This window comes from Eriocheir sinensis, chromosome 46, assembly GCF_024679095.1.
Source record: "Eriocheir sinensis breed Jianghai 21 chromosome 46, ASM2467909v1, whole genome shotgun sequence".
Lineage (NCBI taxonomy): Eukaryota > Metazoa > Arthropoda > Malacostraca > Decapoda > Varunidae > Eriocheir > Eriocheir sinensis.
The window spans coordinates 4699192-4841691 of NC_066554.1; the positions used below are offsets into that span (position 1 = coordinate 4699192).

The 142500-nt window shown below is 44.1% G+C and overlaps 2 long non-coding RNA genes across 4 annotated transcripts; one reads left to right on the plus strand and one right to left on the minus strand.

Moving 5' to 3' along the window:
* The first annotated feature begins 30841 nt into the window (after nt 1-30841).
* LOC126980997 (uncharacterized) lies at nt 30842-49241 on the plus strand. The gene is made up of 3 exons (XR_007733701.1): nt 30842-30985; nt 35786-35924; nt 49061-49241. It is a non-coding gene; the product is annotated as an uncharacterized LOC126980997 (long non-coding RNA).
* A 2406-nt stretch (nt 49242-51647) lies between these two features.
* LOC126980996 (uncharacterized) lies at nt 51648-108118 on the minus strand. 3 transcript variants are annotated; one of them, XR_007733700.1, is made up of 5 exons: nt 107792-108118; nt 58243-58352; nt 55603-55651; nt 52439-52541; nt 51648-51796 (listed from the first exon to the last, which is right to left on the minus strand). It is a non-coding gene; the product is annotated as an uncharacterized LOC126980996 (long non-coding RNA). The 3 variants fall into 3 exon arrangements; XR_007733699.1 differs by having other exon boundaries at nt 55555-55651; XR_007733698.1 differs by lacking the exon at nt 55603-55651.
* Nucleotides 108119-142500: the final 34382 nt, after the last annotated feature.

The following is a 142500-nucleotide window of genomic DNA, read 5'->3' on the forward strand; positions in this document are numbered from 1 at the left end:
TTCGTGTTGCTTTTCTCTTTTTTTGGCTGCGTTACTGAAAGAAGAAGAAGAAAGCAAATTAGATTCATAAAGAGGTTGACATTAGCTGGGTTGTTATATTGTTTGCCTCGTTGAGAAAGGTACAGGTGCTTGATTCATAGGATACACGGATGATTTGTTTGCCTACATATTTACCTGTTTATTTAATTAGCTCGTTAATGAGTTAGGTAATTGGTTAGGTATGTAATTAGTTAGGTATTGGTTAGTTCGTTAGTTTGTCATTTACTTTTATGTGACAAAATTCGGGCGTAGTCTTTTTGTTTGTATTTTTGTACTTCTAATTAAAAAAAAAATACGCAGTTCATTTATTTTGTCATTAAACACGGAATATTTTTTTGTAATGTTTTAGGTTTGAAATACCCCCCCCCCCCCCACACACACACACTCACACGCCCGCGCGCACACACACACACACACACACACACACACACACACACACACACACACACACACACACACACACACACACACACACACACACACACACACACACACACACACACACACACACACACACACACACACACACACACACACACACACACACACACACACACACACACACACACACACACACACACACACACACACCTATACGCACACTTACACACAGACACACAGACACTCCCATTTCAGGGACACAAAAGTTCATCTCATTATTGTCAAGCTGCAAGATTTTTTTTCACGGCTTTTTAGCGCCGACGCGACACCTTTCACGAGCAACACGCGCAAAAGCACACCATCCTCTGACATTTCAGCTCGTCGGCACAAACATTATACCGGCGGTGGAGCGACGCAACACGAACCGAGGAGGAGGACAGAGAGTTCAATGTCTTATATCCTCCTTTTCACCTTTTTTCCCTCCTCGTCATCCTCATACTTATCCTCTTCCTCCTTCTCATTCTGGTTCTCATCCTTGTCCTTTTTGTTTTCCTACTCATCATCGTTTTCCTCCTTTTTTTTTTGCCTGTGTTTCCTGTTCCTCGTATTTGTTCTCATCTTCTTCCTCCTTCTTACTCTCGTTCTCATCTTTGTCGGCGTTGTTCTCATCCTCCTCGCCCTTTTTCTCCTCCTCCTCCTTTCCCTCCTTCTCTTTCTCTTCCTCTTCCTCCTTCACCTTCTTCATTTTCTCCTCCTGTTCACTCTCCAGGCGATAATAAAACTAGGAATCTGTTTTGAACTTTGCTCCGCTCAGTTAAAAATACCTCCTCTTAGTCCCTCCTCCTCCTTCCCCTCCTCCTCCTCCTCCTCCTCCTCCTCCTCCTCCTCCTCCTCCTCCTCCACCGCCTCCCCCCTCTTTTAAGCCGTACCAAAGAGGACATGTGGAAGACTCTCACTCAGGCATTATAATGAAGAGGAGCAGGCTATCTGATTACCTTCTGAATAGTAATGAACCGCATCCCTTGTTTGTCCATCAATTAAGGGAAGCGGATTACGTCTCACATTAATGGGTTTTGGGAGTTTCCGCGAGGGATTTGGGAGCCGAATGACAGGAACGGTTAATGAATGGGGGAGGGAGTGTCTCAACCTGGAAAAACAGTGACACATATTTCAGCTTTGGATCACCAACATTGGTTAAATTGAGATGCTTAAAAGGGATGCTTACTTAAGTTTTCATCTCCGTTTCCCTGACATTTATTTTTTTGTGCCTAAAGAACATCAAGTTTGGATTTCCTAAATGGGTTAAATTGAGGTGCTTAAAAGGAATGTTTACTTTAGTGCTCATCTCCGTATCCCTGAAATTTAAGTTTGTTGTGCGTGAAGAATTACATCCGCTGAACCAGAGTTGAAACTGAAGTGCAAAAATGCATATGTTGACTTTGGTAATCTAAATCAGCTGAAGGGAGGAGTTTATAAAGTGATATTAACTGATATTTATGCATTCGATATCCCTGAATTTTCATAAGTTTGTGAATAAGGAACAACAGCTACTGAACACGAACTGGGAATACATGGACTGGTAACATTGGGCTGATGGCTGTGTTATATTTCACGATCAAGGTTGAAGAGTTTATGAATTTAAAGGTGACGTGTTTGCTGCAGTGCTCGTCTACGCCTCCCTAAATTTCAAGTTAGTTGTGGACAGAGAACATCTACTTAACCCTTAAAATGGAAATAGAAAAAAACTCATCTTGACTTTGGACATGTTTAAGCGCACAAATAAGGATGAAGAGGGGAACAGCTTTAAATATGATGAAATGATGAATTTAAAGTTTATGTTAAGAACGACAGGTACGAACACCTTAATTAAACTGACAATACAAAGACATATATATCAACTTTAAGGGGGCAACGTTAAGGAGGAAGATAGAAGAAGCCTAAGATGTATTTACTGTACTGCTCATATCCGACTCTGAATTTCAAATCTGATGTGGATAAAGGGCAACAACCACTGGTCTGCAAAAATGAAGATACCAAGTGTTAATATTTGACATCCTAAAAGTGCACAGTTAAGGCTGACATGTAGTTTAAGTGGTGTTTCGTGTAGTACTCTTGACTATTAAACTACTGTGCATAATGAAAAGCAGACACTGAAAGGCCTTAAACAGAAAATACGGGCATATATATTTCTTTTTATCACTGAAAAAACGTAAAATTATGGCTGAGGAGAGGAGCTTAAAACGCGTTACTTTCCACAATACATAACTTTTTTCCTCTTTGATTTTCTGTATTGGGGGAAAAAAATGCAGGTAAAGATTCGTATTAGGTCCGTGCCAGTGTCTCATAATCTACTTTATGAAACATCACTATCTCTTCATATATCTTTTCTACAAACCTTCATCAGTCATGGAAACTCTGAAAATCCAATTCAAGGACTTTTTTTTTACTCTTGAAAATAGGGGATAATGTTTACGGAAGCGCGTCGCCTCCTCTGGCGGCGGCCGCGACGACGCTGCAGCCTCCGCAGCCGTAAAATAGCTCGCAGAGGGTTTAGGGTCGGGGAGCATATTTAAACTACTCCAACCAAACTTTATGACCTACTAACGAGCCCCCCTCGACCTCCCTTCTAACCAGGGGGGGCGTAGCCCCCCCCCTGGACCCCCCCCCACATGTATATGTGACTTACTTCAGCGAGGAGGTATTTCTCGCAACATCGGCTGCAGAGTCGCCAGAGTAGGCGACGCGCTTTCGTAAACAGTATCCTCTATTTTCAAGAGTAAAATAAAAGTCCTTGAATTGGATTTTCAAAGCGTTTCCATGACTGTTGAAGGTTTGTAGAAAAGATATATGAAGAGATACTGATGTTTCATAAGGTAGGTAATGAAATACTGGTACGGACCTAAAACGAATCTTAACCAAAATGCAGAACTGAAGATACAAGGGCATATACGCTGACTTCTGACATCATGAAATATAAACACAAAGCTGAGTGGGCGAGTTGAATGAGGATGTTTGCTTCAGTATTCACACCTGCTTGAGGAATGTATGGGTAAGGTACAAGCACCAATATACTCCAGAAGGCAGCGTTTAGAGCGTCGTGCTGGTTACCGGGGTTCACCTTAGCTAGATTTCCCCAGGTACTCATTTATCGACTAGCCGTAAAGTAGCGTGATCAGTAACAGAGGTGGTTGTGAGTGGGGGCGGCAGTGGTAGAGCATTGGTAGTTGTTATAGTGGTTGAAGTGTGGTGGTATTGGTAGAGTATTGGTAGTGGTTGTAGTGCCTGTGGTGGTAGATGCTGGTCGTGGTAAGGGAGTATTACTGATGGTGGCGATGGTGAAAGTAGTGGTAGTATAGTATAGTAGTAGTAGTATCGGTATGTAGTAGCATAGAAGAGTAGTTGTAGTATAGTATATGGGTGGAGCAGCACAGGTAGGATCAGGTAAACGTTGTAACTCAGCCACCGTAGTACCGCGCGGACATTTTTCATTGATCATTCAGGGGACTCATGATTAGGCCCAGAAAGAAGTGATATAATGAGCGGCGTTCTTATCGTGGTGACGGGAATATAAAGCTTCGAGTTGCCTTTTTCTCTTTGTCTTTCGTTACAGGTAAGGTGACTGGCGGGATGTTTGCTTATGGTTGTTGGGAAATACCGTATGTCAGGAAGTGATTTGTCGTGTTTTAGTTTCCGAATTGTTGTGTTTTTGTTACGGAGTTGGAGACGGAGATGACGAGTGGAGAAATGAATTGTCGGAGAGATGGAGGTGACAGATGGATGAATATGATAGAAGAAAAAAACGGGTATGGATTAGAATATATGCACAAACGGTATTTCACTGTTTATTAATGTTTTGTAATAATATAAAGTCTCGTATTTTCGACAGGTAAATTAATTATGTTACTGATTGAGATGTAAGTCTAAAAATGAGTAAAAAAAGACTTCAGAGACGGGTAATATCAGAACACATGTTAATATTCTTGCTCTGTGTAATAACGCTTCGTAATTTCACGCACCGGGCCTCCCGTCCTCGTGTCCCCGCCCGCCGGTCACGTGAGCCGCCGGTGGAGTATCCGCGGCGACCGTTATGCAAGGGGCGGCGCTCGGTCAGACATTAACATTCAATGAATATCAAGTGGCAGAAAGTATTAATATGGCAGCGCTGGACTGGCCGGAGTCAGGTTTTTGATGGCACTGAAAAACTATAATAACGGCTTTAGGCATAATGAGTTTTGTTTATTTTTTCGTAATATGATCGATGGGGAAACGTTCCTTTAATTGATTCACTCCCATAAATAAATATACATAACTCATTGCCACAGGTAAGCCGGGCGATGAAAGGATAAATTGGTAGTGTTACCCTTGTAAACCCAGGGAGTCTCTCTGATACAGTACATGGATATCCGTTTTCTTTAAACGGCTAGCAAAGATATTCACACTTTCCTCACACAATTATTTCAGGGTCCCTCCGGGTGATGTCTGGGCCGCCTTGTTGCTGCATGGTTGGCATCCTCAACGCCTCCTGCCATCTCCCGCTCACTGATCTGCCACAGTCATTCAGGACATGCCGAGGAGGAGGTGAGTGCACGAGCCAGGCAGTGGCGTAGTAAGGCGGGTTTATATCGTCTTGGTTGAAAGGAATAAGTGGCTGACGGCCGCCATGACAGGAACAGATGGGTGTTGTAAGTCTTGAAGGGTTAAATGAGAACGTTACATATATAAAAGGATGAACCGTTGGGTGGACTGCACGCCGACTGTCCAAGCCGGAATTCGCGCGCAGGCCCCCAGATTAGCAGTCAGGTACGCTGACCACTGCACCGCGGAGGCGTGGAAACAGTTTGATTGAATACCTTATCAGGATGACTGATTAGCAGATACTTATGTCATTTCACATAAAGAAATTTATTGAGAGAGAGAGAGAGAGAGAGAGAGAGAGAAATGTTTGCCTGGGACAAATGCTCCTGGCCTTTGCAACTTTGTTGTATTCGTGTGATAAATCGACTTGGTGGATATTATTCATTCTTCCGCCGTTGCATTTGTCTATGAACACATATTCCCACGGAAATATATAAAAATGCAAAATAATTCAAAATAATTTATCTTACCCACAAAGGTAACGCTTGGACTCAACAAGGGTGTGTGTGTGTGTGTGTGTGTGTGTGTTAGAGAGAGAGAGTGTTTTGCATGTTTTGGTTGGACTGATTTTTTATCATACGTCACCATCATTTTAAAGATTTTCTCCAGGCTTGCACTTAACGAAGCACTATTAGTCTCGTTTTGCAGCAACTCGCCCGAGGCTGCTCGTCCCGCAGCAAACAAGAACGTTAGGCATTTTTTGCGTCGCTGAATGGGAGAAAAAGATGAGTCATGGCGGCGCGGCACTTCTCACCGAGGGCGACGCATAAGTCCCGGAAAAAGTGTCCCGTTATCACTCATATTTTTCGCTGATGCATCGCGCCGCGCGTTGGGCTGTCAGGGCAGATATTGGCCGTCGTATTGTTCCTGTCAGAGGAATGTTGTTTCGTTTTATTACCAGTTATCATTTAAAAAGCCGCAGCATGTGTAGGTGTGCGCGTGCGAGGGAGAGGCACTTAAAATAAACGATCACTCACTGATTATTTTTACTTTTGTAACTTTGTCTCGTTAAGCTTTCATTGACTGCGTGGATATACTAATAATCTGCAGATCGAATGCCTTAAAATTTCTTGCTGTATTTATCAGTCATTTTGTAATGCGTTTTTGGTTATTAAAACAGACAAGACATAACTACTGGATTCATGAAATTCCTGCCAGTGAAATCGGGGCACATTGACCAATACAAGATATTGGGGGATATTTGTGGCCTAATATCCGAAGCAAAATTTTAGTTACTCTACATACTGTTGAAATACGTGTTTTCATTAAAGTTAAGTGTTCTTTTTAGTTTGGTTGTGTGTGTGCGAATTCTGGTTCCATAAATTCTCTTCGGTGGCCGGCGCAGAGTGGGAATTATCAGCACAGCCCCGACAGTGTTGTCCTGATTTTAGGGGATCACCTTTAAGCTTTATGATGAAAATGCTACTTAAGCAATAGTACCATATGTGTATGAATAATATCTATCTATTTACACACACACACACACACACACACACACACACACACACACACACACACACACACACACACACAAACGGAGAAAAGAATGTGAGCATGTGTGTGCTGCGGCCGCCCTGGTAGGTGATCACGCTGCCGGTGCTGAGGAGGAGTGGGGGGAAGGGGAGGGTGCAGCCAGGTGTGTTGCTCCTCTGACGAGGCCACGGCAGGTAATGCGTTGACACATCTTCACGGTTAAGCTACTGATCCCTTAAACCTGAATATTACTACATTCGCATTACTATTGTTACTGTCACAAGCAGTACATTCACATTTAACACGATAAAAACAGAGTCCGGATATTGATTGTTATTGTTGGAATGTTCATGTTGCAAACTCCTGGCGGGCCTCCACCGTGTCCCCCGCCGCGCTGAAGACCCACCGGAATACAAATGACCCCCGCTGTGAAGGAAACACTGAAAACAACACGCGGTTAAAAAAAATACGCAGGAAATAATGGGACAAATAAAGTTACTCCGTCATTATATTTTTTTAGCTGAAGCGAATATTAGGTTACCAATGATATATTAAGTGCTAAGGATGGACGTTGTTCTAGCAAGCCATAAGGAAGTCATAAAATAGTATGAAATCAACACGTAGGTGGTTTAGGAATATCCGGGCAAAAAATATAAAAAAAGGAAAAATATAGATACCATTTTTTTCAACAAGGGGGGCAGCTCAAGGGCGAGAAACAAAAGCAGGAACAAAAAGACCCGCTAAACGCTATGTCAGTATTGTTTGGTGAAGTATTTGTACCTATAATATACTCAAAGATACTACTCTACTGGATCCTGATTTAGACCCAAAGTAGGTGAGATAAACAACACACAGAAGGTCGCAAAGATTCTAATAAAAAGGAAAAAATATATAGTAGCTCGGTAATTCTCGTTAGCCATAGCGGGCGTTCGGTTACTAACAGGTTAAATACTAGTAATCTTCACTGGTCTCGTTTTGGGCGTAGTGCTCGTATCAGATTGTCAGTTTTGGCTTTTCGTGTTGCGTGAGGCTTTCGTTGTTTGTGGGTTAAAGATTCGTGTCAGTTTAGTAGTTATTGAGATTGGAAGTGCGCGACGAGGAGTCTGGTGTTCTCTGTAGCATTGGGAATTGTTAGGTTGCTGAAGGTGTAATTTGTAGTGTTAGCGTCATTATTGGTGTTCGAGTGATATGATACAGCTTGAACAGGTGTAGCGCTCAGGTGTGTGCTTAGCCAGACCCTTTAGACCCCAATAACAGCCACCTTTATTGTAGCAAGCATGAAACATCTTATTGCTTCTTGAATGAATCCTCTCTGCCGTCGATTTAAAAAAAAAATCATCATTGTTGCTTCATTTTGTGTTTTGTTCATCTTCATTGTGTTTAGTTCATGATATATTCCCTCATGATACTTTTTTTTCATGATTACGTGATTCTGGTTCATATTGGAAAAGGCTCAAAGGAATAATAGCACCATCATTCGTATCACAGCGGAAAATGGCTGCAAATAACAACGACGAACAGATTTATTATTGCGCGAGGGGAGAGCATGCAGAATATAAGTAAGGAGAGGAGTAGCAACTAATGTAACCTCATCTCTCTCCACCCTATCCTCATCTCTCTCTTCCTCTCTCGCTCTCCCCTCTCTCTATCCTTCCTTGCTGCTTCCTGACAGTGAAAAAGAGTTGATGTTCAGCTTCATGACGCGGATGATTGGGCGAATGATAATGAATAAGCGAGCGGCGCGAGGGAGGGAGGGAGGAAGGAAGACGAGGAGTAAATGTAGGAAATGATGGTAATGAAATGTTTTGTGGGTTGTTGTTGTTGTTGTTGTTGTTGTTGTTGTTGATTTTGTTATGATCGATTTTGTTGCTGTTGGTTTTATTGCAGAGTGGCCCGTAATGACACGTTAGATAAGTGAAACGTTCTTTTAGCTCATTGGTAAAGCGGTGGCCTCCCCATTTTGCTGGTCGTGGGTGGGTGGATAGTTAAATGAATTTCTCGTGTTGCGTAGCGGCGCCTAATTTAAATCAATCAATCAATCAATCGTGTTGCGTTGAGAGAAAAAAAATCAATGACAGTTTTTTGCTGTTGATATTGGTGGTGCGTCCTAGCAGAGTGCATTCTCATTTGTAAGTCTGGCAGTCTGTTTGTGTGTTTATTTTCTATTGTCATATTCTGTTGTGTTTCTCGTTTCCTTTCTCCCTCAGTCAGTCAGTCAGTCAGTCAACCAGTCACACTCATTCAATCTCTCTCTCTCTCTCTCTCTCACACACACACACACACACACACACACACACACACACACACATGGAGATAAAATAGAAATTGTTTGATGACATTTCGTGAAAATTTCAAGGACATATTCGTAACTAACAACATGTGCTCATTTTGTGTCCCGGGTGTAGCTATACTTTGGGAGTATATGTTGTGGAATTGAGGGAACGCTCTGTGTGTGTGTGTGTGCGTGTGTGTGTGTGTGTGTGTGTGTGTGTGTGTGTGTGTGTGTGTGTGTGTGTGTATGTGTGCGTGTGTGTGTGTGACAGCAGTGTGTACAGGGTGTTAGTACGATACAAGGTCATGGGAACATATTCATTCATATCGGAACAGTTTAGGTCCAGTCGTGTGTCCCTAATGGACGCCGGGGGGTGGGGGGCTGCTAGGCTCCTCGCGGCGGCGCGGCACCATTTCCGCGGCCGCCGGGTTGTTTTTTGTTGACTCGCGGAAACGCCAACCGTGTGCAGAAAGTCTTTGTGCTTTGAAATTATTTAAACATGTAATGTGTAAAATGTGTGTAATATTTAAGCTGTCACATTCTGATAAAAACAAAATTTTATTCAAGTTCTCCTTTGATCTTTCACCGAGGCGTTTACACTTTAACTAATTAGCTTTCCTGGTCAGACAGTATATATATATATATATATATATATATATATATATATATATATATATATATATATATATATATATATATATATATATATATATATATATATATATATATTGACATGTGGCAACTCTCTTAAAAGTGCATAAAAAATAATGTGACTTCCCCGATTGGTTAAGACAGAAAACAGAGGGCGTCGTTGTCATGTTTTGAAAAGTTGTTGTTTGTTTGTTTGTGTCTTGTTTGCTTGTGTTCATGTGTTTTGACTAGTTTCCCTCTGGCCTTACACGCGCTTTCTGATGTAAATCCTGACACTACCGATATATAACGTGGAATAAATGCTACACGTTAATAGATACAACTGGTGCCTGGCGGTGTACTGAATGGAAATATTGTACTTGGATCAAGTGTATAGTCATTGTAATGCAGGCTTTTCATGTTAACAGAAGCTGGGATTCTCTCTCTCTCTCTCTCTCTCTCTCTCTCTCTCTCTCTCTCTCTCTCTCTCTCTCTCTCTCTCTCTCTCTCTCTCTCTCTCTCTCTCTCTCTCTCTCTCTCTCTCTCTCTCTCTCTCTCTCTCTCTCTCTCTCTCTCTCTCTCTCTCACACACACACGCACACGCACACACACCCCTCACAACCGAGAAACCCTGGGTTCGATTCCCTGGCGCAGTGACAACAGATGGGCACTCTCTTTTCATTCATGTCCCCTGTCCACCCAGCAGCAAATGGGTACCGGGTGTCAGTCGGAGACAGTGTCCAGCCTTCCGGGTGTGTGTGGGTGTGATATGAGGTTCCAACCGTGCCCAAAGATCCCTTCCTTGAGCTCCTAACTTATTCGTGGAGGGTACTATAGTCTTCCAAATATGTCGAGGCCGGGCATTCGTAGGCTCCCGCGGGTCCTTTCCTCCCCTCTGCTCTGCCACACAGTCCCAACACCTATCTCTTCCTCTCAAAGGTAAGCTATAGGTAATATATAAAAGGAAAAAATAGGTGTTGGGAATGTGTGGCAGAGCCGAGGGAAACACCCAAACGGACTTGACAATTTGGTTTCACTGGAGCTGGGGATTACAAGTCCAGCGTATGATCAGACCATGGTGGATAGCAAAGTCCAGGGGGATCAAATTGCAAACACTCCTTTCGCCATAAAATATATTGCGCCCCTTCCCCTGAAAAAAAAAAAAAAAAACTAACACCCTTACATGCAGCTTCCCCACCACGCCTCATTTTATATCCTCCTCCCGCACCTCTTTCCCTTTGCCCCCTTGAAAATAACACATGAAAAACAATAAATAATAACCCTCTAACGCCCTTATATGGAGCCTCCCCACCATGCCTTTTTTTTTTTCCTCCCGCACCACTCATCCCCCCCCCCCCCCCCTCCCCCCCGCCGCCGCGAAAATCATCCCCACCCACCTCTATATTTTTTTTGTCTTTCCCCGCGCCAGAGTTTCGTCAATATATCGCAGGAGGGTTGTTAATTACACTGTCGGTCTATAGTTGGTACACGTCAATCCCTTGTCATGTATTTGTCAGCAACCTGCCAATTTCGAGAAGCATTGAGGAAGAGGAGGAAGAGGAATTGAAAGAAAAAGAAGACAAAAAAAGAAGACGAAAAAGAGGAAAAAGAATAAAAAAGAGAATGAAGAAGAAAAAGAAGACAAAGAAGAAAAAGAAGGGGAAGAAGAAGAAGACGAAGAAGAAGAAGAAAAAAAAGAGGGGGAGGAAGAGGAGGAGGGGGAGGAGGGAATTCTAGGCCAAGTTTCTCCTCCTCCTCTACCTCTCTCTATTCCTTGTTATTGAGGTTACGATAAACATGTTTGTATATACCCAAGTTTAGCATATTCAGGTCTCATACAATCTTCTTTCTCAAAACGTTCAAATTATTGCTATTCAAGTGCGGAACGTGTTGATTTTACTACGCTCTGGGCACCCAAAGACACCAAGGGAGGATCAAAGGTGACATCAAATCCATGCAGCGCGTTATCGTTGTATCCGTAACATCAAAGCGAGGGAGAGAGTAACCAAAACCGTAATAAAATAGAACTGAAATGGAAATGGAAAGGAAAGAAAGGCACAGCGGCCGGCACCACACGTGTTTATATGCCACCAATATGTGTGCTGCTTATGGGTCTGCCAGATTTAATAAGAAATAAATTATGAAGCGTGAACGAACAGTAATTAAAGTCAAGCCGCCCTCCGAAAAAAAAAAGGAATGGGACTCGGGCAAAAGTACAAAGCGGGTATATACATACACAGAGGAGAGTGATCAAATGAACTTGGCGGGTGGATTTAATTACATGAGTGGTTAAGTATTATTAGCCCCTTGTGATGGTTGCTGTTTGTTGTACATGGGTGGCGGCGGAGTCTTGCTGGGAGAGTGTAGAGGAGAGAGAGAGAGAGAGAGAGAGAGAGAGAGAGAGAGAGAGAGAGAGAGAGAGAGAGAGAGAGAGATTTATCATAATTTCAAATCTTGGTAGTAAATAGAGTATGTAAATCAACGTTGACTTCAGAGGTCGTGGTCAGTTTTGATTTGCATGTTTACATTTTTAATCGTTTTCGTAAAGTATATACATTATTTGCACGTTTTATTAACATTTCAATATTTTCGTGCACAACGCAATATTTTTCAAAGTAGTTGAAAGTTTCCTGCGGTCTTGAGTATGGAAATGTAAATGATGAACTAGACTAAATTTGATTAATCTTTTCATGCTGCAAATTTTCCCACAACAGGATGGCCTTTTAATATAATTGTATAACCTTTAGCCAGGATTTGTTGCCATATAACAATATAATGACAATCTTATTAAAGGAAAAGGTAAAGTAGGACTGGGAAGATTTTTGTGACTGACGCATTATTTTTTTTTTGTGTTCTTCCATGGCCCCGGTAGGCTTTCTTGGTTGGGCCTGATGGTCGGCCCCACTCCGTTATGGCGCAGGCAAGTGTTAATAGGGGTGCCATCTTGCTTTACGAATTATGGAAATATATTTAATAGGGGTCAGACTACATTAGCGAGGAAACAGAGTGGAAGACGTTGCTAGCATTTCAGCTTGACGGATGGAAAGAAAAGGAAGAGAAGCGACGAGGTTTTGACGAAAAAGATATAATATAAATTGTATGGCGGTGATTATTATTATTTTTTACAGCAGAGGAGACAGTGCAAGGGCGTAAAAAAAAAAAAAAAAACAATATTGAAAAAAAAAAAGCCCGCTACTTACTGATGCAAAGGGGGGACGGAAGTAAATTGGCAAAAGAAGAAAAAATACATGAGAAAAAGTTAAATAGAGACGCAGGGGCGGCGAGGGAACACACGCTGCGATGTAAAAGTATGCAAACTATGCCGGGGATGTGGAGGCTCGGGAACTTTTCTGCCACAAACGCTTCCCCGCAAACGCTGAAAACACTGACTGAAGACGCTGGCTTGAGTAACGTCTGAGTACAGTTTTATATTAGTTGTTTATAAATTGGAATAGAAATTGTAAGCTATAGTAAATCGCTTACGGTAGTGAAAAAAAACCCCATAAGGAGGTAAATATCAGCTTAGCCATATTGAAATTCACTAAGGGTAGATGAAGGAAGCGCGATGGTAAGACGAAGAGGCACAGTAAAGAATAGCCAATCGGGAGGGAAATATTGTTAGCTCGCTGCATATTTTTAACTATTCTTGCATATTTCAGTGAACGAAGGATAAGAAAAAAAAAGATACTTGAATCACGAAAACAAATACAATAATGAATAACCTGAGGAGGCCAAAGCAAAATATAAACATGCTGAATAGTGATAAATGAAACCATGAAACCTGTATACAGATAAGAATAAACATGTAGGAACAGAACCAATGATTAAAAGAGCCGTCACAACAACAACACGGATTAAGACTTGGTTCCTGGTATGTCAGCGGCGTTCCTGGTGGCTCGCTATACGCCTCTGCAGTGTCCAAGTTTAGGTGAACTAGCACGGCGCTGTTCATTACCTGCGCGAGTGTGTGGAATACCCGAGGCCGCGAGGTGTGCCTGGCGGTGATCGTGGGAAGTGGCGGGGACGTGGGCGAAAGGTGAGCGTGTGTTTGCGTGGGCTGGAAGGGTTCTGTTGCGAGTATTCAGAGCTGTAAATGCACTTCCCTCGGGCTTCCATTCAGAGCTTCCAATCAAACTGAAATAAGATCAAGTGAAAATAGGGGGAGGCCGAATGTGTGTGTGGGTTAGTGGGTTAGTGTGGTTTGTTCGTGGTTCTAAATACAGTTTCCTTTGCATTTTTGTTGTGTGTGTGTGTGGTTGCCATGAGTATAGAATAAAAAATAGCTCCCCCCTGATTTATTCCCTGAAATTCCAATACTGAACTTCTCATTGTCTCTCACAGGCTCCGGATTCTGTCTATGATATTCTGCAGAAAGCGAAGCAAGGCGTGGCACAAATTAGGAGGAAAAAAAAGAAAAAAAGAAAATAGAGCAGGCTGCAGCAAAACAAAAAAAAGCAAAAATATGAAAAACAAAATAAATCAGCTAGTAAATAAAAATATATAAAAAGAATAAGAGAAAACTTGAAAAAATCACTGCCACAGATAATAAAGGAAGTTTAAAATAAATATGCAAGTGAAAATACAGAAATAAAACGGTGAAAAATAACGATCACACTATAAAAAGTAGTAAGAAAATGAATAACGAGCCTGAGAAAAAAAATACAATTTAAAAGTAAGAAAAAAAAAGATCTAAGCAAAAAAGCAATCAATATGTAAAATACGAAAATAAAAAAGTCGAAAATAAATGAGATGGAAAAATAGTGCGGCCGAAGCGAGAAAATAAGTCTGTGCTATATACTGTCTGGATGCAAAAGTGATGACAAACTTAACTTTATTTTCGCCCCAGCCTCCTCCTCCCCGCCGCTTCCATATTGGACGCGGGACGCCTCGCCAAGGTGCCTCGGTTAATATACATGCAAAAGGGTCCGCCCACCCCGCCCGACTGTATTGAAAAACTTTGAGTGGAGTTATTAAAAAAGTCGGGATTCTGGCAACCTGTCCGCCGCCGCTTGAGTTGTCAGAGGTCGCCAGGAAAGTTGAAATTCGAGTTTATAAAAATCTGCCTATATTCGTTTTTTTATTTTTTATTCATTAAGTATGTCTGTCTATACCTACTTGCCTATCTGTGTCTATCTACCTGTCTTTTAATCTGTCTATCGTTTTTTATCCATCTGTATCTTTCTGTATCTATCTACTTTGCTCTATTCATTTAATGTGTGTGTGTTTGTCTACCTGTCTGTCTGTGTCTGTCTATCTGTCTTTTATCTATCAATCCGCTTTTCAATCATCTGTTTATGTATCTGTATTTCTCTACATCTATTTGATTCGCTTTATTCATTACCTGTGTCTGTCTCTACTTACCTGTTTATCTATGTCTTTTTTTATATCTATCAATCCGTTTTTCATCCATGTGTTTATCTATCTGTATCTGTCTACATATGTCTATATCGTTTTATTCATCAACTGTCTCAATCTACCTTTCTATCTGTGTCTATACCAATATTTTAGTCAATCTGCTCCCCTATCTATATATTTATCTCTCTCTATCTGTCTATATCTCTCTATTTCGCATTATTCATCAACTATCTGTCTATTCCTGTTTGTGTCTGTCTCACCAATCGTTCAGTCCATCAACCCGTTCCTTATCTACCTATTTATCTATTTGTATTTATTCCCTTTAATTCATCAACTGTATTTGCCTCAATCTTCCGATCTGTTTACGTATCACTCAGTCAATCAATCCGTATCCCAAATATTTTTATCGATCTATTTCTCAGTCTATCTAACCTCACCTCAAAGCTTTCACTAATCACACAAGAGGATGTTTGCATATTGACTGGTGGTGGTGGTGGGGATGGGGGTTGATCAAAGCGTGGGAGGCGAGGCTGGAGAGGAGAGAGAAGCGGGAGGGAGGGAGAGAGGAATGGAGGGAAGGGTTGTGACATTAATTCATTTGAAGCAAGAGTGATCACAGAAACCAGGAGCGAGTGACAGCTGTGGCCGTGAAGCATATTACATCCGCTGAATAATGAGTCGTTCAACTTCGTATCCATTTTATAAGTTTTTTAATGGAATATTCACGTCATGTTTACAGTTTATTTTCCCTTTGTTTTTTTTTATTTTTATGGTCACTCCCTTTCACCTCCCCTGCTATTTATTCACGTTTTATTTACTTTTTTTTTCTTCTGGATTCTTTTTCTCTATTCTGGTTCCCCCTTTCACCTTTCTTACGATTTATTTACATCCTAATTATTTGTTTTTCTTCCCATCAGGACTTTTTATTTCTTTATTTTGGTCTCTTCACCTTCCCTTCCCTCTCCATCTATATACGTGTTATTTATTTGTTTTTTTCCTTTATAAAATTTTCTCTTTTATTTTGCATCCTTCTTTCATTTCCCCAGCTCTTTTTTTGGGGGGGTTCTTCACTGGTGACCTCACATATCTAATTTTTCACCTCAAATTTACTTCATTCTGCGAGTCATCCTTCCATATACCTTATTTACTTGTTTGTTTGTTTTCTCCCTAAGGAATTTATATCATTATTGTACCTCTTTTCTCTTACCCGCCATTTCGAAGTTTTAATTGATGACTTTGCCTGAATCGTTGTCCTTGACGTATTTACTTTAACCTGCGAGTCATCTTCCCATCCACCTTGTCTTCCTGCTTTCCTCTCTCTTTCCCTCTCCTTCTTCTCTCCTCTCTCTCTCTCTCTCTCTCTCTCTCTCTCTCTCTCTCTCTCTCTCTCTCTCTCTCTCTCTCTCTCTCTCTCTCTCTCTCTCTCTCTCTCTCTCTCTCTCTCTCTCTCTCTCTCTCTCTCTCTCTCTCTCTCTCTCTCTCTCTCTCTCTCTCTCTCTCTCTCTCTCTCTCTCTCTCTCTCTCTCTCTCTCTCTCTCTCTCTCTCTCTCTCTCTCTCTCTCTCTCTCTCTCTCTCTCTCTCTCTCTCTCTCTCTCTCTCTCTCTCTCTCTCTCTCTCTCTCTCTCTCTCTCTCTCTCTCTCTCTCTCTCTCTCTCTCTCTCTCTCTCTCTCTCTCTCTCTCTCTCTCTCTCTCTCTCTCTCTCTCTCTCTCTCTCTCTCTCTCTCTCTCTCTCTCTCTCTCTCTCTCTCTCTCTCTCTCTCTCTCTCTCTCCAGCGTGTTTGTCGACCTCTTTTCTTCCACCTTCATCTCCACATCCATTGTTCCATTTCCCCTTCCTCTTGCAATCCATCTTCCTCCTCTTGTTTCCATTTTTTTGGTTCGATTTTTTGCTCCATCTCAATCTTCTCCACAGATTATTTTTTTCTCCAGCCATTTCTCTCTCCTCCTCCAACTCCTCCTCTTTCTACTCACATTCTCCTCACCCTCCTCACATACTCCTCCTCTTACTTCCTTTTTTTCCTTCATCTCAATCTTCTCTACAGTCTATTTTTTTTCTCTAAACCGCATCTCTGTCTCCTTCTCTAACTCCTCCTCATACATTCTCCTCAACCCTCTTATATCTTCTTTACCTCCTCACATACTCACATCTCTCCCTTAGACCCCCTCCTTTTCTCTCACTCCCTCCCCTCCCTCGCTCTCTCTCTCTCTCTCTCCCTGCCTTCCAAAACCTGCCATGTAACCATCACCCTCGCTCCCGCCCTCAGCCCACGTCTAGCTCTGTATCATAACACCGATGACAACGATCTATACTCAAAGTTGGCGGAGCATATTAAACTCTGCACGCACCGGGGCCCGCAATTTGCCTTGTGTTGTTGGAAGAACTTGTATGCGGCAACGATGGACGAGGGGAAGCCGAGGGGAGGAAGGGAGGGGGGAGGAGTGGGGAGAGGGGAAGAGCAAGGGAGGGTGAGAGGGAGGGAGGGGTTAATGGAAGGGTGTGGGGAGGGGTGAGGTATGCAGGGGAGGGCGTTTGAAGGGAAGGGAATGCATATTGAAGGGAGGGTAATGGGAAAAGGGACAGGTATTGTGATGAGGAAAATACATGTGTGTGTGTGTGTGTGTGTGTGTGTGTGTGTGTGTGTGTGTGTGTGTGTTCGTCGAAAACAAAAGGCAAGAGTGAGGGGAGAGAAATGTGTGGGAGGGAGAAAGGAAAAAAACAACAACAGTAGGGATGAGAGAGAGAGGGAAAGAGAGAGAGGGGGAGAGAGAGAGAGAGAGAGGAAGGAATAATAGGAAATGGCAGTGGGGATATCCTGAAGGTAGAAGGGGGGAGAGAGAGATTGTAAGAGGGAGAGGGGGAGGGGGAGGTAAGAGAATGCGGAAGAGGGAAAAGGGGAATGGAGGAAGGAAGGAGTGCCTAGGTGTAGGGAGGTGGGGGGGGGGGGCTGTTATTAATGGCCCCCCTATACCTATTCATATCTCTAAGGTTTTTTGATTTATGGGACGCCTCTTCGGCCTAATACAATATTTACTCGCCGTGTGTGTACAAAGGCAGTATATCACCTCGACTTTCAATTTAAATAGGCTCGGATAGGCCGCCGTCGGTGGTGATTCATGTGAGTAGCTTTTTTTTAACATTTCTTTATGCATTTTTTGGTTCGTCGTGGCTGGCGGTGGTGGCGATGAGGCAGAAGCGGGAGCGGGGAGAGAACAGAGACTCGGGGCTCGTAAAGGGAAATGGCTCTTGTCTTCATAGTCGGATGGGAGGGAAATGCGTGATGTGTTTGTGATTATCCCGTTTTGTATTAAGATGTAGTGATGAAGCTGGAATGGGACTTGAACGGAACATTGTCTGATGCTTCGTCCGGGGAATGTCTCTTGTCCTGGTAATCGGGTGTGAGGGAAGCGTTTGATGCCATTGATTATCCTTTTTATTTTTATTTAGCTGTCGTGATGAATTTAGCAACGGGACTTGAAAGGAATATTAAGACCTATCGATGTTCGTATAGGAAATGTCTTTTACTCATAGGCGAATACGAGGAAAACGCTTATTATGTTATTAATTATCCTGTTTTTTTTAACTTTATTTTGCTGTCGTGATGAATTTAGCAACGGGACTTGAAAGGAATATTAAGACCTCTCGATGTTCATATAGGAAATGTCTTTTACTCATAGGCGAATACGAGGAAAACGCTTATTATGTCATTGATTATCCTGTTTTTATTTCATTTTGCTGTGGTGATGAATTTAGTAATGGGATTTGAAAGGAACATTAAAGCTGGTTGTTGTTCGTATAAGAAAGGTTTTTATTCATTGGTGGACGTAAGGGAAACGTTTGATGTATCTACTGTCATCTTTCTATATTTAGCTGTATAGGTGAAGCTGAAACGAGGCTTGAAAGGAACATTGCCTGATAGTCCACACAGGAAACGTGTCGCAAGGAATATTCATTAAGTCTGATAGCTCATATAGGAAATGTGTTTTTTATTCATAGGGGAATGGGAAGGAAGTGCGTTATGGGTATGGTGCCTTGATTCTATTTGTTTTTATTATATTTTATGGCTTCTCTTTTAAGGACATTATAAGGGAAAGGTGTGTGTGTGTGTGTGGGGGGGGGGGGGAAGCATTGTTGATTCAGTCGTGTGGTTTCCTGAATGCAAAAGTGGATGCGATGGAAACGTATGATGTAGATTTGATTACATATGATTATTTTTTGTTACATAAGATAAACCAAAGTCAAAATTAGCTTATTAAAAGAATACTCGCTACTTTCTGATCCCTGTGAAAAAAAGATAGAGGAAAATACCCGAATGCAAGATAGAATTCAATGTCAGAGGTTCCTTGATAGTCGCCTTTAAATTATATTCGTTATTTTAATATTGTAATTTTTTTTCGGGAAGGCGGCGGTTGGGTTCGTTGGTTGGGTGTTCATCTCATGCTCTTCTTTACCCCAGTTCGAGTCTCCGTCACTGTTTATAATTCACTTGGCCAGAAAAGAAGCAGTGTCACGCTATTCAGATAGAGGTAAAGGTGTGAGATTAATTTCCATATGCATTTATCACACGCGAGACTCAGAGACGTAGAGGGAAAGGATGTATGGAAAAAAAAGCCCGTTGAGTTCAGGGACAGGGAGGTAAAGACGCAGAAACACGTTAATTAAAAGATAAAGGATGGGAGTGTGTTGTATGCAGACCCTTTCATTATTCATTCTTTCTTTATATTAGCTGCGAAGCATGTTTGTAAATGTTTGCTTCTCTTTTTGCTTCTCTTTTAAACAATGCACCCTCAATTATAATGTCTATATTTTCGCTTAATCTGTGCAATAATCTCCCTAATATGCTCCTAACTATTTTCAGCGATTGTTCAGAGCCAGTTATCCTTACGACGCGCTTCTCTCCTGTCTTCCCATTCCTCTCCATCCCTTCCTTCCCTTCCTTTCTCTTCCCTCACCGCTCCATCCCTTCCCTTGCCCCTCCATTTCCCTATCCTTCCTTTTCTTCCTCTCCCCTCCTCCCTCCACCCTTTCCTTCCTCCCTCCTTCTCTCTTCCACCCTTTCTTTCCTCTACCCTGGAATTATTTGACCCTATATTATGTTTTGAAAAAAATTCCACACATACCTACGCGCTGAATGGCTCCTCTCTTCTTTTTGCAGTAAAGGAGGAGAGAAGAAAAGACAAGAAAGTCGAAAGAATAAGAATAAGAAACAAAAGCCTACAAAGTTCTTCTCTTACAAAGGTGACCGATGGAGCTGGAAAGGCAATAGCAGTTTAGTTCCAAAGGTGTTACGATGATATTATTAATAGCTCATCCGACGTCAGGACCAATACAGCTTTGTCGGACACGGAAAGCTCGGGTGGGCGGGTGACTGGGCTCGGGCGGGCGGCGGGCGGCGGGTTGCACGAACAAACTGACATTTAATTCAATGTATCTATTTACCTACACGATTTTGCCCGATCATTTACACTATACCAGTTTCGATGTAAATTTGCGTTCGGCCGAAACTGTTGGACTCTCATTACGAAGTACGTATCGACGCGTAAATCAGCGGAATGAACTCTGAGTGGGTGAACGTGAATCGCTGGATTTTTCATTTATTCAGGGGGCGAGGGACGGCTGTGTCGGCGGACCTTCCCTCGAACTCGATGATAAGCGGATTCGGACTCGGCTTTGTTTCTGCCTCGTCATGTGAGTCAGCGATACGGGGCGATGGGAGGGCTCGGGTAATGATAAGGTGCTTGTATGGAGAGGAAAGGAAAGGAGAGGAGAGAGGAGAGATGGAGAGGGGTGAAACGTAGACAGTAAACGGGGTAAAGAAGGGGTTTGGACAGCGATAAGGTGCGGGTATGGAGAGGGGAGGAAAGGAAAAGGAGAGGAGAGAGATGGTGAGGGGTAGGATGCAAACAGCTAAATATGGGAATCCGGAAAATGAGATGTGGATATATGGAACAGAAAGATAGAGAGAAACGGACGTGGGTATAGAGGGTTTACTGACGTTGAATTATGATTAGAAATGAAAAGGAAGAAACTGAAGGGGAAAAGGAAAACACATGGTAAATATTATGGAAGAGTAACAAAATGCTGAAAATGGGATGTGAGAGATAGAGAGAGAGAGAGAGAGAGAGAGAGAGAGAGAGAGAGAGAGAGAGTCGAGGATTTGGAGGGTTTACTGACATGAAAATATAATTAGAAGTAAAAAGAAGGAAAATGAAGGAGAGAAGAAGGTCGACATTTGGTGATTAATAAGAAATAAACAATATGTGCTGATTTCATAAGTGTAGAAAAAAAGGAAAATCAGCAAACAGATAAATAAGTAAAATAAATAAACTAACCTCGATACAAAAATATATAAATGTAAATAAATGAATAAAAGTAATAGATAAATGTTCTAGGTTATCTTTAATTACCAGCGACCCGTTCAGCAAGGTCACCAAGCACTATACAAAAAGGGGAATAAAACGCAGGTACTCACGCTGTCATTTGCACCTGTGTCAACCAATTACGGCACGGCTGCATACGTTTAATGGGAGGACGTGAATGAGGCTTCGTCCTGCCCAACAGTCACTCAAAACCCGTACAGCGGCGATGAGTGGCTGGAAAATGGTTTGGAAATGTAGAGGACGATGTATATATTTATCACGAGTAGAGGCTTTAAGCGGGATGATGAAAAAGTAGTGATTCAGATTATTACGTTATTACGAGTGTTGTGTATTCGCATTCCCTGACCACGGCTTCTTGTTAAAAGTGTATGAAGGTTGAAGAGAGAGACTAAAATGTGTTGGACGATGCGTAGGACGATGTATTGGAAGAGTAGCGCGATAAGTAGGTTGATGAAAAGTAATGATTCATATTGCTACATTATTAATAGTGTTGTATATTCTCATTCCCTGGCCACGACTTCTTGTTAGAGGTGTATAAAGGCAGAAGGGAGAAATAGTAAAATTCGTATAGGAGAACACGAAGAGATATGGACAGAAGTACAAGGTATTTTTTTTATATATATAATGGCAAGGTTTTAGTGATGGTACGAAGGTTTTAATTAATGGGTATAAGGAAAGCAGAAGGTAATGGTTGTTATTTTAAGAGATAATAATAGGAATAGTAAGAGATAAGAGCACACACACAAGAAAAAAAACAGAGAAACAGATGAAAGGTCAGAAAGTTACGAAAGACAAAGTGAAGGAAAAAAAAAACTTTGTCATGAGGGAAGGGTAAACATAAACTGGATAACAATACTAACGGGGCTAAGAAGAGAAGTAAACAAAAGCAGGTAGTGAGTAGAGAAGGTACGGAAGATTGATAGTGAAATACAGCTACAGATAGAGATACCATGTCAGACTGAGAAGTGTAAGAGGAGGTGGAGGTGACGAGTTAAGAACCTCAAGTAATGAAGGAGAGAGTAACTTCGTGTGAGTTGTATATGAAGGGCAGTGCTCAGAAGGATAGTTAAGGGAGATTATGGCTGGTGTGTAATGAGAGAAAAGTGAAGAGAGGTGGGCGTTGGGTGGGGGCAAACACTGGAGAACATCAGGTAAAGGAGAGGAGCGACGCAGAGAGGTGGAAAATGAGGAGTGGATATCAGATGGAAAGTGAGAAGTTGGTGGTGGAAGAAGGAATTTTGGGAGTGAGATGATTATGTGTGCTGTTTGAAGGTGGGAGTGTCGGAAGGTGGATTCAGTGGGAGGGGGTGAAGGTGGTGGATGCTGGTATGGTGGAGAGTGGATGGAGAGGGAGAAGTGGAATGTGTGGAATGACTGATGGGTGGATGAGAGGGGCGGTAGGAAGTGGTAGAAGGATAATGATGAGGGAGTGAGAGGAGACGAAAGTAAGTAGTGAGTGGTAGGTGGATATGGTAGTGGATTCTGGCGTGGGGAGGGTGGATGGAGAGAAGGAGAGGAGGAATGTCAGGAATGAAAGGTGGAAAGGGGGGGGTGGGGGAATGGGTAGAAGGATAGAGATAAAGTTAATGAAGAGGGAGAGAAAGATGTGGATGTTGGCGTGGGTTACGGTGGATAGAGAGGGAGAAGAGGAGGAATGTGAGGTATGAGTGATGGGTGGATGAGAGGGGCGGCAAGAGGGGGGAGAGAGAGGTGGGCTACAGTGATGGGTTGGCAGCGGTATGGGCGACGCGGGGGTGGGGGCTGAGGGGACGCTGTACAACAATATATTACTTCCGCTCGTATGATTTATCGCGATTTTTTCCCCCTCTAATCGGGGTGAAAAAATCGTTTGTGTTTAGGTTTCCGACGGAGGCTCATTTGAGTGTTTTATGTGTCACGGCGGCCTGGGTGGGAGATCCTGGCCACCGGGGTTCACTACAGCCTTGTTAAACGTGTCGTGTGCTAAATTTGTCAAGTAATTTCCATCAGTGGGATTTAAGGCTGTTTTTTTTTCGTTATATTACACAGCGATCTTTATACCATTAAAAAACACGTTTCAACTCAATTGGCTTTGTGAACCAGTCTCATACACGGTAATGTGATACGCGCGAATTACGACAAATATCCACAGGTAAATATAAAGTTGCGCCAATTAGGCTCACATTAGTCAGGGATAATGAAAGTATAAATGACCGCAGTATCAATAACCCTGAAATATACATTATACGTATAACTCATGAATGCGACCGAGCGGCGGGGAAAAAAAAGAGTATTTGCACTAACACGAAAAAGAAGAAAAAAACTCTAATAAAATGAAAATTATCTAATTATCTCCTGTGGGATCCTACATTCAAGGCCGCTTCGGGATCCTTCTCTGTGCCTGATTGATGGGTCAGGGTGGGGAAGGGGGGGAGGGCAAGGATCAAGAAGGGATCGGCGGCCCTGCAGGACTGAGACGCGGAGACCTTAAGTCCTTAGCTCCCTTCACTGACCAGTAACAATGCGACTCAGATAGGATGTGTGTGTGTGGGTGGGTGGCGGGGAGGGGGGGGCGGTATTCTGAGACGCTTCCACCCTTCATATCAACTATTTCCAAAGGCCAAAAAGAAGGTCAGTCGGGTTCTAATGAGCGATTTTTTTTAGGTTCATGGTACAGAAGAAGGGTCACTCTACCACAGGGTCATAAAGCTACCCCTGGAAATGCCCTGAACTCCTACGAAAGTCTTGTCAAATATGTGTTCTTGGGCGCCAAAATGTTTAATAATATGACCCCGTGTTATTAGTATTTTTTTACAGTAATGAAGGCAGCTTAAGGGCAACAACAACAACAACAACAAAAACATGAACCAACGAAAAACAGTAATTCTATCTTGTTTCGTTGCAATATGTTCCTCCTAACCAGATCGTCGTAACTCCTCGGTCGTGTTCCCTCCTTCCCTCTCCCTCTCCCAAATAGGCCTGATCGAGACGCCTGCGTGTGATGGCCATTACTTTGATGTGCTGCCTTTGTTTTACCAAGTTTGAGCCTGAGGACTTTTTCCATCTTTTTCTTGGATGGGAAAGAGCATTGGCAAGGTTTGTTCTTTCCCCCGTTTTCTTGTTTGTATTTGAACGTTTGTATTTCTCTGAGTAAAATTAATCTTTTTAACATTTTTTTGCGTGTAGCTACAATTTTTTTTTTTTTATGAATTTTCTATCGATACATTTTTTTTTAAAATCATCGCCTCACTTGTTCTGTTTTCTGTTTTTTCATCTCTTACTCCCTCCTCTCTATCTCCCTCCTCTCATTCCTCACACTCCCCCTGTCTCTTTCTTTCTCTCCCCCTTCTCCCTCCACATCTCCCTCCCTCCCTCCTGTCTCTTCTCCCCCCCTCCCTTTCTCGCACCATTAGCATGCTAATTAATTTCACCCACGCGGGAACGGAAAGGTATTCGCATAAATCATCATAAATAGCCGGTTCGGTGCGTGTATCAGAGGCGGGAAGGAAAAAACGTGGAAAATATACCTTGTACATTATGATTAATGAGTTTATCTGTCTAAATATGTTTGCATATGTCTGCATATTTGTGTTTCACGACTATTAGTTTGTATCCCCTTGTCATGTAATTGGAATGTATATATGTTTTTATTTATAGAAACATATATACGTTCGATTTATTAACAGCTTGTGTTAGAAATATAAATATATATATATATATATATATATATATATATATATATATATATATATATATATATATATATATATATATATATATATATATTGAATAAAACATATGTTAACATGTTATATGAACAAGTTTTGACCACTCTTTACTTCTATCTTTTTTAGGAGCAGCGTCTAGCGGGCTTTTTTCTTCCCTTTTTTATGCCCTTGAGCTGCTTCCTTTCCTGTTAAAAAAAAAAAAAAAAAAGTATTAGCGGAAGTCCTGTTTGCTGTCGCCCGATATGCAGCCGGGAATCATATCTGCATGTCGACTGGAATCTGTTAACGTGAGTGACGATTTTTTTTTACAGCCCTGCCTATTGCGCCGGTAGGCTTTCTTCATGGGCCAGATTGTCAGCCCGAGCCTGTCGTGGCGCAGGCAATTTTTTTATAGTAGTGCCAGTTATGTTTGACTCATGCAGCCCCCGGAAGTCATTCTTGATTCACTGGACGGTATATTTTAGAGTCCGGGTTGATGGGTGGTCTTCTGGACAGCATGTTGGTAGTCTTAGGCCACTCGGCGGTGACTGAAAAATCCCAGGTGATAGCGTGGGGTTTCGAACCGACGTTGTCCATGGCGCCGTGAATGTGAGCCCGCGGCGCTGATACCCTCTGGCCGGAGGGTGATGGCGATGGGCGGCGGCGAGCACTCGTCACCTCTAAAACCTTCTCGCGGATCAGTAGTCTCGGCGCAGCGCTCGATAACCTTGTTAGAGCGGCATGAATAATCGTAGCGGAGGCAGATAATTCACTCTGGAGGGGCGGCACGAGGCTCAGGGCGAAACCAGATTACATATCAACGACTGACAGCTTGAGTACCTGCCCGAGACCGTGGCGTCCATGTCGATTCCCGGATGCGAAACCAATTATGCTTTTGTTTATCCCTTATGCTGGAATTCATATTAAGTGCTTAAGTACTATATTACGTGGAAATTAATGACCGCTTACGTACCAGATTTCCTGCTAAATAAATGATAGGTTGAGTATCAGATTGTGTAAACTAATGACAGCTTAAATACCTGATTACTTGTTTATGAATGACTGAGTACTTGCCGAAAACCCTCCCGTCCCCGTGTTGTCGCCGGCCGAGTGCTGAGTCCCAGTTGTGTCAATGTTTATGCTTGGCGCAAGACTTAAAATTAGGTGTTTCACGTAGCTTGCTCGCCTCGCTCAAGGGACACAGTACCGGACTAACTCACACACGACGGAAGAACTTTAATTTATGTATATGTCATTTCAGCCATTTCAGGAGCTTGTCGCCGATACCGTACGAGCCAAATTAAACCCAAGGCCTCTTTGCACTTTTTTCAATACATAACCTAAGTATAACATGGCAAACTGAATATGATGGAGAGTGTGATGTTTTGAGCACAAATAAAAACGATGTATAAGAGTTATATACCTCAAATTTAATATATGAACTCCACAGAATAGAAGGAAACTGCAGAACAGAAATGCATGCTGGAGATTATAGCCTTGAGGTGTGTGTGTGTGTGTGTGTGTAGACGTTTGTGTGTAGGTGGGTAGGTGGATGGGTGGGTCTGCGTCCGGGTGGGTGGAGTGGGTGGGTGTTGTGGGTGGCATTTCAAGAGCAAGGCGAGGATGAGAATGCAGTTCATCGATCGAGTCTTTGCTGCAGTGGCGTGCCTGGAGGGGGGAAGGGACGCGAGGGAGAGGCAGCAGGAGGAGGGAGAAGGGAGCGTTAGGAACTGAGTGAGAGAGAGAGAGAGAGAGAGAGAGAGAGAGAGAGAGAGAGAGAGAGAGAGAGAGAGAGAGAGAGAGAGAGAGAATTTTAGTATTTGTGATTAATTAATAGCTCTATCTTGTCAGGGATTGAGTTCTTCGTGTACGCCACTGTATGGTATTCATTCTCTCTCTCTCTCTCTCTCTCTCTCTCTCTCTCTCTCTCTCTCTCTCCACACCCACACACACACACACACACACACACACACACACACACACACACACACACACACACACACACACACACACACACACTGGGCACGAATCTCAGCCCTTTGGACCGTAGCTGTGATTACTAATTCACGGCGCGCACAAGTTAAGGCCATTGCGCGAAGCTTTCTCTCTGTGATTTTGAGTTGAGGAAACTTCGTCGTCTCCGAAGTTGAACGGTTTATTTATATATGAGTTTTGGCCACGTCTGTTGTCTGGGTACTTATCTTATTCAGTCTTATCGCCGCAGCACCTCGGTATTTAAATTTTTTTTATCGCCACAGCATCTCAACATTTCACTTCCTTATCGCCACAGCATCACAGCATTTCACATCCTTATCGCCACAGCATCTCACTATCTTATCGCCATCTCATCTCAGCATCTCATCCCTTCAGCATCATGTAAATTCAGCATCACAGCATCTTAGCACCTGGTAGAATGACTGATTAAGATGTTCATGGGGTGTCAGCAAAGGTATGAGTCCTCTCTAGTTTGTTTTTGTCTGTATTTTCTTTTGTCTTCCGGATTTTTGGCTAGTGTCCCTATCATCTACTTCCTGTCATCATTTACGGTTGTCTACTTGCTTATTTACCTTTTCTGCCAATCTATGTAACTGTTTGAGTCTGATCTTTTTAATGCCTGGTTATGTGTGTGTGTATATATATTGCTCTTGAGTCTGCATATACATAGATTGCAATATTCTCTTGTTAATGATATGTCAGTGTTTGTATTTTTTTCCGTCGCACTTTACACACATTTCAGTTTCCTGGTGGGTACGTTTCGTTATATACATATTTTTTTATCACTCTCTTTGAAGTTGTGACGTGGATGTGTACCTCGGTTTCCTCCACCTCCATCAACCCTCACTGAATACTCTCCTTTCCTGCCCTTCATCCATCTTTCCTTTCCCTCTTCAAATGAGTAATATGTTTGACGTCTTACCAGCCTTGCCTTGCCTTCTTTCTCTAATCTCCAACCTTTACTCCTTCTCTTGTTTATTTTTTTTCATTCCTCTTCCTCTTTCGCCCTTTTTGCTATCATACTCCAAGTGCCTTATTACTGCCTTCCTTCATTGCTCTGTTCTTCATCATTTCCTCTCCCTTTCATTTGTTCACTTCATACTCATATTCAGTCCTTTTTCCGGTAGTATCTAACTTTTTCCCACTTCCTCTTCTCCTTCTTCCTCTTTGCCTTTCAGTACACCTGTTTCTTTACGTCTTTTGAGTGAACGACATGTTTATAACTCACATCTTACCTAGTTGACTCGCCTAATCATCTCAGCACCTTCGAACGTCAGCCCCTCAACAAATCAGCTCTCAGGAAATATATACCTTTTTTGCCCTCTCATCTTTAGCACTTAAGCGGTTCATTATCTCTGCGTCTTACGGCTTCACACCTTTGGCACTACATCACGTTAGCATAGTTTTCGCCTCGTCATCTCACAGCACTACAGGGACTCAGCATTACATCAACATCATCATCTTATCACAACAGCATCTCAGCATTTACTTCCCTTATCGCCACAGCATCACGACATTTCTCTTTCTAATCGCCACAGCATCTCGGCATTTCACCTCCCCATCGCATCGCCACATCATCTTGGCATTTCACTTCCTTATCGCCACCTCAGTATTTAATTTATTCATCGCCACAGCATTTCGGCATTTCATTTTCTCATCGTCATCTCATCTCAGCATCTCATCTCTTCAGCATCATGTAACTTCAGCATCACAGCACCTTAGCACCTTGTAGAATGATTGATTAAGGTGGTCAGGGGTGGCAGCAAAGGTATAAGTCAGTGTTAGTCAGTCAGCGTGAGTCAGGAGGGTGAGTTTCATGTTCTGCTGTATTCCTTCTGTTAACATTTCTGCTGGTCCCCTAAATCTCATATGCATATTCCCGCGCTCATTAGTATGCCCCCTCACTCTGTTCTTTTTTCCGTTATCTCATACATTCACATTCTCCTTATTCCGCCCTTCTTTCCCTGCTCCCTCTTGCTCGCATCACCCTCTCTTCATCCTCCTTAGCATCCTCCTTGTTCTCAGATTCTCGTTTTGAGCTTTTACACTTTCATCGTCTTCCGTCTCCTTACGTCTCACTTGTACTTAGCTTTTGAAAGAAGTATGTTTGTTGTGTGTCCTTAATTCATCTTATCCTGCTCTTCTTTCTTCATTATCGCTTCTCTTTCTTCGCTCAACTTTCATTTCGTGTTATTGTTCTGTTCTTCCTTCCTCTCATTACATCCATTTATCCTTCCTTGTGTGTCTCTTCAACATTCATTTTCTCTTTGTTTATTGTTGAGTGGTGACGCATCTTTCTGTTTTATATATGATTTAGCGCGTTCCTTTGATTCATTGCTGTTTTTCCGCCACAGAGGAAACCCAAATTTACTTTCCATTTGTTTGTTTTGTGTGTGTTAGACAACTTCATGGGTCTTGTTCTACTGTCCTGCGTTTTCTATTCCTCATAAATGTCGCTTCCTTCTCTTCCCGTCCTAGCTCCTCGCCTCCGTTACGCTCCAAATTAATCATCCGAGTTTCTGTTTTGTGTATTCTCATAATTTTCTTGTGTTACTGAGGCACACAGTGTTTACCTCTCTTTACTTCATTATATACCTCAATGTTCTTACCTTCTCTAATTCGTGTGTGCATTATCTCGTTTCTGTATTAATCTAAGCGTATTATTTAGACCGTTCATGTTTTCTATCATACGCTGTTATATATTCCGTTCCTTCCTCGTCCTTCGCGGCTCCCTCCAGCTCCCTGCCTTGGCGATGAAATAAATTAGGGGTTCAGAGTCTTTTATAATTTTCTAAGTGTATTTTCATGTAATATTCAGGCCCCTCATGAGTGGTTCCTCCTCCTCCTCCTCCTCCTCCTCCTCCTCCTCCTCCTCCTCACAGCTGTCTCATCCGCTTCTCATCCTCTTTAAGTCTCCCTCGCCTCCCGCATCACCGGAAGACCAAATTGAGTTATCTTGATGCATTTTCGTCCATTGTATAAGCACGCTGTCTTTCCTCCTTGCTTCAGTCTTAATCGCCCTTTCTTCAGCTCCGTTCTTTACTTCACTATCGCATCAAGTTAAGCAGTGGAGTCTTTCTTGAGGGTATTTTTACTTATTTCTTGGACACATTGTGGCTATCTCTCCTTGATGTGATTATTCCTATCCGTTTCTCTTTATTCACATTTCCTGCTTACCTCACTTTGCTTCCTGTTACATTCCAGTCTTTCGTCCTTCTTCCTGTTCCTTTCACTCAATCCTCCCTTGATCATTCTCTTTCTCTCTCCTTTCTTCCTTATTCTTTGTCTCTTTCACTCTATCATCACTTAACCTCTTTCTCTCTCTTCTTCTCCTTTTTCCTTCCTTCCCTTTTACTCTTTCCTCCCTTAGTCTCTTTTCCCTCCGTGTATGTCTCCCTCCTATTATCTCTCTCCTCTGCTTCCCGTCTCTTAACCTTTCTCTCTCCTTTCCTGCCTTCTCGCTCTATCCCTTTCTCACAAGTCTTTCTCCCTTTCCTCCTTTCCTATCTCCCTCCCTTTATCCTTCTCTGCTCCTCGTCTCACCTCGCCCCTCGCCTCACCGTACTCCCTCCCCGCCTACTACCTCCAAAGTCCCTTACATCGCCTCTCCATCACCCCTGAAGCCCCTTAGCTCATCCCTCCCTCTAAGTAATGTCCGGGCGCTGCTGAGTCACGCCTGTTACTTACCTTGGCGAGTGTGTGGTTCATGGGACGGTCGCATGGTGGAGATTTAGCCCTCCGCGTTCTTACTGATAGATTTCTTCAGTGTAATAGAATTCATTATTTATAGTTATTTTTCTTCCCATTAACTAGTGACTTAACATGTTCTTTTCTTTATGGTTCAGAGTAGGATAGAGATGATAACATTTTTTTGTCTGTTATGTTATATGTAGAGTTGGATGTCTGTATTGTATTCATCTTTTTATATGGATTCTCTTCTTCCTATTTCTGACGTACATGATAGGTTTCGAAGCCGTACCGCTATCTCAGTCCCTATTGTTTTCCAGTGGTCTCGATATGCTGCTTCGTTTGTGAGGGTTCGTTGCTTCGATGGTGGGCTGGGTCGTCGATAAAGGCACATTCATTCCTGACCCGCCGTGGTAGCCGTGAAGACCTCCTCCCCACCACCACAGAGAAAGGTAAGTGTGTCTGTATGTGTATGGGGCAGAGAGGAAGGGAAGGGATAAACTTGGGTGGGGTCCTTTGTGTGCCAAGGATAGGAAAGTAGGAGTAACAGGAACCCGGGTGTGTCTCGTGGGATGGGGAAGGAGACGAGGGAGCAATGTGGTAAGGGAGGGGTGGGTACTGGGACGAGTGAAGGCCAGACAAAGTGTTACTCGTGGGGCGGCGGAGGAAGGAAAGAGGAGAATTAAGGTAAAGAAATAGCGTGCGTTGTAGTGGTGAGGAGGAGGAGGCAGTATGGACGGTGGGGAGCGAGAGAAGAGGATGGGAGGAGATGATTACAGCTTGTCGGGGCAGGTTGAAGAATTAGGCTGTTTATTAGTGAGGGGAGGGAAAGGAAGGAACAAAGGGTAGGAGGGAAGGTAATAGGATAAGGGGTCAGGTCAAGAAGAATCCATATGCCTACTAATGAGGGAAGGTGTGAGTGAGAGAGAGAGAGAGAGAGAGAGAGGGGTTATAGTACAGGGAGAGCCAGATTAAAATGAGATAGAGAGTGGCCATAAATGAAGTTTGCGTCTACTGTTGGGGGAGGCGAGAAGAGTGAGTAACAGAGGGAGGCGAGATGTGAAGGATATAAGGGGAGAGAGAGAAAAAATGGTGGTTAAAGTACGGGGAGAGCCAGCTTAAAATGAGTTAGTGCGGGACCAGTTATGAAGTTTGTGTCTACTCTTCGGGAGGTGAGAGCAGCAAGGAGGAGGGGGAGAGGGGCGGCGTGAGGAGAGGTAAAAGGATGTGAGGGGAGGGGATGAGTAGTCAGGGGAGAGTCATTACCGAGGATGGATACCGGACACTATCTTGATGAGGTCAGTTCAGCGCTTGTGATCAGGTCGTTTGCCGATAAGAGGCCCCGATCGTGATCTGTCCGGAGCCTCGCCGCTAATGAAGCAAAGGCCATTCCGGGAGGCGCGCCGGGAGTGGGAAGGAGAAGGGGAGAGAGAGGCAGGGGGAGGCGCGTTGGGAGTGGGAAAGAGAGGGGGAAGGAGAGGGGGAGATGCAGGGGGAGTAGGAGAGGAAAGGGGAGGGGCACCATGACCGTCAGGAGTTGAAAGTAGTGGTGTGAGAGACGCTTGGAGAGTAGATGTTGTGAGAATAAACTTTTACTCTACATGTATTGAAGGAAAGACTGAGGTAACGAAGCATAACAGGTGAAGTTCCCTCTTTATGGGCACCGTCATGGCAGTGAACAAAAGACAGGATGCAGGAGACTGGGGATGTGCCTTATGTGGTCTGCTGTTCTGCACATCAGCGCCGGAGCAAGTGGGCCGTAGACAATGTGGCGGGCAGTGAAGAGGTTGGTGGGCGGTGGGCGGTGGACGGGTTGGCGAGGGAAGGACGGGCTAACGGTGGTGGACAGGCTATGTAGTGGTGGACAGGCGGCTCCGAGCGGCGCCTCACCCTCTCGCCCAACTCCGAGGTCGTAATCGGATCAAACTCGGGCCGAATGAGAGGGCTAAGGAAGGTCTTACGTCCGGCGGAGAAAACTGGGAACTTGGTTGTTTCTCTTTAAGCCACTCAAACTAATGGCGTCGTTTTGTTCTGAAGACTTAACTTTTCTGGCTTCGCTGAGGGTAGTGGCGCGGAGGAGCAGCGGCGAGAAAAAGCCTCGTTCGCTGGAGTAATTTGCATCGATAACATACGAGGGTGTCGGAAGGCATTCACGCAAGACCACTTTGAGGCACTTGCTCCTACTGCTGCAGCGGCCGTAATGGCTACCAATAAACTGTAGCGAGCCATGAGAGGCGCGGCGAGGATCATGCACTTCAAGAATCAATAGAGTTGTAAAAATAATGAGCAGGTTTGGCCGCGAGGAAAGCAGAAGCAGGTGGTGGTGCATCTCCTCCCAGCAGCCCGCCGCTCCGGCTCTGGAAATAAGCAGCGGGTGGGCGGCGGTGAGGGCGTGAGGAACTACTCAATTTGCAGGGCGGGAATGAGGTCGTTTGGGTGGTTCATGATGGCGCTGGAGTAATATTTGGGCCGGGCTGTATCGGCCTCTTCAAGGGAAACAGTTACATTTTTCCTCCTGCAGCAAGAAAGGCAAGCACGATGTTGTTTCCTTATCAACAAAGACTTTACGTTGTGTTTTGTATTCACCGCACAAATGTTCTTCAAATATCTCCGTCCGCGACTCCGTGTTATACTGAGCATTTCCCGCATGGCCCATTTGTGTGCCTCTAAACACTATACTAAAAGATGTGTGCCTCCCGCCCTTTGGTATTTTCTGAGCTGTTTTGGGAGAATTAATGGCGACCCGGAAAGTAGTCCATTGCGACCGTGTTCCGTACTTTGGAGGATCTTGCCCCACATTGTTACCCGCAACCGTACGTGAAATGAAGACACATACACAAATATACGAATATGTGCAGTCGAGGAGGAGCCACGATTATATAAATAGCAATAATTTGAACCTGGATAAAGTCACACTTCTTGGAACACCTACTAAATTTGTATAGTTTGATTACCTTATGCATCCGGGAACCCTTCAGGAACCCACGAGCTGCCTTTTTAAAGTCTGCTGAGTGCGTGTAAAGCAAAGCTGTGTGTATAGAGACGAGTAAATGAGGCGTGTTGAAAATAATAACTCGTCCGTGTGCCTATCAGTTTCTGTCAATCTATCTCTTGTTTTTTGCTTTCTCTTTTATGGGTTCTTTGTTTTTTTGCCAGTCTGTTTCTCTGCCCGTCCTTTCGTCTGTCCGGCCTTCCGTCTTACCACCATCCCTTTGTTTACTTATTCATCCATTCGCCTGTTCTTTCGTCCGCCTCTCTGGTAGATGGAATTCCTATCCTATTGAGAGAGAGTGAGAGAGAGAGAGAAGGGGGGGAAGGGGGGGGGGTGCTCCTGACATGCATTCGGCAATCACTTCATCACGTTTCCAGGTACAGGGGACAGGGTGGCGCAATATCAACAAGACTTATCGATGGGTTGATTTTTGTTTGTAAGGTCCGTTTCCTTCTGACGCGCTGCTGGTTACGCGGTGTTCGTTTTCTTTTCATTTACGTTATTTCAGTTAGGTAAGTAGGCTTCTGGAATTAGTGTTCTTTATATGGTCTCGTTCGTGCATTGGCTGCCCTCTTGCATATAACTTACCACTGAAAGAACAGAACTTTTTTTTCACTGAAACTCGTGGAAAGGCCGAACAGTTATCTTCTTTGTTTCTCTCATGTTTTGTTTCTGGAGGTAACCGTCTCCTGTTTTCATTTAATTCAGAAGAAAATATGTTTCTCTCTCCTCTCCGCTCCTCTTTTCTTTTCTTTTTTCTTTTCTTTTCTCTTTTCTTTTCTCGTTTCTTATCTTGTCTTGTCTCTTCTCTTCTCTTCTTTCTTTTTTTTACTGTATATTTGAAGTGTCCTCCAGATATTCGCCTCTAATCATTTGTCGACTAAAAAGCGGAGGAGAACGACGACGCTGTATAATTTGTTCCTCTCACCAGGCGCCGTAAATTTGTGAAGAAATATATCGGAGGATCGGTCGTGTGTGAGGTCGCCTTTCCGAGCCAGAAACCAAACACATTACTCAGACGCGCTTCCGACAGTATTTTTTCTCTCTTCCTTAACTGCGTGAGGGATGAGTTAGCGGGACGTGGGAAGTTAGTTATCTGTTTATCCGTGAGCTGGACGCCGCGCCGTGACGTCACACCTCCACGAAGCGAGTCTTTTCCTGCCTCTCGATTAAATTCCCGTTACTGGCCCTTTTAAGGAGACCTGTATCCGGCACAACATCCTTGGGGAAGTCTGTACTCGAAGCGGTACTCTTCAAAAACCAATGTATAAACGCCTAACTCTTATTACTGACCCATAAACTTGAACGAGTCAAATAATTTTTCGGAATGTCATCCATTTGAAGTATTAGCAGCTCGTGAAACAAGCAACATAGGAAAGATGAACGAATGTTATAGCCATAAAAAAAAAAAAATTACAAGCCAAAATTTTTATCAGTACGGCTGCGGAATGATCCGTATGATTAGTAACATAGAAAGCCTGACAATGACCATGACCTTTTAAAGCGTATACAAGTAAAAACAAATTTAAAAGGTACACTCGAAAACCAGGGTCATGGTCCACCCAGGGCAGGGATGAGGAGGCGGTGTTTTCTGGACAGCGGCCCACGCCATGACGGGGCGACACACGCACGAACACCTGTTACGAACCCATCGAAGCTTCACTTTCAGTCTTGCCATGTTTCGTTCCTTTTTCTGTATACAATACCTCGTAAGTATTGAAATGGCATGCAGTAGTATCCAATAATATATATGTACCTTCATAATGTATATCAATACCATGCCTCGCTATGGTGACACATAACAATGAGTGGAACTTAACACTGATAGCGAGGATTCGAAGGTCTCATGACGTATATGGGTGGGTATGTTTCCTCGCAAGGGTTGCCATGAACCTCTACATGTCTCGTTGGTTAGTCACTGTTAAAAAAAAAAAGTGACTGGCCAACATGTGAATTAACTTTAGTGCAACATACGAATTAGATTTTGCGTATTTTCATAGCTTCTTTCATAGCTTCTCAAATGAAAGGAAAACATCTACATAAGAAAGTGACGTGGAAGCATTGTGCGCTGGCACTGTGTTGTTCAGGCCAGTGTGTGTCAAAACTGTCTCATACATAAACTTTGAAATTCACTATTTACCTCTTTCACACACACACACACGTGTGTGTGTGTGTGTGTGTGTGTGTGTGTGTCTCTCTCTCTCTCTCTCTCTCTATATATATATATATAAAATTTTCTACGCAAACCGCCGAAAGTTAGATTGATGCGGGCGGCGGCGCCGTAATGATGTCAGACGGTGAAGCCAGGCAGGCGTGTGCTGTCACCGCGCCGTCAGCCGGGGCCCAAAACATCACCGCCAGTGCCTTACACATGTCGTTGCCATCCATGCCACACACAGGTGAAGAAGTGAGCTGTCTCTTATTTTTCTGCACTCATGATGGAGATGCTTTTTATGTTCACGTCACTCACTACTCCAACTTCCTTGCTCAAGTTTGAATCTTTCTTCGTCCACTTCCGTCCTTCTCCTCGCCTACTCTCTCTCTCGCCGCCCCGGCTGTTCTTCAAGGCTCTGCACGCCTGACAGCTTTACTCTGCTGCCGCACAGTAGCTTCCCAAGTCTTGGTGATTCATTCAAGTCACTGTTTCCGTCCCCGCGATTTGCTTCCCAGTCTGCCCGGAGCTAAGATTGTCCCCAAGTGTCTGTGCGTGTGTGTGATGGATTAAGTTTCTATACTTGTCAGAGTAACTTCTCTGTTCGAGTTTGATTGCTTGATTCTTTTTCGGGACAAGTAACAGGGTTTCTTTTCCCTTAACTTTCCCCCTCGAGGCGCAGACGGCCGCCGCGAAACTCTGTCCTTCGATGCAATTGCGTTTGAGTTTGTTTCCCTCGACCTCGCTCTTGTTTCCTTGTTTCTCCCCGCCTCGCCGTTGGGCCTTCCTTGCTCTCCACGAATCTTGTTTAAAGAAATATACCCACCGTGTGTGTGTGTGTGTGTGTGTGTGTGTGTGTGTGTGTGTGTGTGTGTGTGTGAGTGAACCTCTGGAGGCGTGTTGACTCCTTCGTTCCTACAATATAACTCGGAATTTTCGATGGCGAAGTCTTACTAAGTATGTTTTATCTTGTTTACTTCTAATGTGCCTGGCTGTAATGCATGTGTGTTTATATACTCGTATGTATGTATGTGTAATTCTCTCTCTCTCTCTCTCTCTCTCTCTCTCTCTCTCTCTCTCTCTCTCTCTCTCTCTCTCTCCGGTAATAAATTTCTCCTCCGGCTTTTCCTCCCGCCTCTTCCTCCTCCTCTTCGTTCTTGCAGCGCCGCGGATAAACTTTAGTCATTACCCCTTAAATTGAATTCTCCTTTAAAGGGGGAATCCCTCGACTAGTTTTAAAAGCATCGGTCGTGAAAGAGATCAACCTCCAGACCTTTTCTCACCTTCGACCCTCTTCCCTTTACATTCCCCCCCTCTACCTTTTTTAACCCTATACTCACTTTATGATAACCCCTAATTTTTTCTAAGTTTTCTTCCTTTTTTTTTATTCTTTCTCAATATTTACTTTTCTTTCTTGCTCCCAGTCTCCCCATTTTCAACTTTTTCCCTTTTTTTTCTTTCTATTGTCCTTGTTCCCTTTTCCTTGACCTTCTCCTATTCCTACTTTCAGTGTCCTTGTTTCTCATTAAATTCAGCTTCCTCCTTTCTTCTTTTAATTAGGTTTTTCTTTTATTTTTGTCCTCAGTTCATTTTTCTCCTTTTACGACTTTTTTTTTCGTCTTTGTTTTCCGTTTTTTGTTCTCCCTTCTTTCCTTCAGTTTTTTCCTCCTTTTTTTCCTCTTCGTTTTTATCTTCTTTGTATTCCGTCTTTCTTCTTTCCCTTTCTTCCTTCAGTTTTCTTTCCTCCTTTTATTTTGTCCCCTTCCATTTTTGTCCTCGGTTACCTTTTTAAACTGTTTTCCTCTTTTCTCCTTTCTATCGTCATTCTTCCTATTCCCTTTTCGTTGGCTTCTTTTTATCCCTGCCTTCAGTGTTGTTGTTTCTATTATTTTCAGTTTCCTCTTTTCTTTGTTTTATTTCTTTAGATTTCCCTTATTTTTATCATTCATTCTTTATTATGCTGTTCCCTCTGCCTTCAGTATTCTCCTTTATTGCTTCCGCGTTTTTCTCTTAAATCTTCCTTCGTTTTGTTTTTCTTATTCTTTTCTCTCATTCGTCTTCCCCGCTTTCCTTTGTTCCTTCATTCCAGCTGTTGCCGTTCCAGTTTTTATCTCCTCTTTAACCTTCCATCAGTTTTCCTTCCTTTCCTTCTCTTTTCTTTCATATCTGCCTTCATTTTCATTCCATCTGTTGCCGTCTCATTTTCTGCCTCCTTTTTTTTTAACCCTCTCAGCCAGCACATCAATCAATCAAGCAAGCAAAGCAATTTCCTTTATCTGCCTTCTTGCTCTGTTTTTGCCTTCCTCCTATCCTTCGTTCCTTCGTTCGTTCATTCTATCCTGCCTATCTTTTTGTCACCCTTCTCCTTTTTTCAGTATTTTCCATTTCTTAGTTTCGTGCATAATTTGACCTCTTCCTACTATATATTTATTTTCCTGTACTTTCTCTTCCTTCTCTTCCTTCATCTTATCCTGCTCTTATTTCATACCCTATTCATTTCTTTCATTTCTTTTTATATTTCTCCATTCCGTGCATCATTTTCCCTCTTCCTACTGTTTTTTCTTTCTGTTCTTTTATCCTCTCTTCCTTTCCCCTCTTCCTTCATCCTATTCTGCTCTTCTTTTTTCACTCTTCTCTTACTCTTTACTCCTTTTCATCTCGAGTCCGTGTATCCTCTTCATCTTCCTACTCTTTTACTTTTTTCTTATACTTCCTCTTCCTTTCTCCTTCTTTCATTTCTTCATCACAGCTGCCACCGCCTCCTTCTCCTCTTGCTCCTCCTCCTCTGCTTCTCCCGGCTTTTATTCGTTTTCCAATATTACCCCATTGCTTCTTATTCCCGTCATTTATCATCCCCGCCGCGCTCTTCCCTTCCTCTCTTCCTCCTTGGCGTGTTTGTTTTCCCCGCGGCACTGGCGTCTTGTTATTCCCTTACTCAATTATTTGCCTCCGCTCAGTCACCGCCCTCCTCCTCTCGCTTCCGCAAATATTAACCTATTGTTCTTGTTACCCTCTTCCTGCTCCTCCTTTTCTTTCTTGCTGCTTCTCCTTCTTCCCCTGTTGCTCCTCCTTCCTCCTCTTCATTCGCCCTCCTTTATCTGCATATCCTCTAATTGTCTCGTCTCTCTTTTTTCTCTGTCTGTCACTCGAATCCAAACTCGTATTATTCATCTTTTTATTATCGTCTTCCTCTTCTTCCTCCTCGTCGTCCTCCTCCTCCAGCTCTCAATTCCACTCTTCCTTCATTAATTCTTCCCTCGCTTCCTCCTTCGCCTCTGTTGTCTTCTTCTTTTTCTCCCTCCTCCTCCTCCTTCTCCTCCTCTTTCTTTATTATTCCGCGAAGAGGGGAAGGATGGAGCGATGTCAAGTTTGGTCAGTTTGTTATTTTTATCTTTATCATTAACTGAGAAAGGGGAAGAGGGAGAACGGGAAGAGGGAGAACGGGAAGAGGGAGAACGGGAAGGACGAGAACGGGAAGAAACAAGACCAAGGACAGAAATAACAAGCTTCATAATAAAAAGGAGAAGAACAAGAACAAGAATTAGGGGATGAAGAAAACCAAGAAAAATAAAATGAACAAGAAAACTAAGAAAATACAAAATGAAAATAAAAGATGATGGAAAAAAATGAGAAAGGATGAAGAAAGAACAAAATCAAGAACAAGAAAACACAAGAAAAAAAAAATTAGGAAATGAAGAAAAATAAATAAATAGAAAAACAAGAAACTAGAAAAAAATATTCAAAAATAAAAGTGAGAGGAAAAGAAGAAAAAAAAAATAAATAAGAAAAAAAATAAAGAAAAAGAATAATCCTGAAAAAAGAAGAATAAAAGGAAGACTAAGAAAACACAACGAAAAAGAATGGCGCTCCCCTCTCCTTGGCCTCGCCCACGTGAAGGAGCCCAGCGTCGAGGCCCACAATGAGGGTTTTTAATGCTCTCCCTAAAGGTCGAGGTGTCGGGGAGTGTTGTGTTTATCGCCTGCTCTAGCTGTGTTTATGTCGCCGGCTTTTTTTTCCCATTTATTTCGCGGTTTTGCTCTTTTCGTAATGTCGGGTTTTTGTTTATTGTCTCCTTGAAAATGTGTGGTGGTTTGTCGTAGTGGAATATTCTATCGTTTTTTTTATTTTATTTTTTATTTCATGGTTGAATTCGTAATGTTGGGTTGTTGATTTCTCTCTCTAAGATTTGTGTGGTGGCCTGATTGATATGGTTGTGGTATATTATTTTTTGTTGTTGCGGTATTGTATTATTCATTTAACATTTAATATCTTGCTCTTCTTGTCGACCTAATATCTACTTGTTGCTGGTTGCCGATTTCTCCATTAAGAAGTGTGGGATTGCCTGGTTGGTGTAGTTAGCTTTATAATTTTCTTTGTTTCTTGTGGTACTATATTGTCCTTTATATTTTGCTCTTCTTGGTCTAATATTCACACTTTCTTAGTTGCTGATTTCTCCTTAAAGATGCTTGGGGTCTAGTCGCTGTGGTGGATCTGTGGAGGAATCGATGTTATGCTTTTATTTTCTTGCGGTTTTGTATCGTTCTTTTCTTATCTTGCTTTTCTTGTTGGCCTGATGTTTACTCGTTGCTGGTTGCTGATTTCTCCTTCATGATGTGTGTGGTGGTGTGGTTGATGTGGAATAGTTGTGGAATAATCGATGTTATGCTTTTTTTTCTTTTGCGGTTTTGTTTTCTATTTTATTTTGCATTTCTTGTTGGCTTAATCTTTACACGTTGCTAGATGATGATTTCTCCTTCAAGATGTGTGTGGTTGTCTGGTTGTTGTGGTGGAGTTGTGAAATACTACCCAGTGTAGTTTTTTCTCGCGATTTTGTGTTTTCTGTTTTATAATTTGCTCTTCTTGTTGGCTTAATCTTTGCACGTTGTTAATCAGCGGTTGGTAGATTAGCACGTCCAAGGAAAAAAACGCAGGATTATACATATTTATTTTACCAGTAGTTGTTGCATTACCGTTGTGTTATAATTTAGTTAAATATATGTGTGGCGATTTGTTTAGTCTGCATTACTAGGTCGGTGGGTCTTCTTAGCACATATGTGAAGCAAGATGAGCAGTAGTGTAGTTTACTTTCATGTTATTTACTTTAGTGTTCTCGTGTTGTATTTCATTGTCAGTGAGGCGATATAAGTCAGTGGCTGAGACTCGGTTACCGTTGTCTGTATGGTATAAAAACACACACACACATCCCTCCAAGCCTCCCCGCGCGCCCTGCTCACCTTTCCTCCTCCCCGCGACCCTGAAGATTGGGGTTTGCTGTTTGTCTAATATTTCTCCCCTTCCATGACTTACCGCCGCCATTATAACTTCGTAAGACACAATTACTCGAGTGTTTTCGCTCCCAAGTTCACCTCATGTATATTTCACCACACGAATTTCCGATTGTTTCGTGAAATTCTAACAGAGGACGCCTGGACGACAGACAGGCTGGCGGGAAACTGACTGACACGTTTGGAATCACTGCGGTGTCTGAGGTTCTTTTGTTTTCGTTGATGCCTTGTGACCGCTATCGATGTGCGTTTGTTTGTTTGTTTGTTCGTGGTGTGTTGTCTTTCCTTTGACGGACGTTTCAGAGCGACGCGTTGTGAAGGGAACTTGTACTTTTTGGCATTCGTTCCCTCGTGTCCTTTTTGTTGCATGTGGAAGAAGTTGCGTAGTTCATGATGTGTCTGCATTGCGGTTTGTTACCTTTGACGAACGGTTCAGAGGGGCGTATATACTGTGAAGGCGATTCGTTGACTTTTTAGCCCTCGGCCCCTCATGTCCTTGTTGTAGAACGTGGAACAAGTTAGGTAGTTAATGATTTCTGTCTGATGTCCTGCTTACGTTGTGACGGAGGGTTGAGAGGGACGCTGTGAGGACACTTCTAGTTCCTCTTGGTTGTCAGTCCTTTGCCTCATTGTCTCATAACGCCGTGTAAGTAACGTCCCTCGTGAATCACTTTTTTGAACCTATAGAACTGTGGTGTTAACTTCCCAGTAGCCTGCAGCCACCTCACGTCCTCGCCTCGGAATGTAATTTTGGGAACGTCATTAGTGATGCTCCTTTCGTACCTTCAGAGCTGTGACGGTAAATATTTATTCCGCCCATTAACTGGTGGTGCCAATAGTGTCCAGTAAAGCGACAATATATAATACACAGTTGGACAGCTAGAACAACGCATTTATGGTGCACTCATTCCTTGGCTGACTCAATGGTTGCATTTTCTTGCCACTCGCTGTCTTTGCGCTCGCGTCTCTCATCACCCAAATACGTTACGATGGGAATAGTTGGAAGCATTTGGCTGCCGTTTTGATCCTTTTCGTTATGGGGAGGCGGGAATGGTCAGTGGAAGGACGTGTGTATTTTCTCGCGGCAACCAGCTGATGGTTTTCAACCGTATGGGTCTAGATTACCGACACGTTTCCTAGCTGTCTATCAATCAGGGTTACCAAATTATCGTATTCAAACACTCAGCACATCGTATTTTCCGGTTTCTGAGTCACAGCTATCGCAAACAAACGTCAATAATTAATGCTTTTAACGATAACTTAAACAGGTATTTCGTTATCTGTGGGTAAGAAAGTTTTGGGCCCTGGAACTGATAAATGCGATGTTTTGAGTGGCAAGTCTGCTATCAATCAACCCTAAACTAAGCAACCTAACCCAAGAGGAACATTGGGAGCAACATAGGCCGAACAAGTCATATACCACCGCACACGATCAATACACCTCGGCCGCGCCACTAACAGGCTGAAACCAATCACCATGGCCCCACAAGAAGACCTACCGGTGCAATTGGCTGCAAATATAAAGAAAAAGTTATTTATGATCCTTTTTATATACATACTTTTCTCCTTTTTTTTTTTTTTTTTTTTACTCTTGTTTCCGCAGCATCCGGTTACATTGGTGATTGAAACAGTTTGTCATCCATTCATCAAGTATTTCCAGTCTCGACCGACAGACAACTTTCTGCGCCAGTAGGTTTGCTCTGATCTGCGTCAGTCAACCAACCTTTTCCATTCCTCATACAACTGCAATATTGTCAAATTTCAATATATCTTGTGGTCGTTATCCGCATGAAGAATCAAACCGCAGTCTGATTTTACGCAATATGTTTCGCAAGTGCAGAGGACTTATCTTTTTTTTTATATTCGTTTCGAAAAACAATTATGATTGCGAGACTGGGATAGTTACGTAATTCCTCAGACAGCTGCTGGAGCCGCTGTTTAAAGCCTGGATCAATGTCCCTCGCTCAAAAAGAGGCGTTATGTTAATCTTGTAAACACATTGGGGTCTAGAGCGAGTAGATCCACCTCACTAAAGAACTTGCATTGTTAGTGATGAACAATAGTGGTGTCAGCAGCAGGTGTTCAGCCCTTTGGTAATTCCGGAAAAAGCGCCGGTGATTTAGTGTGTGGCTTGGAAATGAGATGCAAGGGGATGACGCTAAGCAGTTTACAGGCTGATGAGGATTAAAGCTTACCTCCACTACCTGGGGCGTGCAGGAAAATATATCAAGAAAGCTATCCATGCACACGCCCGCACCCTCCTCATTCTGCGTCGTTACAGAACCTGTCTCCGGCGAAAATGAGAAGAGAAAATAGGGTGCCTGTAATTTTTGGGCCGTATAAGGCAAGCTCTTGCGTGACTATGATGTAGTTTATTCTGCACCTCTTGCTTCAGAATTCGTCTTTGGCGAAAGGGAGGAGAAAAAAATAAGGTTCGTGCTAATTAAGGCTGCACAACACAGAAAGGCTCGTTGGAAGGTAAACTATTCAGTGGATGACTAAAATAAGGCTTATCTCTATATTTTGGCTGCACAAGGGAAACTCACGGGATGCATCGAGTGCGTGACTGACTAAACTGAGACTTGTTTTGCATCACGAGGCAAACCCATCAGAAACTCGCGGAAATCATCACAAAGATACGCGTTGGAAGGCAAGCTAGTGAGTGTTCGGCTAAAACGAGACTTCGGCAAACCTCGCGGCGAACTCATCTCTAACTTGCGGAAATGATCACCAAAATGCGCCTTGGAATAGAGCCGAGCGTCAGGAGGTAATTAGAGGCTGTTCTGAAGTGAGTGGCGTCTTCCTAATATTACTCGCCGCAAAATATTGGCCACAACTTGCCGGCTACATTATCGGTCTCATAGGAAATCTGTCTCACAAGGAACTCGCCTCCGGGGAAATCGGTGTGGTAGGGAATCGGCGCAATATAAAATCCGGGCCCGTGTTCTCCCGCCTCCTCCCATCGACTAGTTGTCACATAGTGTTCTCATGAGCGCACCTGGCCGCCGTCTCGCCGCGTAACACCTGTTTGTCTTGCCTTTGATTTGCTTGCTCTTTCGTGATTATTTGTCTGACTGGGTGTCTTGCACGCTAAATGGCCTACTTGCGGTAAACGTGTCAATAATATATAATTATTCTTATTTTCTAAACGCCTTGACATCATCTCGCCGCGTATCACTTGCTGGTGTTTAATGTACTTTGTTGTTTGGTGTGTGTATTTGCATGAGGGAGAGACTGACACGCGGAATATTAGCTTGCCAACGTTCCAGTATGGCTTTCACTTTTTTCTAATTTCCTTGTGCTCACCTTGATCAGCATCTCGAGGAGTACCTACTTCTGTAAGACCTAAAGATCCAAGGCAGAGGCTCTCAAATTTTAAGTGTTAGTTTGTATAACAGGTATCATTGTGAGGTGCTTAATGACATTGTTTACCTGACTGAGAGGGTTACAAACGGAATATTTACTTATTAATGGTTTAAAGGTGTAGGATGGTGGAACCCAGACAACGTAGAATTAGTTCATGTATTCACATCCTTGCGTGACTCTCTGCTCACTGTGCCTCCTGCCTTAGAGCCAACTTGTAGTTATTTTTTTCTTTTTTTTTCGGGTTTCTACTGTGCATCGAGACGGGAAGCAGCCTCACTTCAAAGGTGTTGATGATCTCTTTACCTGAGTGAAGGGTGTGCATGCGTGATATCTACTTCGGGTCAATGCTTTTGCGGTTTCTTTTCATCTCTCTCGTGATTTCGCTACGCATCCAAAAAAAAGATAGGAGATTAAGGTGTTGAGTTGTTTGCTTGAAAGAAAGACTCACGAGAACTATGGATTTGAAGTAAGCGTTATTATATTATTCTGATCGCCGTTTCTCGTGTCTCCGCCGCGTATGCAAACGAGAAAATGCTTTACTTCTAAGGTGTTGGTGATGTTTGCTTGACTGGAAGGCTTACCCGAGAAGTATGCGTTAAGAGTTTTGAATTCTCGTTTTGTTATGTTTTCCCAGTCTTCCCCGCGCATCAAAACACGCCAAAGCTGCACTTCTAACCTTTTCCAGACATTCTTTTTTCGATTTACCCGAAGTTGGCCAAGTCTCCAGAGCCATTTTGTATTCCGGGTTCTCCTCGTCAGGCTTTGAGTTTCCTGTTGCCGAAATGACGTTCAACTTTAATCACGGAGCGTTAATGATATGCAAAGTGGTGAGCCTTTTTAATGCTGCTGGACTAACATTGAAAGCCTTGCATTTTTGCTGTGCAGATTCGCGTTCAATCGCCGTACTCGCTCACTCGCTGCTGGATTAAGATATTTTTATCTCCCCCGACACGACACACGAGCAAGGTTATAAGCTCGGGGTGAGGAAAAAATTTGAGTCAGGTTATGATTTATTTGTATTTTTCGGTGTTTCAGTGGTAGTAGTAGTAGCAGTGGTGGTGCTGATGGTGGTGGTGGTAGTGGTAGTAGTAGTAGTAATAGTAGTAATGGGATAGTAGTAGTAGTAGTAGTGGTAGTGGTAATAATAATAATAATAATAATAATAATATCTATGTAATATTCATGGCAAGAGCAAAATTATGTCGAGAGTGAAATTAATGTTGATTGAACTAATAAAAAAAATACTGTCAATAATTCACAAGGGTTCGTGATTACTTTGGGTCGTGTCTTCAGTTTCTGCTCCGTTTCCTCCTCTCCCTCCTCCTCCTCCTCCTCTGTGGGTAATGTTATCTTTGCATAACTCACTGGGGAGTCCTTACATGAAATACACAGCGCAGTTATGGTTCTGCAATAGTAAGATGGACGTAGAGAGAGATCCTTTAGGGTTTAGACTTTAGAGAGTACAGCGACGCGCCACGAAAACGATACCATCACTGAAGGCACAGCAGTATAAAAATATATCACTAACAACTCAACCTCTGTATGCCGAAAAGAGACGATCACCGGAGATGAACACAATAACTAGATATAATTGTCTTCCAGTACAAGAGGGAAGATGCATGACAACATTAGCGGGAGTTATCTTGAATCCATCCATCCACCACCGGAACAAAACTCCCGCATGCGTAGCTAGTGGGAAAACGATCTTATTGAAAAACTTGCATTAACCTTTACACTGTAGCGACAGAAGCCTAATGAGGAGGTCAATGCGTTGATCTGTGGTGCGGGTCACGAAGTGCTTCACAAATAGTTTATATTATCAAAGACAGCCTCGTCATTAGCCAAGAAGCTTTCTGTTTCCTGTTCCTCCATATTTTCTTAAGCTCTCCTCCTTCCTTTTCTCTTTTTTCTCATCCAGCTTTCTTTACTCTCCTTCCTCCCGCCCATTCCAGTAAATCACCGCGAAAGTGAAAAAAGACTTGCAAGGTGATGCTCTTCACCTCTCCCAACCCTGTCCTTTCTTTCGTCTCTCTCCTCGTCCTCTTCGCCTTCCCCCGTTGTCCTCTGTCCTCCCCTCCATCTCTCCTTTAGTCTTGCTCTTTACCTCTGCCCCTCGTCCTTCCCTCTGGCTTTCCCACCCGTCCTCTCAAGCGCCGTTCCCTTTGCTCCTCTCTCTCCGTTTTCCCTCCTTTCTGCGAGAGACGCGCGCGAGCTTCCGTTAAGACGATGTATGAAGACTTGTACAAAGAAAGTCACAAAAAACAGCCTCACCCTTTCACTTAGCGAGGATAGACACGGGAGGAATAGGGGGTGGATCCTCCCTCACTGCGGCACCCCACACAGCCCCTTCCCCTCCGCTCCTCAAGTATGCAGAAGGCAAACTTAGGGAGGCGAGCAAAGAGGTTTTGTTGGAGGAGAGGAATATGTTATTTTGACGCTCGCGGAGGGGGTAATAGTGATAAGTTTGGCGCAGCGTGATACTCCGTTCCCGCACGAGGCTGACGAAGCGTGTCACGGAGAGGCAAAGTTGAGGTATTACGTAGGCACAATATTCTGGCGAGCGTTTCCGTTGAACTCATCCCGTATCCGTGCCCTTCACTTAGGTTTGCTGTAGCCCTTGACCTAAATAACTAAGCAAATTCATATCACAGGCTATCATAATATATCGTCTTTAGGTTCGTTTGTTTTGTTTAGTGTATCCCCTTTAGGATCGTTTGGTGTGTTTGGTGTGGCCCTTGACCTAAATAATCAAGCAAATTCATATGAAAGGCTACCACAGTACATCGTCGTTAGGTTATGGCTAGACTGATCCAAGCCTCCACAAAACCATTCTCACACAACACGCTGATCCCCAATAATGCGGTGTGATTGTACTCGGCATATTGGCTGTGCTTGCTGCTGTCCCCGCTTAGGTGCTGTCTCCCGTGTACTCGTGCCTTTGTCAACACACCACAACGGCGCCCTCCCAACAGTGTTTCCATTTGTGCGATATCAGAGCGTCATTACTCTTGGGGTTGCCGCCGCGTCACATCCAGTCACACACACGCGCACCCGTATTAATCTTGATCAGCCGTCGTGTTGTGCCGAAAGCTTGATCCTTTACAAAGAGAGAAGGTTCGCGGCATGATTTGAATTCTATTTCCAGTAACCTCATGATGGAAGTCTATAAAGAATGGGAAGTCAGGGGCCAGAGGAGGATGGACGGAGATATCTACATTTGAGTCCACTGACCTTGGCTTCGATTGCTGTGTACCATTAACCGCGGAACATCACGGGGTAGCATGGACCTCGAGTGTCTATTATATAAACCAGTTCACGCACCAGAGCACGCTGATTTGTGAGGTACGATAGGATACGGCCACGTCGCTGAGGCTCCGACGACGCTGAATACTTGATTTGAATGATAATGATAATGACGATGAGGATGATGAAAAGGTAGTAGTAGTAGTAGTAGTAGTAAGTGGTGGTGGTTAACGAGGAGAAAGAGAAAGGAGTGGTCTGTGTCTAGTGAAAGGAAGGCAAAGAAAGGGAAGAAAGAAGACTGAAGGAAGTTCTCGAGCACACACCATTTGTCATGCAGCGCTCCTGAAATAAATGATGTGGCCGGATTCTGTGACTGTCGTATACAAGACCGTCAGACTCGAGAACAACTGCATGCCGCAAAAGCAACGAACATATATCAGTTGTCTTGATTTACGTTCATAAGACATCTATCTAATCTGAAGAAAAAAAAATATAAATTAGGTGTGATGTAAAGAGCCGACTGCGCATCCTTAGACACCTTCCCTGTCAAAATAAAGTTGTGGATCTGATAACAGAGTAGCAATAAATTCAGAAATCATCCTTGCAATTCGGTCACCCAATAACAAATGGAGGATACTGAACTCGGTACGGACAAGATATGCATTTCAAAATCAAGAAGAAACTTATGTTGAAGCAATTCCGAGCTATTTTCAAAGGTTAATGATACGCTGAAATAAACATCTCTGATCCCGAGCTCCGCGTCGCCGCTCTGAATAAAACACGAGCCGGGCAGGACAAGTCTCTCCGCCGAGGCAAGTTATGAGACGAAAAACTTTATACATTTATATTGTATTTTTTGTCAAACTTCCTTGGACGCTGACCATTTCTGAGTACTCCTCCGAGTGAAGTTAAGATATTACAATTTTTTCATAATCTGATATGATGAAAAGTAACCTTCTTCGTAACTGCCTAGATGTTCCCGTAGTGATTTATTATATATGGAAATTGGAGACATATTTGTATTTTAATTCCTTTTTCAATAGTCTGTATTATGGAAATCTAGTACAGATTGTCACTTCACAGTTTAATTCTAATTTAATTCCTATTGCACTTATCTGGATTGCCGACACGTTTGGCAAGTTCAGTGGTGTTGCAGTGTCGCCAATAGGATTAAAGGTTAAAAATTGTGTTCATGTAATTATAAACTGACGCACGAGGCTTGTTGAAGAGATACTATGAGATCATGAGCGGCAGGGATGTGAGGCGCGACGCTCCGTATTAACACACACACACACACTATAAGCGGAATATTAGTGGTTATAGTCTTATCAATGACCTCTCTCTCTCTCTCTCTCTCTCTCTCGCACGTGGGTGGTGGTGACGTGGCGTTGGGTTAGTTAATGGTGTCACTGATATTTTGATTGGCAATTCGGCTCTCCATTAGGGTTAAAACGAGCCAATCAGGATTAATAGGCGCGCCTCTCCGCAGCACCGGCGGGCGGAGTGGCCGCAGCTGCCTGGCGGGGAGTTTTAATGCCGCGGCGCCGCTGGGAATCCCCCGCCGAGCAGCGCGGGATGAAGGCAAGGCGTGAGAAATAACTTGGTCGATCAGAACCATTATCTCTATTGTGGGACACTTTTTATTAAACTTTTATTTTCATTTACCACAACCTCCCCCGTGTTCTATAGGTGCGTGTCATCAGAAGTCATCCTCTCACCCAGCTTCCCCCACTCTCGAAGCTTCAGATACGAGGTTCTTTTACGGAGTTCATTTACTGAGATCTACTCTTTCTTAGCCTCAGGAGTAAGGGAAAAGTGTCGTGTGTCTGATGAAAGAATAACGTACATATCATATTTAAAGTTTCATGTAGGCAAGTGTCTCATTGTTTTATCTTAATTTGCGTGGAATTTGAAATACAATAGTTGCTTTTTCCACCTTCATCGTCCTTTCATGAAGTATCGTCCAAATTAAATTAAATCAGGATTTCTAAATAAATATATTTTCGCAATGATTACACGCCTGCACACCGGTGTCCACTCCGTCAGTCTCGCTTTTGACGTAATTTAATCCCAACATAGTATTTTCCATTTAACACCGGGCGTAACAGTGACGCAAAGTGGATAAATGTTAGGATTGAATTTTACGCCAAAAACGAGGCTGACAAGTGTTCAATATTTATTTTCATTTAGGTCAGCGTGCAGCGTAAACTAAATATTTAGGAATCACGTTGCCGCGCTGTGTGACGCGGAAGGCACGACAAAGGACCACAACTCCCACTTCAGCTTGCAGCGTTCAGATTGGTACTGTAGAGCAACACCGTCCCAGCACCGCGGCCGCTGTTCACTAGTGTACCACAGGATCGATAGACCTATCAAACGAGGCACAGGAGGGGCATCAGATTATTCTTTGAAGTTTCAGTCGTGTCTTACAATGAGGCAGACAGAGTGTAGAGATTTAGCAGTAGGAAAAAAAAGAGCGAAAAATAGTTGAGGACATTGAAGGCTAGAAAAAAATAATAATGATAAAATAAAGTAAAAGAAACCTGGTGGATGAACGTCCACAGTACGGTCAATCACCAGGAGAACTATGTGGATCGAGGTACGGGAGCTCGTACTCAAGGTATAGAAAGATGTGGCTCGACCGAAGACCAAAATTATGAAAACCATGCGCGAGACACCTACTGCAGGCGAGTACTCCGTCATGATGCTGATTACCTTTTTGTGGCATTTCTCCGTGATATAAGGAATGCCTTTAGATGAGTGGCTGTGAATTTCCTCATTTTCACTTTTTAATTTGACGAATAAATTCGTTTTAAACTACTCGAAGGTAGATAACATACCAAAACAGCACCGAATATTGAGGGAGGCTTGGGAAGAAAAGAGAATTATGGCTATATATTAAGGAGTTTGCGAATAAATACAAGACAAATATCACATACATATAGAAAACAAACCTGTACACACATTATCATCATTGCCTACGATGCTGGGTTCTCTTCATCCGCTAGTTTTTATGTTCTCAGTTTGGTTACTTGGCTCAAGGGGGTTGAGGGTGACTTTATTCTTCGGTCATACTGTAGTAAACATAGTTTGGTATTGTCGATCATATTGAGCCAATGCAATTCAGTATAAACATTGTGGACCTTTTAATTAAAGAGGATGTGGATTCAGAGGTGATGCCAGGTGACCAGTGAACTACTACTAACAATGAACATACTCCAGGGGGCGCGTTACATCACTCACCACCTCCACCTCTGATGGGCCCCCTGAGCAAGCCTCCATGCAGCTACTCTAGCCATCTCACCGTGGGCCAGATCAATCCGTCGAGTGACTGCCAGGTGACGAACTACATTACCAAGGTATGTGAAACTTTTGGTGACCTTGATGTCCTCACCACACGCATGACCAGACTGAACTGTGTCAGCCAGTATGCCTCCAAATGACTGGACTTTGTTTTCTGGCCCAGGAGACATTCACTTCCAGTGGCTTCACTGCCCATCAGTTCCACAAAAAGTACAGCATCATCAGCAAAAACAAGGTCACTGACCTTGATGTTGCCAACCGATTTGCCACCGATTTGCCACCGATTTGCCACATGTCGGTTTATAAATACAGTTGTGGCACTCTGCTTTGTTTCTGCTGAAGCCAGATGCTTATAGAGCATAAGTGGTGTTCCATTTATAAATTTTGCACTTCAATATTGTAGGTTCTCTACAAACACAGTATGAGTATGTGCCATAATGGGTTGATTAAAAGTATTATATAATTCCGAAAAACTGTATATATATCTGGCAAATTTGTTCCATTTAAATTGTCAAACCAGTAGTGCCTATATTATATACAAACTTTGCTTAAACACCTGCAACGAAAATGGGTAGGACCCCATTATGGGTTCGTAAATACCTAAAACAGCCTCCGGAGGAAATATTTTGAGCTTCTCGTGTTAAAAGATGCACAACAGTGTGCTCCTTAGCTTTATTTACAAGACACACATGATCACAGTTCACATCTTAATCTTTGATTTTGTTCAAAGTTCGTAATGCCCAGTGTCAGCTAATATCTTCCCTTCTCCCCAACAGGTACCTTCTGACCATGAGCCTCTTCTCCTGTAACACCCTCCAGGTCTGTACAGATGTGGCTTGTTAGGCCTGGCAGCATCCTCCCTGAACCACACCTCGAAGGAGCAAGGACACCAAGTTGAATATTCCTACTCCCTTGGTGGTACCTTAGGAAAATATTTAAAAATTAGTGTTGCAAGTTCTCTCTGTAATATAAAGGGTTCAGAAAGCTGCATAATAAACACATTCCTGGGACACTCTTCTTGTTTCATTTAAGAAAAAATGCTCCCAGTTTTTCACCGGAGCCTCTTTCAGGTATTTTGGACTTAGCACAGTTTTTTCAGCCCAAAATAAGCCCATTTATGCACAATTTTTGGAGTTTTCTTCCTATCTTGTGATATTAAACAGCCAGAAGACTATTTTATCAATTAAAAAAGCAAGGCCAAACATATTTCCTACGAATTTATTCTGATAATAATGCTTCATTACACTAAGAGAACATCATTATTGGCATCACAACAGTCATGATATTTTCTAGCACCCCATTTTTTAATAACATGCATTGTAATTTTGATGCAATAAATGGGCACCATCAACTTCAGATATTTTGTTTACTTCTAATATGCCACAGAGCTCTTCAGCCTCTGTTGACAGCTGTTGTTTGGAGGGGGAGAAATCAGATATGAAAATGAAATAATGTGTTGCAGAGGCTTTGTCAAGGTGTCAATGTCTACAAGTGGGGGTTATCATTTTGAAGAGCACCGCCGTAGACTACTCCGCCTCATTCCAACAAGCATACATAAACTCACATGACTCGGTTTCCTCCTTGCTGGCCAGTCACCACCATGCAGCTGATCATCAACTAAGCTCTATCTTCTGCTGCCTTCTTTCCAGCTTAGCTCCCCACCGTTCCTGTAGCAAAAGGACATGAAAATCTTGAGTTTAGTGGGTACTGTGGAACCTCCTCAGCCTCCCCAACATCAAAGCAGTAAAAGATTGACATGCCTCAGCTACCCACCAACATGCTGAATTTTCAACAAAATTAATGTCTCAAGGCACCAAAAGTAAGAAAAATAAATAAGATTAACAATCATTGCCATTATAATAATAAAAATTGAATACATCACCTAATCACCCAGCTTTGAGGATATGAAGCCCAACTGAGGCGCAAGAAATGCTTCCCAATATAAAAACTGTTGGACACGAGTTACAGACCAAAGATTGTCTGTCAACTATCAATGGGTGCTGCTTGCATAGAGAGCTCAAGTTATGAGCCTTTGAGACGGGGATACAAGAGAGAGGTGTTGGATGCACGACTTTCATCTATATTGCTTTTGATAGAAGGAATATCTCTTTATAGAGTAATGTTTTCACCATTCAAGTATATATTACTTACATGTCAGTTGAATATCTATCTCTCTATCTCTATCTCTCTCTCTCTCTCTCTCTCTCTCTCTCTCTCTCTCCCCCATAACAGCACTCACTCACGCACTCGCTCGCTCTCACACTACTATTTAGCCTGATTTTGAAACGTCATTATCGCTAGTAATCCCACTTTTGCACCCGCACTAAAACGGAATATCGCATTAGCTACGAATCCCGGAAATGAGGCGCCGGGCTGCGTGTTTCTCTTATGCAAGCTTTTAATAATGAAACTCGTGAACATTTAAGTCTCTTTAAACATAAAAAAAAAACCGCCTGATATATTTTACTCTCCTACTAATATGAATGTGGATGACTATAATTACTAAGAGGCTTCCATACACTGTCAAATTTGAATATATAAAAAGTATGTCAGTTCAAGGGATTTTTATAGCTCAGTGTGTCAAGTTCAAATATGTATGGTAATTTTTGTTTGTTTGTTTGTTTGCTCGTTTGTTTGGTCGCGAATTAGAATGCAATATGCGGCGGCTCCGTATCTCATTAGGAAGGTTTGCAGCTGATATGATAGTCTTTTAATTATGAGTAATGCATTTAGCGATGATAATGCCGTTTCCAAATTCAGGTTTAATTATTATCATCGCCGTGGGTGGTTGTTTGGGTGGGGGGGTGGGGGAAAGAGGGAGAGGAGGAGGAGCGTGTGGTAATATTCTTCATGCACAAAAATACACCAGAATACGTCTCTTCTCTTCCTTCCTCTATCGCTTGTTTTTCTTTCTTGTTCTTCCTTTCTCATTTTCTCCTCGTTATTTCTTTCTCTTTTTTGTTTTTTTCTTTTTCTTTATTTTTTTGCTTTTCTCTCTCTCTCTCTCTCTCTCTCTCTCTCTCTCTCTCTCTCTCTCTCTCTCTCTCTCTCTCTCTCTCTCTCTCTCTCTCTCTCTCTCTCTCATTACGTACTTTGTTCCCTCATTTCTACCAGACCCCCTCCCTGCTGCCCCCTCCCCCTCACCCATGCTTTTTAAGGGCTAAAGGGCTGCTCCCTGGCCACTCCTCCCACGCCCTAATGATGCCACGAACGCTTTAATTCGCGTCCTGTTTTGTGCAATCAGCTGTAACAACCACAACAATACGTCCCCTGAAACCCCATACACGCACGGCCCTCCAATCACCGCGGTCTGCTCGGATTAACGGGACCGATAAACCTGCCTCCAGCGCATCCACTGACCACCAATTAAATACTTTGTCCGGGGCAATCATCAATCATGTGGCTGTGGGTGGAGGCTGCGGCGGGATTCATCGATCAACTATAGGTATTATTGTATATCAAAGGTTAGTAAACAAGGAGGTTATTAATGCTTATCTGAATAGACTGTGTGTGTGTGTGTGTGTGTGTGTTTTTAATCTTTCTACGACAACTTCTACTTCTGGACAATGATAGGTGAGTCCGGATGATCACCAGGTGTTAATGCTCTTCCGCAAGTGTTGTTGGTGCATATTCGGGTTTGTATTCCAGAAACACAAACAGGACATCAAGAAAGGACGTGTTTCGAGTATTCGTAATAAGAAAAATACAACACAAAATAAACACTACAGGCGGGTTAACGACTCTGTGTTCTATTACATTATTATTATTATTATTATCATTATTTATTATTATTATTATTGTTACTGTTATTAACTTATTATTATTATTATTATCAGAACTATGAGAGAGCCCCAAAGAAGAGTTAAAGTGTCTATAACCCTAAACGTGATTGGGGCTCTAAGGAGGGCCAAGAATAGCTTTGGAAATGAGATAGGGTGTTTTAGAAGAAAAGAATTAACCATACTTTTGAATAAATTAAATCCGGAAAATTAAATCCAGAAAAAAATGTAATGGATGATGGTTGTCTTTGTTTTAAAACCTCAATTTCCCCACTGTTCAATGAGACAGTTCTCCACAAAACTCCACCCTTTCCGATACCACTGAGCAGTCAACCTTTTTCCCTTTCTTCATTTTCTATCTGGGCGTCATTAGGATCGGAACTGGACTATTTGTACTTATTGTTAAAGCCGCTCCTTCCAATTCAGATGTTTTTACTACTTTCTTATAGGACTCAAGACGTCAGTTAAAAAAAGGGCCTTGTGCAGTATGAAGTAAGCATCCCATATGTGGCATGAGGGGGTGGCCTCCACTTTTCATATAATTATTTAATGTCCAAAGCTATTTGTCTTACCACCCAACTTTGTTCACCTGTCCTCAGCCACTCACAGGCCACCGCAGTGTTTCCTCTCTTCATGTGATCTACCTCCGTTTTAATAATTAATTTCCTTATTTGTCAACCACGACATCCCGCCTCTCGCCTCCCGCTACTAAACTTTCAACGCTCTCATCCCAGCGCTGACTACTTCATAAATAACGGAAAAGTTTACCAGTACTTTTAGCCCCCATCCCTTTTACCGACAAACTTTGGAATAGTCCACCTAACATTATATTTTTTCGCTTTTCTACAAAGTGACTTTTTAAAGAGACAACTCTGGAACTAAATTATGAATGAAGTTTTACTCTTTGAAACTTGGGCCACTTTTGAAGAGGAACTTGTAGAAGTCACACCGATTTTCTGTTGCTGTTTTCTCTTCAGTCTTTGGAGGGTTTTCCATGCCTGTGAAAAATAATATCGATTAATGTCAAACATACCGTTCCAAGGTAAGAATGGAATCAAATTAGTTAATCAATACTATGAATACTTAATTAATACACTAATTAATAAACAAATTTACTTCAGAAACTGATGCACCTACATTTTTCGACTGGATTTATACTACTACTCGTATTTTGTAGTGTAAGTTGAAACAAAATTCCTGCTCGGTTCACACTGCGACGCATGGACCAACACCTGGTTATTCCATTAGATCATGCACGACTGACAGAGGGAAGTGTGGATGCATCGGAAGGGCGTAAGGATGGACGCAGTGTGACGGCGAGTTGCTGGATGCTGCAGCGGACACGGGCTCAGCTAATCATCGCCTCTTCAGCGCCGGTGATGCAGAGGCGCGCGGTAAATCCACACACGGGGAAAATATTTACACTCGTGGAAAATTACAAACGACACTTAAGCTGCACATGCGTCATCATAAATCTCGTGTGCACCAACTTGAACAAATGCACGCCATAACAAACGAATTAGGGAGAAAAATATAAATCTCGCAACAAGCCAACACACTGCCTTACCCCTCTCTCCCTCCCTCTCCCACTCCCACTCCCGGAAACAACAGATCTCTTCCTCCTCTCCTCTCCTCCATTCCTCCCTCCCTCTCTTCCTTCCTTTCCTCCTAAGCACTGCCATTCTCGAGACTTTCCCGACCTCGCTGCTTTCTAATGCCGCGTGTAATTATCCTCTAAATCCACAGTGAGAAATTACCTGCGGCGGTAAATTACTCGCCGGATCCTGCCAAGACGAACTGAACGAAACGGAGTGGGGAAAAAGCTCGAGTAAATTACACCCACACAAAGTCGCCCCCCCCCCAACCACCACCTCCCACACACACACACACACACACACACACACCACACGTGCGGACCCACCCTCTTCGCTCCTCACTATAACACATTTTAAATAAATACATAGATAGACAGATACATACATACATATACATAAACAAAGATAGATAAACTGATTGATTGATTGACTGACAGATAGCTGATTAATTGATTGATAGACTAACTTTATTCATTAACTTACAATAACAGAAAAAGTCATATACAGATGCAAAAAACAGACTAGCACACACACACACACACACACACACACACACACACACACACACACACACACACACACACACTTGTAGGGCTGCGCTGCGCCGCCAGATGGCAGCTTTAATAGTGGTGTGCCGCCGACAATTTGGCCCGTTAATTGATTTCCGTATTGGCTGAACTGTCTCTCTCAAGTTCGAGACAGTTTAGTTCCTCTCACGAGTGTTATTGACTGCACTCGCTCGAGCTTGTCAATCCATTAGGCTCGCTGATTTTATTGAGTCGACGTGCTATTGCTTGTGCCGCCCCGCTCCGCCTCTTGTTTGTCCTTGCACCTTAATTTCCCCTTCCTCCTCCTCCTCCTCCTCCTTCTCCTCTCTCTCTCTCCCTCCTACCGACTCCTGCCCCGGCGCGATGGATGGCTGCTCTTTCTCTGCTATAACTTTGTTTTTGCACACCGCGCCTGCAAGCTCTGGTGTTTTTGGTCTCCTACGCTTGGAGTCAACCTTTAGCAAGATGATATTTTTGTTCGTATAATTTTGGAGTGTATTTAAGGATATTTTGAACGTGCAGAACACCAGAGATCCTTGCCTGGTTTCGTTCCGTCATTCTTCCGGGAGAGGTTCATTTGAGGCATACGTCCTCAAAGTTCATGGCCACATATTCTTAAAGCACAGCCAGTAACATGTTCTCAACTTTACTAAACCACCTCTTCTCAGTTTTCAGTCTCTCATGTCCACTCCCTTCCTCTTCTTCCTTTCCTCCACCATATAAGGCAAATAAAAAGAGCCCCTTCCCCTTCCTTATTCATCCATTTCTCCATTTCCAGGTTCTCACTTCCTATTATCTCTCTCCCTCCTTTCTTCCAAGCACAGAGGAAGAAACGCCACCCAGTCCTCAATATTACATCAACCCCATCCAGTTCATCTTATCATCATCTCCCATTCCCTCCCTCCCTCTCTACCTTCCCAAGTTACTCTCCCTCTTTCCCTCCTTTCCACCCCAGTTTCATCCCTTGCCGCAAGAAACAATCCCTTTGCCCCTTTAACCTCTCCTCCATCTTCAATCTTTCATATCTCTCCTTCTCTTTGCCATTCTACCTCCTCCTCCCTCCATTTTTAAACACTCCCATCCACTACCCTCACCATGAGAAGCAGCTCGCTCTCTCTTCTCCTCTCTCCCTTTTCTCTCCTTCCGCCCTTCATTCCTTTACTTCTCAACATTTCCTCCCACTCATTCCTTCCACATAGAACCTCACCCACACAAGTCCCATCTGCCCTCCCTTCCCTAACTTACTGACAACCTCCATCTTCAATTTCTCCCATCTCCTTTCCCTCTCACTCTCCTCCCTTCCTTCACTCCTACCCCCCCTTGAAGTAACTACCCACACCTATCCCTCCCCATCTCTCCTTCCTTCCTTCCTTCCTCCACTCCCTCCGTCCCCAAAGAAACTACCCACACGCATCCTTATCAGCGGACGAGCGAAGGAACACTCACGGCTTGCCCAGCGAAATTCCTGACGTGTGGGATCCCCGCTTCCTCCTCCTATTCTCCCTCGTCGTCCCCCGCTCCCCGTCACGACCCTCCGCGGCTGTGGCTGCGGATGCCTGTAAAGTACAAATTAATTACCGGTCTGACAATAATGACTCCGCTTTTAGCCAACCAATTAACGCAAGAATTAGGGAGTCTGAACAGCTTGTGGTCCTCCCTTATCCCCTCTCTCTCTCTCTCCCTCCCTCTCTCCCTCTATCCCCCTCCCTTTCAGCCTCACTATCACATCAATATATGTCTTTCATCTCTTTTTCCTTTCCTCATGTACCTCTTTCGTCCCCTTCCCCTCCCCCGCCACATCCATATATATCCCCCTCCCTTTTTCCCCTCAGGCTCATTCTCTCTCCTCTCCACTGTCCCCTTACATCCCCCCCTTCAATTATTTACCCTCCGGCTGACTACTACTTCTAATACCACTTCTATTTCTATCTCGCTCACTATTTCCCTCACGTTACTCTCTCCCTACCTGCCCCCTCCCTTTTCATCTCCAAATTCCCTTCTCTTCTCCATTATCACAACGACTTTTATCTCTATTTTTCTCTGTTACTTTCCCTCCCAATCCAGACCCTTCCATTCCCTTCCATCTCCCTTCCCTACAGCCTCACCGCCACTTCTATCTCCGTCCCTGTCTCTTTTTCCCTCCCTCATGTCCAGAGCTCCATGCCGGCAGCCGGGTCGCGGGGCAAAGCTGGCTGCGTCCCTCCAATCCAGAGTCCCCGGAAACTAACTTCACTAGAGGGACGAAATGGAATACTGGGATGGCCATTAAGCACATAAATCCCTGGCTTGGGGGAAAAACGCTTGAGTGTGTAATTGGAAGTCAGGAGGCAAAGGAGGATGGCAGGGAACGGGAAAAGTTTCCCTCTTCAGTGTTGCGGGGCGAGGGGGTCAGGAGGAGGAGGAGGATGAAGGAGGGGGAGGGAGGGGGAGTTAGGGGAGGGTTTCAGGGGAGACTAGTGTGTTCTGGGGGATAAGTGGGTCCACCCGAGTCTTTGGTCTCCTGATAAAGGGGAATTTATGCATTGTTCCGACCATGAGTGTGGGTGAGTGTGTGTAAGTGTGTGGAGGGAGTGTGGGTGTGTGTGTGTGTGTGGGGGAGGGGGGGGGAGGGGTCGTGTGTGTATATGGGTGGGGGGTTGGGGGGTTGTATGTCGTGTGTGTGTGTGTGCGTGCGTGTGCGTGTGTGTGTGTGTGCGTGTGTGTCGCTTCGCGTCTACATCCACTGGTAAAAGAAGAAAAAAAATAATACTACTAGCGCGAAGTTAATACTGCATGTGCGTCTTTTAATCCGTTTCTTCGTCTTGCCAATCCCGGAGATGACTTTATGATGGCGCTGGTTGTGTGGTGCTGCTTACGACGCAAAAATACGATCAAGGTCTTATTTGGTTTCTATAAAGTTGATAGTCAACTTTAACGAAACCCTGGCATTCTTTTTTTTTTTTGCCTTCTTGCGAATTAAACGCTTTCAGGGTTGGAAAAATCATGCCAACTCTGGAATTGGTGTTCTTTATCAATGTTTTTTTTTTTTTTTTATTTCTATTTATTTATTTATTTATTTATTATTATTTTTTTTTACGTTGTTGCCTATTGCGCCGGTAGGCATCTTCCCGGTGGGGCCTGATGGTCGGCCCAAGGCTTCTTCCAGGTGGGGCCTGATGGTCGGCCCAGCCCGTTCTGGCGCAGGCGAGTGTTTATAGTGGCGTCATCTTGCATTGGCTCATGCTGCCCCCCGGAACTCGTTCTTGATTCGCTTGGACGGCTTCCTCTAGAGTCCGGGTTGATGGGTGGTCTTCAGGACAGCATGTGGGTAGTTTTAAGCCACTCGGCGGTGACTGAAAAATCCGAGTGGTAGCGTGTGGATTCGAACCCGCGTCGTCCATCACGCGGTGAATGTGGGCCCAGTGCGCTACCAGTTCGACCACCGCCTACCCTGAAATTATACTATTGCAGCTTTTTATTTACATTTGCGTGAGGAGAGAAGAATTGAGGTGCCTCCTTTCTTTGTAAAAGAATCCTATCTGACGACCGGATGAAGAACAAAGGCTCGTTTCCACACTTTTACGGAGGCATCAATATATTGCGCCCACTGACGGGAAAGCAACAGCTGGTTAATAATTGTTACCAAGCTATCACCAATGACACTTTGCATAAGCAAGCACCTCCTCTGAAAGGTACTCGACCCAGGGAAGTGCGCTTCTCTGAATTGATCCCTAATAGCAAATCCTTGCTAACAGAGGTCACAGAGGTGCCTACAAGGCTATTAGGAAGGAAGCATCGGAGGACCCCAAAAAACTACTCTCTCTTTCACCAACTCCAGATAACTAGAATAGATCATCCTCAATTCTACTTGCGGCTACACAGTAAAACTTATTCGCCTCCAAGAAGCACCTTAAATGTTTTCACAAACGAACGTTCTCCTTCACAAAGGGCAGAGGAGGGAGAAAGACAAATGGTTGGGGCCAGAGATCCCCACGCAGCTCCCCGGCGGGAAGGTCATTCATCCCGCCGCGCCCCTCAAAGGGACGCAGTTCGTGGAGTGGTTATTAGAGGAAGTGAAGGGAGCGGGTCTCGTTACATTGGACAGTGTAGATGACAAGGCGGCGGCTGCTGATGACTTGAGGGATCCAGAGGGCAAGAGAGAATAAATTTAATTAAATTTCACCGATTTATGACATGTACCAGACAGTGGAACATCCCACTGATTCAATATACAAAGACCCTCATTCTTTAATATCTTTCAAGAAATGTTGTCAGGTGTTATTTAGATATATTCCATTCCTGAGACTCGTATGACAGGCTGAAGATTGCTGCGAGGCGCAAAAAGTTCACGGAGACATCAAATTTGCTATTTGGAAAATCCATGTGGTGATATGTTTTTTGGGGAGCATGTGGGCAGGTTTTGTCCTACATAAAATTGTATAAAACTTTTAAATATTAGAACAGAATACTAAGTCTATTGTTTCTGTATCTACTGCTTTTATTACTGCTGATAAGATTTCATGTTAGGTAGCCTGGTGTAAGAAATTAATAATTTTCATGGCTGAGTGGTAGCGTGTTCGGGAGATCCAGGAGGGACGTCGGTTCGAATCCTAGGCGGTACACAGCTGGGATTTTTCAGTTACCGCCGAGTGGCCTAAGACTACCCACATGCTGCCCTGAAGACCACCTATCAACCCGGACTCTAGATAACCTCTCCAAGGAGAGGCTCAAAGATGATCTCTGGGGGGCAGTATGAGCCAATGAAGGATGACGCCACTATAAAACACTCGCCTGTGCCACAACGGGCTGGGCCGACCATTAGGACCCACCAGCGAGGAAGCCTCACGGCGCAATAGGCTGCGATGTAAAAAAAAATTGATCACGCGATATCAGCGTCAAGACCATTTGAGACTAAAATACTACCGCACTTTGGGGCATTTACGCAGCATGGGGGAGACAAAACACACGAGGAGCGAGGCGTCCCTAAGGCCGCCTGTATAGGGCGCTTAGGGGGAATGACGCGCGTACAAAGAGTAACAAACGCCTCCATTACACCAACAAGGACGAGGAAGCGATTCTCCTCAAAAGTCTACGTAGAGAAAGTGCCATATTTCAATTAACATTTTCCTCTCATTCATGCGTGAGAGAGAGAGAGAGAGAGAGAGAGAGAGAGAGAGAGAGAGAGAGAGAGAGAGAGAGAGAGAGAGAGAGAGAGAGAGAGAGAGAGAGAGAGAGAGATGGGGGGGGGGCAACACATCCCTCAAATCCTTCTCACTTCACATATACATCATCTTATCCCCAGCATCCTCTCTTCCCCTTCCAACTCCCCAGTAAGTCCCCGCCATTTTAATTCACTTCCAGCGCACCTTATCTAACCATTATTCTTCCGCGTCCCTTTCCTTAAGAAGCACTATAAACAAGAACAGCTTTTTTTCTTTTCCCTTAACTCGTGTACTCTCCTCTAAAGAAGCCACAAACAGCTATTCCTTCAACTTACATCATCTTGACCCATCTATCTCTTCCACCTCTCTCTTTTCCTTCTCCTCTTTCTCCGTCACTCTTCCAACTCTTCCTGTTTTCTTCCACCATTTATTCTTTTACCTTTTCCTGTGCCTTTCTAACCACACAAAGGCAGATTACCCTCAACACACAGCATCTTACGTATTACACTAAAAAAGCTCAATTTCACATCATCACACTACGCCATCCTCCTACCTCAATCTACTAATTTTAAGCTAACAATTTTATCACTAACGATTCACACTAGGCAGCAATACAAAGCAGGAAAGACTAAAGAAGGAGAGTTAACAGAGGCAGCCCCATCTTCCTACCTCCTACCTACTTTCTGCTATACACAAACAGTGCCTCGTTAAACCCAAAGGTATCACCACCCCCTATACGCGCACGCTCACGACTCCCTGCCCCCTCTCAGGACACCCTCTATCCCCTAACATTCAACACAAATAGACACTCCTTTCACCCTCTACCTGTCCCTTTGCTTCACTTAAAAGCCACAGAAGTCCTGGAAAAAAAGCTTAACATGAGGTAGATCTGAAAAGCTTTGATGGAAGAGAATCAGGAATAGATATGGTATGAAAAGAAGAAGGGGCAGGAGGGAGAGGAAGAGGAGGAGGAGGAGGAGGAGGTGGTGGTGGTGGTGGTAGTAGAGAAAAGGGGAGAGAAGAGAGAGGAAAGGCAGGGTAAGTAAAGGAGATAATTGAGGAGAATGACAACGTATGGCGGAGAGTGAGGATGAAAAGGGGAGAGAGGAGACGGGAGGGACAAAGAGGACTGTCCACATCTTTCTCGGTGCTAATTAAGGAGCATAATACAGGCTCTTCCTCGGGGACGCGGGTACCGACACCACGCACGAGGGAGGCGCTGTGGACACGGTGTTTTGCCGCGACTCATTCTTAGGATGGAAAGTAAGCGGGTGGGAGAGGAGAAGGGAAGATATGGGAGAAAAATGGAGAAGGGTGAACGGTAAGAGGTAAAGAAGGAAAAGGGAGAAAAGAAGAAATAATAGGAGGAAGATGTGGAAAAAAAAAGACGAAGAAAGTGAGAGGTGGAAGAATGAATGGCAAGGAAGGTTAGGAAAAATGACTATGGAGAAATACAAATGCAAAGAAGGGAAGAATAAACAAGCGGAGGAAGGAGAAAGACGAAATAAAGACCCGGAATAGAAGGAAAATAATATGGGAAAATGTAAAAGAGATAATGAAGATAGAAAAACGAAACTGTGGGAAAAAGTAACAGAAAATAATGAGGAATGAAAACAAGAAGAGTTGGAAGAATGATGGAGAAAGAGGAGATGGAAAAGGAAAGAGGTAGAAGGGATAGGTGGGTCAGGAAGACAAAAGTAAGCAGGAATTACTCTATAACGCAACACCCACGACCTTGACTCCTCAGAGTTTTCCACCATCTGGCTAAGACTTCATTGTCCTTCTGTTGCTAAATACATCTGTGCTGTTTATCTCTCAGCTAACTCTACCAACGTCCGCGTCCGCGCTTATAAAGCGGACGGGGTGGGGGTGGGGTGGGGTGGGGTGGGGGGTGGTGTGTGTGTGTGTGTGTGTGTGTGTGTGTGTGTGTGTGTGTGTGTGTGTGTGTGTGTGTGTGTGTGTGTTGAACCAGCTTTTGTGCTCGAGGTATCTCCGTGTGGGCGGAAGAGAGGAGCGGCGTCCTTGGCCCTATAGACAGAGGGGGCAGCAGCGGGGTTGAGAGGGCGCTGCGTGTCTCAGATCGTCTCGGCTGAGGGAAGCGGCATGGGAAATGGAACTTCTGTCAGGCTTCCAGTTAAGCTAATTAGGAAAACGCGAGGCGGAAATGTCCTACCGAGACAAGGCGAGGCTTTGCGAGAGTTAATTGGTTGCAAAAAAAGAGTAAGTAGTGGTGTTGTTTTCTTGTTATACTAATGCGTATCACTGCGCGCGGATGTGATTGGATCTTGGATAAAAAGAACATTTTTGGAGCTGCGTTCGGGAATGTAACTACCAGGATGTTTTGCCGGCAATTAACTTTTTTTTTTTTAATTTTATCTTTAGAATGTATTATAAAATAGGAAGAGCACCTAAAACTTATCTTGTACATTTACTGAAGCAATAATCCCTACATATACTGAAGCAGTAATCCCTAACGTGTGTATATTGTTATATCATATATATATATATATATATATATATATATATATATATATATATATATATAGATATATATATATATATATATATATATATATATATATATATATATATATATATATATATAAGCACACACACACACACACACACACACACACACGCACACACATATTCATACATTCATACATACATAGATATACACATACATACTTGATCTTCATGACAGAGGCAGGGCACGAGTGAAATTGCTAAGAAGGTGCTTCCATGAGCTTCACTTGGGTATAAAAAGAAAATCGAAAAATCGGGAAAAGCAGAGAAATAACATTTCTGTTGACGAAACGCATCTAATCAGGAGATGTGAACGAAAGAGTATTAACGTAAAAATACAGAAATGTCTTGCGTTCAGTAAACAGAGGAACTAAGTTTCTTTCAGTATATTTGGAAATAGAAAAAAATATATCTTCTTTTTAGTATTGTGGCCATAGTAAAGGATGAATTCATTTACTTATCGAAATTCCAACAAATTATGGCTTGTGTTAGTGACAAGGCGGTGGACTGATGATGCGGCAGCTTTTTGCATGAGGGTGTGCGGCGCGGGGTTGTGAGCTACAAAACTGACTTTACTACACTTGGCGGAAAAATAATTACAAATTAAGCCAAGAAAGAATGGTACGCCACACACACACACACACACACACACACACACAAACACACACACACACACACACACACACACACACACACACACACACACACACACACACACACACACACACACACCATACACCCCCCCACCCCCCACACAGCAGAAAGATAGACAAATATAAAGTGAGAATCTATTAGAAGTGTATATCACGTTGATCGGATTTAAATGGCACACTATCACAGCCTCACCTTCGCCTCCCGCCCCTCGGTGCTCGACGGCCAGAGCAAACACAGGGCGGGAAGACGCGGGCGGGCGGGCGGGTGGGCGGGCGGGAGGACGCGAGCGAGGAGGGAGGACCTGGGCAAGGCGGCGAAATTATACCGGAAGGGACGATTTTTCCGACCAGTTTTTGCCTCATCGGAACTAATGAGTTAGTGAATCGCTCTCCGGGGGACGCTTAAAGCCGGGGTGGTGTGAGGCAAAGGAAGGCTGTTGAGGGTGAGGCAGTGTTCTTGTCTCACTGGGGGAAGGCAAGGGAGAAGGTGGTGGATGGGGAGGAAAGAGGTAAAGTGTTTGTGTGTAGAAGGGAGTTAAGGGTGAGGGAGGGTTCTTGTCTCACTGGGGGAAGGCAAGGGAGAAGGGGGTGGATGGGGAGGAAAGAGGTAAAGTGTTTGTGTGTAGAAGGGAGTTAAGGGTGAGGGAGGGTTCTTGCATCATTGGGGAGAAGGTAAGGGAGAAAGGCCTGGTTGGGAGAAAAGAAACAAAGTGTACGTGTGTGGAAAGACCAAAGGGCTTGAATGGAGAAAGGATGGAGTAAGGAACTGGATTGGAAGAAGAGAAGGAAAAGATATAATTATGGAGAGAATGTCCTGTGTAGAAAGATGGCGAATGGCTATGGATGGAGAGAAAAGACAAGCAAAAGGCCTGAGGGAAGGGATAGAAGGAAGAGGGAATGATCTGTTTGGGAAGAATGAAAATAAAGGGGATGCTGATTTCAAATACCCAAAGTGTCTTCATATTCATTCCCTTCACGTGAAAAGTTTTTGGCGTATTTTCCTCTCAATATCCATTATGTTTGTCTCATTTGCCTAGAAAGCTAATTGTAGACTCATCCTTGTAAAAATCACACTATGGCTTCCTTTTATTATTTTTACATATTCTAATTTATAGACATCCTAATTAATCATATTATTTTTACATACCCCAATTAATATCTTTTTTTCAGCATCTCAAAAGAGGATACCATCAAGGAAAAGCTATGATAACAGACTCTGCCGTGACCTTTCACCTCATCTCCTTCCCCAGCATCGTCCCACTTCTTTCTTATCGTCTGCGTTTGCCTCACAGCATTGGCACACACTCCTCTGTTGTCATCTTTATTTACCTTCCCTTGCTCAGTTACATCCTCACCTGCAGTGCTTCATTCTTCCCTCCGCTTCAAGATTACTCAAAAGTCAATCCAGACCTCACCGCCAACAGACAACATTGCAACATTTTCCGTCTGCTTCTACCTTGATTACTTACCTGCTGATCTTTTCTTCCCCCAACAAGCAAGTCTGGAGTCTATCTTGCAGCATCTTTTCCTTTCAACAGTGACATGCATTTCCCCACCGCTATCACCTTGCTCTCCCTTACCTCTTTGCCACCTCCCGGCATTGCTTCATCCCTCTTAAGCCAACATGTAACATCAAAGCTTGTTTCCGTCACATCCGCCACGCACTCCGTCTGTCATAACCTCACTTTTCCCCTGCGCTTTGATCCTTGTCACCCGCCGCATTGTTTCATTACTTCTGCGCCTAAAGGTATTCCAAAGCTTATCCATGCCGCAATATCGTCTAACAATACTGCCACAATCTCCTCACCTGTTGATGCGCGCTGATCGTAACCACCCACCTGACTTGCCCTTTTTTTTTTACATCAAAGGATACGACTCAAGGGCAACAAAAAGGGTACAAAAAAAAGTCCGCTACCCGCCGCTCCCACAGAAGTAAAAAGTATAGAGTTGCCAAAAGAGAGGTCAATTTCGGGTGGAGAGGTGTCTTGATACACTCCTTATTCTGCCTAAATGTAACATACATGGTCCAAAACAACCTCATAATAAAAATATATAAAACTTGCGCATAACACTCGCCCTTTACCAGCCTTTGAAGGAATGAACTTGAGAGCCAACGTTAAGGAGCAGTGTCCCGTGTTTCCTGTAAGGCGTCTGTGGGAGCATAGAGACGGATATAAGAAGACTGAGAACCCTCGAAGAACCTACAGGTGCAGCGTGAAGGCCGATGGAAGACAGTCTGAGGGAGCGGAGGGATGAGGGGATATTAAACAGCCAGCACTGAAGGCCACGAAGGACGAACAAAATCCTCTTAGGGTAAAGTTTGGAGGCGTAGAGAGTATTCGTGTTACCTGACGCCGCTCATCTCTTGTTTTATATGGAAAAAAGAATATTGTTTACGTATATAGTATAATTAAAACTATTGTGCCTGAACTATGCCTCAACAAGCCACAATACACAAGTTACACGATGCACTGATGAGTAAACACGCTGTTATACGTCTGTCTCAGTCATTAAGGGGATAAAGGATTGAACTTCGCTTTTGACACTACATTGAACGAAAGCTAATATTGCGAACTTTGTGTGTGTGTGTGTGTGTGTGTGTGTGTGTGTGTGTGTGTGTGTGTGTGTGTGTGTGTGTGTGTGTGTGTTTGCGTGTGTTTGCGTGTGTTTGTGTGTGTTTGCGTGTGTTTGCGTGTGTTTGCGTGTGTGTTCGAGTGCATGCGTGCGGATGAACTTCATTACCTCCGCGGCACACATTAATTGGCCAATTTCACAACTACGCCTCCCGGAACCACATTTAATTACCTTTTGCACGTGGCCGGAAATAAGAACATAAACGCCGCAAAAGAATCTTAATTTAAAACATCATGAGAGGGAAGATTTTTGCATGCACGAGACTTTTTTTTCTTCTTGACATTCCATACTTTTTCTACTTTCTAATTCCCTATCTGATCCTCTTACGCTACTCTTTATTTCAACTTCTCATCCGTTTATTAATTTCCTTCTTTTCCTTCTACCTTCTGATTCTTCTCCTCTCCTTTCTCCTTTGCCTCCTCATCCCTTGCCTAATCCTCCTTTTCTTCATATGTTCTAATCTCCTATCTCCTCTACTTCGTGTATTCCGTTCCTCCTCCTCCTCCTTCTCATCCTCACCCTTCGTTTTTTTTTTTCTCTTACAGTCTGCTTTGCCTCCTAAACCCTCTTCTCCTCATCTCTGTTAACTTCCTCCTCCTCCTGACTTTTTTAAACCGCATGATATAAAAGAAAATAACAATGTGATGGCTTACCGAGGTGGCGGCGAGGAATACAAGTTTGCGTTTAATTATCTCTCTTCTCTCACAGACGCATGCCCACGCAGCTGAAATAATTGTGCTTGATTGCCATTAGCTCTAGTCCGAATGTCCATTTTTCTGATTAGAACTCAAATTACAGCTATTAATAGAAACTTTGAGGGCAATTAACACTCGCTCTCGCTCTCGCTCTCTCTCTCGCTCTCGCTCTCTCTCTCTCTCTGAGGAAGACGTGAATAACCTCCTAGACTTAACATATTGTGGGCCGCTGGGGCAGTTGGGAGCAAAACCATAATGACAGCCTTCCTCTTCCTCCTCAACCTTGGCCATCCTTTCCTCTCTTACCTTTTCCTCTGTCCTTTTCATCCCATATTTTCTCCTTCTCGTCCTGCTTTATCTCCTTTTCCCTGCCTACATTCTTCCTCTTCCTTCATCCTTTCCTCCCTTACCTTCTTCTCTGTCCTTCTCATTCCTTAATTTCTTCTCCTTCTGCTTTACTTCATCTATTACATTTCTCCTCCTCCTCCTCCTCTTCTGTCTCATCCCTTGCCTCCTTCTTTTTCCTCCTCTATCTTCTTATTCTTTACTTCATGTTTCTCGTCCTGTGCTTTACTTTATCATTCCTCTCATTCCTTTATCCTCCTCCTCCTCCTTTTCTGTCTTCCTCCCCTTGCCATCTCCTTTTCCTCCTTCTAATGTCTAATCCCCCATCTCCTCTACTTCACATTCGTATACTCTATTTCTTCTTCTCTTCCGCCTCCTCCTCCCCCTGTTTGTCCTCCTCTTCCTCTTCATTTCCGTCTTCCTTCTCCTTCTCCTTTCTATTCAATTCCTGTTTCCTCCATCATCGCATTTTTTCTCTTCCACATTCTGCTTTTCCCCCTAACCCTCTTCCCCATATTGGTTAACTTCTTCCTCCTCCTCCTCCTCTTCTTCCCCGTGACCCCGCCCGGCCCTCCATCTCCCCCCCCCCCCTTAAGGAAGTCTCATCCTCCCCCCCTCACGTAAATTTCCTCCGTAAGACGCATCTCCTACGCGTATATTTACCTTAAAATACGATGTAGCTGACTGGACGGGTAAGGAGGAAGAGGAAGAGAAGGAGGAGGAGGAAGAGGAGGAGGAGGAGGAGGAGGAGGAGGAAGAGGAGGAGGAAGAGGAGGAGGAGAAGATAGCCATGAAGTGAGACACAGATGTAATTAAAACCAATGGTGATATTTGTATGTTCTGTGTGTGTTGTGCTCGTTTGTGTTTGTTTGTATCTTGTTATATGTGTGTTTATTTGTTTGTGTGTTTGTGTTGGTGGTCGTGTTTGTGTTAGTGGTGTAGGATGTAAAAGCAAAGGAGTGCAAAAGAGGTTATGGACGTGAGAGAATGAGACAGTAAATGAAAGGCAGAGGACAGACTGAGCTAAGTACACAGCATTAAGATCCTCTATCCGCCCTAAGAAAACAAAGTGTATTCCTAAGTTAGTCTATTATGTTAATGAATATGCGTTTTCTTTCAAGCGACTAACATTTCCGAACTGCTGCCTTGATGGACGGTGAGGAAAAAATACATACATTCAAGAACAAAGCATGTACAGTACTATTACTAAAACAACCATTGCTCTACTACTACGAACAAACGCTACTGCTACTACTACTACTACTACTAATAATAATAATAATACTAACAATAATGATAACAATACTAATGAGGCATTCAACGTGCTGCTGTTTCCGCTATTCGTTTTCATTATGAGTCCTGCAAACGGCGCCTCCCTCCCCTCCTCACTCCCTAACCCCTCCCCTCTCCACGTCACCCTCCCACCCATACCCTCTTCCCCTCCTCCCTCCCCAGCACCTCCCCGCTCCGCATCTCCCTCCCACCCATCGCCCATTCCCCTCCTATTGCCCCAACATTTCCCCCTTCCACTCTTCCCACCCATACCCCCTTCCCCTCCTCCCCTCCCCCTCCTCCCCCTCCCCACCCATAGTCTGTACCAGGTGGCTTGTGGCTTCCGGCCCCGAGGAAGGTGTGACTTCGGCCCTGGTAGCTCTCGCCTTATTATCAAAGTTCTCGTAAAAGTTCCCTTAAAAGTTTTCTAAGGAGAGGTATATTTTCTTGCATGAAATTATTATTCTCTCATGGATATTGTTGGGTTCGTCTGCGCAATCAGTGAGATAGTAATGTAACTGCAGGAGCTTGAGGCGATTTTTTAATGCATATACCTTTTTTTTTTCAGCTGTTAAAAGGAATTAGGACACGGGACATCACACAGACACCACCACATCACCTTGCTTCCGCGGCACTGATGGAATGGTGTATTTGTATCATCTATTTTTTTTTGTAAACTCAAGGCAACGCATCTTTAACCTGGCTCTGTCTTCTACCATTACATCCTTCCTACTCAGATTTCTCTCTTCCTTACAGACAACTCCTCTTCCACTCTTTCTGTAGAAGTACACCCACAACATTTCTTTTCTGGGCACAGTTTCTTAAATATCCCAGCAAATACGTTCTCAAGAATTCTGGTCATCCTTTCCTTACTGCAATCTCTCCCTCACCACTTTCTGCACCCCTAAAAACTCGTGTCTCAAATACCATTCATAGCATGCACATCCTCCCTACAGAGTACCCGGTCTTTTCACCTATATTGGCAAGATCTCCCTCGTTTCTTGCAACAAATAACCCGACGTCCCATCACTACTGAGCATCCTTCCCTGCGTGCACAGCCTCCCTTATCCTGCTGAGCGTCAGGTGCTGAGGCGACGTGCACTACCAATTTGCCGCGACGCTGAATCACGCATTATTTACACGTCTAAATGTCAGTTCCACGGAGCGCCGGCAGCTTTAGGGGAGGCACGTCGGGGCGGAGACGGCGTATAGAAGCAGAGCGGCTGAGAACGACGGAGGACGCGTAGCAGAGTGAAAAAAGAATGGTAGCGAGAGTAGCGGTGGAGGGAAGGGACGGGAAGGAGGGCAGCGTGGGGGCCCGGCTTCAAGGCTCTGCAGAAATTGGACTTTGTTGCTGATTAGAGAAAATGGGATGAGTCTGCAGGGTGACTGGAGGGTGTAAGTGTGGCGGAGACGCGGGGTGCAGTGCGTGTGCGTGTGTTGGCGGGCGTATCGGAGCGCGAGCGTGGATATATAGGATAAGGAATAACTTAATTTTGCTAAATAATCTTTAAACGGTTATGCGCAGAAAGAAAAATATGAGGAAAGCGAAACGGCAGCATGCACTGAGCGGTGGCTGGTGGGAGGGAACAAAGATACTTCAGCTGAATCTATCACCGACGAAACCCTGGCGGACAAAGGCAAAACCACCACCGCGTTGGTGTTGAGGCAGCGAAGAGGAAAAGCTTCAGCGGCTGATCAGTTACACCGCGACATCAACACGGTTGTGGCTCTACCCGGCGGCCACTCTTGTTAGCCTGAGGTCATAAAAAATCCCTGGCGCAGCCGAATGAGGCTGAAGGACGCTACTCCAACACAGGCCGCCACCCACGCGCCGACGGTCAACTCACAACACTATTATTTCCTCTAAATATAAAATACCGGACAATACAACAAAACACAAAGGTCGACTTTTTTTATCTTTCGTATCATTTTAGTAATATCACTAATTTGTTTTACGTTGAAGAGAAATTGAACTAGATTTGAAAGCCTTTTACTTTATCAAATAGGCTACATGAGATATAATTTTCGCTTCACCCTTGCTCTGTTTCCAGCTGGTGACGGGGAAGGACAGGCACTGGAGGGGAAAAGAATGACCTCGAATATGCTATTTACCAATAAGGAATGACTATTTCTGCCTTCAACTTCCAGGAATCTGATTTTATTGAACTGCCCACTTGCGTGCCGCGTTGATTCCGCGGCCTCTTTATTTGCTTCTATTTGGTGACGGGGAACGACAGACACTGGACGGGAAAAATAACCCTTGAATACATATACATTTTACCCCAATGCCTAAGTGGTTCAAGCTGCGTTTAACATCCAGGAAGCTGCTTTGTTCGCACTGTTCCCTGTCTTGCCACATCGACCACGCTGTCTATTGCTGTATGCCCAGTTGAGAACGGAGAAGGATAGGCATTGGAGGAGGGAAGAGGCGGCCTTGAATATACGGCCGAATAACTCGTTTCAGCTTGGTTTACCCTCCAGGAGCTGATTGTTTTCACCCCACACATTCACAACATCGTGTCTTCCAATCGCGTCACATCACGGCCCATGACCCCCGGTGCGAGGCGGCGGCTGCCCTGCTTGCCTGGCGCCTGGCCGTGCTCGCTGTGCATCAGGTAATTCACTTCAAAGACTAATATCCACCAACATGTGTGAATAGCTGCCATTATATTATCAGCAAGCAACAGCAGCAGCCACGCGTTGGAGCTCCCTCTCTCCTTCCCTCCCTCGCTTACCCTCCCCTACCTCTGTTCCTTCCCTTACCTCTCCCCATCCCTTTGCCCAACCCCTTCATCTCCCTCCCTCCTCCCCTACCTCTGTTCCTTCCCTTACCTCTCCCCATCCCTTTGTCCAGCCCCTTTATCTCCCTCCCTCCAGCTCTTCCTCGATCCCCTAACCCAGCTAACCATTCCCCCATCCCGCTGCCCTGGCTTTTCCTCTCCCTCTATTACTTTCCCCTCCCTCTTCCTCTCCCTCTCGTTGCTTACCTCAACCTATCTCTCTGCTCTGTCCCTTCATCTTCCTCCCTTCCTTCCCCTTCCCCTCTCATTGTGTCCTCCCTCCTCCTCATCTCTCCATGCCCTTGTCACTCCTCCTCTCCTCTCTTCTCCCTCCCTCTCACCCTTCCTCTCTCTATCCCTCCCTGTCCCTGCCCCAGCACTATTCTTTCTTCCTCCCTCATACTGTGTTCATTCTTTTCTCTCCCTGTCCCTCCACCTCCTCTCTCTTCCTATCTCCCATCACCAATCCCTCATCCTCTCCCTCCTCCCTCTCTCCCCCTCCCTCTCTCCCCACCGCCACACTACACCTGCGCCCTCACTAACAGCTGGTCGAGGGTGTAATGGCTGACTATTAATTAGGCCCAATTACCTGCCTCCCATTACTCTTGCCTTAATATAATTGGCTGGGGATATCTGTCGCTTGTTCCCCGTCTCAGCACCTGTAGCCCCGTTGTCTCGTGTGCGTGTGCGTGTGTGTGTGTGTGTGTGTGTGTGTGTGTGTGTGTGTGTGTGTGTGTGTGAGATGGGAATGGCACTGATGGGTTATTATGCACTGCTGCCCCGACTGTTCCTGATTCCCGGTGCCACGGATGCCAAACTGGTGTCAACTTAAGAGGCTGCCGCGAGAGGTAGCCTAACGACCTACTAACAAGCTCGTTCAGGCCGGGCAATCAGGGCCTTTAACAGCCTGGCTAACGAGGTGCCTAACGAGCCGGTAACGAGCGGCGGCAAGGACTTGGGCGGCCAACTAGCGAGGCGCAGCGCCGAGTGTAAACAGCGGCAATCTGCAAACATTGGGAGTGATGTCATCAGGCCAGCAAAGGTAAAGGTGAGGTGAGGAAACGCGGGTGATAATTGCGTGTGTGTTTACGGCAATGCAAACTAAAAATGAAAGTGCCATGTGCGTATTTACCTAAGTCTGTCCATCCATTCCAACAGTGCCGTCAATTCTCCCGTCCCTCATTTTTACATCAGTCTACCCATTCTCTACCCATACCTATTTTTCTCTTCTTTGCACAAATTTTATAACTTTTTTCATATTTTTGTAACATGATCTTCCTCTTTTTTTTAGTGTATCCAACCGTTTTCAAATATATCCTTTCTATCTAAATATTTTGTTCATATGCTTGAAATTTAGGGGGTTGTTTCTTCTCTACCTTAACCATTGGCATTATATGTACTCTTTTTCCATTCACTAAGAGCTTTTCTATTACAGGGCACATAGTTGCCATACATTTCTTTGGTAGTTGTTCTCTACATTCCTTTACTAATACCCATCCCTGTACTTCATCCGGTCCCGCTGATTTCCTCTATTCCAGGGTTTATATTACGTGGTGGAATATCCTCAATTTCAACATTCACCTCCTGCATCTCTGTTTTCCTCCATCCTCCTCCTTCCGGCTGTATGAATTATCCTTCCTCAATACCCAATGAAAGCTTCTATAACGTGTGTGTGTGTGTGTGTGTGTGTGTTTGTAAGGCGCCGCAGCGTAAATTTCAGGTGAGATTAGGTGAGCGGGGCGCCCTAATGAGCCTTTGTGTGCGTTAAAGCAGGTGAGGGCGAGCAGGTGAAGGCGAGCAAGGGTGAATTAATTACGGCGAGGCTTGCATGAACCACACAGCCCCGAGAGGAATGGACACTTCGATGAACACGAGAAATAAAGCAAATTTCGATGATATCATTATACTAAGATAAGTAAGACAACTGCTACTACTACTATTACTTCTACTTTTTTTTACAATAAAGGAAGCAACTCAAGGACAAAAAATAATAATGAGAAAAAAGCACGCTAATCACTGCCCCTATATAATAAAAATAAGAGTTCAGAAGAATGGACAAGAGACGTCAATTTCGGGAGGAGGGGTGTCTACTACTACAACAACTACTACTACTACTACTACTACCCTATCCTGTCCTACCACACGTTCTATCCTGTCATACCACACGTAGATTACTTGTAGTAGCGGTAGTAAACAGACACCCTCGCCATAGACTGACAGGTCTTCTGGTGTCTGTTCTGCCTATGTATTCCTATGTCTACTACTACTACTACTACTACTACGATTATTAAGACTAGACGAAAGAAGAGAGTATCAAGACACCTCTCTTCTTCCGAAATTGACCTCTTTTCTGGCTCATTCTTTTTCATTTATCGGCTTTTCTGTTGATTCAGTTGCTTCTTGTCCTTGAGTTGTCTACCTTGCTGTATAAATAAAACAAAAACAATAACTAATCACTGGCGGTTAAGGAGACAGAGCAATAACAAAGCCAAAGATAAAAACATGTTGCAACACGTTAATTCCACGAAACCTTAAGGAATAAACAGTAATGGAAGATTTTAATTTCAATCCCAGACGTAACGCGCCGAGGCAACTCTGTTCACGCTAAAACACTCTAATATAACGAAGCTCTTTGTATTTAAGGGCAATATTGCTTTAATCTGCATTAGAGACATTCAAATTAGCAGACTTAGGCGAAGGAAAAGAAGAAATTAATCCCAACTTTAGCTGGGTACACGACTATAACCACTCGTCTTCTCCTCCTCCTCCTCTCCTCTTGCTATCTTCCTCCTCCTCCTCCTCCTCCAGCTCCTTCTCTTGCTATTCTTCCTCCTCCTCCTCCTCTCCTCCATGGGCCATCTACCTCCTCCCATTGCCTCCAAGCGCTTAATATCTCAGCCAGTCTTTCTACCGTGCTCCTTTGCGCCACGTGTCCACCGGCTTATATCGCACCGGGGTTTGAAAATCTTGCCCTGGCGCGTCTCGAGAGCCGGGAAGGACGACGCAATGAAGGCAAGACGCTGGTGTGTTCCTGAAGTGTGTGTGTGTGTGTGTGTGTGTGTGTGTGTGTGTGTGTGTGTGTGTGTGTGTGTGTGTGTGTGTGTGTGTGTCGTTTAATTTTCGCTAATGAAATGAAATGAGAGAGAGAGAGAGAGAGAGAGAGAGAGAGAGAGAGAGAGAGAGAGAGAGAGAGAGAGAGAGAGAGAGAGAGAGAGAGAGAGAGAGAGAGAGAGAGAGAGAGAGAGAGAGAGAGAGAGAGAGAGAGAGAGAGAGAGAGAGAGAGAGAGAGAGAGAGAGAGAGAGAGAGAGAGAGAGAGAGAGAGAGAGAGAGAGAGAGAGAGAGAGAGAGAGAGAGAGAGAGAGAGAGAGAGAGACACACACACACACACACACACACAGTCTCAAAAAGTGTTCAACGTTCTATTCCTTTGTGCCGTGGATCATAATTTCCTCGAATCATGACAAAAAAAAAAAATATAACAGGAATAAGAAGCCTTTGTTCTCCGCTGACAGACTTTTACTCTTCACCTTTTATAAATTTTCCTCGTGTGGGTTGAACTATTTTATTTGCTTTGCCGGCCGGAAGAGACTAAACCCTCTTTGTTACTCTCATCAGTTCTTTGTCAGTGTGTCTCTCTCTCTCTCTATCTATCTATCTGTACTTGCATATCTGTATAACTGTCTGTTTCTGTATATCTGTATCTATCTCTCCATCTCTCTGTGTCTGTCTCTATGTCTATCTCTCTCTATCTTTGTCTCTGTCATCTGATTCGCCAACTAATAAAATCAAAACAAAATTCTGCTTTTATATCGAGCACTTCTGTCCTCCCCTCCACCCGTATCACTTTTCCTTCTCCTCCTCCTCCCTCTTTCCTCCTCCTCCTCCTCCTCCTCCCCTGCTCCCTATCATCACAGAGGCAACATGACTTCCCATTAGACGTACTTTTATGACTAATCTCCTTTTTACGGTTCAAGGATGGGGGAGTGATGGGGGCGGGCGTGATAGCTTTTCCCGAACACACAAATTAACTAAAGGCAAACAGTTATGAGCAAACAAGCATAACGAAGCTGAGTGATGCGAGCGAGGGTGGAGGTGAGAGTTACGAGGATGGGTACACGGGGCAATGGTGGTGGAAGGTGGCCTACATGCAACGGTGCCAGATCATCGTATGGAGCACACTGTAATTCCGGTTTTTGACACTTAACCACTGCAGAAATACATCAGTAATTAACCATTTCAACGATAACTCTAAATGAATCTAGTATTGAGGTGGAGGAGACAGTTTTGCGGTCGAAAATCGGCAAATAGGAAGACTGATGAGGCCAATCTGGCACCGCTGCCTACATGGTGCAAGAAGAAATGGTTGAAGTGGAGGATTACTGGGATACGTGGGAGAAGGGAGAATGTGGAGGAATAGGAGTTAAAGGAGGAGGAAGCGAGTTCTTTCCCCCCCCCTCCCCCCCCTAAAAGGTACACACAACACCCAGACTCACTAAGAAAGCCTAAAAAAGACCTCTTGGTTCTCTTATTTTTGTCTCCCCGAGTTTCCCATCATCCCACTTCAAGCAAACACTTTTTCCATCTCTCCACCTTGCTCCCTCCATCATCCCCTCCTGTCTAAAACAGTGGTTACCAACTCCCCCAACATAATGATATAATGCCATAGTAAAAATATATATTCTTTTTTTTTTCATTTTCGGCATGTAACATTTTTTCTGGTCTGAAGGTGAAACAGATGCACCTTATACCTGGTACTCTACCGTTCTCATCGTCGAACTACGGCATTAGTTAAGAAAGGATTGATTTACTGATTGATTGGGGCTACACGGTCACCAAGATAGGGACCAGCTAGTTAACCAGCTAACCTCACGTCCAAAGAATTAACCTCTTTACCGTGTTATTTGTTGATATGGAAGATAAATGACATGATTCCCTTCCAACTATTCCCCTACCTCCCTTCCTATCCACGAACAGAACAAGAATATGACAGCGAATTCTCCTCTCTCACTATTCCTCTTCCTCCCTACCTCCCTTCCTATCCACCAACATAAAGAGGAATCTGACTGCGAACTCTCCTCCCTCACTATTCCCCTTTCTCCCCTACCGCCCTTCCTATCCACACACACATCGAACAAAACAGGAATCTGACTGCGAATTCTCCTCTCTCACTATTCCTCCTCGTCCCAGCCTCCCCGCCAATCCAGCAACACGCCGCCCAAACAGCCATCAACGAGGCGGACACCTAACAAGCGCCATGCAGCTGCCACCCAAAAAGCCGAGCCAACAAGCAAGACATCACGCAGGCCCTCACAACAGTTTACCTGCCGGGACACCTGCTGCAACATTCATTCACCTGTGCATATATTCACGCATTCAGTTTGTCAGCCAGGGGGCCAGTCGGTCAGCCAGAGAGAGAGGCATTTTGGCAGATAGAGAACCAGAAAGTCAGTTAACGAGAGATTCAGGCCGTCGGAAAGCAAGATAGCCAAGGGGTCAGGTAGTCAGACAGCCAAAAATCAAGTTGGCGAGTGAGTTCGGATATCTTAAAGCTAAATAGCTAAAGAGTCAAGTAGTTAGACAATTGGAAAGGCATTTAAGGCAGGCAGTTATAAAGCTAGATAGCCAAGGAGTTAGGTAGTTAGACAGCCAGCGAGCGAGTTAAAAAGAGAGTTAAGCATCCATAAGGCTAGATAGCAAAGGAATCCGGTAGTTCGACTGTCAGAAAAGCAGTTAACGAGTAAGTTAGGCAGTCGTAAAGCTAGATAGCCAAGCAGTTAGGTAATTAAGATAGCCAGAAAGCAAGTTTGCGAGGGAGTTAGGCAGTCGCAAAGCTAGATAACGTCAAGTAGTTAGGCATCCGAAAACCCCTCAAGCCAGTTAAGAAGTGAGTCAGGCAATCGCGATGCTAGAGTGTGAGTTACCACGGAGCCAGACAGCAAGAAATCTAGAAACTCTATTGGCCAGTGAATCACGCAACGAGAGAGCCAGCAGGCCAGAGATTCATGCAGCCACAAAGCCATAAAGTCAAGTTACCCAGGAGCCAGGCAGCCAGTTAACCAGGCAGTCAGGCAGCCGGAAAGCAACACAGCTCCGCGCACATACGTTTCCTTCCTCTCAGCCGCCCTGCTAACCTACACCTCCACACGACTCCCAGGCTCCCACCGCTTCCCTCAGGATGTCGATGGTGCTTTTTGACAACCGCCTGTGTCAAGAAAATGGATGAAAATAATGTAACGAGAATTTGCATGTTGTCTGGAACGTTAACGAGAATAAAAGAAAGTGTAATTTGACAAGTTACCGGAGAGAGAGAGAGAGAGAGAGAGAGAGAGAGAGAGAGAGAGAGAGAGAGAGAGAGAGAGAGAGAGAGAGAGAGAGAGAGAGAGAGAGAGAGAGAGAGAGAGAGAGAGAGAGAGAGAGAGAGAGAGAGAGAGAGAGAGAGAGAGAGAGAGAGAGAGAGAGAGAGAGAGAGAAAATAAAAATTTAATTACCCGAGAGAAGATATGGTGAGATAGGGACGCGGCAAGGGACGGCGAAGGGGGATAGAAAATACAAAATTAGGCAGGAAACTAAACGCGAGGGTGACAGGGAAGGGTGAAGGGCGGATGAAGGGCCCGTAGAGGGAGACAAGAGGAGAGGAAGGCCGAAGCGAAATTCAAATCAACAACAAAAATAAATCAGCGAAAGGAAGGGAGAAAAAATAACGAGAGGACAGCGAAGCAACAAGTAAACGAATCAAGGGGCGAGGTGACAACATAGAAAAAAAGGAAGGTGGAACATACGAGAAAGGAAAAAATAAAAAAAATAAAATGTGAACGAGATGAAAACAGGAAAAAAAACTAAGAATATGAAAAGAAGTAAAAATTGATGGGCAAAGATGAAACTCGACGAAAAAAATGATGGAACATACGGGAGGAAGAAAAAAATGAAAGAAAATAGAAAGATAAAATGTGATCAAGAAGAAAAATAGAGAAAAACAAAAATATGAGAAGTAAAAAAAAAAGATTGCTAAAGACGAAACTTAACCCCCCCCCCAAAAAAAAAAGGACGGCGAAACATACGAGGGCAAGAAAAAAATGAAAATAATAGAAAATAAAATGTGAACAAAAACAAAACCGGAAAAAAAGATACGTTTGAAAAAGTAAAGAGGAAGCTCAATATACAGAAACATACACAGTTCCCCCCCCCCCCCCCCCACACACACACACACGAACACACAAACACGTACACACACACACACAAAGGCACCAGGATAGGCCACGGCGAAAGGCAAAAAAAAAAAAAAAAAAAATTCCGTACAATCAAAAAAAAAATATATATATATATAGAGATAGGAAAAAAAATCATCAGCGGTTTGGAACACAAGAGCAGCATCTTCCGCCCCTTCCCAACCCTACAGAATATTGGACCAAAGATTACCAGGGATGGATTTTATAGATTCTAGCGTTCTTTTGCTCTTCACTAGACCTCGAGGGGCAAGGAGGAGGAGGAGGAGGAGGAAGGAAGGGAAGAGGGAAGGTAAAGAGGGAAAGAGAGAACGGAAATGAAGTTTAGGGCGGGAGAGAAAGCGGAAGTAAGAGAAGCAGGAGGAGGAGGAGGATGCAGGAGGAAGGAGTGGAAAACTATGAGGAAGGAAATGAGTGATTGAAGGGAGGAGAGAATGAACGACGGTGAGAGAGACTAAGTGGAAGTGATAGGAGCGAAAGGGAGTGGGAGTGAGAGGAGTGAAAGGGAGTGGGAATGAGAGGAGACAGCGTGGATATGAGAGGGAGGGAAAAGCGAGATGGAGCAAGAGAGGAATGAAGTAAATAAATATATAAATGAGAAAGAGTGGAGAAGGCCGGAGTGATGATGTAAGGAGGCCGTGGAAGAGAAGGACGAAAGGGAAGGGAATGAAAGGAAAGGGAAGGGAGGGGATGGGAAGGGAGGGGAAGGGAAGGGAAAAGAAAGGTAAGGGAGGGAAGCGAGGGGAAGGGAAGGGAAAAAAAGAAAAAAAGAAAAAAGAAGGAGAAGAGAAAAGGGAAGGGAAGAGAAGAGAATAGAGAAGATAAGAAAAGGAAAGGAAATTGAAGGGAAAGGAGGGAAAGAGAAGGGGAAGAAAGGGGAGGGAAGAGAATGGAATAGAAGGGAAGAGAAGGGAAGAGAAGGGAAGGAAATCGAAGAGAAGGGAAGGGAAGGCCAGCGAGGAGAAAGGAAACCACTGCTATCCCTCTCCTTCCTTCCTTCCCTCCCTCCTCTCTCTCTCCCGTCCCTCCTTCCCTCTCCTCTTGTTCCTCCAAAATTTCCCTACATTCAGCAAGACTCCACGATTAGGCTTTTTTTTCATATAAATTTTAGACTTTCCTTTCCTGACCACCACCAGAGCCCTTCCAAAATCAGGCTTTGAAAATACATAAAAATGACGGAACATTTATATTTTCCTTCTAAAGTGGAAAGGGAAACATTTTTATCCCGAACGAATGATTTTTTTCTATATTTTTCTTCGTGGTATTTCCTTCTTATATATTACTACTACTACTACTACTACAACTACTACTACTACTACTACTACCACTACTGCTAATGCTACCACTCGGCGGGCAATTACTGAAAATACACGTCATCTTTTCTCTCGTACGCGGAAAAGAAACTAAGGAGAATTAAACCCGGAACTGTCTCAGATGTGCGACAGCTGAAAGAGAAAGAAAACATATTACATCTCTCTCTCTCTCTCTCTCTCTCTCTCTCTCTCTCTCTCTCTCTCTCTCACCCTTACACACACACTCACACGCACACATACACACCCACTCACACGCACACAAAACGTCCATTGGTCAGCAGTTTGCATGGGCGGCTGACAGCTCTCCCAGGGCCCGCGTCAGCCAGCGTCAGCACTGTTAAAAAAATCTCCATCTTTTCCTCCTCGTCCTCCTCCTCTTCCGCCCTTCCTCCTATGCTCGCTACACTTTCTGAATATTTTTTGGGGTAGGAAGCAAAACTTTTCAAAGGAGCGTCTTGAAGAAAATCTGCATTCATTTGTTTGTGATATAGTCGGTGTTTCTGGGTACGAAAGAACCTCACAAAAGAACTGCTATTACTACTACTGCTACTACCACTACCACTACTACTACTACTACTACTATAATGGAGAATACAATAACAATGATAATAGTGATACATGATCCTACTACATTTGTCTTTTCCTGCTGATCAATCTTAATACTCAACAGTACAGATTTTAGGCGCTCCACTCCACTTCCACATCCATAGCTTCCCCCTGTACAACGCACATACATACAAACACACACACCGCACGCAAAAATCCCTTCCCGCAGCCCATCATTCCCCTTCGCACAAACAACATCCGGGCGCATCACATTCGTCCCTCGCAGCACGGGAATGCGTCACACCCTTCCTCCCCCTCCCTCCTTTCCCTCGTCCTCGTCCGCCGACCCGCCGCCCCCGCGCTCACACGTGCAATACAAACAAGCCCTCAACACCTGGAAACAACTGCAAGCTTTTAGTGTTTTAGTTTGTCTTTTATTTTTCTGCTCGATATTTTTGTGGAGGTATGAAAGAGTTGAAATAAGTGGTATGGATCTTGGTGCGAGAAAATGCATGTTGGGTATGTATGAAAATCTAAAATCCAGAGCGTGGGCGTGGGCGGGCAAAAGGGCTCAAGAGGGGGAGAGAAAGGTGGGAGTCGATATGGTATACACAACACAGGGGGAGGGGGGAACTACTATGTCTGTTAACGTCATACACCTGTCCCATTCCTCTTTCATCTTCCCCCGCCTTGTTTTGAACTGTTCGCATCCTATTCCGCGCCCAAAACAAGCGTTACCTTTCTTACCGGAGACAAGTGCTTCATTACTCCACTCATGTCCACGCCTGCAGCCCTTCCACGCCCCTGCCAGCCTTGTCCCGCACTCCCACACGTCCCTGCCAACGCTAACCAAACCCAGGCTCCAGAACACGGGGCGGTAAGGGTCTGTGTCGTGTGCTTATGTGTATGTATGTGAGTGTGTGTGTGTGTGTGTGTGTGTGTGCTCCCGCCTTACTCTGCTTGGAATTAACTTGTCCTCGTCAACAGGGCCTCGGCGCTGTCTGAGGCACGTTCGTCAGCAAATAGGAAACGCGCGAGTATCCCCCGGATGGTCGCCGCCGCACGCCGGGGAGTGACGCACCTGCTCGTGGACGGGAAACATTTCGTGCGAGGAAAATTGTTGTTTGTGGGTCCTGTGGCCGTCGGTGCGTGGAGGAAAGGTTGAGCTTATTATTCTTGTTACGTTCTTTATTATTGTGATTTTTACCATTAATTTTCTACTACTACTTAATTATATTACTATATCACAACAAATATCATTACTGACATTGCTCCCATGCTACTACTAAAACTGCTACTATAAATCGTCTTAATTATTATTTTTACTACTATTAATACTACCACTACTACTTCTACTACTACTACCACTACCACAACAAACATAGATCTACCATTTCTCTCACACTACTACTACTACTACTACTACTACTACTATAAATCGTGTCCTCGGTAATTTCATCTATCGTAGTACCCCATTACTTTATTCCCCCCACACAAAACTGAAAATCTGATGCCATTCCTGTCTCTTAGTTCACGCACGACGACCTCACGGCACTGAAATCATTTAACTCCTACACCCACGTACTCATCTCTGCTTGCCTTGCCTCGCCTCAGCTCACCTCGCACCACGCCGCCAACCTCATCGTCTCCCTCCGCCACCGCCACCACAGCAATCCTCGGCCGCCTCCACCAAGACACATCAAAGGTCTGTTAAGCTGCCGTCGTGGCCAGGAAGGTGTGGAGCCGCTCTTCAATCGTACCCAGCTTTCCCTCTCATCACATGCTCGCCATACCATTTATCCTTCTCGGCCTCATCCTTATCCCCCTCGTCTTCTTCCTCTTCTCTCATCACATACTCGCCATACCATCTACCCTTCCTGTCCCACGCTATGTCCTTCTCGGCCTCATCCTCAACCCCCTCGCCTTCTCCCTCTTCCCACACAATAACCACCACCTCCTCCTCTTCTTCCTACGCCACTAACTCCTCCTCCTCCTACTGAAATTCCGATCTGTGGAGTTGGTTAGTTAGTTTGTTTGCCCGAACTGCACTTCTCTCTCTCTCTCTCTCTCCCTTCCTCCTTCCCTCCTTCTCTCTATCCTCTTCTTCCTCTCTCCATCCTACATGCCCTCTTTCCTTCCTTCCTCCCTTTATCCTTTCTTCCTTTTTCTCCCTTTGTCCTTTCTTCCTTTTTCTCCCTTGCCTGATCTTCATTTTTCTCTCCCTTACTCCTTTCCTCCTTCTTTTTCCTTCTTTCTTCCTCCTTTCTTCCTTTTTCTCCCTATCTCCTCCTGCAGATCCTCCTTTTCAAAGCAACAATTTCCTCCCTTTGTGTCGGTCCATTTTCGCTTTTTTTTTTCTCTCAGCGTTCTTATAAGTTTTCTTTTCGATATTATCAGCATTCAGAACTCTATAGAATATTCAGTGTGTGTGTGGGGGGGGGGGAGGTTGTGCGTGTTCGTGTGCGTGTGTGTGTGTGTGTGTGTGTGTGTGTGTGTGTGGTGGGCGAGCAAACACACAGCTTTAGTTAAGAACCTCTCCCTCCTCTCACCTTCCCCTCCCCTCCCTCCTCCCATTTCCCTCTCCCTTCTCCCCCCCTCGTTTTCCCCCCTCCCTCCTCTCCCCTTCCTCCTCTCCCCAATGGCTTCCCCTTCTTGTTATCTCTCTCCCCCTCCTAGCCCCCTTCCTATACCCGTGCCATAACCCCACCCATTGTGTCCCATTTCCTCATCCACTCTCCCTCCACTACCACATCCACAACCTCCACGAACACAATCACCACTACCATCGCTGCCACTCCACCATGACACATAAGACAGGTATTGTACTTTAGATAACAGAGATGATGCTAGTGTTTTATTTAATCAGTTCAGCCTTACTACACAACCACTACCACCACCACCACCACCACTACAATCACTACCACCACAACAACTTCACTCATCCGTCATGACAAGAAGAACGAACGCACACACAAACACACCTTTCAACCACTATAACATCCACCACCTCCATTATGACCACGATCACCCTCACACACCACACAAGTCAACATCGCACAACACATCACCACTACAACAACATTACAAGAAGGACCAACCCACACATCTCGGTACCACCACCACCACTTCTATCGCTTTCATTCACTACCTCCAGAAGACAACATCCACTCACACACCACTTTCGTCAACACCACACACCACACCACCAATCTACTGCCATCAACATCACCACTGCAACGAACCCTCACAGCCCACCATTAGAGAAGAAAAAATAGATAGACAGAAAGATAGACAGAATGTTGAAATTTTATGAAGAAGAGGAATAATAGAGTTAGGGAAGGAAGGGGAAGAGGGATAGGGAGGAAGGGTTAAGGGAAGGGATATTACACCAAGCACCAAATTACATGACAATCCCTACCAAATCCCACCACCACCACCATGCTAAACCACTCCCCTGCCATTCTAATCAGCGCTAAGCACACACACACACACACACACACACACACACACACACACACACACACACACACGCACACGCACACGCGCACACACACACACACACACGTTCGATTCCCTCCCTGTTAAAAAGGAAACCACCAACATCAGCCACAATAAGTTTCGAACCCTCTCCATGTCGCGTCCTCAGTATTACACAACGGGCGAGCAGACTTACAATTACTACTATTTGAAATTCCCGCCACAAACACCATTACTATCACCGCGACCACCACCACAACCTCCACCTCCACCACCACCGACCGCAACATCACCGCCACTAAAGCAACATGACCGCAGCCACTGTCCTTGTTTCCATTACATTTCCCAAACTACTGTCCTCCTTCCCTCTCTGTCTGTCTGTCTGTCCGTCTGTCTATCTGTCGTTCCCTCTGTTCGTTGGTTTGTGTTTGTTGTTTCCTGTTTGCAATAAATATCTTCTCTTGTCTAATTATTTTCGTGTTTTTTTTATTAATTACTTCACTGAATTTATATACAAGAATAAACTACATCCACTGATACAAAGGAAAAATACAGTTACGTCCTCATCGCCTCATCACACACACACACACACACACACACACACACACACACACACACACACACACACACACACACACACACACACACACACACACACACACACACACACACACACACACACACACACACACACACACACACACACACACACACACACACACACACACACACACACACACACACACACACACACACACACACACACACACACACACACACACACACACACACACACACACACACACACACACACACACACACACACACACACACACACATTCCTGCCCCCTTCTAATGCAAAAATGAAGCAGCTTGGGAATATTTCATAAATCAATCTTCTTTGAATATATTAAAATTACAAAACTTGCCCTTCCCTTTGATACGAGAGCCTCCTCCTCCTCCTTTACTCCATTCCTTCCTCCCACCTTCCTCCCGTCCCTCCTTCCCTCCCTCCTTTTCCCTCACGTATCTCCCTCCTATCTCTTCCCCCATATTCTGAAGGTATTCTCGGCCGGGAGGAAGAAATTTCACCCGCCAAATATTCCGAAATATATTGAGATTTCCTCGAAACTTTTCCTATACCCTTTGGGAGCCCGACTCTCCCTCGATGCCGCCCCTCTACCCTGCCACCCTGCCTGCCGCCCTGCTCCGCCCCGCCCCGCTTCCGACACCTGCCTGCATGCGCCCCGCCTCCACAAGCACGCACACACGCACTCACATACACACGCACACACACACACACACACACACAGGGGATTCACGCACAGAATTCAGTATTTTGTGAAGCGTCCGGCATTACTGGAGTTAGATCGTTTACGTTTCACCGGGGAAAAATAAACTAGGAAAACAGGAAAAAAAAAAACGATACTGCGTGCACAGCCAAAACCGAAAAAATGTGAAGAAACAAAACAAAACACAACGGAAGCGAAAAACAAACAAACAAAAGAGAAACTCCACCACTTCACGATAAAATAAAACTAAACAAAACAAATAAAAAAAACCACGGTATCTTTCCTGAACTCGAAGAGATGCAAGAGCGAGAGAGAGAGAGAGAGAGAGAGAGAGAGAGAGAGAGAGAGAGAGAGAGAGAGAGAGAGAGAGAGAGAGAGAGAGAGAGAGAGAAACACAAAAAACAACATAAAACAAGGGGACTTAATATTCTTAAAGTGGGTTCGTCTTCTTTAATGGTTCTTGAATTGCACTGCGTCCTCTTTGATGTGACCCTGAAGAAAAGAATCGTGGATAAAAGGATTTAGGCTTTCGAAGTGGATTCTTATATTCTTCAGAGACAAACGAGCAAGCTAAGGCGTCTGTGAAAGAGGAAGGCAACGGAGGAGAGGGAGGGAGGAAGGAGGGAAGGAACAGATGAGTTGGGAGAGGCGGGGTCGGGGAGGGGAAGGAGATTAAGGAGGGAGAGAGGGAAGGGAGAGAGGAGAGAGGGACGGATGGAGGAGGAAGAGGGGTGGAAGGGTAAAAAATGAGGGTAAATAGACTTTGTTCCTTCAATTTCCTTCTTTCTTATCCCGCTGATGAAAGTCTCATTTTAGCTTAGCTCGAGGAGGGGAAAAAATAAGCTTGAGAGAAAAACAAGGAAGAGTTGACAAGGTCGCTGGGCCCGCCGTCATAAATCACGAGCCCTCCTCCGTCGGGCACGTCCTGAGGCACTCCATTACGACCGACACACACATCATGGAAGAGGATGCCCTTTCCGCTCCACCACCACCACACTGCACTCCACCGCACCCCCCACGCTTGAGTTGTTCATTTTACGAGTTTTTTTTTTAGTTTTACGTTTGTCGTGTTCTCCATCGTAATAAAAAAATTTTGGTTTGGTTTTGTATTGCCGAATTTTTTAGTACATATATTTCTCTTATGAACCCTTATTTAGAACTGCATTGTGTTGTATTAATGGCGAACGGGAAAGGGAAAAAATATATATACACTGTTAATTATGGTTGTGTGTGAGGGAGGGAGTGAATGAGGGGAAAAGTAATGCATCGAACATCCATATCAAACTCTCTCTCTCTCTCTCTCTCTCTCTCGACGGTGTGTTTCAAGTTGTGTGTTTCATGGTGTTTGTTTTTCAGTTTCACGTCCCAAAAATGTTTTCTTTATATGCGAACGAGAGAGAAAGAGCGAGAGAGCGAGAGCGAGAGCGAGAGCGAGAGCGAGAGCGAGAGAGAGAGAGAGAGAGAGAGAGAGAGAACCTATATTATACCTCAAAGTGGAAATGAGAAGAGGGAAGAAACGGAAAGCAAAATAAACTTGGATATTTGAGAAAACAGGAATGAAAATGTAACGCGTGGCGATGGGTTGGCAATATCAAGGAGCGAGAAAGAGGAAGAGGAGGAGGAGGAGGAGAGGAGGGGAGGAGGAGGAGTGGGAAGGCGAGGGGAGGAGAGGAGATAAAAGGAAACGAGAAAGAGGAGAAATGGGAGGAGGAACAACAATACTCAAAGTGTGTGTGTGTGTGTGTGTGTGTGTGTGTGTGTGTGTGTGTGTGTGTGTGTGTGTTTGGGGAAGCGAGCGAGCGAGCGATGCGATGCGCCAAAGGAATAAAAACAGACCCCCAGAAAAAAAATAGATAAAAGAAAATGAAAACAAAGTGGAATGTGTGAAAACAGATCAAACAAAACAAGTTCACAGATCATTCAGAGAAAAAAATGTAAACCCACAACACGGGTATGAGATTAAAACTCCGCCCTACCAAAAAATAAAATTAAAGTACCGTTATGAGAATGTAATGAAATAAGGAACAAACACCAAATTCCTAAAAGATAATGAGGGAGACGAAAAAAACAACTGATTTTCCTATAATATTACGATGAATAGATATAGAAAAGAAAGATCAGACGAAGAAATCATTAACAGAAGGAAAGAATAGCCTAAAGAAATATCATAACCTCCACTAACAAAGGCCAATGTGTCGGAGATGAGCACTGAGGACACGCGTAAGTAACCTCAATAAATAACCTCAACCTAACTAATACCGCAACTGATCTAACCACCACTAACCTAACCTCCACTAACAACTAACCAATCACGATCATTATCATCACTAACCTAACCACCACCACCACCACCACAACCACTACCACTACTACCACCATCCCGTTCTCTCCTCAACCTGCTTAGCCGTACCACGCAATGCCACTCTCTCTCACCCTCGAACGCGCCCGTGCAGCGTTGAGGGACACGGTCGTCTGCGGCTTCGAGTTTGACGTATGTTCGCCATATGCATAGGATTCTGTGGCTATAAAACTTTACGGCCCAATGCGGTGGTGGCGCTTTATCCCGAAATACACGAGGGAACGACGAGGGCACGCGGAGAGGGGAAGAAAGAGGACGTTGTAGAGGAGGAAGAAAATGGGAGCTAGAGGAAGGTAAAGGAATTTGGAGGGAAAAGTGAGGAAGGAAGGCACACGAAGATGGAAGGAAGAGAAGGCTACAGAGGAGAAATAAGAGAAAACTTGAAGGAAGGTAAAGACATTGGAAGGAAAGGAAGGAAGGCTCGAGGAGAGGGAAGGTAGGGATGCTTGTTGAGGAGAAAAAAGAGAAAAGAGAGGAAAGTAAAGGAATTTTGAGGTAAACTGAAGAAAGAAGGCACAAGAAGGGGGAAGATAGAGAAGGCTGTATAGGAGGAAAAAAGAGAAAACCTAAAGGAAAGTAATTCGGAGGAAAAGGAAAGAGGGAAGGTACAAGAAGGGTAGCGGAGGGAAGGAGAGAGAGGGCTGTAGAGGGAGAAAAAAAAAAGAGGAAAGTAAACATATTTTGAGGAAGAGGAAAGAAGGAAGTCACAGAGAGAGGGAAGGAAGAGGACGCTGTAGAGGAGGATGAAGAGAAAACCAAAAGGAAAGTAAAGAAATTTGGAGGAAAAGTGAAGGAGGGAGAAAGGAAGGTATGCGAAGGGGAAAGTAGGAGAATGCTGTTGAAAAGAAAGAAGAAATGACAGAGGGCAGTAAAGAAATTTGGAGAATGAGGGAGGAAGAAAGACAAAGAGAAAGGTTCAAAGAGAGGGAAGAGAAAAGTAAACTAGGAGAGGAAAAAAAGGAGGGAGGGGGAAGGAGGAGAACGTAGTAGAGGAGAAAGAAGAGAAAACAAACAGGAAAGTAATTTGGAGGAAAAGAAAGAGAAGTTGTGGAAGCAAAAAAAAAGAACAGGAAAAGATAAAAGTTTAAAGACAGGAAAGAAAAGAATAAAATGGGAAAGGGATGAAGAGAAAGGCTACTCGATAAAAGGGAATTAGAGGAGAGGAAAATAGAAGAGGGAAGAAGATAAAACGGAACTGTGAGACGGAAAGAGAGGAGAACAAAGGGTTACAAGGGGGAGGGGAGAAGAAGAGAAGCTTGAATTGGGAGAGGGGAGGAGAGACAAGAAATAGGAAGAGGGAAATGGAGGGAAACAGGGTGTGGAAAGAGATGAGAGGAGAAAAGAGAAAATTAGAAACATGCAAATGAAGGAGGAAAGGGATGGAAAGGAGAGAAGGAAAATAGTGTGTGTGTGTGTGTGTGTGTGTGTGTGTGTGTGTGTGTGTGTGTGTGTGTGTGTGTGTGTGTGTGTGTGTGTGTGTGTGTGTGTGTGTGTGTGTGTGTGTGTGTGTGTGTGTGTGTGTGTGTGTGTGTGTGTGTGTGTGTGTGTGTGTGTGTGTGTGTGTGTGTGTGTGTGTGTGTGTGTGTGTGTGTGTGTGTGTGTGTGTGTGTGTGTGTGTGTGTGTGTGTGTGTGTGTGTGTGTGTGTGTGTGTGTGTGTGTGCGTGTGCGTGTGCGTGTGTTTAACTTGTCTGATATTAACTTCAACAAAAAACATAATTACTTCAGTGGTGTAATAAGGAAGGCAACATTAACACACACACACACACACAGTAATGACAACCTTAATATGAAGAGGCTTACGGGCGAGGGCGAGAGGAATCTTAAGGTGGGGAGAGGTGAAAAGAAGGAACGCTATCTGGGTTAAGAGGGACGAAGAGATGAGGAGACGGAGGGAAAGAGAGGGATAAACGGGAAAGGAGTGAGAAGGACGAGGGGAGTAAGAGAGGGATTAAGAGGAGAGCAAAGAGAAGAAAGGGGTGAGACAGGGATAAGTTATAAGGAAGCAACGGATGAGTGACGAAGAGACAGATGACCCAAATGCTGTCCTGACGACCACCTATTAACCCGGACGCTAATCTCCATAAAAGAGTATCAAAGATGAACTCCAGGGGGTCAGCATGAGAGAAGCAAGATGGCGCCTCTATAAAACACTTGCCTGCGACGTAACGGGCTGGGGTCGACCACTATAGGCCCCACCAAGAAAGTCCAACCACAACAAGAGAAAGGCTGTGGAAATTAGTAGAGGAAAGTGAAGTGAAAGTATAGAGGAAAAAATAATGTAGAAATAGTTTACAATAAAGGTGAAGGGAGGTGAAGGGTATACAGCACATCCAACTCCCCCCCCACCCTCCCCCTCTCTCCCCCCAACACACAGAAATTCAAGGGCAAGGAAGGAATTTACGGGAAAGGAGCAGCTCGTAAAAATGACTCCGTATAATAGGAAGCAATTTAGGAGAGCTGAAGTATCTGTTATTAGTTTTATTCCTCGTGGTGATGTTGTCTTTAGAAGTCTCGTGTGTTGTGGTAAGATGTAGGAAAAAATTCAGCTGTGTCTGTCTGTTTGCCTGTCTGTCTGTCTGCCTGTCTGTCTGTGTGCCTGTGTGTTTATGCGTGTGTGTCCGGCTACATTAATCCATGTGTGCGTGATGGAGAGGAAACACACAGCTAAGCATCCTTCCCTTGCCCGAGAGAAGATAAATACATGCACATTAGCAGACCAAATAGGACAGCAGGCGTTGGGGAAGGTCGGTGGGGGGGGAGGAGGAAAGGGGGATGACGGGAAGTAAGGGGAATGGGAGAGGTGGAGGTAATGAAGGAGGAGGAGGAGGAGGGGAAGGCAGAAGTGGTGCATGGCTATTCCCAAATAATGCAAACATCAATCACCTTCCTACCCACCCACCCACTTACCCATCCACTTACCCATTACTACTTACCCACCCACCTGACCCTTCACTGGACTTTTCACATACTACTCCTCACCTTACACTTTCCCATTCCCTACCCACTATTCACCCACCTACTCATTCATTACACTCCTTACCCACTTACTCTTTCCCATTACCTTAACAGTTTCCCCATTCCCTACTCCTCCATACCTACTCTTTTATCCATTCATTCAACTCCATATCCATCTACAACTCCCCATCACCTTCACACTTTCCCAATTCCCATTTTTCACCAAATCTACCACGCACCCTTTCCGTAGCCCTTTTTCATTTAACTTTTCCCAGCATCCCATTCCGCCTCTGGACTAAAACACTCATACTTCACACGCACTCCACAGCCACACACCCTCTTGGACGATCTTTTATGACTCCCCATTTCTACTTATTTCGCATGCCTTGCTAAACATCCACTCGCACTAAACACTCCCTTCTACGCACCTATTCCCACTCCAACCACTCCACCACTATACATTCCTTTTCATTTTTTACCTCTATCCTTCTCTACAACGGAATGAACACTTACCCTGACACAACAGAACACCACATAGTCACACTTTTACACTTACTCTCCTTCTCATCACCTATCCCCTTTCCCAAGTATCCCAACACCCTAATACCTACACTTGCACACAGCCATTCCCAAGATACACCCTTGCAACATTTACCCTCAAGCAACAACACACGTTCTTTACACGTACTCTCCTCGCCATCATTTATCCCCTTTCCCAAGCATCCCTAACACCCACCCAGCCAGCCACCCTTCCAACACCGCCCTTACTCCTCCCCCCATCAGCAAGTCGTCGCCACCTAGCAAGGACGACAGGGATTACTGGCAAGGACGTCGACGAGGAATAAAACTGCCGCTGACGATCTCAATCCCCCGTGAAAGCCTTACAAACGGCCCGCCATTTGCTCCTCCAAAGACGCCGCTCTTCACTTCCTGCTCCTCGCCCCTCACGCCACTGCAACAGGAGGAGGAGGAGGAGGAGGAGGAGGGATCGAGGAGAGGAAAGCAAAGTATTTTTTTATCTATTTCCTTTTATTCCTTTTATTTTAGAAGCAAATTAATGTCGTACATGTTATACCCCATGCAGTTGCTTTCACTCTTTATATCTTCATGGGAAATAAATAATAAAGGCAAATGTCTGGTTTCGATATACAAGCACACTTTCTCTACTACTGTACGTAACTAAGGAAATATCATATCTAGTTTAGCTTAGACTCTTGCATCTCTTGCCCACTAACTCACTTCGATGCTAAGAGGTCAAGGACTTTCTTTTCATCCTCCCAAACTGTACTACTATATATCTTTTTTTTTCCTCCCTTCCATATTTCACTTTCCAGAGAGCCTATTGAATACCTGCTCACGTACGATTCTCTTTCACTTACCGCATTTTTTTCCGCCTCATGTCTCTTTTCAAACCCCAGACTCCCTGAAGCTCATATGCTCAACTTTTTTCCCTCTCATTCTCTCGGTAGTCGTCGGTTCCCTCGCGAGCACCTGTCCCTTTACAGCTCACGTGCTACCAACCTTTTTTTCCCAGGTGTTCGTGGTCTTACAAGTTCTTCTATGCCAGCGGTCTTCCATCTATTGTTTTGCTGCGCGTTCATCCCCCCCTCTGCGCACTCCTATTGGTTACTAGAGAATAATGTTGCGGTTGGCTAGATGCTTAGATGGTTAGATAAGGAATGCTGGACTGCGGTTAAAAGTGAATAGGGAGTAAGGTGAGGAGTGCGCTGTTTGGGCTACTTCGACAAACGACAAAGAACTGTGCAGATAGGATGGCAACAACAAAAGGTACAGCAAGGTAAAGGAGAGGAGAGGAGAGGAAAAGCAGGAGGAGGAAAAAGACGAAAGATAAAGAAGAATAAAATGTAAACAATAGTAAATACAACGATAGGAACACGAACAGAAAGAAAACAATATAAAGAAGTATGACCACAAAACAAAAATGATAGCGAATGCGAAGTGTGGAGGCTAAAAAAACAATGGAAAACACAATCCATTCCTTCCCCTTCAACCTTTTCGAGAGTGGAATGATTACGAGAAAAATGAGGAGGAGGAGGAGGAGGAGGAGGAGGAAAGAAGGTTGTCGGGCGCCTCAAAGGATTGTTGTTGTAAAATTTGTGAGAAAAGTTAATGAAACTAAAATCGGCCTCAAAGGGAAGTATTAATGGCGGGGGTCTGCTCGTGTTGACAAGGGGAGGAGAAAAAATATAATTATGTTTTCCTTTCTTTTGTGTGTGTGGCCGAGGGGGGGAACGACCGGTTAACGGGCGTGATGGCTGTGATTATGGCGGGGGAAGGGTGATGAGCGGGGTGGTAGGGGTGGTGGGGGGAGCTGGTGATGGGGTAGGGGGTGAAGGGGGGATGTGGTGGTGGTGGTGGTGGTGTGATGTGGGTCATAATAGTGATGAAGATGATGACGATAATGATGACATGAGAATCTTGGTAATAATAAACAAAATAATGACAGTAATAACAATACTAATTATAATTGTTCTCGACTTGTTATTATTATTATTATTATTATTATTATTATTATTGCTGCTGCCACTGCTACAATTATTTTTATTATTATCAAAACTAATACAACATTATTGCCGTTGTCTGGGCCATTACGACTCCGATTTGAATTTCTGATTTAAAACTTTTATTACAAGGTTTAGGGACTGTGAAATTACAGCCATTGGGCCAACACTTATAATTGCCCCAGTGTGTGGCTGGATTTATATATACTCGTTTCAACACACACACACACACACACACACACACACACACACACACACACAGTTAAAAAAAATACTGAACGAGGAAATTTTAAATGGCAAGGAAATCGAAATATCTCACCAGTATTTATGAATATTGTCTCCCTTTTTGACCAATGAACTGGTGAGGGACTAAAATAGATAAACGAACCTTTTTTTTGTTTTCCAAATAATAAATGTAAACTTTCAATATTCTGTGTGTGTGTGTGTGTGTGTGTGTGTGTGTGTGTGTGTGTGTGTGTGTGTGTGTGTGTGTGTGTGTGTGTGTGTGTGTGTGTGTGTGTGTGTGTGTGTGTGTGTGTGTGTGTGAGAGCGCGAACGATATCTAATAAAACGGAAGATAAAATCCAGTATTCAATGCCCTGTCGTGCACAATTTAAATAAAGCATTTAGATTCCCTCTTGTGTTCATTCAGTCATCAATTTTTTAAAGTTTTGGCACGTTTGATGCTTAACAAGGTTTACGCATTGCTACACACTCGAAAATATATACATCTGGGTAAAGCCAAGAGGGATGCTGGGAGCTGAGTCAACCTGCAGCTCTGCGAACATCCACGACTTTCAAATAACAAACATCACACAAACACCATACATTAGACATCCTACTTCACAACACTTAAAGGAACCATGATTTGAGAAAGCCACCAAAACAAACAGCAACTACTTCCTAAACAACAACCCTCGCGATCCCCAGCACTACCATATCACCTTTTTTTCTCGGTAAAGGAAGCAGCTCAAAGGCGAAAAAAAGAACTAATGGAAAAATAGCATGCTAATCACTGCCCCTATAAGAAAGAGTTCAAAAGTGTAGCCAAACAGGAGGTCAGTTTCGGGAGGAGAGGTGTCCCGATACTCTCCTGCTGAAAGAGTTGACTCGGTTACCTGAATAATACAAATAACACTATACCTGGTCTTGCCCCTCCGTCACCCCTTCATCCTCCTTTGTCATCCCACCTCCCGTATCATACCACATCATAACACACACCCTCTCCTAACATGATGCACACCTGAGCCACACCTGTCATTCTCTTCTCTTCACCTGGATAACAGCTAACTGGCAGGCACCTGGGATGACGGTAAAAGACAAAAGTAGAAACAGATTAACCGCAGCACTGGTCACCTATTCCACATCACCCCCCAGAGGCTTAAAAAATACGGCACGCTGGTGGATAAAGAGGAGTGGAGGGGTGAAGAGGGGACAGGAGTAGAGGTGGGAGTGGACGAGGCAATGCGAGTGGAAAGAACCGCAGCATGATTGGAAATGGAATGGGGGAGGGCGATGGAGGTACAAAAACATGAGGAAGAGAGGAGCATATGTAGGAGGGAATGACAAGGAAGAGGGAAGAGGAGCTGAATAGAAAAGAAAGTTAGAATATAAAATAGAATGACAATGAATAATAGCGAAAGAAAAGTGATGGAAAGACCGATGAATAGAATGTAGAAATGTGATAGACGAGAAGGAAAAAGCTAGAGTGGTGGTCAGGACGAGACTAATATCATAGAAGTAAAGTTAGCTGAAAAGAAAAGGAACTGGATGGAAAAAGTTATGAGAGAGAGAGAGAGAGAGAGAGAGAGAGAGAGAGAGAGAGAGAGAGAGAGAGAGAGAGAGAGAGAGAGAGAGAGAGAGAGAGAGAGAGAGAGAGAGAGAGAGAGAGAGAGAGAGAGAGAGAGAGAGAGAGAGAGAGAGAGAGAGAGAGAGAGAGAGAGAGAGAGAGAGAGAGAGAGAGAGAGAGAGAGAGAGAGAGAGAGAGAGAGAATGGGGAGACATGGGAGCGAGGAGAGGGAAAAAAATGGAAAAAAAACTGTACCTTACGGGATGTAATAAAAAAACTTAGTAACTCTTTAATGTAGTGAAAATTAAGTTATCTCAAGTGTAGTATATTTCGCATACGAGGAACCGAAAATACAAGGAAAATGAAACGAGGCAGGGAAGAAAAGTTGTAAGGATGGAGGAAAAAAATAGGAAGCAATATAGTAAGTAAATTTATCTTGTTCACGGTAAAGGAGGAAGACCGCGGACCAAGATCATAACGGAAATACAATAAAAATAAAATAATCGTGCCCGTAAAAAGACTTGTCCTGGCGAGAGAAGATGTCATAGATGTGTTTTATATATATCAACACAAGTCACGTTCTCCCTTCCATGTGACTAGATTAAACTGCGAGATGCTCCTCAGGTTTCATCCGGATGTGATATTCTGTCAATACCTTTGCGCCGACCAGATGAAGAGGACAGAAATAGGCGTAGAAACGTAAGTAAGGAAAATAAGAACGAAAGGCCTATTCCTAATCCGGTTCAAGACATTATTATATCGAAAGGAATGAGGTATGTGTATATGTGCGTGTGCGTGTGCGTGTGTGTGTGTGTGTGTGTGTAGAAAAGAATAATACGGATGAAGATGCAAGAAAAGATGAAGGGGAAAGAGGAAGACCGGAGAATGGAGGAGGAGGAAGAGGAGGAAGAGGAATAAGAGGATAGTGCGTGGGAGGCAAAAGGCGTTGACTAGGCTCAGGCAAAAAGGATGAGAAGTATAATGATAATAATGAGGGGAAGGAGGAGGAGGAAGAGGAGGAGGACGAGGAGGGGGAGGAGATACAGGAGGAAGAAATGAGGAGGTGGGAGGAGGAGAAGACAGCGAAAAATGAAAATGAAAAGGAGGAAAAGGAGGTAGGTGGAGAACAAGAAGAAAGAGGAGGTGGATGATATATCAGAAGAAGAAAAGAGGAGGTGATGGCGGAGGAGGAGAAGAAAGCAAAAGAAAAGAAAGAGGAGGAGGAAGAAGACGCAGACAAGGACAACGAGGAAGAGGAGGAAGACGTTGATGGTGATGAGGAATACCTCGCACCCAATCCTCTCTTCAAACGAGTGTCGCGAAATGCAAAAGAAAAATCTGCCTCTACGCCTCGCAGTTTTAGCATCTCGGGAGGAGCGTACAAGCAGCCAGCCAGCCAGCCAGCCAGCCAGCGCCAGCCAGCCGTGCAGTGCCGAGAGGAAGGAAGGCAGGGAGGGCGAGTGAACCGACGCGTGACGCCGCCCGAGTCTTGCAGCTTAAAATCTTCCTTCCTTCTGGCACTCAAAGCAACGGATATGAGTCTCCCGGGAAGCCGTCACCTGCAGCAGCAAGCGTCTCCCACCTGTGCTCACCTGTCTTTATTTAGAGCCGCGTAGGACGAGAACTTTGATGCTGAGTTTGACTTTGTGAGAAATGGTAGAAATAAAAAGGAGTGAAAATAAAGAAATAGGAAAATGAATTGGATGATGGGGAATGTAAGAGCAATGTCGTTACTATTATTACTGTATCATTACTATTTGATGTTGAGTTTGTTAGTCCGTGAGAAATGTTAGAAAGGAAAGGTGAGTGAGAATAATTGGAGTATGGAAAAGAATTGGATTGTGGAGAGTAGGAGCATTACTTTTCTTCTTATTCTTAATTCTTATTACTAGTATTACATAATTTGAGACGTTAAACAAAGGAAGATAAGGAACTAAGAGAAAGGTGAGTGAAAATAACATGATATAAAAAAAAAAGAGTTGGATGTTCAGATGAAGGAGCATTGATATTTTTATTTTTATGACTTTTATTATGAACTTGGAGATAAAAAAAAAAGGACGATAAGGAAAGGAGAGATATTCGAAAGGACACACACACACACACACACACACACACACACACACACACACACACACACACACACACACACACACACACACACACACACACACTTACACAGACACACACACACCACAATCACCACTAGCCGAAAACATTAACTAGATTAGATTATTATTAGATTTCCATTATTTTTACTATTACTTACGAGGAGGATACGGAAAATAATTCACAAACCACCACCATCACAACCACCACCCAACACCCAACACACACACACACACACACACACACACACACACACACACACACTAAGGTAGGGTCACACCGGACACTAACAAGACAAATACCTGGACGGCCGCCTCTCGACCCTACCTGGCCTAATCACGGCTCCCTTACCTGGCCACCTTACCTTTCCTAATCACGGTTACCTTACCTGAGACGCCTGACCAATCCCCCCAAACCTTCTCTAACTCTATAGAAGACCCGGATACCCTTTGTCTCGATGCTAATAGAACCGAGGAGGAGGAAGAGGAAGAAGAGGAAGAGCAGGAGGAGAGCAAAGGAGAGGAAATAGATGATTGGAAAAGAAAGGGAAACAGAGGAGAGGAGAGAAGGAGAAGAGGAGAGGAGAGAAGGAGAAGAGGAGAGGAAGAGGAGAGGTAGAGGAGAGGAAGAGGAGAGGTAGAGGAGAGGAAGATAAGAGAGGACAGGAGAGTAGATTAGAGTAGAGGAGATAGGAGATGACCAGAAAAAAAAGGAAAGGAAAGGATAGGCGAGGCGAGGCGAGGAGAGAGAAAGAAAAATAAATATGGAGGAGTGGATAGGAAAGGAGGAAAGAGGAGAAAAGAGGTGAAGGGAGGTGATGATAAAAGAAAACGGGGTGTGAGAAAGAGCAAAAAAGGAGGCATGATGGAGAGAGATGGATGAGTGAGAATATATGAAACTGCAAGTAGGAAAAAAAGAAAGAGGAAAGGAGAAGAGAGAGGAGACTGTGAGGAACATAATGAAAAGAAAACAAAATTATAACACACACACACACACACACACACACACACACACACACACACACACACACACACACACGAGCCGCCAGACAGGTTATCTGAAGGGGTTGCTAGATAGTCTAATAATCGAGAATGGGGACTGGGTATTTGCATGGCTAAACACTGCTTGCTCGGCCCCTCCGGCGTTGCTGAATAGGACGCCGCTTGTTATTGGCTGTTAGAGGAGGTAGGAAGCAAGCAAGCAGGCAGACAAGGAAGGAAGGAGGCACGAAATGAAGGAAGGCAGACAAGGAAGTAAGGAGGCACAGAATGAAGGAAGGAAATAAGGGAGGAAGGAGGGATAAGGTAGGAAGGAAGGAACCAAGGAAGGAAATCAAGGTAAGGAAAGCAATCAAGCAGGGATAGAAGGAAATAGAATTGAATGAATTGAAAGGAAGAAAAGAAAGGGAAAATAAAAGAATTGTGAACATAGGGAAGAATATATGCAAGGAAGGAGAAGACAAGGAATGAAGAAGACAATTGAGGAAGCAACTCATTTCTCAACAATACAAAATTTTCACGAAATAAAAGAGCGAAACCGACATGATGAGGTACCATGACACCAAACCACTTCAACTTTTATTGCAATATGCTGAAACAAAACCTAAACCATGTGCTAACAATACATAATACACATCACGTACGAAACTGAAGTATGGCATCACTATAAAAAAAAATCAGCCAGCGCCAGTATCGAGCTTGAGCCAACCACCACCAGCACACTTCAAGGTAACAACCAAAACCGACGATATGATACTGCACATAGAATAAAGGTCACCACAACGCACCATACAAAACACGTACCGCAAATTGACCTCTCTTTCGGCCACCTCTTTTGATTCTTCTTTTTTAGGAGCAGAGAGTAGCGGGCTTTTTTTATTATTGTTTCCTTTCTTCGTGCCCTTGAGCTGTCTCCTTTGTTGTAAAATAAAAAAATAAAAAAAATTATGCCGATACGAAGAGAAGCAGCCGTACCATAACTTGCAACTCGCCGCCACAAAGCACACACAGACATCACGTAACCACCACCACCACCAGCACCGTCAGGAAGGCACGCAGCACGGGGCCTGGCGGTAGAGAAAGGCCTCAGCACAATACTCGGTGATGCTCCTCTGGCTGAGCGTGCGGCCACAAGGAAAAAATTAATGGTAGGTATCAGCTTAACGAACACAGACAGACCCAGAAAAGATCCGTCCCCGCACCCCCCCCACCCCCACCCCCGGTCCTTCACAAACACACATACCATTCAGTACCTCACTCACACACTTTTTCCCTCCCCCCAAACACAAACAGTCACACACACAGTCACAGTCCTCCCCCCTTCCAAACAGACATACCTTTCCCGGTCTCGCACCTTTCCCGCACCCCAAAACACACTTATTCCCCCTCCCCCCCATTCCAAGCACACACACATACATACATAAATACCTAACAAACACACAAAAGAAGAGGCGTGCAATGTTTTCCCGCACGTCACGCTGATGCAGGTAATGACGACGATGATGATGGTGTTGATGACAATGGCGACGCATCAACAATACCGATCAGTTACACATGCAGCCAATTACCGGGTCATCAGCAGCAGCGTGTGGCCTTGACGCGCTGCTAATTTGAAAGCATCGACAAGTTAAAAACATTAAATATATCGGCGCTCAGGGAGACATACTTTGCTTCTGTTTCTGACGTCTTTATGAATTTTGAATACTCGGAGGTGGTGGTGGTGGTTGATGGTGGTAACGATAACATAGCATTGATAAAGAGGTAGGAGGAGGGAATATTTACCGGTGGGATTTTTCACTCATCCATTGGTCTGTCTCCTTTACCGGAACGATTAAATTACAGCTGCCGGCTACAAGAACGATATCAGTGCAAGGGCAGTTGTGTTTTGCAGGTAACAGAACACGAACACAATGTACCATAACCCACGCCAGTGGTTTTGCCTCTCGAGAGTAACTCTTAACAATCTGCAAGCATCGAATTTCATACACCACTAAAGCTACTGAATACAATAAATTCTCTATTTATCAATTTAGAGAAACGATTGCTGTTTGGTATGAATAACACTTTTTATTTGGGTTGATTCCGAGAAAGGTCCTCAGCGAGTTATCATTGTTAACGTGATTAGGTGAATAAAATAGATGAAAAAGGTAATTCGACTTTCATCTCTCATATGCCAATTTGGACAATAATGTAAACTGTCAATGAAAGTAAAAGCAATTAGCGTGAAATGTGCCAAATTATCATTCTCATTCCCTGCTAAAATATTAAAATTCTCTGCAAACAATCTTTTGAATCTATGACCTAAGAAATAAGTAGATGATCACATGACAATAAACTGGCTACTTTCCACATCATTACTGGAACAGGAGGAACCTTCGCTGCTCTGAGGTCATCACACTAAGATCCCTGACCAATAGCTTCCCCTCAAACATCCCTAACCTCCTATCCTATCTAACCTGCAGTTTCCCAACCCAAGTTTCAGATCAGCAAGGAAGCCACAAGTACTTATTCCTGGGCCTTGCATGTTCCAGCCGAGCGTGAGTCTGGTCGGGCTGATGCAACTATTCAGGTTCCCCGACTCTTTTGTACTCGGTTGAATTATCACTTTGCTAACTTTAACTTCTTTTTTCTCTTCCCCTTTGGATCAGGTTTGTTTTCCCTCCTTTCCGCCATAAACCTTTGTAGTCTGACAGATAGGAATGAGAAGTTAAATAGCCTGTCTTTGTCTCCCTGACTTTTTTTTTATATGCTAGCCTGTAGCGCCAGTAGGCTTTCTTTAGGAGCCTGGTGGTCAGCCCAAGCCCAGGCGAGTGTTTATAGTGGCGCTAAGTATTCTTGGCTCATCCTGCCCGGAGCTCATTCTTGATTCACTTGGACGGTTCTTCAAGAGTCCGGGTTGACAGGTGGTCTTCAGGACATGTGGGTAGTCTTAGATCCACTCGGCGGTGACTGAAAAATCCCAGGTGGTAGCGGCGGATTCGAACCCGCGTCGTCAAGAACGCGGTGAATGAGGGTTCCGTACGCTAACCACTCAGCCACCGCCACCCCATCCGTCTCTGTCTATCCCTCTCTCTCTCAGCATAGGCCAAGCAGAACTAGATTAATAAAACTACTCCAACGTCACTATAAAAATCCACCTGCGCCACTCACAGGCTCCCTCCGACCACCAACGCACTGCAATATCAAGAAAAGATAGCTAGTCATTACCATAGACACGAACATAAAGAAAAAATAATATTAACAGTGCGAAGGTGAGTTTTTTGTTCCATTACCCCGAAGCAACACATTTCCCATTGAGAGAATCACGCGTTTGCAGCATCTTTTCACGGATTAGGAAACATTTTCAGGTGCGGCGAGGTGATTCCAGGCCTCTAAGGGAGTGTAAAGGAGACTTAAGAGCATTGAATCGCTCGCCTTCATCCCTCCCTGCACGACCCTTTCCCGCGTCTCAACACCTCACACCCCAACCTCTTTCCTTTTTTCTTTCATTCCTTCTTGCAATGCTTCCTTCTTTTCCTCCATCCCTCCTTTCTTCCTTCCTCTTTTTCTCTCTTCCTTCCTTTCTTCATTTCTTTCCTTCTTTTCTTCCGTCCATCCATCCATCATTCTTTCATTCATTCCTTTTTTCCCTTGCACTCGACACGTTCGTAGTAAATATTTTCCTTCGTAAAAGTATCGAAAAAGAAGTAACAAAAAGGGTACCACGTATAATCGAATCGAGTCCTTTCGTATTTAAATTGTTTGCCAGTTCCAATGCATCCTTCAAATTAATCCTTATGTCCGAAAAATAATAATAATGTAAAATCGAGCTAAGGCTGAGATGCTAACAATTGTAGAGGTGAATGGTTACTGATCTTTATATTCTTATTCTGCCCAATTTTTCAGAGACGTTTTCATAATGTAAGTACTAACAGGAGAATTGCGTTGATATTATTAAACATTACGTATATTATTTGGTGTCCACATGTGTACGACAAAGGAGACCAAAAAAATAGTTGACGGAATAAAAGTTTGGATGTGGTAAATATAAATAAACTGAAATTCCCGACTGCTCTTTTAAGTTGTGTGAAATAAAATTGTGTAGAATATATACAACAAGGCTACAAACGAAAGACTATTAGAACAAGTGAATATTTTAAAGAAAATTGCGTGGCACTCGAAAGGTTGAATAACCATAAAATATTACTTACGTGTGTGCTTGGAGCTCGTGTGTGCGTGTGTGTGTGTGTGTGTGTGTGTGTGTGTGTGTGTGTGTGTGTGTGTGTGTGTGTATTGCCTCCTGTCACCCCGGTATATTCACTAACACCTTCCTGGAAATACTCAAGCATCTTATCGTGCATGCCGCTTCCAACACTAACAGGGAGGAGACACAAGGCACAACACATGCACCTCATCATTAATTTCCGCAGTCCATAGAGAGAATAAACTCAACTCATTCGAACCCGCGTCGTCCAAAACGCGGTGAATGAGGGTTCCGTACGCTAACCACTCAGCCACCGCCTCCCCATCCGTCTCTGTTTATCTCTGTCTCTCAGCATAGGCCAATAATAATAATAATAATAATAGATTAATAAAACTACTCCAACGTCACTATAAAAATCCACCTGCGCCACTCACAGGCTCCCTCCGACCACCAACGCACTGCAATATCAAGAAAAGATAGCCAGTCATTACCAAAGACACGAACATAAAAAAAAAAAAATATTAACAGTACGAAGGTGAGTTGTGATTCCGGAGCTTCATGCAATGTTCCTACCGTTTTCCAACTAATTACTGGTGGAAAAGATACGTTTACTTGCACGTGTAAAATAAAACCATTCATGCATAGTTGCAGACTAAAGCATTTGCCTCCTTTCCTTTGGACTCGTTGCGTTTGAGGCGTTAGGAGAAGCGAGGCACAGAGGTGGTTAGGAAGAAAGGCGACTCAATGTTCTTACGTCCCCTTTCAGCGAGGCAAGATACACGAGCTAGGAGAGTGAGGAGGGGAGAAGGGAGACTCGAGGATGAACTGGTTTGGCAGGAGAGGAGACTTGCCGGATGAAGCGGGGCTATGGGCCATATTATTAAACATTTCGTCAGTCAAGCACATGCATTTGACAGGGCTTTCGTAGGAGTTGGGGTCCTTTCCAGGGTTATTTTCTTGACTCTGGTGGGCGTTTGATAAGGCTTCTGTACCACGAACTCTAAAAACATCATGAGAACGCATTTTACGTCTTTTTCAGCATTTAGAAGTAATTATTGTGAGTGTCGGTAGCGTGTAAGAAACCCGACCTGTGTGTAGTATATCGCTTTCAGTAAATTAAATCTATACTTGGCTCGCACCTTTCCATGACCCTTTTGTTTAGGAGGCTTAGTCTTCCCCAAAATGAACCCTCTGGTCCATGAAGGAAGAAAACTCGAGACCCGCGACCAAACAGTATATTCGTTTTGCTGCGACGCTCCGCCAAGGTTGATTAAATTGCTTTGCCGTGTCCAGCGCAGGAACAATTTGCGAGGAGCGTTAAGCAGAATAGAATATACTTAAAACGGGAGTGATCCTTCGAGCGCGAGCCTCTCCTCTCCCAGCGACGCGACGGGTGAATCATACAAATCCGTTTTAGGGCTACATACGGAACAATGAACAGTTTTAATTAAGAAGCTATGAAACGGTTAATTCCCTCCGACGCGTCGAGGGAGGAAAAGGATGAAGTGTATATGGTAGTTTCAATGAGCCTATTTAGTTGAATTAAGTTTATTGCATTAAAATACGTGACAGGGGCCCTAACGACGATGATGACCATGATAATGAATTAATGGAATTCTTAAATACAGTGTTGCAATGAGTAAGTTTTCTTTATAATGGACGATATTCTGCAGCAATATGCAATGACGGCCCTAATGATGATGTTAACAATGACGGTGCCTCTAACGGTGAAGACAATGAAGTAGGTTATGCTATTTTAACATTCTCTCTCTCTCTCTCTCTCTCTCTATATATATATATATATATATATATATATATATCAAAGAAAGCAAGACTGAAACATTTACACGCTCTGCTCTTTTCGCTTTGCAATTTCAAGGTAAAAACAAACTGCTCCATCATTGTAAAAGCAGCGAGCACTAACACTTCATTTTGGACCTATGTGCTGCGGGCATTAACATTTAAGCGGAGTTTTATTTATTCAGAAATTCTAATGAGACTGCAAGAGGTATAGACATTTTTCACGAATAAATGAAAGTGGCCTGTGAATCCATTACACCAGGGGACCTTTTAAAGCGGATACGTCTTCGCACACAAAGTACGAGGAGTACAGAACTGCACTTTTTCTATTGCTTTCGTTTATAGTCTTTCTAAAATATATAAATTACGCGTAGCTCAAACTTTAAGCACAAGAACATGTAGCATCACCATCATGAGCTGCTTTGCGAGGAAGAAATAAGCACCTAGGAGCATTACAGTTACAAAGGCTGCCTGGCCACTCGCTACACTGCACGCTTTCGTTTGAATATAAAAGTAATAATATGTTCCCCGCAGCAAACAAGGTTGGGAGTGTCGTTATCACTGCAAATACCAGCACTTAAAGGTATGTAAACACACACACACACACACACACACACACACACACACACACTAAGAACGCTATCAAAACTGCAATGAGTCTGGGGATAAATAAGTAAGCATCCACAGAACATAATCACCGGCAAAGATTAGTTTCGTCACTGAATTGCTCCGCGCTTCCCGAGAACATTAATTAGAGTTGTGTTGGCTTGTGAGGCAGGAAGGGAGGACGTGAGGCGCAGGACGGGGAAGAGGAGCGAAGGAACATGATGATGGGAAGCAAACGAAGGGGAAGGGACAAGGGAGGAAGGGAAAGAAAATTACGAAAACAAGGAGGGCGAGAGGAAATATTGCAGGACGAAGGGAAGGAAAGCAAACTAGGGGAAAGGGGTAGAGAATGAAGGGAAAATGACGATATAGAAAGTAAGGGGAGGACGAGGAAGGGACAGAGAAGGAAAAAGAAGAAAACGATAACAAGGATGGCGGGGGGAAATATAGGAGGATGAAGGGACGGAAGAGGTAAGCGATGGTGAGGCAAACGAAGGAAGAGAGGCAGAGAAGGAAGGGAAACAATACTATAGGAAGGGAGGAAGAAGACCGAGAAGGAAACAAAGGAGGTGAGAGGAAACACTGGAGGATGAGGGGAAAGGAAGAGACAAAGGAAGGGAAGCAAAGAAAGGAAATGGGGAAGAAAAGAAAGGCAAGGACAATGACGATACAGGATGCAAAGGGAGGAAGAGGAAGCATTGGGAGACGAAGGGAACACTTATAGGAAAAGTTAATAGTAAGCAAGGGAGGAAGAAAGGGAAGGAAACGAAGGGAAAGGGGTAGAGAAGGGAAGCAAAATGACGATACAGGAAGGAAAGGGAGGAAAAAGGAAGTATTGGAAGACGAAGGGAAAGCGAGTAGGGAAAATAATGAGGGAGGAGGACGAAGGTACGTGAAGGGTTGTGATAGCAGGCAAATTTAAATAAGGGAGGTGAAGGGATGCGGAGGGAGGACACGGGGCGGAAACTCAAATAAACGGAAGTGAAGAGAGACAAGGGGAGCAAAGCGAAGATAAGGAATACTGATAGAAAATAATACTTGACTTACGCTGTTTGGACCGAGTTAACGTGAAGAGGGGCCGCTCAGGAACCTTTAGTGAACTTTTCTGGGGCTTGAAACACTACACATTTAACCTTATCTCCTCCCCTTCCGTCCCTTCCTTCCTCCTCCCTCTCCTTTCCGTAGGTTTTTTCTTTGTCAGCTTCCCTTCGTCCAAATATAACGCAAGCACAACATTCAACTTGAGCATCAATATTACTTTATGAAGCACGACACTAGTGGTCTCTCTGCAGATAGATAAGCATCATGAGTACGGTCTCAGAGCTGTATAATGGACTTCAATTCTCTTTACCTCGTGTCCCGGCCCCCTTTTACCCGCTCAAGTGACGGGTATACAGGTCCTATTGAACGACCGCTCCTCTTATGCTGACATTAGTGGTATTCTGAAACTAGGCATCGCGTGTCAGTAGCGGGCCAAGAGGCTAACAACGAAACTACACATTGATCTTTACCTTGTTGTGACTCGTTCCCCTGTACCTCGATCAAGTGACAGCAACACAGGGCCTATTGCACGACCGCTCTCCTTATACTGGCACAAAAAGAGATGATGAATGTGATGCTGACTCCCAAGCCTCCCTGCAGTGGAATAGAGTTAGCGGAGTTATGGCACTGACGCAGTTTCCGAGGAGGTACGGATGCCAGATTTGCCGCCTTCATAACTTTTGGAATTGGGAAACAAAACAGCATTCAATAAATTAATAACTGGCTTTACATACCTTACAGAAACTTATGGAGCACTTCCCCGTCAGGTCTGAAATGCTGCTGGCCTGGTTGGGGTCACGGTGTTTTTAAAGCATTCAGGGTAAAACAACTTCGCCCTTTCAAGTACTGACGCCGCCTGCCTCCCCCGCCGCCACACCTCACGGCTTTCCTCTCCTCATCAACGTCCTCAGTCACTGGCTGTTTTCTTATCCTGTTTGCACTCGCCCAGATTTTTCTTCTGTGTCCGCTACTGGAGGAAAAGGATGACGAAGAGGGACAAAATGAAGAGCCGGCGCGGGAAGGTGAGGAGCGGAAGGCAGCCGGCTAGTGAGTAGCTGCTGTGGACTCTGTAAAATGTTCGTGCGAGAGTTCGAACATTCGGATCATGTGTTAAACCTGCCTTGTTCGTGGCGTCGTCTTTTAACCCGAAAATAAAGCTTAATGTTCTGCTAACAAGGATATAGATAGAAGGACAGATGTACAGATGCATATACTTATGTAAGGAAATTAAAGCAGAAGGACGAGAGGACAATAAAATGTTCAGCCGAGGAAAATGTGCTTCAAATTTAAACATTGGGCACTGAAAATTCTCTCGTCTGCGTGTGAGACAGATAGAAGAGTGTTTCGAGGTACATGTGATGTCTTGTATAGTAATTAAAGGACGAGGGTAGAGCACTGCGCCTGTTTACTGATCTTATGACGTAATCAAGTGTGTCATGCTCTCCACTTGCCACCTTCAACACCCCGCCTCCTCCCCCCCACTCGTCACCGCCGCCACAACTACCAGACTGTGTGTGTGTCTGGCAATGAAACTATGTGATTATAGTCTCCTTGGTGCCTGGCGTACGTCTCTCACTTATTTATCACGTTTTAGGACGACGGGGTTCTTCCACTAGACAGGCAGTCCTAAACATATTCCAAACACACACACATACTGCAAACACAGACGGTTATCCACTTGAAAGTCATGCTGCTTATCATAATTTTTCTTACCTAACCAGAGTATACAAAAAACATAATTGCGCACTAATTCTGCATTGTTGTCATGTGTTGTCTGCATGGTAATGGCCCCCCGCGCCTCATGAGCTGTGTCGCCCCACGCCCGCCTGGAGGATGTACAAACACGACGGAATGGAAGAGAGAGAGAGAGAGAGAGAGAGAGAGAGAGAGAGAGAGAGAGAGAGAGAGAGAGAGATGCTGACAATACTCTCAATTCCGGCCCACAGTACCATACCAAGGGCGGACAATCTCGTCACGCCAGGACGCGGCGGGGCTGAGACACACGCCGGGGACGAACGGCTCACCCAGCCAAAAAGTGTCGAGTGTCAGCGGGTACGCCACGACCCCGCGCCGCCACAGCCATCTCCCGGAGCCATCCCGAGGGAGTTAACAAGGTGGTTACGACCCGCTAGTGACCCGTGATGGCGTCGTTTGCAAGTCCCAGTGTTGTTATGGGCGACGGCGGTGACGGGACGGCGGGCGGCGGGGAGATGGAGGGCCGGACCAGGGAGTGATGGCGGGGCGCGAGGGATGCTGCCGGACACACCTGACGGGGATTTGCTTCTCGTTGTGAGGCTGTTGTACCCACGTTAAGTCAAGAGCAGTGCCGTTCACTTAAACCCGGGTGGACGGTGCAGCTTGGGGGAGAAAGTGTGTTAGTGGCTGGCGGCTGTTCGAGGCTGGAGGGACTGGTGGACGATATTGGATAAATGGATTATGACACTTGAGAGGAAATTCATTTGTCTAAGAAGCTGTAATCTATGTGAAGTCAGCATTATTCTAGTGGATATGTGGGTATTAATGTGGATATTAATAGTGAAGTGTGAAGAATAAAAATCATGTTGGATATGTTCAAGAGTAGATATTAGTGAAAAATGACTGAAAACCATCTTCGGTGGACAGCTTTTTCGGTATCACACAGAGTGGATGATACATTAAGAAAACAGTTTGAAGATCACTATTAGAAAATATATCTGCATTAAAAGTTAACAAACTAATACTGCATAACGCAACTTAAGGGATTGTAACAGCACCGTTAATATTAAAAGGGTGTATCAAACATTGTTTTGATGTCGTGGGTAATAGGTTCCAACACAACACAGACTCAGAGCCCAACGAGATGGAGATTACCAGCGGGGTCACTCTCAGCTATGACGAATGCCCAAACTTTACCTTACTCATCGAATTTGAAAGTCTAAAATTGTGTTAGGGGGCAGGGAGAAGGAAAGTCGACAGTTTTTACAAGCTCTTAAAACAATGCAGCCATTTTATTTTCGCCAATACATCTCACGTGATATCCCGGGAATCAGGGCGAGTCTGGGTCATGTCACAAGTCAATACCTAATAGAAGTAACGTCCCCGGGTGATCCATATATGGCAGATGACCCGGACTGCTATACCACCGGGGAGCAAATTTCGCAATAGAAGGAAGAGGAGGAGGAGGGAAGGATAGAACTCTGATCTGATGAAGTCTTTTGATGGGCCGTCTCCTTTCTCCTCTTTCTCCTCCTCCTCCTCCTCCTCCTCCTTACGCTATATATGACCTTCCTCCTCCCCCATTTCTCCAACATCCGTTCTTCTTTCCCTCTTTACTACCTCACCTTCCTTTATTCCTTCTTATTTTTCCTTTCAATATCTTCCACTTGCTTATATAATTTTCCTTCCTTCTTAACTCTTTCTTCAATATACTTTTCCTTCCTCTTCTTTCGTCCCACATTTTCTTCTCATTTTTTACCTTTATCCTTCCTTCAGTATTCCTTCATCTGTTTATTTATCGTCCCTCATTTCTCTTCTCTCCTTTTTAATGCCCTTCAATTTTGCTCCCCCCTTCCCCCTCTTTTCTCTACCCCCGTTATCTTCCTTTCTTCCTTTTACTTCATTCTTTTATCCTCATCTTTTTGGTCTTTTCCGTGTTTCGTATTCTTTCTTCATCTTTATTTGCCTTCTTCTTTTTCTTCACTTCCTCTTCTCAAAAAGTCTCTTGTGCCGGAGATTCTTCCTTTCTCTCTTCCTCTTCCTCTTTTTCTTGTCTTTTCTATTGTATTTCTCTCCTCTTCGTCTTCCTTCCTTTTTCCTCACTCTCTCTCTTCTTCCCTTTGTGTATCAGTTTCCTTCCCTCCCTCCTTCCTTCCTCCTTTGCTCCCCTCTTCTGTTCTCTTTCTTCTTCATTCTGGATTGTTTGCTCTTCTTCCTCCTCTCTTTGACTCCACCTTGCAACATTCTTCGCCTCCTCCTCCTCCTCTTTCTTTCTTTTCCTCCCTTTCTCCTCCTCCTCCTCCTCCTAAATTTTCTTCTTATTTCTCCTCATTTTTTTCTTCCTCTTCTTCTTTACTTCTTCTCCTTCCTGTTCTTTTACACCTTATTCTTTATGTTTTAATATTCTCTCTCTCCTCATTTGCATTTTCTTTTCCAAATTATCTGTTCCGGTCCTCCTCGTCCTCCCATTCCTCCTCCTCTTAACTGAACAAAACCCATGAAGACTCAGAGCTGATGAACTTAACACCGAACCTTCTTTTAAACGGAACCAGAAATAACTTTACAGATTCAAGCAAGGCGATGTAGTAAAGGAATTGGCTGTTTTTTTTTCTTCTTCTAAACAAGACATTCGCAAGTATAACAATCTTCCTGCAGAATTAGTAACTGCGAAAGCCATCATCTTTAAATTACCGAACCACCTGTTACATAGTTGCGACAGGAGAAAAGTGATGCGTACAATCCGAGGTGCTTTGATCTGTTCTACAGGCACTGAAATGACCGTCAGGCAGAATCACTAGAGCAGGCAGCCTCTTAATGAGCTGCCTGCCTTTACATGTTTACACGTTTTTTACTGCTACTACTATTACTACTACTACTACTACTACTACTACTACTACTACTATTACTACAGCCACACACAAAACCAGCATCCAGACTGAAACACTTTAAAGCCAATCTGCAAAATCTTACCCAGCGGCCGGCAATTCGACGCTAATTTGGTAACGTTACATAATTACCAAAGAGTCCCTGTACGTTCGAACTACCGTTAATTGGCTGCACGGGGAGCTGTAATTACCTTGAAGGGACGCTAAATGGCTCTAAGAGGGGGTGCGTATAATGGAGGCAGGTAGGGGGGGGACGTGAGGAGGAAGAGGAAGAGTGAGTAATGGGTGGAGGAAGGAAGTGAAAGAGGGTGGACTGAAGAGAACTGGTGTGATGGTTACGGAAACACATAAAACACACAATGGGAGAGAAATGGCGCAAGGGGTGTAATGGAGGATAGCGGTGGGGAGGGGGAGGGGAGCATAGAGGAAGCTGAGCAATAGGTGAAGGAAATAATTTAGAGAGTAAAGAAATTAAAGGGATGTAATAAGTAAAGAGAAGAAGAAAAACAGCGATGTGGGTGTAATAGAGGAGCGCTGGAAAGGGGAAGGGAAACACAGAAAAAGCTCAGCAATAGGTAAAGGGAATGGAGTTTGAAGATAAAGAAATAAAGGAAGGTAGAGTTATAAGTAAAGGGAAGAGGAAACGAAGGGGGTGTAAAGGAGGGGCGCGGGAAAGGGGGAAGGGATGCATAGAGAAAGCTGAGCAATAGGCAAAGGGAATGGAGTTTAAAGATAAATAAATAAAGGAAGGTAAAGTAATGAGCAAAGGGAAGAGGAAACGAAAGGGGTGTAGTGGAGGGGCGCGGAGAGGGAGGAGGAAGAACCCGGAGGAGGCTGAGTATAAGGTAAAACGAAGGAGTTAGAAGTTGAAGGAGGAAAGGAAGGTAAAGGGAATTGATAGAAAAGGAAGAAGAAGAAGAACCACGGAAACACAGAAGAAAGACAAGGGGGGTGGAAAAACGAAAAATTATCAAGAAAAATGCAACTAACTTTAATGCGAAAAAGTGAGGCGAGTGAAAGAAAGGAAGGTAAACGGATGCAAAAGATATAGGGGAGGAGAAAAGAACTAAGAGGAACAAAGGAGAATCATTGGCATGGTTACCGAAAACACAGAAGCAAGAAAATGGAGAAAAAACACGAGAAAAATTGAAACGAAAAATTAATCAAACTTTAAATGGGAAAAAAACGAGGTGAGTGGAAGAACGAAATAAAAAAATATATAAAAAGGCAAAGCTAATGGAAGTAAGAGCCTTTTTTCGAGTCTTCTTTGCGGTGTTGAAGGAGGAAAATAAAAACTTAAATATAAACGTCGACAGCAGAAAGAGAAACAATATATAAACGAGAAAAAAACTAGGCCTAAAAATCAAACGAAATGAAAGTGAATTAGTTAAAGCAAATATATCGGCCGCACCAGCAACAAAGGAGGAGTGGAGAGGAACAACACGAAGAAGGACAAACAACCACTGGAAATTAATGTCGACACCAGAACGGAAAAAAAAAATGTAAGAAAAATTAAAACATGGAAATAAAGGAAGTTAAAAGGAATGAAAGAAAAAGGAACAACACAAACAAAAATAACAACGAGAAATTAATGTCAACACTAGAAAGAAAAAAAGAAGGGAAAAGAGGATGGAAATAAAGAAATTTAAAAGCAATGAAAAATATAAAAAAAGACGTAGAGCAAGAGTAACAAGCCCAAGAAATCCAAGCAAAAACAACAACAACAACAACAACAATGATAAAAATGACATCAACAAAACTACCAATAAAATGACAAAGAACTGATGATAAAAAAAAAAAAATGAAAACTGCCGCGAAGATTAATTTACTTTTACTTAGAAAAAAAAACCGTGAGAAAAAAAAAAAACGTTAGCGGCGAAATAAAAATAAAATCTAAAATTTAATTGAGAGAGAGAGAGAGAGAGAGAGAGAGAGAGAGAGAGAGAGAGAGAGAGAGAGAGAGAGAGAGAGAGAGAGAGAGAGAGAGAGAGAGAGAGAGAGAGAGAGAGAGAGAGAATCAGAAACAGAGAAAATACTGACTTTATAAGCTGAAACGCCTGCAAAAAGAAACAGCCAATATAACCTTTCCCTGTATTATTCCAATCTGCTGCCTTCAATTTTAACTTCCAAAAGAAATATCATTCGCCATATGCAAACTTCCATGAAAAGGCGAAGATTCCTCACTCCATGTGCTAGTCCCCTCACCCCTTCTCTCTCTCTCTCTCTCTCTCTCTCTCTCTCTCTCTCTCTCTCTCTCTCTCTCTCTCTCTCTCTCTCTCTCTCTCTCTCTGCGAACGAGAAACAATGGCATAAAACTCAAATGTAGACAAGTAAATTCAGACTGCACCAAGTTTTTCTTCACCAACGTTGTAGTGCGAGAATGGAATAAGCTCCCACCTTCAGTGGTCCAGTGTAACACGATTGACTCCTTTAGAAACAAGCTCGACCGTCATTTCCTTGAACTTAATATTAACTAGAGCTGAAATGCAACGTTTTGGAGCCATCTGATTAATGTAGAATCACTTAAATTTACGGATAGACCACCTAGTCTGGACCATGGGGTATGTGTGGTCTGATTTTCTGTGTAAATCTGTGTAAATCTATGAAAATCTCTCGCCGCCCACCACCAGCTTGCATAAGAAAGGAAATAACGAAGCAAGCGGTAAGGAGGCAATGAGTTAACGGGACGGAGGAAGAGAGGAACAGAATGCTTTAGGAAACTGAAGAAGCGGAACATGGACGAACAAACATGGAGAGGGGCTTTAACCCCTAAAGGTCGACTGACGTGGTATACCGTCTGGGCTAGAAGGTCGACTGACGTGGTATACCTTCAATATATATTTGTAGCCCAATCGAGCAGCTTTTCGCTGGACTGGCTACACTGATGTTTAGTGCGTACGAATAGGTTCTCACCCCGCTCGGTAGCCAGTTTCTGCCTGATTGTGATAATGAGTTAACGCGATTTTTCGAGTTCTCGCGCGGTCGGATCGCTGCGCTCACCTCAGCCCGACGAATATAATGCTCTCTCTTTTTCTCTTCTCTCTCTCTCTTTCTCTCTCACCACGAAACGTCATGGTTTGGGGCGGAGTGAGAAGACCCTGAGAGACCTTGGTGTGGCGGGTGGTGTTAGCAGCTCACCCTGCAGCAGCCCGTCGCCATATAGTAGAGAACCATCCCATTGACCCCGTGACCATTGTTTCCTGAGCAATGTTTGAAGGTGTTTTTTTAGATGATTGGGGAGTACTAAAGAAAATAAGCCCCCATGCACCTCCCAAAAGTGTGGGCTAACTCCACCAGAGGGCGAAATCTTCAGATTGTAACGTTCGAAGATTAGGATTCTCTGGGTCGAATGGATCACACCCAAACTGCTCATCCAACTTCAGACGCGTTTTGGTGTTCTCACTGTGTTGCTGTTCAGATGAATTACACTGCGCCATGGTGTGAAGAGATGATCTGACTAGGTTGACAGAGTTAACATTCCTAGAATCAGTGAGCACCACCAAGTCAGCCCTACCAAAAAGACTCACAGATGCCATGCAAAATCAAAACTCAACTTCAGGAGATTCTGATTCAGAGTGCAGCGACACAGATGATGAAGACAATGGTATAGAGGATGACATGTAAAAGATAAGTGAAATTAACACTGGAACAAATATTGACATAATAGTATGAATTATTTAAATTCTGTTTGGTATAAAGTTAGATATTTGATGTACATAAGATCAGAATCCGAACATGTAACTTAAAATATTACATGTTTACATATACTTGTAAATATATTTATTTTTACAATAGTCTCCCGACATGAAGATTTGTTGTTAAATCATTAATCCGCCATTATAAATGGATTCCTTGACCTCCAAAACATACATTTTGATACCAAGATCACATTAAAAGCTACTGTGTAATCGAAGATATGACAAGCCATTATTTCCGTGGTCGCCAACTTACTTTTTGATAATATTTTCCACAAAAAATCTATATATCATCAAAACTATTGGTTAATTCTATAATTTGCTGTCTTAAATAAATTCCTTGAGCCAAAATACCTACATTTAGACGCCTATGTGGCACTAATACCTATTATGTAGCAGGAACAACGCAAAACATATCTTTCACGGCAGCCATCTTGGATTTCACCCTCTGGTGAAGTTAGCCCACACTTTTGGGAGGTCCATTGGGGCTTATTTTCTCTAGTATTTCCCAATCATCTAAAAAACACCTTCAAACATTGCTCAGGAACAACAGTCACGGGGTCAAAGGGATGGTCCTCTACTAATAGATACATTCAAGAAGAGGTTGGACAAATTCATGGATAGTGAGGTAAGGTGGGGTTAGAATTACAGGAGCTGCCTTCTATAGGCCAACTGGCCTCTTGCAGACTCCTTACGTTCTTATGTTCTTATGTTAAAGTCTATTGGAAGCTGTAAAAGTCTTGGAAAACGTTTTACCATATTTCATTATCTCTCTCTCTCCTTTTCCTCTCCTTCCAAACTCCTCTCCCTCGCGGGAAGAGAGTGAGTTGAGTGTGTAGCGGGGAGGCAGTATTGATTTTGTGGAGCGGGAGGGTACACGTGCTCTGCACTCACACGTGCGTTTCTTTTTGGCCTGCTTATACCGTCTTCCAGTGGATTTTCAGACACTATGGGGAAAGGGAAATCGAAGGCAGTGAAATGGAGTGAGGCTGCAACGAAACGTATGAAGGTGTACTGGGAGAAAGTGAAAGAGGGAAAAAGTGAGGATGCGGCAACACCACAGCCTAGTATGGGTGACGCGGAGAAGGAACAGCTGACCGCTGCAGCATACAGAGATAAACTTTTAGCAGGAAAACTAAGTGATGGGGGAGATATAAGTGATGATAATGCCCTTGTGCTTATTTCCATTGGGAGACTGAAAGAACTTATCAGTGGAAAGACGTGTTAAGTAAGTGGTGAGCAGGCACAGACTCTCTGACCCTCTGAGGGAGTAATATTTTGTCTTTTAGAATACATTGTGCATTCCTGCATGTATTATAAGAGACAAAAGGGGACCAGGTGCCTAAATCTACTTCGGGGAAAATCAATTGTGAGCACACCTTCCCCGTAGCAGTGACCTGAGATGACCTGAAAGAGCTTCCTTGGAAATCTGACCTCTTGAACATTATCAGAAGAGTTAGATAAGGAACGAGACATAGTTGTGTTGTGCTAGAAAACATCTCTGTACCGTACATTGTCACCTAAACATAAAAGTGCGTTTTTCTCAAAATGAAAATTTTAATGTAAAGAATTATATATCTCGACTTGTATTAGGACAATTTTTTTTTTTTTGCAGCATAATACTCAGAAAAGAATGATCTACAAAACTGCATATTGAGATTCGTTAATGTCGAAGTTTGTAGGATCTGTGATTTTTTTTTCGGTAGTTTTTACAGAAAAAAATTACCGCTTGAATTGATTTTGTTTTGTGCACTTATTATTTGCGATATACAAATGATAATATGCAGTACCGTTCCGTTAGGTGTCTTTTAAATCTCATATAAAGGATATTCCTTTACTTTGAATAGTTTTCCGTGAATAAGAATTTTTTGAACATATGTAAAACTAAAAAAAAAATCCATCAATTTTTATGAAAATTATATCAGGAATACCTCACAGTCTAGTGCTTAAACTATAAAAAAAATCATTAGTCTAGACGAAAAATTACGCCCGCAGGAGATCAAAATGTCCGAACACGACCGTAAAAATGACTTTCCCCCTTAAGTTCGACAAATTCAGTTTTAGCAAAGGCATAGGCAAGAATAATTTGGTTCACCAATAGAGTGGTGGACGAATGGAACAGGCTTGGCAGTAATGTTGTGGGTGCCAATACCATATATAGCCACTAGCCACGCCAGCACGGAAAGTTACTCCACTTGTACTCGTCATATTTCAGCACACACGCAGCGCAGAGACTTCTGGATGGTCTCATTCGAAAGAGAAAGACTTGAAAGAAAGTAATGAAGTATTTTTAAGCAAGTAAAGTATATAGGTTAAGAATGAGCGCGGTGGGAAGATGAGTGAAAATCGGCAGATATCCACTCACACAGCCGTATTACAACGTAGCGGGCGGCTGGGGGGGGAACTTGTACAAGCTCAAACCTGCCGACCTTTAGGGGTTAATAACTCTCTCTCTCTCTCTCTCTCTCTCTCTCTCTCTCTCTCTCTCTCTCTAGGCATCAGGGAAGACAAAGGCACAAGAGAAATGGATGCAGCAGGGCGCGTGGGGATTCATTTCCCGCTTCAAGGTCACTCATTCAACGGAGGTCCCGAGGGCGCCCGTTTCGCTCACCCTTCGTGGAACTCTGCTCGCTCTCGCTCTCGCTCTCGCAAACTCTCTCTCTCTCTGGGAGTGGCGTAGGTTGGGATAACTAACTCGGCCTCTCGTGGGTTTTCTCTTGTTTCGAGGTATTCACGCGTGGATGGGAGGTCAGCAACAGAAAATGAACTTGCGGAGAATAACCCTTAACCTTCCTCAGCCTCATCCCTCCTTTTTTTCTGCCCTCCATCTGTATCACTTCATCTCCCTTAAAAGTACAGCTGCTTGGGAATGTATGTAAATGTCACATGAAGAGAAATTTGGCACTTGGTTTGAGTTTTTATTAGTTGATCCATTACTTCTTTCGTTTGTGCTTCTGAAGGAGGTAAGAATAAAATCGATCCCTTCAAATTTTTCACTCATATCAGCCGAAAAGAAATACTGTACATAACACTGATGGTGCGTCAAAATAAAATGTGCTGATCAATATTCATTTCTATATTACAACTCCAATTTTCGGTACCGTACAAGTAGTTTTCTAGATTCCGTACGAATTGGGTCGGTGCGTACAAACTGGCCAACACGTTACTAGAAAAATCCTCGCAAATGAAATGAAATCATGTGTTTCTCTCTCTCTCTCTCTGTTTTGGAAGCTGAAAACGACGAGTCTCTCCTTCCCCAGCAGGCCATTCGTCTTCCCAATAAAATCCAGCCTCGCATTTCAACACCTTCCGGAAATAAATTGCCGAAGCCGGAGGGAAAAGGGAAAAAAAAACGAATAAAAGAGACAGACATCACCGCGCACTTTTCCTTTTTCCTCTCATTACTTACCGGCCAAACAATACACAAGCTTACCTTCCCCGTGAATCAATGGCTCGTATATTTCCAACTGTAGCCCTAAGTAATGTTCCGGCTCGCCCCTCTCTCCCTCCTCCTCCCCGTCCCCGCCCTACTAATAAAATTGTGAAAGCGTGGAGGTAAGTTACGAGTGTGGGAGTGAATGTCGACGGTGCAGGGGACGAAGGGAAGGAGTGACGGGAATGAGAGGAAGTAGAGGAGGTAAGAGGAGGAGGAGGAGGAGGAGGAGAGCGCACGGGACAGGATGATGAATGGAATGGGAAGCAAGACTGAGGAATTAAAGAACGGGAATGGGAGAGGAGGGGTAAGGGACATGATGAAGGAGGAAATAATTATGAGAGGGAAGGGTTGGAAGAGAAGGAGGAGGACGAATGGGGCTGACGGATGAATGGAACGAAGGGTAAAACTAAGGGATTAAGAGAAAAGGACGGGAGTCGGAGAGAATGGGTAAGCGACAAGGGGGAGAAAATGGAGATGGAAAACGTGGAGTGGCAGAAAAACGAGGATAGGAGGAGAAGGAGGAAGAGGAGAACGAGTGGGGAAGAAGGATGAATGGAACAGGGGTAAAGCTAAGACATTAACAGAAAAGGACGGGAGTGGGAGATAATGGGTAAGAGACAATGGGGAGAAAAGGGAGATAGGAAGAGGAATATAGGAGGAGAAGGAGGAAGAAGAGGACGAGTGGGGCAGAATGGTGACTGGATCGAAGGGTAAGAATAAGAGATTAAGAGAAAAGGACGGGATTGAGAAAGGATGGGCAAGAGACAAAGGAAAAATTAGGCATGGAAGAGGCGGAGTAGTCTTGCAAATCGAAGCAACACTGAGACGGCGCCACGTAACGAGGGTATCGAGCCCGGAGAATAGGGTTCCGGTTCTCCAGGATTTGTCTTTGTTATCCGGAATCAACTTGCAGTCTTACGATGGCATTCCGCAGTGATTTCAATTAGTAAATGAGTCTACGGATCAGTCCGCCAGCGAGAGTCCCAGCCATTCAGCCAGTCACCCAGCCACCACCTCAGTCAGTCAGTCATTCAGTCACCACCCTAGTCATCCACCCACCCAGCCACCAACCCAGCCAGTCAGCCAGTCACCCAGCCAACACCTCAGTCAGTCAGTCATCCAGTCACCACCCAAGTAATCCAGCCACCCTGCCACCAACCCAGCCAATCAGCCAGTCACCCAGCCACCGCCTTTGCCAGTCGGCCAGCCACCAAGCCATCGCCTAAAATAGTCAGCATGCAAGCTCAGCCAATCAGTCAGTCGACTAACGAAATAGCTAACCCCCCTCCCGAATTGGCCAAGTAGTTAAATCGAACGCCAACCATTCAACAATCCCACCGTTTAACTACTAACGCAGTAAGTCAGATACCCATCCAAATGACGAACTGCCCAACCAGGCAATCAGCCATACAGCCATGCAGCTAACTACCTACACTCCGAGTTCCGTAAACTATATAGCTAGCAAAATATTCAACAAGCACATCACTAAACAAGTCATTAAATTAGACAACCAATCAGTTAATCGTCAAAACTCTTCAAGCAGCTATACAATCAACAAGCCGGTCAATCCGTCAGTCAGCTAACTATCCAACAGAAAAGAAAACTAATCATCCAATAATCATTCTAAACAATCATTCGAAGCAGTTCATCGCCTGACAAAAACTCATCTGAAATTTAAATAGAAATCTTGTGACTAAAGATTACCGTCGATTCCATAAGTTAGGCTACTGCATATTCCCTTCAACTTTACAGGTAATCGTAGACACATTCAGCTAGTGCGTCCAGAGGCAGGGTCGGGGTGACGAGCCGGGCAACAACAGTCCTTCTCGCCCCCAACATGAGGCAGCCAATCAGCGCTTCTTTCTCCCAGTCAGTGCCGCGTTTAGTTTAATGACCTACCGATCACCGGCCGTCCTGGTGATGAGTCAGCCATCCACTCTCATTTTGTTGTCAAGGTTGGCATTCATTGTGCTTGCAGATGATGATGAAGACAAATATTTGCACCTTAGTGTTTGCAAAGACATTAAAGAAAAAGATAAAATAACAGTAGAGTAGTCAGTGTGTATGGGTATGATAATGGACAATATTTTCACTTTAATGTACACACGAATGAATAAAAAATAGAACACAAAAGGAAATATGTTCATGAGTGGACTGCGCGTACACTTGTCACCCATTCGTTTCTAGAAATTTGCAAAGATAACACTGATCAGATATGCTAAAGAACGATCAACAAAGCCTATGACGAAAAAAAAATAACTAACAAAATGTGAAGAGATGTCAAAGAACTAGTCATGAAATAAGACGATGTCGGGAATGTCTCATTGAATGGACTCTTCGATAGCACCAGCAGGATCATTTCGGTTATTCACATCTCTAAATTCCTCCTGAAACGACTGAGGATCTCGTTCATTAAGTCAGGCATGAAACGGTGCAGTGGCAGCTTTCAAAGAGGCGAGAGATGTGTGATGGGAACAGTTAATTTGAAGATAATAAAATATCACGATAGGAAAAATAAGTCAATCAGTGGAATTCTGTTAAAGTGCTTTGACGATGAGGAGGCAGAGAGTGTAGAGGCAATAGCTATGAATTTATTGGCAACACAAACAAGAAGGCAAATGAGGTTGATGCTCTTGCCATGAATTGCTGAACGGAAACTCACAAGCCTTTCATTTGGACTCTACACGTGCCACTAGATAGCCAATAAGTCGGGAAGTGGGAGCAATGCCGGTCTTTCACTTTCCAGGCGTCTTGCTGTGTTGGTGGAGCTGATAGTGGTGGGATGGTGGTAGTGGTAGGGACGAGGGTGATGGCGATGGTCGTAGTAAGGGTGGTGAGGGGAGGAGAGTGCAGGGGTTCGGTGGGTCAGGGGTGGTGAGTGAGGCTGAGGAGAGATTATGCAGCAGTGAACGGTTTTTCGCCGCCGCCGCGAGGAACCATAAATTAAGCACAACGCACTCGGAACAGCGAAGCCGGAGACAATCTGAGGCCGAACCCATCCATCTCCTGGTGTGTGTGTGTGTGTGTGTGTCCATCCGACCTGTATGTGCGTGCCTCGACGAAGAGAAAGACGGACGGGGCGGCGGCGGTGGCAGACTTCGGAACGGAAAACCCAAGGGCGCCGGACTGCTCTAAAAAAGAATCAGTTCCCCTTTCTCTTAATTAGGGGCTCATTTGCATACTCGGCCGTAACTAACCGACAGAAAAGGAACATTCCGCATTTTTTTATCCGCCAAACTCGTCGGCATTGGAACAGGTAATTTAATTTCCTCCCCAAAATTATGCAAAGGCCTCATTACGCTCAAATTCGTGGCAGGTGGCGTTTTGTTTTAATCAGGTAAACAGGAGAGAAAGAGAGAGAGAGAGAGAGAGAGAGAGAGAGAGAGAGAGAGAGAGAGAGAGAGAGAGAGAGAGAGAGAGAGAGAGAGGTTATACAATTAGGTCTGTGTTCCAGTGCTCCAATTAATTACAAATCACGGGGGGTTTATGTACAGGTGACGATGGCAGGTAAAGAGGTGATGGTGGTGGTGGTGGTGGTGAGGCTGGTAGTGGTGGTGAGGGGTAGGAGAGCAAATGAATGAACGGAGCCTGGTTGGTGGTGGCTATGGTTGAGGCAGAGATGAGGTAGGGAAATATATGGAAAAAGGGAGGGAAATGAAGGAGAGCGAGGGCCGGAATGGAAACAATGGAGGGATAGGGCAAGGAACCGAGGTCTTATTATTACGCAGCGAGGGAGAGGAAGGAAGGAAGGAAGGAAGCTTGCTGGTGCTGGGGATAAAAGAACGAGGGGGAAAAATATGAGGGAAAAATATGGTTTGGGTGAAGGGGAAATAAAAGTCGAGACAAGGAGCGGGAATGAACAGTAGAGGGGAAGTTATGGATATTAAATGAGTAAATAATGAACGTCACGAGCACACATGGATGACGAGATAAATTTGCTGCGTGCGAAGGAATAGAAAAAAATGTTCTGGCGGCGAGGGGAAATATCACTGCCTCTAAAATTTACGAAGGAAAAAAATCATGCGAAAAAAGAATAAAAAAAAATAAATCTCAAATTCTCAACAAAAATCTAATAAGAAAAGAAAATGCCACGTGATTATGATATTAAGAAAAAAAAATATGGAACAGTTACAGAAAACAAAATATGAAGAAACAAAGATGATAGAGAACGAACAGACATAAAAGATAAAGAAAAAACACAAACGATAACTATAAAGTCAACAAAGTACATTTATAAAGAGGAAACAATAGACGATACAAGAGATTCAGTAAGGAAAGACTAGTGTTTGTGAAGGTCAAGCTCCGTGTGGCTAAATATATGAAAAGAAGAATAAGAGACTGAAGCAGAAGGCGGTGTGATGAAGTGATAGAGCCATTAGTTAAAAGCCTTAGTGTGTCTGTGTGTGTGTGTGTGTGTGTCGGGGAACAATGCATACGCAGCCTCCCAACACGCGCCGCGGAATGTCTGGCTGCCGGGCCGAGTTGCAGACTTAATTAATCTTAACTTTGGGGCTTATCATGGCCGCCACTTTGCTTAAAATACTTGGGCAAAACATTTCATTCTTGGGGAGGCGGATGGGAGGGGAAGGGACTGCGCAGGGGGAGGGGAAGGGGAGGGAGGAGGAGAAGCGTTGGAGATGGAGCGTGGAGACGGCGGGACGGGAAGGGAGAAGGGAGGGGAGGAGAGGGCGTAAAAGAAGTCGACGGAGTGCATAATTTGAATCGCTGAATTAATACCATCTGCTCTTCTTAGGTTAAAGTTTTCTGAGTGAATTCTTTACTTAAATCACTTCACGTGCATTTCTATTATTTGGGAGATAAAAATAATGTAAAGCAGGTACAAATACGCTGTGCCTTACTGGATTTTGCCAAACTATTTCAAGTGCAGTACGATAATCCAGGAGCAACTAGGAAAACGAGATAATGAAGGATGAAAAGGGTGAAAACATTGGGGTTGAGTACAAAGAGCTGATTGTTGCGCTAATTTCCTTGATTTGAGTCAGAGGGTCGGTCAGTGAAGGTAGTTTTGTCTTGAGCTTGGCTAGTAACAAGAAATGGCTTTTATCTGAGAAAAATGCGAATTGAGTTACAGTCGGCTGCATCTGAGTTGTTTGGGGCGAGGGCTGGCCTCTCTAGAAGTACGAAATGGCCTTAGTCTAAAAATATCGTGCATTGAGTTGTTATGGACTAGTCTTTGGGTGTTTTGAGGCAAGGGTTGGACAGTCTGGTTTGTGTTGCTTTTGTAACACGAAATGGCCTATGTCTAACAAAACTGTGCATTGAGTTGTTGTGGGCCGGTTATGGGTTGTTTTGGGCAAGGAGCGGCCAGTCTGATGTTGTTGCTTTTGTCCTCGGTATAGCTGGTGACCGGGTAAAGGCTATCTAAGAATACTGTGTACTGAATTGTGATGGGAGGGGGGGCGGGGGGTTCAACGGTTTTGGGTAAGGACCGGACAGTCTGATATTGTTGCTTTTGTCCTCAGCGGGGGTAGTAATCGAAAATGGTCTATGTCTGACTAAACTGTACGTTGAGTTGTTGTGAGCCGGTTGTGGGCTGCTTTGGGGCAAGGAACGGCCAGTTTCGGTGTGTTGCTTTTGTCCTCGGCGCGGCTGGTGACCGGGAAGGGCCTGTGTCTGACAAAATAGAGCTGCGGGACACGAGCAGAAGTTTCCATCGGCCGCCATTAGTCAAGGCTTCCGGGCTAAATGGAAACGCAAGCGAGGTTTCTCTGGGACCAGCGAGGGAAGACGTATGACCGCTGTTTGTTTGCATCTTGGTGGAGACGAGTATGAAGAGGAGTTCTTGTCAAGGGGAGATGCATTCATAATGGAGGCCAAGATGGATGCTGCAAAAATTCTCTTCTCCTCTCTCTGCGTTTTCCCATTTTTTATTCATCTCACCTTGAAGACTTCCGTGTCGCCTCTGCAATTCCGTTTTCTTCTGTCCTGTGTCTCTTTTTTTTTAAGTCTCGATTTTTCTTCTTCCGATTCATCTTTCCTTGCCTTCTCCCGCACCATATATATCTGTCCGCCCGTCTGTCTTTCTTTCATTATCTTTCTCAATCTGTCTCTGCTTGTCTATGTGTCAGTCTCTCTCTCTCTCTCTCTCTCTCTCTCTTCTTTCGTTTCCTTCTGTCCTATAATTTTTTTCCCACTCAATTTTTCTTCCTCTATTTCCTCTTTCGTTCCCTTTTTAGCAGCATAAATATTGAATAACTGTTTCTTTCGTTATCTTTGTCTACATCTGTCTCTGCCCTCCCTCCCCCCTTCTCTCTCTCTCTCTCTCTCTCTTCCAGTGTCTAAAAATCATCATAAACCTGATAACGTCATTACTTTGGCCGTCATCGCAGGGCGGTTAATTAATTAGTCATCGTAACGGGGCGACCAATCACGACAGACTTGCCACTCATTAAATCAATCAGCGGATCGTCGGCGTGCGGGGAGACGACGTGCTGACGATGGAGACCCCTGCCTGTCTGTGTGTGTGTGTGTGTGTGTGTGTGTGTGTGTGTGTGTGTGTGTGTGTGTCAGTGATAGATACATAGATAAATAGAGAGATAGCAGGTAGAGAGAAAGAATGATGATACATTAATATAGTAGCAGAATCAAACCAAACATAAATCTTGTGTTATCCCTAAAATCAACAATGGAGATACAATAAGTTCCGATTCACAGCCATATTTTTTTCTTTTTTTCTTTTTGTAACCTATGAAGTCGCTTACCCGAAGAATATGACACCTGTAGCTTCTAATCAGGTATGAGGAAAGCACGTGTAAGGTAAGGTGGATACTCGTCACCTAATATTTCATGACAAGCTGAATAAATTTTAACCAAGCCAAGTCATCGAGAGAAGGCAATTTCCTCCCCGCTTCACATTTTACTTCGGACTAATTCATGATTCATTCAAGGCACGAGACAAAGGACCACTCCAACACACACACACACACACACACACACACACACACACACACACTCATACACACACGCGCGCACCGAGATAAACACTCATTTACTTGTTAACTCAATATAACTCGATGTGTCTTTAGGGTATCGTTACACGGAAGAGTCAAGCGCCGAAAACTCCTCTAACTTCCTAACTCGCTGGAAAAGTCGAGGCAAATTACACGCGGCCGTTTCATTCCGGCTACATTAAGTTTGTCCGTATAATATGGGACAAAGTTTATAAATGATCATCCAAAGTTGGGAGATTGTAATTTCTTTTCTCTTCCCGAGGCAAACATGGCACTCGTGTGTGTGTGTGTGTGTGTGTGTGTGTGTGTGTGTGTGTGTGTGTGTGTGTGTGTGTGTCCAGTCGACTTTAATGATGAATAGCTGGCCCAGTTTTATCATGTCTGAGTTCTCGTTTTGCACATAATCGTAAGCACGTATTTGCATTTCGTTTACTGAATATTCTATTAGTTTACGTACACATGTTACAGTTAGCTGAAATATGCTTATCTACCCGTTCACTTGTTTGTTTAATATCGTATGAATTTTGTTATTACATATATAAAAAAAAGGCTGAACCATATTTTTAACTGCAAAGAAACTTCCCAAAGTAACGCACAACGCTCACCATCTTTGTAACTCGTGGCAAGTTCTCTATCCCCCTTTTCTTTTACAGCCAACGCGAACACACATATATACATGGCAATATTTAAGTATATTTCGTTTACTGGTATTTTCGTATATATGGAATTGTGTATTTAACTGTTCATTTATTTTTACAGAATTTTGCAAACATATATTCTTTATTAGATGGCGCATGCCCAGTTTATATTCCCCATGACCCGGTTATATTGGAGGGACCTGACCCTGCAGGCTCCCTTGATGCATTTGCACTGGGTGAGCCTGACGCCAGTGACAGGTGTACAGCAAAGCCTGCGGGACGCCTGCATTCCGAAGGAGGGAGTGTCCCCTTGTTCCTCATTTTGTTTTGCGGGCGCCCGGGGCGGTGCAAAAGTGTCGCTTGCTCGTGCAACTCGATCAGGAGCAAACCTTCCGAGAGTTCTGCTTGAGGACGCTTGGTACATCCTGAGCCTCTCGGGAGATCACCGACTGCTTCGCTTATCGAATAAACACAAAAGGCTGAAGTTAAATATAATGAGACTCGCAGAAAGATCAGTAGGTGGGGAGTGTACATATACTACTGGTCCGGCTAGAGCAGTGGTGCTCGTCTTGGGTGTTGCATCTACACCTAAATGTCTTAAAACGGTGGTTACCCAGTGAGACTGAATCGAGGCCTATTACCTATATAATATACTCCGTGAAGGTCAACTTACGGCTATATGAGTGTGTGGCACGCTGCTAATATGAGGGGTACCCGCTAAACTCGTGAATAATGCAAACGATACATCCTGCCATGAGTAATTAGGGATGGTAAGGTGGCCTGGATGGAGACGGCGTAGTAGGAAGGGCAAGACAAGACGCTCCCGTGCCTATGCCACTAGTGATTGACTGACTAATTCATCATGCACACGTCGATCTTATCTGCCTCTGCCCTAGCACTTGAACCAAGCTGATTTTTACTTTATATACCCAAAGCAGGAACCGAAAAGCAGAACACCGCATATTATAATTGCCGACAATATAGTTTATTTTGTCTTCATTAGTATTTCAATGGGAAGGAATTAGAGTGGCTGTCGAGGAAACAAACTAAGCTGCTTTTGATAAGAGTCTCAGCGTTGCGGCAAAACACTTTCTTACGCCTTGACGCTGTAAGGTGAGGGGCAGTGGAGCAATACAGTGACCTACACATTCGAAAATAGCTTGGATTTGCGGCAAACATAACAACAAACTTACTGATTGGTACCGATATAAATAGAGTATACGCGTCTTACTCAAAATAAACCCTGTGAGCCGCCACAGTTAATTACCCTCGCCCAAAGTTTCCAAAAGCTTATGAAAAGAAAGCCGGTGACAAGAAAAAAGCCAGACTCTTAAGGGGGATCGTCTTTCCTGCACCATCACGGCTCGATCCTGACACGCTGGCATCTCGCTGAGGGAAAAAGCGAAGGTAGTAAAAATAGACACCCCAACCAACAAGAATGTATAAAAGTTTTCCTCACAAAGTTACTAAAGGTGCAAATATCCGCGCTAAGGCAAAGGTGATCTTAGGGGGAGGAGTGACCACGTATTTTCCCAAGTATCGTAAACACTTAGATAAGAAATTCCTCCGAGCTCCAAGGCATTGTTGTATTTATAGCGCGCTGCGAAGTTTGCCGCATGTGAAGGAGGAGCAGCGACCAATAATAGTAAACGAGGTAAGAGTTTTGTGACGGCATCGGCGCGGCGTCTTCTGTGGCCTGACGCGCCGAGGAGTGACGCAGAGAGATGACTATTAAGGGGATAACTTGACGGTAACAACAACAGTAATATCAATAACTATAACGGTAACTAAAATAGAAAAACGTACTGCGATGATGAAGTAAGGAGAATAGTATACTCCTCCTCCCTATCCTCCTCTTCCTTTTTCTCCTCCTCCTCCTCCTCCTCCTCCTCCTCCTCCTCCTCCTCCTACTACTACTACTACTGCTACTACTACTAATAATAATAATGATAATAGAGCCTCTCATCGACTAAAGTAATAATAATAAAAGCCAAGCCATTTGCGCAGCGTTCTGAGTTATTAAGGGATATTTTTGGTCATCATTGCTCGAGAGAGAGAGAGAGAGAGAGAGAGAGAGAGAGAGAGAGAGAGAGAGAGAGAGAGAGAGAGAGAGAGAGAGAGAGAGAGAGAGAGAGAGAGAGAGAAAGGGGGGGAGGAACAGACAGCCTTGACTCACTCGGCTCACATCTGCGTCACAACATTATACATTTGTACACGCGCAGCAGCTGGGGGGAGGCGTGTGTCGGGCGGCACCTCCGGCAATTACTGATGAAAAAATAGTCATGCATTATCACCATTAAACCTGCGCCGGAGTGGAGGCGAAGGGAGGCGGGTCAAGGGGGAGTTTGGTTTCCGCTCACACAAACACAAAGGAAAAATATAGAAATGGGAAATATTCCTAGAGACGGCAAAATCTTGCTGAACGTGCAGATAAATAAGGTAAGGAAAATTTTTCGCAATTAATATTATTACTATTATTATTACAACTCTCGCAATTGTTGTTAATAATTGTTATTATTATTATTATTATTATTATTATTATTATTATTATTATTATTATTATTATTATTATTATTATTATTATTATCATCATTATAATCATTATTATTATTATTATATTTAGCAGTGGTAGAAATAGTAGTAGTAGTAGCAGCTGCAGCAGTAGCACTACTGACCACAGTACGTTACTGTTATGCTTCTGGTCGCAGTAAGGCGCGATGCAGTGCGAGGCCACGGCCGACTTTCCTTATAGCCTCCCCGGCGGCCTCGTCATTCCGGGGAGAGAATTATGCAGATTAACGAAGCTTTTGGATTGGATAATAACTCTGCCGCTCCTGCCAACACTTCCTGATTAGGAAATCAATCTTCCCCGACAATGTGCCTGCACGTGTGTGTGTGTGTGTGTGTGTGTGTGTGTGTGTGTGTGTGTGCTCAGTAAAAATCGTATCTTTTCGCACGCACAAAACACACGAAATTCAAGTTAACAGCAAAGACAACAGCCAATTTTACCCCTCCCCCCCTTCTTGTATTTTCAATTAATCAATCTTCCCTACTTTCTCCCTCAGTCCCTGGATTCCCATTAATTTTCCATCCTTCCTTCCCGTAGTCATTTTTTTTTGTTTAATTTCCATTCTTCCTAAAACACCATTGCTTCCCCCATCCCTACACACACATCCCACCGCACACTCCAGCCACTCTCACAACTAGAATGACGTGTCGTTCTCCTGATGCCGCTGTCGCCTGTGTCTGCATGATAACACCTTTCTACATACCTTACTTTTTGAGTTTTCGTTGGAGTATTAAAGCACTTTACCACACCTTTAATTGCTGTATTTTACGGCTTTTTTTTTTTTACAGATAAAATACACAAATACAAAAGTGGTTTACAAGAGGCCAGTCGTCCTACACACGGTAGCATCTGAGAACGGTTTATTTACCGACTTTTTCCCCATCCATAATCTAAACTTCAATGGAAATTTTCAATCGCATTTGCTTTAACTTTATTTCACCTTGATTTTCTCCATTCATCTAATACCGTGAATCAGTTTTCAGCTAGTTCCTTGCCGAACCAGAAATAATCCAAGTTGTCCAATTTGCTACTGTCATAAAATCATAACATCATTATATAAATCACCTTCTTGAATCTCTTAAAACCATTCAAAGTGCCTCAATTATGCACGTTGCAGTCTACGCTATTTTTAAAATAATTAAAATTAAACTCCTTTATTCGCTGTAAAAAAGTTTGTAAGCATTTGGATCTTTTTGGCTGTTCTTTTCTTTACTGACCCAAGAGAATATATATCCTTTCTGTAATATGATCAACAAAACTAGTATAATCAAGGTGAGTCCTAATCAGTTCTGAGGTAATTTATAGGAAGCTACGTGCTCCTGTTACTATCGCTTGTAAAAATAAATCTAAGGCAGTTAGCGAGATTCCTTGTGCAGAGTGTAGTGTGCCGTAAACACTACACTCCATCTTTCAAAATCACAATATTTCATTCGTTCGTCCACCTCATCATCGTAACAAGTCATTCACCAATTCGTACGCACCAAAAACATGCCATCCCTTCGCCACTGTGTCCAGCCACGTACCCAATGCTCCTCATAGTCCTCTCCTCCCCCACAGCCATCACTTTCCTCTCCGCAGTCCACCACAGCCCTATCACAGAGAGTCCGCCGGGAGCAGGAACACGCCATCCTTCCGTCTCTGCCGCCCAGCCATACACAGTGCACAAGGAACGTACACAATGCCCCGCCGCTAGCCCAGACACGTACCCATCGCCCGGGGAGGGAGGGAGGGAAAGACGCCCCACGCAAGATCTGAGACAAATGCCGCCCTGGGGAGTCCTGCAGGCGATGGGCGTGACGTCTGGCGGGGCTGTCAACAACACGAAGCCACAGACGAAAGAAAGAATAAATAAATACAGATATATATTTGTGTACCTATATAACCCAGTCTCCATATTTTATCAGTGGGGTGCTATCTTACTGAAGAATATATACATTTTTATACAATTATAGCATGTCCTTTTAATAAATGGACTTATAATTCATATCCACACAGTACCTATCATACTTATCTCCTAAGGTGTGTTAGCAATGAACTGCAGGCCTATTAGCGAATCAAAGAGACAAGAAAAAGAGAATAAAACATGAGTAACCGTGTCCGCCTCTAACAATGCTCCTTTATTATATCGCTGCAATATTTCATCATGTTTTATCATAGACGGAAACTAATTGGGCGGAGATGTCAACTTTGTCGCTTTTGACATAACAAAAATAATATTATACATACATATTTACTTCCATAAGCACGGCCCTATGTATATTATAATCATTAGCGTTTTATGGACGAGTATACATGCTAAATATTGAAATGTGTTACTGATATATATTCTGCTGCTGCTGGAGAATGAGTCTACGTATATGCAGTACAATAGTCAGACTCTGTACAGGTATGATGATGATTAACTGCAGACATACAAACAGTACCTCATCAATTCACTCTAAACAATACAGGTATGTAGTTAACAGCATATTTATAAACAGCACCTAATTAATTTACCATTAATATCGATTTTAGTTGCTGTAATGATCCGTTCTACACTATCCTTGAATATTTGCTGCCTGGTCCGCCCCATAAAATCATTGGCCTATATAAAAAGAGAAACCAAAGAAAAATAAATGAATGAAAATTATATCCTGCTATTATTGGTCGAATGCAGGACTAAAGTTTTCCTTCCAATGTTCTCCACTTCTCTGTCGGATGTTCGCGTAGCCAACCCTGCCACCTCGAAGGCTCTCATTTCATCTCTTCGTCTGGTCGTCTGTTACCATGACGTTCACAGTTTCTGGTTTGCCACTCTTAATTTCGTTGCCCATCTGTTATCCGTTTTACGCATGAAATGAACTGCCCGAGCCCATTTCCTATTCTTGGGCAGGTCATGTCATGCGTAGAATTGATAACAGATGGTAAACTAGAGAACAGTAAAGGAAGAAGAAAGGAAGGAGATGGAGTAAAGTTCGGAAAAATAATGCAAAAATATTATAAGATAGGGAGAGGAGAGAGCAAAACTGAAACACAGATTATCCAAAACTGGCAACGGGGGCATAAGTTATCACCCAAGACAACATTAAGAGATTCATCAAGTATCAGGCATCTCCTTTCAGCCGACCATTCATTACCTACACTCAAACAAACAAAGGGCGAACTCATTGACTGTGCACACGAACACCAACAGAATCTCGTCTTGCTCAGCTTCTCTTTGTTTCTTATTCACTAACTTGCTCTCCTCATCAGACGCAACGTAGCCTGCATGGAGTAAAATAAAATGTAGGTCGCGGCGTAAAACAAGTGCGGAGTCATTGCCTGTGCAAACTGAGACTAATATAATCTCATCTCGCACGGCTTCTCTTTACTTTTCATTCACTAACATATTTTCTGTGGCAACGAATCCTGCACGAAGACAAAAAATAATGTAGGTCATGAGATAAAGACATGGGAGTAACATCACTATCCGCATTACCATCACCACCAGCACACTATCACCACCACCATCACCATCACCACCAGCATCAGAAGGAGCAGCCAACCAGCCAGCCTCATGACTTGCGTTATCTCATGCAGTTAAAAATCGTTGTTGCTTGACTCGAGGAACCAACCCGCGGCGAGAGGCTGAGGGAGAATGAGGACGAGAGGGAAAGGAGGAAAGAAAAAAGGAAAGAAGAAGAGAAAGGAGGAAAGAGGAGAAAGGAGGAAAGAGGAGAAAGGAAATCAGTGGAGAAAAGATTTGAAGGGAGGAGAAGAGAGAATAAATGAGGGAAAACAAGAGACGAATAAGAGAAAAAAGAAAAGAGGAGAAAAGGAAAGAGAGATGAAAAGAGGCTGTATAAATGATGCAGAGAGCGTGAATGAGGTAATAATGGGAAAACAGAGAGAGAGAGAGAGAGAGAGAGAGAGAGAGAGAGAGAGAGAGAGAGAGAGAGAGAGAGAGAGAGAGAGAGAGAGAGAGAGAGAGAGAGAGAGAGAGAGAGAGAGAGAGAGAGAGAGAGAGAGAGAGAGAGAGAGAGAGAGAGAGAGAGAGAGAGAGAGAGAGAGAGAGAGAGAGAGAGAGAGAGCGCACACACACAAAAACAAACAAACATATATACAAAAGAGCAATGGGAGATCAAGGGAATAAAAATCAGCAATAGAAGAGGAAGCAAAGTAAAAGTAAGACATGCAAACAAAGGAAAGAAATATAGCGAGCTGACGGCGACGAGAATGCGGTAAGTTGTCAACCTCACCAACGCGAAGAAGAGTGATGGAGACAAGAATGAGAAAAAAAGAAAAAAAAAAGGAAAAAAACCCCACCAGCAACAGAATCACAAAAACAAGACGCGAGAGAAAAAGACAGATACACACACACACACACACACACACACACACACACACACACACACACACACACACATTGCTAATCCCATAAGGAGGAGAAAATTACGGACTTAGAAACAACAACAACAAAAAAATCATAATCCGACAAGAACAGTTACCAGAAAAAAACAGCCACGCCAACAACAAAAACAACAACAACAGCAAAAAGTTTCCGCGGTCATAATGGAAAACATGGAAATAGTGCAAGGCCGAACATTGCGCGTCATAGGTGAAGAATGGCTGCCTGGAGGAGGAGGAGGAAACATGGAAACATGGACGAGCAGGCAGCAGAAGGCCTGTTGGCTCATTACAAGGCTGCCTGCTTTCAGTGCTTTAATCAATCCGTCAGCCACAGGAGTGGGTTGCGGGAAGGGTTAAAAGACTTGTGTACCTACTCTTGGATACATTCAGCTCACTCCCGATGCAGCAAAGTGGTGATCAATTAGTTTCTTGAAGGAGTCGATTGTCTCCGCGCTAACTAATTCTGCAGGAAGGCTGTTCCAGTGGCGAACAGCTCTATTCGAGAAATAACTCCTGCCGATGTCGGTATTGCATCGGTTTACTTGAATTGTATTTCCATTGTTTCTTGTCCTCGGGTTAGTTTGTAGCTTGAAGAGTTTGGAGTGATCAACATTGCTGAGCTTGTTCAGGTACTTAGAGACTTGTATCATGTCTCCCCGCAGTCGTCTCTTTTCCAACGTGAAGAGGTTGAGTTGCTCGAGTCGCTTTTCGTAAGGTTTCGTCCTCAGTGATGGTATCATCTTCGTGGCGCGGCGCTGTACTCTCTCAAGTAATTCAATGTCTTTCCTGTAATTTGGAGACCAGAATTGCACGGCATTTTCCAGGTGGGGCCTTACCAGCGAATTATACAAGGATAACATAACTCCCGGCGTCTTGTATTCGAAGTTCCTCGATCTGAACCCGAGAATAGTATTGGCTTTCTTACAGGCAGACTTGCAGTGTTTTGTTTGCTTCAAGTCACTGCTGATGGTGACCCCGAGGTCTCTTTCCTCTTGCACAACATGTAGTGGTTCTCCACCCATGTGGTATGTGTGGTTGCTATTTATGGATCCGATAGCATTACTTTATACTTGGTAGTGTTGAAGGACATCTGCCATTTTTCTGACCACTGAGTGATCTGGGCCAGATATCTCTGGACAATTTCGCAGTCTGCTGTCGTGAGGGCCTTCCCACCCACCTTTGTGTCGTCGGCAAATTTTGAAAGAGTGGATTTTAAACCTAGTTCTAGGTCGCTGATATATATATATATATATATATATATATATATATATATATATATATATATATATATATATATATATATATATATATATATATATATATATATATATATATATATATATATATATATATATATATATATATATATATATATATATATATATATATATATATATATATATATATATATATATATATATATATATATATATATATATATATATATATATATATATATATATATATATATATATATATATATATATATATATATATATATATATATATATATAATGAAGAGTATGGGTCCCAGCACTGACCACTGTGGTACTCCACTTGTGACCGGGAGCCACTCGGAGGCCTGTCCGTTGAGTACAACTCGCTGTTTTCTTCCAGTGAGCCAGTCTTTTATCCACGCTGTCAGATTGTCGCCTAACCCCGCCGACTTAAGTTTCTTGAGGAGTCTTTCGTGTGGCACTTTGTCAAAGGCTTTTTGAAAGTCTAGATATATAACATCACTGGGGATATGATTATCCCAGTTTTCATAGATACCTTGGAAGAAGTCCAGTAAGTTGGTTAAGCATGAGCGCTTGTTCCTGAAACCGTGCTGAGCATCGGAAATGATGTTGTTGTCTTCAAGAAGCTTAACGAGCTTGTCGCTGATGATCTTCTCGAGAAATTTTCCCGCCACTGAGGTCAAGCTGATTGGTCTGTAGTTTAAGGCCACGTTTTTGTCTCCGAGGAGGAGGAGGAGGAGGAGGAAGAAGAGGAAGAAGAGGAGGACACCAAACACCACAATATGTCCCACGCATCGCCACACACAGACCAGCTTGGAAAGAGGAAGGCAAGAGGGAGGAGGAGGAGGAGGAGGAGGAAGGGCAGGAGGAGGATGACCATGAACTGGGAATGGAAGGAGGGAGGGAGGAGGAAGATGGGGGAGACAAGCGTTAGGAATAAAAAGAGAGGAAAGGAGAGAAAGAGAGAGAGCTGTTTGGGGAAGAAGAGAGAGCAGGAGGAGGAGGAAGAGGAGGAGGAGGAAAAGGCAAGGAAAATCACGTGGGGATGAGGACAAGGAAGAGAGGAGGAGGAGGGGGAGGAGGAGGAGGAGGAAGGAGGGAAAGGTAGGAGGAGGAAGAGGAGAAGGAGGGGAAGGTAGTAGGAGGAAGGAAGAGTGCGGGAATACCACCACCACCACCACCACCACCACCGCCGCTGCCGCCACCGCCACCACCACAATCACCACCACCACCACCACCGCCGCTGCCGCCACCGCCACCACCACTATCACCACCACCACCACCACCGCCACCACCACTACCTTGAGGAAGAGAGAAATATCGTGGCACTCAGAGGCACTCGCTGGGAGGACAAGCAGAAATGCCTCGACTTTTCACCGGCCCAGAGAGACGCCGCTACAGGGAGGAGGAGGAGGAGGAGGAGGAGGAAGAAGAAAGAAGAGGAAGAGGAGATTAAGGTTCGGGTGAAGTGGGATGAGGAAGAGAAAAGTAAGGAAGGAAAACTAAAAAACAAACAAAAAACAGAGGCAGATTAGGAGGAGGAAAAGGAAGAGGAGGAAGATATGGAGGTGTAGGAAGATGATGATGAGGAGGAGGAGGAAACATGGAAACATGGAAATGCAGGCAACGGAAAGCCTATTAGCTCATTACGAGGTCGCCCGCTTTGGTGATTTAATCTGCTCGATAGCCACTTGGGGCTTGATGAGCAGATGAAAGCACCTCGATATTCAGTTTACTCCCAACGCAGCGAAATGGCGGTCGATTTTATATTTGACGGAGTTGATGGTATTCGCATTTACTACTTTTGAGGGAAGATTGTTCCTGTGAGATAAGGATGGGAGAAAAGGGGACGAAGGAAAAGATAAAAAAAGGAGGGAAAGCAGGTTGAAGAGTCAGGCGAAGAAGCACATAAAAAAAACAAAAACATGGAGAGGAGGAGGAAGAAAATGACGTAGAAGATGATAAAGAAAGAAAGTCAAAGCAGGATGATAAGTTAGGCAAAGAAGCAAATCAGGAACAGGAATGAGGAAGAGACGAAAGAAAAGGATGAGGAAAAGGAGAAGAAGGAGGATGAGGAAAAAAAAGGAAAAGGAGAAGAATAAAGATAAGGAGTAGGAGGAGGAAGAGAAGGAAAAGAATAAGAAAAAAGAGTAAGAGGAGCAGAAGAAAATAAAAAGGAGGACAAAAAGAATATAAAGAAAGAAGAAAAAAGAAAGAAAAGGAATAGGAAAAGGAGACCCACATCAGGAGCAGTAGGAAGATGAAACGAAGGAAAAGGAGGAGAAGGAAGAAAGAGGGTGAGTAGGAGGAAGAGGAGGAGGAGAAAAGGAAAAGGTGGAGGCAAAGAAGGAAAAGGAGGAGGAAGAGAAAGAAAAGGAGGGAAAGAAGGAAGAGGAGGAGAAGTAAGCAGAAGGGTAAATAGGAAGAAGAGGAGAAGGAAAGGGAGGAATAAGGAGAGGAGAAGGATTACGAACAGGAAAAGAAGGAAAAGGAGAAGGAGGAGACGAAGGAGAATGAGTAGGAGGAAGAGGAGGAGGAAAAGAAGGAAGAGGAGGTGGAGGAAGAGAAGTTTGACCCGGAAAAGAGGGTAAAGAAGAAAAACTGTTAGAAGAAGGAGGAAAAAAAAGAATAGGACAAAGAGGACCCACATCAGGAACACGTGGGCGGGACAGCACGGGTTCTGAGGGCGGCGCCGCGTGGTCCAGGCGGCGGGGGTCTCCAGCGCCGCCCGTCGCCGCCGCTCACGCAACCCAACTTTACGGTCGGCGAAGCACTATCTGCCTTCCGCACTGCCCTCCTCCTCCTCCTCCTCCTCCTCCTCCTCCTCCTGCTCCTCCTCCTCCTTCCCTTAAACTTTTCCTTCTTTTCCTTCTTCCATACATTCCAGTTTCATATTTCTCCTCTTCATGTACCTCTTTTTTTTTCTCTCTTTTTCCTTCCTCCTCCTCCTCCTCCTTTTTTCCATGCTAACTTTTTTCCTTCCTTCTCCTCCTCCTATTCCTCGTCTCCTCCTCCTTCTTCCTTCCATCCTAACTTTTTCCTTCCTTCTCCTCCTTTTCCCCTCCATATTTTTTCTCCTTCACCCTACCTCTATCTCCCTATTTCTTTCTCTTTCTTTCCTCCTTTCTTATTATATAAATCTTCTCTTGCCTCCCTCCTTCCTCCCCTCCTTCTCTTCCTTTTTATTGTACATTGATTTGTTATCTCTCTCTCTCTTCCATCTATTTCTTTCTCCTCTTTCTTCCAACTTAATTTTACCCCCTCCTCTTTGCCTTCTCATCTATCTTCTACGTTTTCTCTTCTACCCTTCAATTTCCTTTTCGTCCTCCTTCTCTCTGATTATCCCCGTTTACCTTCCTCTTCCTATCTTTCCTCTCTTTCTTTCTTTCTCCCCTTCCTTCGATCTCAATTTTCCCCCTCTCTCTTTGTCTTCTCAACCGTCTTCTACTTCTTCTCTTCTACCCCTTTAGTCTCCTTTCCGTCCTCCTTCCTTCTAGTTATCCCCCATTCCCTTAATTCCTTCTCTTCTTGCATTTATCTCCTCATGCCTCTCTTCTTCCTCCGTCCTTCCTCCCTTCTTTTTCCTTCTCCCTTCATTGCTTTTCTTATTCTTATTCTGCTCCTCATCCTTCCTTCTTTCCTCCCTCTGGCCCCAACAAAGGCAGGTCAGCTGAGGACACGGATGCAGGCAGGTCCGACCTCACTGAAAATGCTTATTCTTCGGCCGCAGGGACGAAGACGCGGCCGCACCGAACTGTCCACTTGAACGTAATATAATTCTTGCCGGGCCACGTGACTGCTGACCCAATTCATCTGCGAACTGGAGACAGAGAGAAAAAAAAGAAACTCTCTCTCTCTCTCTCTCTCTCTCTCTCTCTCACATTGCACCTCGATTATCTACTCTCCTTAGTTGAACGACTCCATCATTTTCTTCACGTGTAGCTATCCCACGACTTCTTGCACCCCTCTCCCCTCACCCCTTACACACACACGCCCCCCAAACACACGCACCTCACGCCTCTCCCTGACCTTTCGGCTCCTCATCCGGTTACAGCTCAACTCCGCGGGCCCGGCTCGAATCTCAGTGTGCAGTTTAAGCGGCTGTTCATCCTCCCTCTTGGGTTTGCCGATAAATGGGTACCTGGGGAAACCTTGGGATGGTAAACTGTGGCAATCCCAGACTTCACATTGTAACCCACCACAATCTCAAAGGGTCAACGGTTCGGAAATGAGCACCGCAGTCACGCGCAGCTATAGCATATGCACCCACCTTTACCTTTACCTGGTCAACTCGTAACTAATTGGAATTATTGCTCTGCACGGCTGACATTAATCGCCTACAAGGGGAGTAACAAATATGGTGAGGATTCATAATATTACACTGGTTTGAAGATCTTCGTGGTGTGCGTTTACGTAGCAGATACGAACAAACAATGTGTAAAGTGAATACACAAAGATATTGGGAGATTAAAAGAGGCCAGACACCCTGCACATGGCAGCTCCTGAAATACATACTGGCTCAGTTTGTTCATATTTTCTCTGATTTTGTGAAATGGTATACAAGTAAAAAAATAATTCAAAGATACCACGTCACTTTTCTGCTTTCCTTTTAATATCTGAGGTTCCGAGTTGACCGGTTTACGAGTTGATCGGGTTACGAGTTGAACGGTTTACGAGTTGATCGGGTTACGAGTTGACCGGGTTATGAGTTGATCGGGTTAAGAGTTGCCCGGGTTACGAGTTGACCGGGTTACGAGTTGACCGGGTTACGAGTTGACCGGGTTACAAGTTGACCCATAACTCCTCATCCTCCCCCCCCTACCCGCCCCGCCCACCCCAACACCCACTGCTCCACTCAACCTCCCTCTTTTTCCTTTCTTCCGTTCCTTCATTCCCTCCCCTCGCCCCTTCCTTCCTCCTCCCCTCCCCCGCTCCTCGCCGCCCTGGCCTCCTCAGCGCGCCGAACACGTCCCGCTGCCGGACAGTCAAGGGTCCACAACATTTCCTTGTGCGAGGACACACTCACGTACAGACCGCGAGGTCGAGCGCAGGTCTTACTTTTTTCATCAATCTATCAACAATGTTTGGGGTCTTCTGCCTTTGCGAGAGTCGTGTGTCGCGGTATTTCTTCATATATAGAAGCTAACTTTACCTTTGCTTATATTCTGTCCCTGACTTGTATCATTTGCCATTAAAATATATAGGCTACAATGGAGTAAACGCTCAAAAACAGTTGTTACATCATGTGTGCAAAAAATAGGCAACTAATCATGCGCCAATGGTGCTCTGTTATCTACTTTCATTGCTGCTTCGTAATTGGTTTCAGGGATATTTAATAAACAGTCTTTGATGTCGCTTTACATGGGAGGCGGTGGCTGAGTGGTTAGCGTGACGGCCCCGCGTTCAGGAGCTCCAGGAGGGACGCGGGTTGGAATCCTGGCCGCCGCAAAGCTGAGGCTTTTCAGTCACCGCCGAGTGGCCTAAGACTACCCACATGCTGGCCTGAAGACCACCCATCAGATAACCTTTCCAAAGAGAGGCTCAAAGATGAGTTCCGGGGGGGCAGCATGAGCCAACACAAGATGGCGCCACTATAAACAATCGCCTGCGCCAGAACGGGCTGGGCCGACCATCAGGCCCCACCGGGAAGAAGCCTTGGGTCGACCATCAGGCCCCACCGGGAAGAAGCCTACCGGCGCAATAGGCCGCGACGTAAAAAAATAAAATACACGCTACAACCAATATTTCCTTCATTTTATTGCACACGTACCCACAGACACCTTCTATTTACACTCCTAGTTGCCACGTGCAACAATACTCATCTACACCCTCAGACATTTTCCTGACTACTTCATATACTTTTTAGAACGATACGTTTCCTAAGTAATCAAGTGATCAGATGCAGAACAAAACATTCAAACCTCTTACGACTCCTGTCTCCCAACTCCCAAATCATTCCTTCTTCGGAAGAAAGGAAATATGAGCTCCTAAGTTATGTGTCGAATACATCTGTGGACACGTTTATATCTGAAAATGAGCTGTCAGTAGATATATTTCTACTCGAAGCCAGTATTGCAATCTGAAAGCGCTGCCATTCATCCGGATAAACTTGTCCCGTGTTGGTCCACTGAGTCTTCCATTTCCTATTACTAATTCTACCGAAAATGTTTTTCCTAATAGTGCCTCGGGCTAACACACAAAGTTTTAGTCCTCCAGCACATGTTTTACAAATAGGCGCGCCCGCTTCTTCCCTCCCCGACGCAGACCCTCAACAACTACAAACTTGGAGCATTTCACACTTCACCGCCTCCCAGCCGCCCCGCCGCCATTTAGTTTTGTTTCAAACACTCCAAACACAACAAAGTTTTGGTGGTCTACACGTACCAACAACTTCCATTCCTTCTGGTCATTAATCATTCTCATTCCCCCCCCCCAACAAGTCCATTCTCTGGGCCGCGGCGTGACTCATTCCAGACCCTGGACGAGGAATTCAAGGTCACGCCTCGGCTCGTTACACCAGGTCAGGTCAAGGGATGTAATGATGATAATAAAATTGAATAAAGAAGTAACATTAATGATTCTGCAAAAAATAATGATAGTGATGATAATAACGATAACCATAATATACTACTACTACTAGTACTACTACTATTACTACTACTACTACTACTACTACTACTACTAACAATAATAATAACAACAAAACACTAATACTAAACACAGCACAAAGATCCAGGTAAATGCGCCAGGATTACTTGGGCGGCTGAGCAGCGATTAGTCCTGTGCCGGTGTGGACTTTGCCCGCTGGAGCGAACACTTTCCAGGCTACAGTTATTGGCGCAACGCTAATGCCATTATTATTATTATTATTATTGTTATTATTATTACGATTATTATTATTATTATTAAATTATATTATTATTAAATATTTGTGGCCGCTTGTTAACCCTTCCTTCCCTCGTGACGAAGCTCATCATCGTGGGAGTCGATTACTTGATACCTTCATTACATCTCTTCTTACTTCAAACGTCCAGGTGCTTAGGAAACGGGTCATATACAGCGAGTGCAGGAGTCACTTACGCGGAACACTGGAAGGGGTCAGACGTTGAGGTAAATGAGAAGCGGTTGTGTGTCTTTGCCATGGGACACTGACGCACCTACGATCACCAGCACACACGTCCACCCTCCTTTTAGATGACTGCTTCTTCCACTCGTGAGGGGAATGCTTTTGTCGCGGCTCCTGAATCGTGAAGTGGATGCTTGTGTTGTAGTTATTTATCTTCCAGTAGGGTCGGTTTCTTCAAGGGCTTTTGAAAGTGATGCGAGTTCGGGTGTTGTTTGTGTGCTTTTGTATTCTTTCGAACGACTGAAGTATTCTTTCTACTTTCCGGGTTTTCACTACTATCAAACAGCCGTATATTACAATGAATATGTCTGGTTTTCCTTCCCATTCTGCCGCTATACCTTCAGAGTTGTGAAATATGTAATTTCTCAAAAAGTAACCCGAGAAGAAAGGCGGATTGTATGCCCCAATACACATGAAAGTTCACCAAGAAAGAACTAAAAAAAATATCTGAAAGTAAAACAGGTGTCGCTGGATTGAAATATCACTCTTTTAGACCAGCAAAAACGTAGTTAAACTGGCCACCGTGCTGGCCATCAACGTTCTCCGAATACCACATCAGCTCGGGGCTAAAGGACGATGTCCACTACACCATTTGTCGTCTACAGTACAATGACCAGCAGAGACAAAGCCAGGATCTGGTTGTGCTTTTAGTTTTAAGGGAATATTAATGCAGCGCAGGACAACATTGAGCAACACTATTCGTTGCCTGTTATTAGCGGCGGAGTGTCTGCAACAAAGCAGCAACAAGGCCGCGGGGAATGCGTGTATCGGCGATGAAACCTTCGACACGGATCATATTCTCTCAAAGGTGGATGGAAAACA